At 34.6% G+C, this 144,179-nt stretch overlaps 1 protein-coding gene and 1 non-coding gene across 2 annotated transcripts; one reads left to right on the plus strand and one right to left on the minus strand.

Moving 5' to 3' along the window:
• Positions 1-477: 477 nt before the first annotated feature.
• Positions 478-119,306, minus strand: LOC106009285 (uncharacterized). The gene is made up of 7 exons (XM_087185981.1): positions 119,231-119,306; positions 118,872-118,959; positions 118,610-118,735; positions 116,208-116,297; positions 114,256-114,377; positions 40,005-40,074; positions 478-1,566 (listed from the first exon to the last, which is right to left on the minus strand). The coding sequence occupies exons 1-7, from the start codon at positions 119,304-119,306 to the stop codon at positions 1,425-1,427; spliced, it is 714 nt and encodes a 237-aa protein (XP_087042107.1). The 3' UTR covers positions 478-1,424.
• Positions 30,936-31,042, plus strand: LOC147825277 (U6 spliceosomal RNA). Its single transcript, XR_015441209.1, has one exon. It is a non-coding gene; the product is annotated as a U6 spliceosomal RNA (small nuclear RNA).
• Positions 119,307-144,179: the final 24,873 nt, after the last annotated feature.

The raw sequence follows: 144,179 nt of genomic DNA on the forward strand, positions 1-144,179 counted from the left end.
AAAGATAGACACAGTCGTGTTTGTCACCCGATGCAGAGTTCGCAAACAAAAACAATTTTGCCAAATGTTTCTGTTTGTGAGCCAAATTGTTCGCAAGCAAAAGTGCTTGTGAATCGAGATATCACTCGTCCATGATGTCCATGATGGATTACAATAACTTTATCTCTTTTTTTTTTATCATCTCTCTTTTATTTCACACTTAATTAATATATTCAGTTTTTCATATAAGAGAACCCATGTAATAGTTAAGCTTGTGTAAATATGATAATTAAATTCACAAGGACTTATAAAGAAATGAATCTGATGCTGGCAAAACAAAAGGGGTTTGAGAGGAAGGGGGAAGAAAAGAGTTGAGATGTGTCATATATACACACCAATTCCCTGAAATGAATGTAATTACTATGTACTGCAAATATGTGCTAATAAACATTCTCTTACAATATGCTCTGTTTCAATTATTTTTTATTTGTCTAGTACATGTTAAATGCACAATTATCTGGATTTAGACATTAAAAACAATCCAAAATCATTAAACGCTTATGGGTAGGGCACATATGCAAATAAAACATTATAATAATTATAAGCAGTATAATTAGTGCTGCAATAGATGTGTTAATTAAGTATATCAGAGTGAAAAGGGCTTAGAAGATTCACAGAGTAGATGACCAGTTAACCATTTTTTTTTCCAAAATTTCAAGGAATTATTATAATAATTTTATTATAATAACTTTTATAATAATGACTTAAAAACCACTCCATTAAATGTCTTTCAGTTAAAATTAGGGGAGCTTGAGAAAATAACCAGATGAATAAACTAACCACTTAAAATTTGTTTTGATTATACTCATGGAAAAGAAAGAGAAATAAAGTAATGGAAACTATCAATGTTAAAGTAAAGATAGCTTCCTTTTTTCCAAGGAACATTAATATTAACTTAAATTTAGTAAGTATTTATATTAGTAGTTCAAAATCTTTATTCTTTTGGAAAATAATAACCTTTTATTCTTAGTTATTTGTTCTATGAAAAAATCTTCTGATAACTTCACAGATTTACCAGGTTCATAATCCCATAGATTTAGCAGGTTCACATGAAACTAAAAGTTAGATGTTTCATTTGTTGATCAAAAATACCAAAACAAAGGATTCAACACAACCAAATGTTAAAAGACAAATATCTTAAATATTAGAGGCTAAATTTTTAGTTTCCCTTTATTTGTCCTAATTGTGAGTTTCAGCCTTTTGAAAACAAATCTCTAGTCACATTATTGCCCTGTATGAAAGCTTTTTATGTATATTCACTGTGATGAACATTTAACTAGCTAATAAAATAGTTGATTGTTTTCTGAAGCTGTAGTTTTCACCTTTCTTCTTGATTTTTTAATCATTTTCCTTCTCTAGGGAAAAATACCTACTGAAGCCACAACTTAAAAGAGGAGTCTTTTATGTTGACACAGTTTCAGTCCATGTTCAGCTAATTCCAAAGCAGAAACAACCTGGAGTGAAGGTCCTGGTGGAGGAAAGCTGCTCACATCATTATGACCAGGAAGAAGAGATGGAAGGGAGGATCTGGAGAAAAGAATGCACCCTTTTAGTTTACATACGAGGAACAAACAAAAGAATCAGCACTGGAAAAATAATTCAGTGACAAGACTCTGTAAATATCATAAAATGATAACTCTCAATGTAAATGTTCTTAAGTTCCCAAACAAAATGGAAACAAAGTCTTTGTAATTAGGGAGGGGTGAAGTGGTTGAATGGAGGGTGGAGGAATGGGGAAAAATAAGAACCAAGATGTATTATATAAAGGTACAAATTCCCGATAATGAATGTCAGCATATTGTATACCTAAAATGTACCAAGAAAATTAATGAATTAACAACAACCAAAAAATAAGACAGACTGGCTGATTAGTTAAAAAAAAAAAAAAAAAAACACAATGCAAGGATATATTGCCTACAGGAAATGCACCATATCCAAAATGAAGCTCATAAGCTAAAAGTGAAAGGACAGAAAATGATATTCCAGGGCTGGGGATTTAGCTCAGTGGTTCCGCCGCCTGCCTCGCAAGCACAAGGACCTGAGTTCGATCCCCGGTACCAAAAAAAAAAGAAAATGATATTCCATGCAACCATAGGCTGAAAGGAAGCAGGATTAGCTATCATATTTTCAGACACAGAACAGTTCAAGCCAAAACTGATTAGAAGATATGGAGATGGCCACCACACACTGGCAAAAAGAACAATTAAACAGGAAGAGATAGCAATTGCAAATACCTATACATCAAATACTAATGTAACCAACTTCATAAAACAAAAGGTATGGAGATAAGGACAGTTAACTATCATAGTGGAGGACTTCAATTTATTACTTTCACAACTAGGAAGGGCAACAAGACAAAAATTAGTGAAAATATCAAGCTAAACTGTAGTATTGAACAAATGGACTTAACAGGTATCTATAGTGTGTTTCCTCCAATAACAAGAGAATATACATTTTCTCAAAACTATATAGAACCTTTTTGTCCAAAATATACCATATCTTTGTACATAAACCATGGTTAACTATATACACAAGAATTGAAAAAATCCCCTGATATTATCAGATTATGGTGGAAGCCAGTTAGTCCATCTCAAAGAGTGCAAAAGTCCTAACAGTTTTAGCATTTCTAAAAAGTCCAAGTCTAAAGTTTCCTTTGAGATTTAAGGCAAAATCTCAGCTGCATGCACCAATAAAGGTGAAAAGAAAGTTAAATACTTTCAACATACAGTAACACAAAATAAACATTCCCATTCCAGAAAGTAGAAATAGGAGGATAGAGAGGAATGAGACCAAAAAAATCTAAAATCCTTCAAAGCATTAAACATCAAAACATTAAATTCTGTGGTTCCATGTCTAGCGTCCAGAACAATCTGTGGCAAGATGTGAACTCCAAAGGGCTAAAGCACTGCTCATAGTTGTAGCTCTCATGCTTCTCTCTTGAGCTGGCTTTGGTCCCTCCTTGCAGCTTTCCTCAGGTGACCCATTTTCTTGGCTTCTCCAACATTCTGAGGTCACCACTGCACTTTCAGCTTCACACTCACAGCTTTCCACATTGCCCACTCGGGGCACAGTGACTAACCTCCTCTGTCTTCTTCTGAAATCTGAATGGAAGCCTTCCTAACCCCACAACTCCTGCATTCTTCATGCACCTAAAACCAGCACCAACTGGATGATGCCAAGGTGTGCTGCCAGATATAGTGTTAGCCATGTTTCCTTCTCTCTTGATTGTAGGGCTCAAGTGCCTAGATTGCTGAGTGCTATGAATCCAGTCCCAAGAAACAAACTCTCTAGGCCACCACCATTCTGGAACATAGTGCTCTTCAGCTGTCTTCTCTAAGCAGTCTTTCACCTTTGCAATTTTGAGACTGCAAAGGGTGGAGTCCTGCTGGTTCTCAGACCATCTTTTCTATTGCCCTCTTCCAAAATACTTCCTTTTAATTGCTAATCTTTTCAGCAACCAAGTTTTTCATCTGTTCCTTCTTTGCAGGTCACAATTTTTCTGGAGCTTTCTTTCTGGCTAAACTCAAAACTTTTTAAATAATTCTGCTGGGCCTTTTCCTCTTGGTTCTCAAGGTAGAACTGGTTAACAGTAATCCCTAACAGTAGCCATGCCATTTCCTCAACATTAGACTGCCTTGAAATTTCTTCTGCTAGATTAATTAGTCCAGTGCCCTTAATCTCAGGCTGCTGAAAAATCTGTGGATACCAACAGACAAAATTCAGACAAATTTTCTGCCAAAGCATAACACACAGACAATGCTGTCCTTGTTCCTAACCAAAACCTCATGAGCCTGGTCTTTGCTGGGTACATTTCTGTCAACTTCTGATCTCTGACCAGAATCTCCCATCAAGCTCATCCCCCAGCACTCCAGGACTATTTCTCCAGCCAGCATCTTCAAACCTTTCTAAATTCTTCCTGAAATCCAGTTCCAAATGGCTAACCACATTGCTAGGTAGTGTCACAGCAACCACCTCACTTCTCTTGTACCAAAAATCTACCTTAGTTACTTTTCTCATTGCTCAGACAAAATACCTGACATCAGCAACTTAAAGGAAGAAAGGTTTCTTTTACCTCACAGTTTGTAGAAGTTTCAGTCCATAGTTGGCTGGATCCAAGGCAGGGCAGCATGACAGAAGAGCACAACAGAAAAGAAACAGTCCATGCCATGGCAAGTAGGAAGCAGAAGCAACAGCAGTAGCAGCAATCAGCAAACAGCAAGCCTGTCTTCCTTATTTTACCTTTATATTCTATCCAGGCTATAAACCTATTGATTGGTACCCTGCAACCCCAGGGTGGAGCTTTCATTATTCACACCCAGAACTATATTAAACCAATTTAGTTATCATAATCCCATATCACATACCCTAAGCCAACGTCACACACCCATGATCTAGCCACCTCCCAAACATCCCACCTATGAGAGCATAAGACTTTGGAGGAACATCTAGATACAAGCCATAACAAACCATATGGGTAGTTGCAGTCTCAGCAATAGCCCCAGTCCCATTATTAGTATCTGTCTTGGTCATTTTTTTGTCACTGAGACAAAATATCTGACACTGACAACTTAACGGAGAAGAGATTTATTTTGGCTTATGCTTTTGGTCCATATTTGTCTGTCTCCAAGGCAAAAACCTCATTATAAAAGGGCCAGTGGAAGAAAGCTACTTACATTATGATGACCAGGAAGCAGAGAGAGAAAAAGGAAAAGCTATGGACAAGAATAAAACCTTCCTGGTCATGCTCCCAGACCCACCTCCAACCAGGACCCACCTCCTAACAGCACATTGAGCTGCTGATATCATCAATAGGTGAATCCATTAATTAGTATAACGTCCCATCACCCAATAACCTTCACCAAGTAAATTTTGGAGAACTTTTTAGATTCAAACCACAACTGTTGCTAAAATAGGAAATTTTTGTTTTAAGAGTGATTTTTATTTTAAATGAAGTCCTTTGTTTCATGCAACTGAAGCAAGGGCAATAATTTGGCATCCTCACTTTTCAATTATTCTTGCTACTCAATATTATAAAAACCCACCTAGTCACGATGTGTAAAGGAATAATTATTGAAATGTGCCAGGTCCCAAATGTCAGAACAATTTGGAAGTTCAGTTTATTAAGCTGTAAATTATAGGCTTGCTCCTTCAAAAACCGAGCTTTGAGAGTGAAGTATCTTCATGCACAGTGTGTACTTCAAAAGGCATGCTTTCTGCAGTTTTACTTGTGAGTTACTGGGAAATTCCCTAACCAGGGATTTGGAAAATATCACTTTGTGCAGAACATGGCTGTCTTATATCTAAACAGTGTTCATCACAAGCTTGCTTTAGATTTAGCTCTGGTTCTCCAGTGCTTTCAGGTGGTATCTGGGTGTAATAGTATGTTCTTCATTTTCAAATTACCCTCAGCTGGAGTTGACAATAATAATTTTCCACTTCTGAACACATCATGGAATATGGATTTAGGCATATTACACATTCTAAAGTTTTAGTGTATGTTAACTAAAACTTGCAAGCAAACAAGGGCTATATTAATGTTAGATATATTATGGGAATTTTTGAATTTTTTCCATATTGAAAAGGGTGTTTCAATCAATGATAGTGTGAGAGAAGAGGTTTTATTGAGGATGAACTCGACAATATATACTAATTGTATAGAATTTATAATAAAATAGACAAAAAATATAAAGGAGATGTGTAAGATTCTTTCCATAATATAAGGATAAATACAGTGTAACCATGTTCCAAATTTAAATATAAATTAATCTGACTTATCAAATATATTACCAAGGCTAATTTTTATTTAATGCAACTTATTAAATTTGTAGATAAATTATATTCCACATTCTCCCATGTAACTGATTTTCAAAGATGCATTTAATGATCTGGATCCCTTTGAAGAATAATTACAACAACTTGCTATGAAGGAAAATAGTCTACCACCAACTCTTATTTTACCTTTCCATCATGAGATCAGTACTCCTCCACTCTACAGAATTCCCATGAAGAATAGATTTTTTGTTATCTAATACAAGATTACCCTAATCTTGGAAGAATGAACCAGTGGATCAGATATAATTGCTCTGTCCTAAAATGCAGTTTTGATAACCAAGACATTATACAAGCTAAGTTTAAAAATACTTGCCATATCTTTTCAGAGTGCATTGAACAGTCATTTTTCAACAAGACTGAAAATGGAAAGTCTGAAACAGACCATGAAGATCTATGTCACAATTGTAATAGTTTCTTTTAAAGAGAAAATGAATTAGCTGTCACACCCTAGACAGATGAACATAAAGCAAGCTATTCTCCAGGCAGTGAGGAAGTCTTAGGGGAAAGCTCTCTCCACCCTATCCCATGCATCAAGAGAGCTTTCTGTCTAGCATTACCCTCAGCAGGGGCCTCACCTACCCTTCTCTCCTCTAGGCACTATCATTTCTCAGAGCACTACAAGAAGGCACTTTAAAGTACAGTCATTTATTAGCTATTTCAGGTTCTTAGTTTTTTATCATGTATGCACATAATTTTAAACATTATGCATTGTATATTTTAAAATTTCAGCTACAAAGTATACATTATCGGTGCTGACTTAAAATAATAATTACGATTATAATTTTATACAGCTTCTTACTCCTTGTCCTGAACTTTTAGCTTCTCACTAACCTCAGATTCCATTTATTTTATGTCTACTATGTGTTAACTGCAGGAATAGAATAGTGAGAATATAGAGTGTTATCGTGGAATTTTATATTCTATTGGGAGAAGCAGAGAAAACAAATGAATGAATGTGGATGTGATGATAGAAGTAATGAAGGTACCAAAACTGGATTGTGTTCAGTACTAAAGAAATTAATTTGGGAGAAGAAGCTGTTAAAATGGATCTCTGCAGAAATGAGCTGATTTCTGAATGATGAGGAGATAGTCATGGACTGAGCTAAGGTAAGGGTTAAACACAGACAAGAACACGAGGAAGCCCAGAGGGAGTTCCATGCCTAGGATAGTCCAAGGGCAACAGATGGCCAGTAAGTGCAGACAGTACAGTAGACCTTGGAATGAAACTAACTTGGAGACAGGATAGTTACAGAGAGATTATGCAGAGACATTTAGGTCTGAAATTCAAATGTGATGAAGCTACTGACAATTCTATGCTCAGGTGAACATGATCTAACTCATCTTTTCAACTGCCTGTGCAAAATGAATTACATAGGAAGCCAAGCATGGAAGACGAGGATAATCTGAGGCTACTGAGGGGTTCAGGCCGTCAAAGTTGGAGCCTTATACTGAAAGCAGCAGTGGAAATTACTGGGGTGCATACAAGTCATTAGTTGAGATATATATTTTTCTCATGGGTTTCTTGGCATGATGGTAATAAAATAAAGAAAGAGAAAAGTTTATTTTAAAAAGGATCATTACTTATCCAATAAAAGGATATTTTTAATTAAGTTGTTTATAAATTTGTATCATTTCTTCTTATGATAGTATAATATATTAAAGGGAAATTTATGAGTGGATTTTTGTACAAATGTTCTATTCATAGCTTTTTCATCTTTTTACTTGGTATGCTATGGTTCAGATCTAAAATGTACCACAAAAGTCTCATGTGCTCAGAGGTTGGGCTTCCAGAAGGTGACTGGATCAGCTGGTGCTGTTCTCATCAGTGGATTGATCCATTGATGAATTTATAGCTGAATGCACTGTTAAGAGATTGGGCCTGGTCAGAAGAGGTAGGTCACTGGCTGGTGACCTGAAAGGTATGTTTTTGTCCCCAGCCCCTTCCTTTTCTCTGTGCTTCTGAGCTGCCATGAGTTGAACAGCTTTCCCCTGCCATGTCCTTTTACAGTGTCATTTTAACCTTAGAGCTAGGCCTATGCATGGATTAAATCCTCTAAAATCATAAGCCAAGTAAACTGTCCCTCCTTTAAATTGCACATGTCAAGTATTCTGTCTGAGCAATGGAAAGTGACTAAGTACATGGTCCAACACAATTTCTCCAAACAACAGTATAATAAAATTAAATAAAAACACACACACACATATTCTGGGATCCATTCTTATTGCTAACCCAAGAGAACCATCAAGTATTTTTAAATTTATGTTTACATTGGCTTGAAAATTTAATATTAATTCCTTAGGTAGTAAAACCTAAAAATTATTATTATTTTGGAGATATTGATGTCTTTAAATGGGCTTTCCATGTCTGTTAATAGTTTCAAAGAAAATACTTTACCAAGAAAATTAAGTGAAAACATAACTGTTTACAGAAAAATATATAAAGGATTCAAGATGCAGCATGTTTCAAGAATAAAGTATAAACAGTTTTGTTATTACAAAGCCTACTTTGCTAAATTCTGCCTTATGTTCTTTAGCTTCTACCAACTGAATAAATGAAAGACATTTAGCTCTGTTTGCAACAACCAAATTTGCATGCTACTAGTAAACACAGAATGACATTATATGAAAACATACTAAAATAATAAAGCAATGAAAAGTTGTTGAAACAAGGCTAATCTGTAAAAGCTAGAATAAGAAGATAGAAGACAATTTTATCATTTTTGTGGAAAGGCATTTAAAATGAATAAAACACCCTTGAGTGTCTTCAATTAAAATCAAGATAACAAACCAGTTATTCATTTAAAAAGCACATATTCTAAAATAAACATAAAGCCAACTATAAAGAAGTTCATTGTATCTCTCCATAGTTCTGTGTTGAATACTTTTAATTACACACTTTTGTTACACCCTTTTCATTACACATTTGGACTCTGAAGAAGGAAAAAAATACAAAAACATTTAACTGTAGACAAAACATTATGGAATTTGGAAAGTTTTCCCTTGAAATAAAAATAACTATAAAAGATGTTTTCTAAATAAGGGGTCAACTTGCAAATTCATTTAGGGGTAGCAGGCACTTGTAAGTAGAATTTTAGCCACCATTTGAACAATGTTATCAGTGATGGTAAAGCTTCCTGGGATTTCTCTGAGGGAACACAGTCAGCACTTGTTCCTAGCAAAATGCAGTATGCTTTCTGAAAGGTAGGGGTCCCTCCAGAGGGGATTATTTCCTGCCAACAGGCTCATTTGTATGAGCTTTCCCCCCTCCCAGGCTCCCCAGCACCTCTCCCTTTTGTTTGGCACCACACAACAGCATCACAAGACTTTTTGGACTGACTGAGTTCATTGAACATACAGCCTTGGCAGTGGCAAATATCCTGGCTGTGGCAGAAGCCAGGAAACATATACAAGTAAATGGATATCATTTTAATCACTGTGCATAGGGTTTGCTTGATTTATCCCATATCATCATAAGCTCCAATGTGCCAGCCAGACTCTGAACTCAGTTGCCAGGCTCAACAAAAGGGCAAAGGTAAAACTTTGGTTGCATGACCAATATAGCTTCTAATCGTACGTTTTTCTTCTTAAATTTTTCATGTCATTTTTCCCAGTTAGGAATCATTGATAAAACTGAAGAGGTTCAATTTTGTTCATTTATTGAAAACTGTTAAAGAAAATAGCTTTCTGTGAGAACCACAAGCTACCTTAAAAATATTTTAAAAGAGGTATTAAAAAAATCACTGTTCTGAAAGACATTAGTAGAGGTTTTGCAGCTTTAACTTTTCATGTAATCTGATTCTTTTGTGTCCTCATTCATCTTTCTTTAAAAATTGGACCTCATATTCTTTCTTTTGCTGGGTTAATATAATGCTTAAAATTTGCTGGTAGCATAATACATACAAAAGAGCTGCTAGCTTTTGATATTGCTTTCATTCCTCACATATTTATTTACTTATTGAATATTTGTCTCACTCCTACACTCTCTTCTACCTGTGGTCATGGCAGACTGTTGATTTCTATCCCCAAATCTGGTAGATATGTTGTATTCAGTAAATGTTTTTCAATTTATGGCAAATAGCCACCATTATCACTGTCATCATGAAAAATACTGCACTACAATCACTATGAATATGATGCTTTAACAACAACAGTTTTTAAAAGTACAAAGGAATGAAAAGACACACAATCTCTAATTACCAGGACCAGAAGTAGAATAGAAAGAGGGAAGGTAAGGATGATAAATGGCCTGTGAACCTTAGAACTTTGCATACTGAGCAGACAGAGTCAGAAAGGTAAGAAAAATTAATTATAATTTGATCATCTAGTTCTTAATTAAATGTCTATAAACAAGTTTTGGTTTGTAATAGGAATAAACATAATAAGTTTACTATTTTCTACTTTGGGGAAGAATTTAATTAACTGTCATGAAACATATATTATATGCCTTGTTCAACAATCAAATCTTTACAATGTTAAACCTTATCCTATAATGGGTAGATGCTATTCTTTCTTTTTAAAGATTTGGAAATTGTGTCTGAGAGTTTCTATTAACTTCTTTGGTGTAACATTTTGTGAATGCCCAAGCAAAGATTAAAACAAGGAAGCCATACTGACACTTTTCAGATTGTTAAGGTCTTTGTGTAAACTTGACTAGGCTACAGTTCACAGTTATTCAATGAGACACTAATCCACACGTTGCTATGAAAATATTTTTAAAATGCGATTAGAAATAACAGTAACTTATTTTTAAGATCATCTTGAATAATATAGGTGGCCTCATTCAGTGAGCTGTAAGCTCTTAAAATCAGCACCAAAGCACTTCTCTGCAGAAGAAATTGCCCCTGTGCACAACAGCATTAGTCCACATCCAAGAGTTCTAGCTTGGCTTTCTTTAGGACCTGTTCTAGAGGTCTCAGGCTTTCCTATCAACTCTCCAAATATCACATTACCCGGTTCTTCATCATGACTGACTGATATATATATATATAAAATCTTTCATTGGTTCTACTTCTACTTCTTTGGTTGAATCCCGAATGACACAAATTTTGGTACATGGCAGTGGGGTATTGCTGTAACATATACATAAAAATGTGAAGTTGGCATTGTAATTGGGCAATGAAAAGAAACTAGATGAATTTTGAAGATAATAATTTATAAAAACATTTAGATTGTCTTAAACACATCATTAGTGGAAATATGGGTATCAATAATTGTTATTAATGATTCATAGTAGTGAGGAACATAAACTCTAACCCATCTTAGAGAATGTTTACATTTTTATGAATGGACTCTAAGTAGATATATGGATATTAAAGGTCTTCCTAGAGAAGGCTCAGGAGGGAATGAAGGACATGTTAAAAAGAAAGTGGATCTTCATTATTTAGTGGCAAAAATTTTAGAAGTTTTTCCTACAGTTATGAGGAAAGTAAACTGAAAACAATAAAATCAGACATTTTGCTAAGGAGATATACAAGCAAGGTGTTAAAGCTGTAGCCTAGTTTCTTCCCATTACTCAAGCTCTACCTAAACATTACCAAAATAAAAAATGTAGTCTTGCTTTAAAATCTTTACTTTGTCTTGATTTTAAATATACAAAACTGTACTATAATTAAGTTCTGTTGCTTAAGTATGATAAAAGTTTAGAGTTATTCATGACCTATGGCCGATGTTTAGTCAAGTAATTGGAACAAAATTTGAAATTTGATGACAATGAGGTCTTGAAGAGAGGTATTTATGTATACACATTTGAATGTGTAAATAAGTGGAAGATATTTATTTTTCATGTGAATACTCACCAAAGAATAAGCAGATTATATTAATATTCAATGAATGGGATGACCTGTTCTGCAGATAGCAATGAGCCTTTCTCCAACCCTTCCTCTTCAGCACAATAAGCTCCTAATTAAATGTAGCCATGCTTGCAGAGACAGAGGTGATGCCTGAGCTCAGCAATGAAAATTTCTACTTACCAAGTCTGATTTGTCTACAGTCATTTCTAAGTGCTGAATCAACCAGCTTAAAAGACCAACTCTGAGTCACTGATATGGCATTATTCCCTGCAGTGATTAAACAGCTATTTGATGATACTTGTTTATATTGAATCAATTCCATCATAGAAGAGGCAAAACTTTGGTCTTAGTAGAATATTTATTCTTCATACAGATTTTCTCTTTTGTTTTTCACCAAAGAATCGCCCATGGACTTATAGAATACTTATCCACTATCTTATTACTTCACATATCATTGCTTTTCATCAAATAACTCACTTCACAGAAAATGCAGTACTGTGATCGGGCCAGAATCATAGAATTCTTACCGTGTTTCCCGTCCTTCTATAGCTGTTGTATAGCTGTTGCATAGCTGTTGTATATTGTAGCTCCGATAGTTGTTGACTCAATAGTGAAATGTCTTTTGATGTCTCAGTTACATTGCCAACTAATAGGCAATATTTAGGGGCTAGAACAAGTTCCATCCTTCAGTATAAGCTGTTAGTTTTCATACAATGTGTGATGTTCTTTTATAGCTTTTTATCTTAAATCAAGTTGTGAAATTGAGAAATAGCACCAGTCATTATTGCCTGTAGTGATTCAATGGCAAAATTTTTTGTTTCTTATCCCTACCAGCTATGCTTTGCTAATCTAATGGTCTTAGTCCCAAGGGAGGAAAGAAACACAATATGAAACTTTTGATCTAGAAATTGAGATTATCAAAGATGACTTTTGGCACCACTTTTTTCTGAACAAACAGCTAAAAAGGCAAGTTAATGTGCTGATTGAAATACAGGGGAAATTGAGTTACTACTACATGATGGAGTTAATGTAGACTATGTCTGGAATACAGGAGGTGTGTTAGTAATTCTCTTAGTTCAGTCATGCCTTGCCCAAACTGACTTAGACAGATTGCTAATGTCCAAACCCATTACATAATGAAGGTATAGGTCATCTCACCAAAGAACAGTGACCATCTGTCTTAGTCACTTTCCCACTGCTGGGACAAAATACTCAACACCTGCAACTTAAAGGGATTGAGGTTTATTTTGGCTCATGGTTTCAGTCCATGGACAGCTGGCTTCAAGGCAGAAGTAGGATGACAGAGGGACATAATAGAGAAAAAGTTTACCAACCCATGGGATGTAGAGCTGGGGGAGAGCACTGGAGAGGAAGAGGCAAGAGACCAGAAATAGACTTCAAGCTCACATCTCCATGCTGCCCAGACACACCTACAAGTGTGTTCCATCAATTCCTGAGGAAGATTCCAAAGTAAATCAAGTTGAAACTTTACTCTAACTACCATATCAGCTACAGTCATGATAAAAGAACTGCAGAATAGGTAATGGAATCAGGTAATTATAAATACCATCTGTAACTATATAATTAAACACAAAACTAGATTATGAGTGTATCATCTTACTGTTATTATGAATTTTTGTGTATAGAGTACTCAAATATTTTTGTTTTATTCTCTCTCATTACTTTATCACATAAAATATATTTACCTAATTAATTTTCTTTCACAGTATTTATGGTGCCATACAGTAAAGAAATAGAATATCACTTAAGGACTTTTCATCCTCCCCTAAAGCAAGGCTAGTTTGTTTTGGGTTGTAGCCAGGATAGTTTTATCACATTAGGCACAAATATGATTTTGTTGTTGTCTTTATTTGATGATTAAATAAGATTTAAGAAAATGTATCTTAAGAACATAGATGCCAAGTTAACAAGGTGTGGACTGTGATGGTATTTTGCTGTCTACTTGGTTATATACATTCCTTAGTCATTTTGTCAAATATTAATGTAGGTCTTATTGTGAAGGTATTTCACAGACATGATTGAAGTCCACTATCAAGTCAAAGTGGACATTTTGGAATAATTGTGTAAAACTGCAAAGCTAGGTATTTTATGTAAATGGAGAAATTATATAGGATAACTGGATTGAAATATAAAGGAAAGTGAGCTGATGTACCATGAGTGATTCTATTCCACATTATTTTAATGCGTCAGAGGTAGAATGTAATGTATCTTTACATCATGGAAGTAGAGAATGGCTAATATATGATATAAGGTGGGATAATTATCAGGATAAACAAAGTGGTTGAGATCAGAGAAAGGAGTTTGGCAACAAGAGGAGTTGCTTGGGAGATGAAGAAAATAGTTCCATGAAATTAAAAGAAAAATTTTCTATGGAAATTTATTTTGATATTGGACATTAAGAATATGTACTAAACATAAGTAATAGTCTACTTGGTGGGTTTAAAATTGTGTATCAATAGTAATATCAGCAACAATGAAATTAAAGAACGTGCTGTTAAGGTAGAATGTGTAAAATAATCAGTACTTAATGTGTGTAGGTGTACACTACAGTGAACCAGAGAAAAACAGAATTTTTGCTGTTTTATTGCTGCAAAGATAGAACTATTATCTTGTTATCTCAAAAATGACAGAGCAGAGTCACCGAGCAGGAACCCTTCTTAATGTCATGAGGTATTTCAAGGTGACAGAGCTAACAGAATTTATGTTTGCATTTTGTTTGTTTGTTTGTTTCTTTAGCACAGTGCCAAACTAACCTCCACGTTCTTACTTTGGTGTAATGATTAATAGCACTGCCACTCAAACAAAATTGACATCAAATTCCAAGTGTGTTATGTGTATAGTCAGTGACCTTAAAGGTACATTGGTTTCTTAATCTCTAAAATGGAAATTATGAAAACTATTTCGATCTCCAAGAGATTTGACCTCTCAAATTATAAATGACTTTGTCCATTTAAAGTATTTCAAATAGTGCCAGCAGAGTAGTAAGTGCTAATATTAACTACCATTATTATTGTATGACAAGTTCTGTGAAATTATAAAGAATTGATTTTTTTCTCACTTTGAGATTATAAAAGATATGAAACCCCTGGTGGCTAAGTTAAATAGAGTCCTAATATCTGCATAGCTAATATATAGATAGATTCAAAGGAGGATTAAGAAAAGACAACTACAAAGTCTTTCTTCATTATGTCAAATTATAACGTAATCATCCATTTCAAAAGTATATATTCAAATGTTTTTTTAAAAAAACTGTCGTCTATGAGAAGAGATTAAAAAGCTACCCCCCAGAAAAAAAGGATTCATCTAGCAAAGTAAAAGTTAAAGCCATTTCTTAAAGTTGTGTCTTCAAAGAGAGTTGTGTTGAGAAAAGTGCAAATGGCATCGTAGAGCTCTTTCTGCGATGGGAAGGTCACTATGAGATTCATGAGCACAAGGCTGGATAAGTGGTCAGAAAAGGAGAGTAGGAAATAGGTCCATCTCTTTGGGTAGCTGGAGGGATACTTAATAAGCCTGTAAACTGCCGATAAATTGAAGTAATCACAGCAGGAAAACAGTTTCCAACTCACTATATAGAAGGAAACAGCGACTAGGAGCGCCCTAGTATAATATTAACCACTCAGATAAAGGGTCATTAGACTAAAATAGACCAATAAGGGTCAGTAGAACTCAGATGAAACCTCTCAGTGGCATCAATGACTTTTTTTGAGCAACTAAAAGTTAAATGTATTTAAAACGCTAAACTCTGTGACAGGATCTTCCTCTGGATACATTGTCATGAAAATGGCTCTTTGAATAGGTGGAGCAATTGGGTAACCTTAACTTAACAGGACCCCATATGTTTTTGGTGTAGGAGTTTGCTTCACTGAATCACAAAATGCAGCTAAGGAATTAACTGTTTATAGGGCTGGGTACTAAGAGTTTTTGTATCTGGCTACATAACATATTTCCTTTCCACGGGAGGTAGTTATGACAAATTAGAAGTCTGAAAATTTTCTGGTGGTGTAAAGGCCCAGCTGTCACTGGGGAGATAGTGATCAGATTTCAGAGCTGCATGGTCCCGTGGCGCCAGGGAGAGCTCCATATGGTCACCCAAATGTTCCAGCTAAATCCACTGAAAATTTCCAGTCTGAGTTTTACTTGTAAAGAATAAAACTCTTCTTGAATGAATTTATCATTATGTGCCTACAAAGGCAGAAAGTCTTGTTAACTGGTTACATTTTAAAAAATGGAAAAAATAATCTTCCTAAGAACAACTTTGCACAGCTGTTACACCCTCCTCGTGAAAAACAGATTATAATGCCCTCCTGGGAACTCCACAGAGTTTACTATTGGAATATAACACTAGGAAAGGTCAAGCTTTCTGTAGATATTTAGAGAATAATTAACGTATGTGGGCATACCTACTTCTTATAATAAGAACAATTTTATTAACTGCCGCTCTCCCATTCCCCCAGAAAATCTCTGCTTAGTTATTAATGCAATTACAATGTGCGAGGACACTGGTATCCATATCGAAGATGTCAGATTCAGCCTTACCCAATAAGTGACAAATGCCTAATTTATTCATTCTTAAATAGCTATGTCCTTGGATATATTCCCCATAAACAATTTGCATAGAAACACATCTGGCTTCTGAAGGTAACAACTTTTAAAGATATTGCTATATTTCTTAAAGTTAGGAGGATATAGCAATCTTTCATTTGCTCCATTTCTATACTGAATCAAGAGAGGCTTTCTGTTCTGTAATACTATTTTGGGCTTGATATTAACAATATTAAACTTTTCATGAAATTTCTTACTATAAATATATTGTTTTATGAAAAAATTCACTTCATTTTTAACACAAGCATCTGGTTTACCTAATCTTTATGATAACTGTCAGACTTTAATGTATTAAATATTTGCTTTTAATGAAAATGCAAATGCAAGGATTTGACACATTATGAAAATACAAAACTAAAATAGTAATAATGAGTGTACTTCCAATATTTGATATTTTTCAATTAAAAAGATTTTGAATTCTTTGTCATCTATAGTTTTTATAGCTATCTCATTTCTCATGGTGGTGTTAAGGTCATACAACACATAAAAATATTAAATATCATTAATTACCTTTTCCTTCACAGTTTGCTAATAGAAGCAATATAAAATTTTTAAATACATTTCAAAGATTTTTAAAATTTTTATTTTTTTGGTGTACAAAGAAATACAGTATAAAGAAAAAATATTTTAAAATCCTGTAATAAATAGCAAGGCACCTCTAACTTTACATTTCACCTTGCAGCACACATAAAATGTTTAATTATTTGAGGATTAATGGAGGTAGTTTATAATTAAGCTGAAGTATGAACTGATGTCATCATCTCAGTATGATGATATACATTTTTATGCCAAAGCACCTGTTGTTTTGGAAGGAAGCAGCTGATATCATTATCTGCGCAGCCAGATAGCCCTGTTTCCTGCTGCTTAAAAAATTATCCTGAGGGTTACCTAAGTTGGAGTAATTCAGCATTTATGTTTCCATACCCAGAAAAAGGACAGAATGGAGAAGATGACTTTTTATAGCAATTAAATAAAAAGAAAGTGAGAGGCACACTGGGAAGGCAGAAGAGAGAGAAGCTTCAACTTAGAGTGCTGGGTTGGTTTTTTCTAAGAGTAGTGTTTAGTCTTAGAACATGATTTTTCTAAGAGTAATGTTAAGTTGATTTTTCATGATTTTTCTAAGAGTAATGTTAAGTTGCAAAAGAACAGAATGAAAGAAGCACCTAATTAATTTTATTAATCTAAATGAAATGTTACAGGGTTAGAGGAAGTGGGAAGAGAAATACACAATTTTATAATTTAGCACAGCATGCAGTATTAGTATTAGTATATATCTGACTAGTAACGAAAATCCTTCTATTTGCCAATTTAATGCATGAAGAATCTGTGAGCTACTGGCAAGAGAGAAGTAATAACATTTTCATTTTTCACATCTACTTGTTACTGTGCCCCTAAATATTTTATTTTTTTATTGACTAGTTGGCTGTTTGGTCTTTTGACATGTACTGGTTATCAATGAGGGTGAGGTCTTATGCAACACACATGCAAATGGCTATGTAAACATATCACTTAATAAACTCACTTTCCCTAACACTGGCCTCATTCTAGGACTGGGCAGAAAACATCAAGTCTTCCAGGATGAGACCAGTCTATATTTTTTCACACAGCCAGAATGACATTAAAAATAAATACCAACCATATATACAGTATCTCTTTCATACATATTGACCATATATATTGATTCCACACTCTTCTATAAAAAAAATACTTGTCAGTGCTACATATAATTTCATCCCAACTTACTTACTTTTTTTCTCATTGACAGTCACCACACTACTCAATATTACCAATCTATCACATTTTCTTTTTTACTTTCTTTTCCTTAGTCTCTCTCCTACAACACCATTATTTCTCCCAAGATCAATACTGTTGATTAGTGAGCTATATTTCTTTCCAAAAATTTTCATGAGAGTACCTATTATTATCTTAAGATTAGATAGAAAGAAGATAGGCTTCCTAGAGTTACAATAACTTGCCTATGGTCACATAGTTAGAAAATGGTGGAGCTAATGTTCAACTTTTGTCTGCTCACTTCAGGGTGTCCAGGACTGGGAGAGAGAAGAAAGGAGCCAAGGACAAGAACACACCCTTCCAGGTCACACCCGTAGTGGTCTGCCTCTTCTGACAAGGCCCTAGCTCCTAACAGAACATTCAGCTATTAACTCATCAGTGGCTTAATCCACTGATGAGTACACCACTTCCACGATCTAATCATTCTCCAAAAGCCCTGCTTCTGAATACATGAGACTTGGAGGAGGACATTTTAGTTCTAAACTACAACAACCTTCCTAACTATAAAATAGTCTTTGTAAATGTATATGATTATCACATTTTATTTACCTTATTTTCATCTCATGACCACCAGCTCCTCAACCCTTTCAGAATAATTTATTATATTATTCTAACTCTTAGGTTACTTTATCCCTACGGAGCCTGCAAGCATGAAATTTGGTTATCAATTTCAAGTATTATCCTTCTACCACCCTAGAATCTCTTATTCTGTAATCTTTTCAATGACATCCTGTTTGCTTATTTACAAACCTCCCTTGTCAGATAATTTACGCACCTCCCTTGTTATATAATATTTTAAAATCATATTAACTGAGTCAAGTACATTTTAGCTATGTAAATATTATGGTTCAGTTATGCTCCTAGAAGTGTTTACTTGTATTGTCTTTGTTAATATTCAAAGCTTTTTTGGTCATATCAAGATTAAAACTACATTCTTGATCATATTCTTTCTAATTATCCCAAAAGGTCAAAGTATTTTTAAATTCTTTCAACTTTATCTTTTTCTTCCTCAACTTTTACTTGAAGAAAGAAAGTAGTATTTCTTTTCTTCATAGTATTGAGAAATGAGAACTTAGATTCCTGTACCTTTGATCTCATTCTCTCTCATCTTTCTAGTATTCTTTTATTTTTTGCATTTTATATATCACCATTATTATTGTTGGTATAATATTTTATTTTTGTTATAATCCAAAACATAAATTACACTCACCATTCTCACTTGCTTCATTATTACAGACAGCCATGTCTCAGTGCCTAAAAACAACCCCGGTAAATAATGGATTTTGAAAATTTACATCTCATTTGTGTCACAATGAAAGAGGAATTATGAACCTGAAATTTTTTTTAAAGAGGGAAAAATGTATGAGGGGAGCTCTTCTCTAAGCGAAAATTTAGAGACACTGTCTCTTTCAAACTTGAAAATGTTTTCAGACACTTGAAAGAGTGATTTCAGCCTTCCCAGAATTTAAAATGGACTCATTCTTTTATATGTTTATTTGCAAACTTCCAGGAACATTCAGGTCCACATTGTCTTCATTTATGAGTAACACTTGAATTTCTCTATTATTTTTACATTTCTGACCTTCATGAAAGTAACAGCCAAACATCATGACACACGTCTAAGTTGCATATATTTATATTTGCTTTATTCCTTACCACTTGCCTCTCCTAATCTTTAAGTGATATTTCACAGTTAACAGGCAGAAAGCTAATATTAACATTTTTTCTGAAAATTTTCTACTTATTACAGGGATTTTGCATAGATAAGTGTCATGATTTTGTGTGTAATGGGCATTTTATCTTCCATATTTCTCTCAATGTATAAAAATTTTTCCAACATAAAGGGCTCAATGGTCCGGGGATTTAGCTCAGTGGTTTTGCTGTCTGCTGTGCAAGTGCAAGGACCTGAGTTCGATCCCCAATACCCCCCCCAAAATAAATAAATAAATAAATAAAAATAAAGGGCTCAAAAAACATCTAGGAAAACAAAATAAATATTTTTTTACAAAAGATAAAAGCAAGTTAAAGTAAGAAATTTAATCTTTCATTCATTAGATAAGAAAATAAATAGCAAATTGTTTAAAGAGTCACAGAAAGTTGGGGGGGGTGGTTCCAGTGGTCTCAACATTCAGTGACTCTGAGGCAGGAAGATCAAGAGTTTGTGTCTAGCCTGGGACATACAGTGAGTTGAAGGCCAGCCTGGAGCATAGCAAAACACTCTCTCAAAACTCCAAAACTAAAAAAGAAATTAGGAGAAAATAATAATTTCACTTACAATCTGGTATACTGACCATTAGGAAAGCAGAGATAAGTATTTGTTTTCAGTATATATCAACTTGTTGCATTTGATTTGTGCACCTTATGCATGTACTGCTAATTTTACAAATAAGTACTGCTACTAGAAATAATATTTTTAAAACAACATGAACCAAAAACATTGAAAATAATGAAGCTGGAAATGTACAACTTCTTACTTACCACCAAGAATATTGTCTTAATTGTGAAAATAAATAACCTTTAGGAAAGTTACAAGGAAAATTTCAGTATTTCATTATTATACAGGGGAATCATGTATCAGTCAAGTTCCAACTGGAAAAAACCATAAATCACTCAGCATATTTTTAAAGACTGAATTTAATGTTGAAAATTGGTTATATACTTGATGGAAGAAGCTGAGAAACCAAACAAGTGGCAGCAAGTTATTCCAGAGATTAGGAACAGCTGGAAGCTATGCCAACCTTAGGCTGAAGGAGGGGGAAAAAAACATATGATGTGTCATCAGAGTTCAGTAGCAAAAGTCATGAAGTGAAAGGTAAACTGTTAAATGAGAGCTAGAGTTACAGAGAAGACTACTCAGTGTTGCTACAGATGGTATCTGAGAGAAGCAGCCCAGTCTACTTCCTGCCCCTTCTACTGCCTAAATCTAGCATGAGACAAGCTCACATAGATGCTTGGGAAATAAAACATTCAGAGGACCAGCTAGCTTTTTCTTTTGGTTACTCAGTAGCCAGTTCTATTTTTATGCCCACATAAAAATCATACATTACAGTGTCATGTGTTTTCTAACAAGAAGCAATAATTTGTTATACACAGTGAGATGTTCTAGCTCTGCTTGCAAATTTGTATCCCTCTCAAATCTAAGATCTATAAAAAAAGTTCAAGTGCTGTCCATCATGTTCAGGTGTAGCATTTCATCAGGTCTGGTGACCCATGAACTGAAAATGTAAAGTTAAGTATCATCAACACTGCTCTTACATAAAAACAAGTGTGCATTACACACACACACACACACACACACATATATTGAAATATACTTGAAGGTATCAATGTATACCTCTTCTTGTACTCATTTCACATTTCTTTTGCTCTCTGATCAGATACTCAGGGTTATTTATATTCAGAAGTGTCACCAATATTAATTTAAGAAGGATATGAATTCTTAATGTTTTGCATTTATTAGATTGGCCTTCAGTACTCACCAGGGAAGTAATCTATGACCTCCAGGAAATTCCATGTGTTCTAAATGTAGTATTTCTTGCTCTTGTTTTATAGTAGCAATTTAACTTTCCCTTCATAATTTACAAGAGTCATCCCTATTAGTGCTAGAACATCTCCCTTGCTCTTACTTAAAAGGCATAAAAAATAATGCCTTTGAAATTTGTTAGATGGCAGCTTCAACTTCCAGTTTAATGGATGAGTTATTGTGTCCCATAGTAGTAACTTAGGCAATGTTAGAGATAACAGAATGAAAAATGTCTGTGAATAGGTTACTAGATTTAATAGTAAGAAGGACCCTTCTTTCTCCCCTCACTTCTTGGATCCTGCACTTCTAAATGCTGACTATGAGAGAACTACCACCACATAACTGAGGCTAACTTGAACACATACCACATGCTGTAGGGGAAAATCCCCTGTTCCTGGATAGGCAGAATCAATATGACCAAAATGGTCATATAACCAAAAGGGATATATAGAGATTTAATACAAAAATCAAAAGACACAATAAAAAATAGGCAAATGAAATTAATAGACACTTCTCAAAATAAGTACAAATGTCCAATAAGTACATGAAAAAAATGTTCATCATGTTTAACCATTAGGAAAATGCAAATCAAATTCACTCTGAGATTTCACCTCCAGTCAGAATGGCTATCACCACAAACTCAAAAACAACAAATGTTGGTGAAGATGTGGGGGAAATGAAAACCCTTCTTGAAGTGACAATTACTGCCCTACTATAGGAAGCAGTTTATAATTTGTTTTTGAAAGGCCTTGACATAGACTGAAACTTCCTCCAAAAATAATGGACTCTTCCAAGCAATTTAAGCTACTTCATGCCAGGCATTAGTAGTGTCCTGTTTTCCCCCTCCCAGAAGGTTATGATTTCATTCACACTCAAATAGAAAAAGAACCCAAACTAGCAAACTTATTTTGACACTTGCGATGACTCCTACCAGCAAAAAAATATTCAGGAACAGTTCAACCAGTAAAATAATCAGTAATATCAGAAAGAAATTAGTGCAGTAATATGGTTACACAGGTAAAAGATATTGAGAACCAAATCAGGGAGTGGTGGAGAAATCCATACATTACCAAGAGCAGGAAATGTCACCTGCTCTAACTTGAAGTTACAGAGAGGTCAGAATGTATTAGCAGAATCAGAAGAATCTGAATCACAAGCTTCTATAGTCTAAAGAGACACAACAGCTCATCTTTTACCAGGATAGGAGAGTCTGAGGGGAAAATCACTTTGATATCTTCTTTACACTTATTAATCTTTGACAGAACTTCCTAATAGCCAAACTCCAATAGAATGAATCTTACTTAGCAGCCTGGAAAATACAACCAGCATAGGTCAGTCCACTTTTAACTCAGAAAAGCAAGAAATGGGCAAAGACTGGCTCTGGTGGGAAGGTTAATAGGCTTAGGAATGGCACAAATCATTCCTTTTGAAATTGGTCCTGAGGTCAACATGTGGGCTAAAAATATGGTACAATAAAAATTCATCCTCAAAATTCCTTTAATCTCTCATAAATTTCATTAAAGCATCTTTAAATATAATATGCACCTCAGCATGGATTAGATGAAAGTAGGACTCTCAAGATTACACCAGTGACTTTATCAGAGGAAGTGAATCCTGGACCAAAACATTCTGTCTATGTGATGCCTCCGTCATGCCATGACCTGGTCAGAAACCTCTCACTAGATGCCAAGCAGAGGCCAACCCCATGCTGTAAATCTGTGGGCTAATAATATGCTTTTCTATGTAACACAGTCTGTCAATTCAGTTACTGCAATAGAAAGAGATCTAAATATGAGCTTTCCAATGCCCACAACATGCTAACTGGGAGAGAACTTCTGAAGTCAACATTTGGTTGAATAAGTTTCCATACAGCTATTCTAAATACACCCACAGGTCTGACAGATTTGTAAAACTTTTACTTACTACAATCATTTTATTCTTTACATTATAATTATTCAGAATCTCTCTCTACTCTAGTAAGGGATCTTTGAAGATAAGAAAAGAATTCATTTATATCTCCTTTGGGAAAGATATTTGCATACAGTTGTTCAATAAATGTATACTGACTTGAACATGTGTTTTTAGTATTCTATACAAATTATTTTGCCATGCTTTTAGAAATTACAAAATTAATATAATTATTGTTTCATTCTTTTTAAGAGTAAATTATTTCTTTTAAAATCACATATGAATAAGTTATAACTGAGTCAAATAAATTAAATTATAGCTCATAAGAAAAATAAGAATAGTAGAAATTGTTGGTAAGTTAAATTGGAGGTTAGTAGAAACTGAATGAAATATCAGAGGTAAAGTTCTTTTTTCATTAGATTAAATCAGCTTGAGACTTTAAAATAACTTGAAACTGATGGTTATTAAAATTTAAATTAGTAAATGCTCTAAAGCAATGCACATAAACCTATAATTTTGCCTGATAAATCGGTTTTTTTGCCTGATAAATCTAGTAACAGTGATGAGGTAAACTAAATATTTTCTGTCAGTTTCATGCTACTATAATCTTTGGATACAGTTAAAATCTTACACTAAATAGCATTTGAAAAAGGATGTGCTTGTCCAAGTTAAGTACACTATATGAAAACAATTCATTGTAATGAATAGCTGTATAATTGTGTAAATACCTGCTAATGCAAATATGCTATTTCATTTAATGTCAAAGACTGTGAATATTTAAAATAAAAAGGGAAAGAGAAAGCTTCTATTGTCTTACCTCAAAGGCAAATTGATACATAATTTTCAATAGGATTTTGAGATTGCAAAATAGGCTATTTTAGCAACATGATTATTCTTAACATTGGGTGTTCCACTCAACATAAGAACTATTTTTTCCTTGATGATTTGCTGTGTTCTGTTAGCTAGTATCTTGTATCATGTATGTTCATTAGGGAGATTGGCTTGTAGTTCTCTTTTTTGGTTGGATCCATCTCTGGTTTTGGTATCAGGGTAATGCTTGCAGGAGTGAGTTTGGGAGTATTGCTTCCCTTTCAATTGAATTAAAGAGTTTGAGGAGTAGTGGCATTAGATCTCTAAATTTCTTGTAGAATTCAGCAGTGACTCCCTCAGGACCTGGACTGTTCTTTGTGGTTAGGTTTTTAATTATATCTTCAATTTCATTGACTGATATTGGATTTAGAACTTTTTGTATTTTTGATGCTGCATTGGTAATTCATATGTATCTAGAAATCTGTCCATTTCATCTGTGTTTTCTATCTTATTTGAACAAGATTTTCAAAGTAGGTATTGGTCTGGATTTCTGTGGATCTATTGTGATTTCACCCTTTTCATTCTTTTTTGGATAGATTTGAGTCTTTTTTCTCCTTTCTTGATAAGGCTGGCTAAGGGTATGCCAATTTTATTTAATCTTTCGAAGAACCGACTCTTTGAATCATTAAATCACTGTATTGTTATCTTTGTCTCAATTGCATTAATTTCTGCTCTGATCTTTATAATTTCCTTCTTTATATGACCTTGGCTTGCTTTTCTGTTTCTAGAAGCTTCTAGAAACAACATGAGGTTGTTTATTTGAGCTGATGTGGGAATTCACAACTATAAATTTCCTTTGTATGACTCCTTTCATTTTTGTCCCATAAATTCCAGTATGCTCTATTGGCATTGGCATTTAATTGTAGAAACTATCTAATTTCTTCTTTAGCTTCATCTGTGACCCATTGGTTGTTCAGAAGGGTGTTACTTAATTTCCATGTGTTTGTGGATTGTTTGTGATTTCTTTTGCCATTGCTTTCCAATTGAATTGCACCATGATCTGATAAAATACATGGTATAATTTCAATTCCTTTGGATTTACTTAAGCATATTCTATGATCTTTAATGTGACCAAGTAGGATTCATCCCACAGATGCAGGGATGGTTCAACATACCCAAATCCATAAATGTAATGAAACAGATCAACAGAACTGTTATGGTTTGTGTTTAGATGTCCTCTAAACACATTTGTTTATATGTCATAGGTGGGGCTTTTTCAGAGGTGGCTGGATCTAATGTATGTGATGCTGGAATTGATTCATGGTGCAATGCTAAAATCAAGGGCACTAGGATTAAAGGAGTGCATGCTATCTGCCCTAAGTAGCCTGGATAAGACCTATGGTCATCCCTTGTTGCTTTTTACCTTCTGCCCATTATGAACTATTTCACCTTTGCTATGCCTATCTACCATGCTACCCTGGCTTGGAGGCTATTAATTATGGACTGAGAACTTGTAAACTGTGAGATAAATAAACTTCTCCTCCCTTAACTTGTGAATGTTGGGTATTTTGCATCAGCAATGAGAAAAAGTAACTAAGAACCAAGGACAAAAGCCACATGATCATCTCAATAGATGCAAAAAGAGCTTTGACAACATCCAACACCAATTCATTATAAATTCCATACAGAAAATTGGAATAAATGGTCGTTACCTCAATCTGATATAAGCCATCTATGAAAAACTGACACACAACATCATATTAAATGATCAAACAATGAAAGCTTTCATTCTAAAATCAGGAGCAAGGCAAGGATGTCCACTATCACCACCCCTATTCAATATAGTTCTGGAAACATAAGCCACAGCAATTATAAAAGAGAATGAAATAAAAGGGATAAGGATAGAAAAGGAAGAAGTTAAATTATCATTATTTGAAGATGATATGGTACTCCATGTAGAAGACCCCAAAACGGCTCCTAGATTTAATGACCAAGTTCAGCATAATAACTGGGTACAAAGTCATCACTAAAAATCAATAGCATTCCTATACACAAATAACAAATTCACTGAGAGAGAAATTAAGGAAACCACACATTTCACAATAGCATAGAAAAAAATGAAAAATTTAGGAATCAATCTAATGAAAACAGTAAAATATCTTTACATTGAAAACTACAATACTCTGAAAAAAACATCAAGAGGATATCAGAAAATGCAAAGATACTCCTTGTTCTTGGGTAGGAAGAAACAACTTAGTGAAATGGCCATATTTTGAAAATTGTTATACAGATTTAATGCAATCCCAATCAAAATACCATTAGCATACCTCACAGAACCAGAGGAAACGTTCTTAAAATTTATTTGCAATCAGAAGAGACTTAGAATATCAAAAGCAATTCTGGGCAACAAAAGCAAGGTCAGGGCATCACAATTCCTAACTTGAAATTATACTACAAAGCTACCATGATAAAAACAGCATGGTACAGGTAAAACAAAAAACAAACAAAAAACAAAAAACCTAAAAATCAATGGAACAGATTAGAAAATACAGAAACAACTCCAAGCACACTCAACCACCTTATCATTGACAAAGGACCAAACATGTCCAGTTGAAGAAAGATAGCCTCTTTCATAAGTGGTGCTAGAAAACCTGGCTTTCTGCACACAGAAGATTAAATTTACATTCTTATTTCTCACCATGAACTAAACTAAAGTCAAAATGGATCAAAACCCTAAATATTAAAACAGAAACACTAAATATTCTGGAAGAGAGAATATGAAGAACTTTTGAGTAAATAGGTATAGGTAACAACTTCATGAACAAAAACCCAGTTGCACAGAAAATAATGCAAACAATCAACAAACAGAATCTCATGTTATTAAAGAGCTTTTTACAGGAAAAGAAATCACCAACAAAGTGAAGAAACAACCCACAGAGTGGAAAAAAAAAATTTTGCTGCCTGTTCCTCAGACAAAGGACTAATATATAGAATATATAAAGAACACAAGAAAATCAGATCTCCAAAATGTAAAAACAACCCAGAAATGGACATCTGAAATAGACACTTTTCAGACAAAGGAGTACAAATGACAAATAAATATATGAAAAAATATTCAAATCACTGTTCAAGAGATGAACAAAACTTAGATTTCATCTCATTTCAGAAAGAATGGCTATTTTCAAGAAATCAACCAATAACAAATGCTAACAACATTGTGGAGAAAAAGAAACCCTTTTCCACTGTTAATAAGAGTGTACACTGGTGCAACCACTGTGGAAATCAATGTGGAGATTCTTCAAAAAACTAAAACTAGAAGATCTATTTGACCCAGTTATTCCCCTTCTTGGTCTCTTCCCAAAACAATTAAAAGCATCATACCACAATGATATATACACACCCATACTTATAGCAGCATACTTTGTAATAGCTAAATCTTGGACAGCCCAAATGCACATCAGTGGGTGAATGGACAAAGAAGATTTTACATATATATACAATGCCATAAAGAAAGATAAACTTGAGATATTTCTAGGTAAATGGATGTACTTTGAAATAATACTCTTTTTTTCATTAAGTTTATTAGCATATTTTAGGTATACAATACAGTTACATTCATCATTGGGTTCTTGTGCCTTTACACGATATAGTATAGTTTCTATTTGGTATTATGCAATATATAAATATGTGTGTCCAATTTATTTCACTTAAGAGTATGATTTCATCATTAAACTTTAAACACTATATTAACAGTTAAGAAAAAAGCCCATATGATCAGCTCAATAGATGCAGAAAAAGCATTCGACAAAATCCAACACCCATTCATGACAAAAAACCCTACAGAAAATTGGAATAGAAGGACTTTATCTCAACCTGATTAAGGCTATCTATGAAAAACCAACAGCCAACATCATACTAAATGGTCAAAAATGGAAAACGTTCACACTAAAATCAGGAACAAGGCAAGGATGCTCACTATCACCACTCCTGCTCAATATAGTTCTGGGAACATTAGCCACAGCATTTAGAAAAGAGAAAGAAATAAAAGGAATAAAGACAGGAAAGGAAGAGGTTAAACTGTCATTATTTGCTGACAACATGATACTCTACATAGAAGACCCAAAAACCTCCACCAAAAGACTTCTAGACTTAATTGACAGATTCAGGAGGGTAGCTGGATACAAGGTCAACACTCAAAAATCAATATCCTTCTTGTACACAAATAACAGACCCACTGAGAGAGAAATTTGGGAAATAATTCCTTTTAAAATAGCATCCAAAAAAATGAAATATCTAGCAATCAATCTAACAAAGGATGCAGAAGACCTCTATAAAGAAAACTACAGCACCCTGAAAATAGAGATTGAAGAAGACATAAGAAAATGGAAAGACATCCCTTGTTCCTGGGTAGGAAGAACCAATATAGTGAAAATGGCCATACTTCCAAAACTGCTATGTAGATTTAATGCAATGCCGATTGAAATTCCAGCATTATACTTCACAGAACTAGGGAAAACAATCCAAAAATTCATTTGGAACCAGAAGAGACCTAGAATAACAAAAGCAATTCTAGGCAACAGAGACATGGCAGGGGGTATCACAATCCCCAACTTGAAACTATACTACAAAGCTACTGTGATAAACACAGCATGGTACTGGCAAAGAAACAGGTCCAAGGATCAGTGGAATAGAGTAGAAGATGCAGAAACAATTCCAGACATACTCAGCCACCTCATCTTTGACAAAGGAGCCAACAATCCTCACTGGAGGAAAGATAGCCTCTTTAATAAAGGGTGTTGGAAAAACTGAATTTCAACTTGTCAAAGATTAAAACTAGACCCGTATCTATCACTATGCACTAAACTAAGAGCAAAGTCAATTAAAGATCTCAATATTAAAACAGAAATACTAACCTTGATGGAAGATAAATTAGGTATAACTCTTGAAGACATTGGCATAGGAAAAGACTTTATGAACAAAACCTCCATAGCACGGGAACTATCACGAAGGACCAACAACTGGGATCTCATCTTATTATAAAGCTTCTTTTTTTCACCCTTGCCCAGCCCTCCCTTCAACCCCTCCAGTCCTCCCTATTTACAAAGATTTTGTTCCTATTTTTCCATTTTCTCATATTAATCCCATTCCCTTCTATCCTTTCCCCTAGCCCTTCCACTTCCTTCCCCTTTGCTCCTTTTCTTCCTATTTCACATTACCTACTATACATTTAGTCCTTATTTACACTTTCAGTTTCTCACACCCACCAGAGAAACTATTTGGTATTTACACATGTGTGTCCTATTTATTTCACTTAAGAGTATCGCATCAATGTGCATCCACTTAGCTATAAATGTCTCTAATTTCTCATTTTTTATGGCTGAGTAGTAGTACATTTTATTTTTTTTAAAAACCCACATTTTCTTTATCCAGTCTCCAGTTGATGGGCATTTGGGCTGTTTCCAAGTTTTAGCTATTACAAACTGTGCTGCTATGAACATGGGTGCACATATATCACTGTGGTATGATTCTTTTAATTCTTTGGGGAAGATCCCCAGCAGTGGAATAGTGGGGTCAAATGGGACTTCCAGTCCTAGTTCTTTAAAGGTGCAGATTTCCAATGATGAATGTCATTATATTGTATACCTAAAATGTACCAATGATCAGAATGAATAATCAATAATGTAAAATAGAAAGAAAAGGTCCAAAGGGGTAGGGGTAGTGGGAGGGGCAGGGGAAAGGAAAGAAGGGAATGGAAAAAATGATGAGAAATGGAAAAAATGGAAATAAAGTCTTTGTAAGTAGGGAAGGGTGGAGGGCATGGAGGGAGGTCTAGGAGTGGGGAAAAAATAAGAACCAAGATGCATTATATAAAGGTACAATTCCCAATGAGAAATGTAACTGTGTTGTATACCTACAATGTACCAATAAAAGAATTTAATACCAAAAAAAAAAAGCTTCTGTACTGCAAGAGAAACCACCAACAGAGCTAAGAGACTACCTACAATGTGCGAAAGAATTTTTAGCAGCTATACCTCAGGCATAGGACTAGTATCTAGAATATAAAAAGAACTGAAAGAAATCAGACACCCCAAATTTAAAGACCCAATTCAAAAATGGGCATCTGAAATGAACAGACACTTCTCAGACAAACAAGTAAAAGCAGCAAATACACATATGAAAAAATGTTCAACATCACTGGTCATTCAAGAGATGCAGATGAAAACAACACTGAGATGCCACCTCACCCCAGAAAGAATGGCTGCTATCAAGAAATCAACCAATAACAAATGCTGGTGGGGCTGTGGGAAGAAATGAACCCTCTCCATTGTTGGTGGGAGTGCAGACTGGTGCACCCACTGTAGAAAGCAGTATGGAGATACCTCAAAGAACTAGGACTTAAGGGCCTATTTGGCCTAGCTATTCCTCTGCTGGATATCTTCTCAAAAGAATTAAAAGAATCATACCTCAGTGTTTTATGTCCACCCATCTTTATGGCAGCATAGTTTGTAATAGCTAAAGCTTGGAAACAGCCCAAGTTCCCACCAACTGTAAACTAGATAAAGAAAATGTCATTTTTTAATAAAATGGAGTACTTCTCAGTCATAAACAATGAGAAATTAGTGCTCGCTTCGGCAGCACATATACTAAAATTGGAACCATACAAAGAAGATTAGCATGGCCCCTGCACAAGGATGACATGCAAATTTGTGAAGCATTCCATTTTTTTATAAAAAGTTTAAATATATTTACATTAGTTGTCATCAAAGGGTTAAATTCTAAATATGTTACTATAATATGTGTACATTGGTCATCTTCAAAGGGTTTAAGAGCCAACAGGTTACAATATGACCTGCTTTATAGTGAGTTAGAAAAAACCTGTTGGGAAAAGGCACAAATATGTCAGATCAAGGTGCGATATTTGAGATTTGACTTTAAAAAGGATAAAAAAGAGGCTTGGTCCAGAGCAAAAAGTCATTTATTCTCTGCCAAGACCCCTCCAAAATGCTTCAATTATGTGATTCCATCTTTACTATCCATTGTCCTAATTGGGAGGGCTGTGAAAAACTTTGTAGAACTTTGTTAATCTCTAAAAAATACAGAGAGTTTTAGGAAAAATTAAAAAGCTAATGCCACTAGAATACCAGGTGCTATGCAGAATCCAGATGCTTGATATGAACAGCAATTCCCAGTAAATATGCAGCCCAATTGGGATCCCAATACCCAAGCAGGACAGGAAAACTTGAAAAATTATCAGACAGCCCTTTTAGCAGGAATGTGGGATGCAAGTAAATGGCCTGCAAATATGATTAAAGTGCTAGAAACACAGCAGAAGCCCAATGAGAGCCCTGAGAGATTTTATGAGTAGCTCTGTAAAGTTTATAGAATGTATATAGCTTTTGATCCTACTGTTCCTGAAAACCATCAGCTAATTAATACAACTTTTGTAACCCAGTCAGCACCAGACATTAGAAGGAAAATCCAAAGGCAAGAGACTTGGGAAGGCATGAATATAACGCAATTGTTGCAATTAGCTGGGAAAGTGTATGTGAATAGAGAGATGGTGAAAGAGAAAGAGAGCCAGGAAGGAAGATAACAGTAGCTATGGTAGCCAAGGAAGAGAAGGAAAAAGAAAGACAAGGGTCAAGGAAAAGAAAAAGCAGGGCTTGAAGGAAAGGAAGGATACTGGCACATTGCTGCCTGTGGTGGAGGACAGTGACTGACACAGACCAGGCTCAATGCAGCTAGGCCCCCATGAGCCCATGGTTGATATATAGATAGGGGCCAAAATATGTCCTTAATGGTGGAGAGTGGCACAGAACATTCAGTAGTAACAGCTCCAGTTACCCCTCTGAGCAGAGAGCACATCCAAATGATTAGTGCCACTTAAATTTCAGAAAAGCACCGGTTTTGCTATGAAAGGACATGTGAAATTGGAGGACATAAAGTGAAACATGAATTTTTGTATATAGCAGAATGTCCTAGCCCCTTACTGGGAAGACATTTGTTATCTAAATTGGGAGCTACAATAACTTTCACCCAATGAGGAAATGCATATCTACATTTAGACCCAGGAAGAGATCTCATCGTGATGGTAACAACTAAAAGAGAGGGTGAATGGCAGTGTTACAATGTGGATGATGTTTTCTAGGATCTGCAAGAATTAAGAACTATGTTTCCTAGAGTATTGGCAGAGGAATCACCCCCAGGCTTAGCTAAGAATCATCCACCCACAGTTATAAAATTAAAAGACAATTCAGCCCCATTGGTTTAAAACAATACCCAATGTCCAGGCAAGCCTGAATTGGAATTAAACCCCAATATCATGACATTAAAAGAATTTGGACTTATTAGAGAACATAGTCACCTTGGAATACCCCTTTGCTGCCTGTTCAGAAACCCGATGGGGACTATAGGCCAGTGCAAGATCTACGGGCTGTAAATGACAGAACAGTAACACTGCACCCAGTGGTCCCTAACCCCTATGCTTTGTTGGGTCTGATACCCCCAGAAGCAGCACATTTTACTTGTTTGGACTTAAAAGATGCCTTCTTTTGCCTTCTCATCACTCCTCTCAGTCAACCCATCTTTGCATTTGAATGGGAAGACCCGAGTGATGGGAAAAAGACTCAGTTTACTTGGACTAGATTGCCACAGGGATTTAAAACTCACCCACTCTTTTTGGGGAAGCCCTAGCCAAGGACTAGCTTGCCTTCCCCATGGAACAATATAGCTGTGTCCTACTGCAGTATGTGGCTGACTTACTGTTATGCAGCCCAACCCAAGAATGGTGCTGAGAAGGCACCAAAAAGTTGTTGCTGCACTTACAGGGAAACTGGATATAAGGTATCATGGGAAAAAGCCCAGATTTGTGTACAGTATGTTAAATATTTAGAATATCAAATAACACAGGGCATGCATTGCCTAGGAAATAAAAAACCAGGTTATTAGTACCATCCCTAAACCCCAAACAAAGAAACAGCTGAGAAGGTTTCTTGAGGCCGCAGGCTTCTGTAGAATTTGGATTCCAGGTTTTACAGAACTCTCTAAGCTCCTTTATGAAGCCCTAAAGGGACAAGGGAAGAATCATCTGCATTGGACTGTAGAACAGGAGGAAGCTTTTAAAAAAATTTAAAATTGACTTAGGCAGCCACCCCAACCCTAGGCATACCAGATGTAAAGCATCCTTTTACTCTATATGTGACTGAAAAAAAAATCCAGGTGACTCTTGGAATGTTGACCCAAGAAGTAGGTCCATGGAATCAACCGGTAGCATATTGGTCTAAGAATTTAGATTCGGTATCAAAAGGATGGCCTCATTGCTTTTGGGCCTTAGCAACTTCAGTTCTGTTGATTAAAAAAAAACAGACAAGCTGACTTTAGGTCAGGAACTCACTGTGCAGGTTCCACACCTGGTCCTAGAACTGCTAAACACAAGGGAGCATCATTGGCTCTCAAATAATTGGGTTACTCAGTATCAAGCCCTTCTCTGTGAGAATCCCTGCTTGTGGTTTATTTCTATAAAAACTTTAAATCCTGCTACCTTCTTGCCCACAGAGACAGGCCCTCCCGATCATGACTGTTTGAGTGTCACTGATGAGCTCTTTTCCAGCCACCCTGACTTAAAAATGACACCCTTGTCTGATGCTGACCTCGTTCTGTTCAAGGATAGGAGCAGCTTCGTGGAAGATGGGGTTCATCATGCTGGATATATGGTAAGCATGAAGGATAAGAGGTGGTCCTAGCCAGGGCCACTGGTGCAATGTGCTAAGCTCTGGGCACTTACAGGCACTCCGATGGGCAAAGGGTAAAAAAGATATATATATATATAATATATATATATTATATATATTATATATATATATGGACTTTTGCTATGCATTTGCTACATTATGAATCATTGGCATGATTTACTGAGAGCGAGGTCTTCTCATGGCAGAAGGGAAGCTTTTAAAATTAAACAGGAAATTATACAGTTGCTAGAGGCAGTGTGGAAACCTAGCAAAGTCACAGTAATATATTGTTCAGGACATCAGAAAGGCAAAGACTTCATTGCACAAGGTAACAATAAAGCTGATGCTGAAAGCCGAGAAAGACAATGCACTCAAAGCCCTGCTCTCACCACTCCAGAGGCTGGTGAGTCAACGCATGGCTGAAGAATACCAACAAGGCCGACATGGATTATTGTGTTGGGCCAGATCACCACTGCCTTAAGTTTCCTTGTTTTCGAACTGTGGGTGTTTAGGCCTAGTTATGAAAAGTTTGACAAACAATATGTGACTTTTAAAATGGTAAAATGGGAACCAGAAGGCTATCTGTTTATAATATTCTTTGATAAAAACATTATGGGGGACCTGGGGTAGCTTCTGACAGTGGGGGGCTATTCTAATGAAAAATTATATTGTAAAGAGAAAACACAAGTTTGGATCAACGGCTCCCTTGTTGGATGAGCCCCTGGTAATTGTAACAATTGTAAACAAGGTCAATGTAATCCTATATCTATGTATATGCCAGCCCCATGGGATCTTATTTGGCTACAAGGAGTAATATATTTCATTAGGACAAGAAATTTAAAAAGATCTTGAGGAAATCCAAGACACACTTCAGGCTTTAGAAACCCAACTAGATTCACTGGCCAATGTCATTACAAAATAGGCCTGCTCTCAATTTGCTCACAGCCCAGAAAGGAGGGACTTGCTTACTTCTTGGTAAAGAGAGTTGTTAATATACTAATAAATCTGGTATAATGCAAGAATCACTAGACAAACTGCAAGATAAGATCAAGGCTCTTGATGAGAAATTTGGTATAGGAGAGCTGTCCTATGGGATTAATTTTACTTGGGCAGGATGAAAAAAACTTGAATAGGACCTCTTCTGAGTCCCCTTCTTTTTATAATATTAATATTAATGTTTGGACCTTGTGTCATCCAATGGATTTCAAAATTTATACAGTAGCACAGTGCTGCAGCTCAAGAGTACCAAATGCTAGTGTTAAGAAATGTAGATAAACTGGGTAGAACTTGTAAGGGATAGAAGAATTATCCCAAAGTAAACAGAGGAAGGAATGATAAGGAAAAGTTTTAGATAACTTAATAGATTGAATATTAAGGTAATTGTGGAAGCAAAATAAGTAATTTTGCTTTAAGATTTGAAATTAAATTTCCTTTAAGATTTGCTTTTCCCATAACTCCTTGTTTAAGGTGAGGATTTTCTGACTCTAACTGGTAACTTCATTAACCTAATAAAGTTACCATGCCAGGGAGAATTTACAATGTATATGGCCTATCTTGTGTCTGTGACTTGTAAATAGGAACTGGAATTGTATTTACATATCAATGACCACTAGGGATGAGATAATGGCTAAAAAGTATACAGAAAGGGAAATGCTGAACAAAGGGGGGGCGCTGATACTGACCAGACTGGTTTCTGGTGTTGTCTCCTGCTTGCGAGAAGAAATTTTATTATTTTATCCAAAAAAAAAAAAGAATGAGAAAGTAGAGACATTTATAGATAAATGGATGCACATTGAGACCATAGTCTTAAGTGAAATAAATAGGACACACATATGTATATACCAAATAGTTTCTCTGGTGTGAGAAACTGTTAAGTGTAAATAAGGATTAAAATGATTAAAGTGAATAATTGATAATTTTAAATAGAAAGAAAATGTTCAAAGGGATGGGGAAGGGGAAAGGAAAGAAGAGAAAGGAAAAATTATGAGAAAAGAAAAAAATGGAAGTAAAATGTCTGTAAATAGGGAAGGGTGGAGGAGGTGAAGGGAGGGCATGGAATGGGGAAAAAATAAGAACCAAGATACATCACGTACAGGTTCAAGCACTGAATGATAAATGTAAACATATTGTATACCTAAAATGTACCAATAGGGAATTTAAGCAAAAAAATAAAAATAAATAAATAAATAAATAAAAAGGAAAACCTGGACTATTTGCAAAGTTAATCAGATGCTGCAAAAAAAAAAAAAAAAAGTATATATGAATAATTGCAAAACTGTTATAGTCTGAATTCACTCATTCCCTCACATTCATTTCATGTACTCATATCTCCACTTTAAACTGGTCAGTGAGCCTGCTCTACATGACTCTGTGTGTGTGTGTATATATATATATATATATATATGTATACACATATATATATATGCTTACAGCCATCTCTACTACCATCCTCTCTAATACATCAACCCTCACTTGAATTATTAATAGAATCTCCTAAAGTCTCTTGCTTCTGTCCTTAACCCACTTTCCTTCTTGACTCCCTTTTCCCTTCCTTCACAGTTTATTCCCAGCCTACTGTCAAAATCCTTTCCATTCTTCTCATTTCACTCTGAGGTGAAGCTGAAATCTTGTCAGTTGATTAACCTTCTTGTGTATGATGAAACTCCTATTTCCTCTTAGATCTCAGCCCTCACCACGCTTCCTCTCACTCTTTCTTCTCAGCCACACTGAACTTCTCATTCTTCCTGTAGAACACCATACTCATTCCCCCTCAACATTACATCTAAAGAAGTAACCAAAACGCTTTATTCCTATCAGGTTCAACAAAACATCCTAAGTAAGATCAGATTTTCCTCACATTTTTTTCAAAAAATGGGTTTTGACTTTCTTCTCTTCAGCAACTACTGAGCTAAGCTTATGAAAGATACATATAAAAGAAAAAAATGTCATTTTCCTCAAGGAGCAAACAGTTTGGCAGAAGTAGTAGATGCTATAACAGAGATAAGCACAAGAGTTTGACCCCAGAAAGAAATGTGTATGCACATATTGTAAATACTTTAGCTTCCTAGAAGAGTTTAGCCTTGAAGGATTAGCAAGCATTACTCTAGGTTTAAAAGAAAGTCAGATAGGGAATTTTAGGCAGAAAGAATAAGTTAAGCCACTGAATTAGTAGATGGTGAAACCAATTTGGAGAACTGCAAGTCAAGGTCCCTTTTCAGTGGACCATGGGCCTCTAAACATTGGGAAGAGGCAAGAAAAAAAAAATCAATGAGAGTGCAATCAGTATTTATTTATGTATTACAGCCACAGACTGTACTAGATTCTGAGGCTACTATAGTGAGCAAAAATATATAAGACTGGATTCATATTGTTTAAAATACATAGGAGAGCCAGCCAGCACAGTGTGTGCTTTGAATAGGTAACTTTGAGGTGTTATGAAAATGCTCCAAAGTTACAAATTTACAAGATTAATGGATACTTTCCCAAAAATTTCACATAGAAAGAGAAATCTGAAGTCTGTATAGGTATTAACCAATTCTGTAAGCTAAAATAAGTGCCCCAAATTTCATATGTCAATACCTCAAAATGTAACTCTGTTTAGAGACAGGGCCTTTAGAGAGGTGATTAAGTTAAAATTAGTTCATTTAAGTAGATTTTCATCCAATCTAACTGGAAAGACACCAGGTGTGTGTGTGTGTGTGTGTGTGTGTGTGTGTGTGTGTGTGTGTAGAGAAATGACCATGTGATGTAGCCCATCTGTAAATGAAAGAGAAAAACCACAGAGGATGCCAACTTTCTAGCACCTGTCTCTGGAACTTTCAACCCCCAGAACTGTTAGAAAGTCCATTTTTATTCTTTAAGCAACAAAATCTGTGATGTTTCATTATGGCAGTCCTAGAGAATTAATAAAAACAGATTTTAAAAAAGCAATAGTGTAAAGAGTACTCTAGAAGGAGACAACGATTTATGAGTAGGTTTGGAGACACATTATGTCTGGGGAACTAAGAAGTACTCTACATGATTAAAGGTTAAGTAGAATATGCAAATGGTGAGAAATGAGACTGGAGCTGGGAGCAGCGACCAGGTCTGTGAACATGATAGAGAGTTTGGGATTTTCCTTAAGTAAATGAACTGTTGAAAGATATTAACTAAAAGAAAAGGAAGTGGGAAAACCAAGATTTCAATTAACAAGAAGGGTTCTGATGGCAGAATTAAGAAAGGATTCTGGGAACAAAGCTGGAGGCAAGAATAAAAAAAGATCTGACCTAGTTAAGACATGATGGTGATTTTAGTTGCTATAATAGTAATCAAAATAAAGATGAGGAAACTGAGAGCACATCTGTCAAGAAAAATGAGATGGTTTTAATCATTTTTTACCTTGAGGAGTAGAAAACAAAACATTTAGTAAAAGATCTCATCCAGGACTGTGACTCCACATGAGAGGACAAATGGGATATTCATTGAAATGTAGGAATACAGGTAAAATTACAGAAGCAGGAACAAGGGACCAGACATAGGCCCCAGACTATACCTCCATTATTTCATCAGATAATACCTGAAGTGTGCTCTACCAATCTGCAGGTGAATTCCAAAGCCAATCAAGGTGATACTCCATCTTACCTACCATAGGTATGAGTTTAAAAAGAAGCGGAATGCTCCTTTAAGGAAGACATAGGATAAAGAATACTTAAGTACAAAAAACACATGCATGTTTAAATTTGAGTGTGAAGAACCCACAGAGGAATTATTGAGGGTTTATAATAATGAGAACATTTATTTTATACACAGCTCTGTTTTAAATGTTTACTTAAAGTAAATCAAAGGTGAACTATTATTCTTTTTTTTTTTTTTTTCATACCGGGGATTAAACTTGGGACCTTGCACTTGTGAGGCAGGCAGCAGAACCACTGAGCTAAATCCCCGGCCCTGAACTATTATTCTTAATCACTGATAAAACATAAACATAGAGATGATTAAGTAGATTTCCTAATGTTACACATTTCATGAGTTACAGAGTCAAGTTTTGCAACCCAGAAATACTACTTCAGAAGTTATTGTCTCTCTGAAGACACAGCAGACAGAATAACTTCAAGGGACAACCTGCCATAATTGTGTTATTGGGATTGGAGACAATGAGTTTAAGATAAAACTTCCTTTTGGAGATGAAGTATTTGGGTTCCAGGGAAGAAATCTGTGAGCATGATTCTTTTCATTTCAAGCAGAGAAACCAGCTGATTAATTTGGAGAAGTTAGACCAGAAAATAATAGGTTATCATGTTTTAGTGCAAAAATATCTAGATTATTTTAGTATATAAGGAGCAGGTATAAAGTAATGGTAATTGGTAGAATTCTGGGTTTTTTTCAATTATGCAATCTTTAGAAGAAAATCTCATTGTTTCCATGGCAAGGTGTGTGTGTGTGTGTGTGTGTGTGTGTGTGTGCGCACATGCACATGTGCATGCATGTGTGTGTATATTTTAGTACTTTAGAAAAAAACTTGGCCACAGTACCAGTTCAGGAAAGAAAGAAATTACTGATGCTCTGGGAAAGAAGAATGCTAACACCTCCCTTGTTCAGAGCCTCCAGAATTCATTTTAGGTGTAAGCTCTGCCTGGAATCTTCTTAAGAGAGCAAAGATTGCAAGGAGAAAATGGGTGAGGATTGACATTTCATTGTCCTACAGGCATATGTATTGTTTCTTAATGGAAAGTTTTAAATAAAGGACAGGAAATAGAAAGAAAAAAAAGAGGACACAAGAACCCCATAAAAATCTACATTCTGAAAGTTTACCCACAGAACCAAGGACCTGTATTAGAAAAATAAATGTGCATATTGCATATTGGCTAAAACATTTCCTCTGATAATTCAAGTAAAAAAAATTCTTACTCCTTTTACTAAAGTCCAGTGTGTATTCAGTGTAAGAGAAAATAGTAGGATTGGTATTTGGAAAACTATTACCTGGCCATGGTTCTTTCCCCATCAGCCATTTTGTCTGAAAGACTTGATCCATGTAGCTCACAAAGAAGACCTAGAGAAAGAAAATTACTACTAATTAGTAAATAATAGCTTGGGATTGGATACCATAACATTTAAAATCAAAGGACAGAGAATGTAGGAAATTAATTCCCCCCAAATCAGCTATTTTTTCATACAGTGATACTCATTAGAAACATCCAAATTTAACCATGTTGAAAGTATCTTTCTGTATAACACTTCACAATCATTAATTCAATCTATACTCCTTTTAATAAGTATTGTGATGATATTCATACTTATTGTAAAAATATTTAATTGTATGTATAATTATTGAGATAAAATACATTCATAGTTCCACCCAGAATATATAATCACACAAATCTGGGCATATATGTCCCTCTAATATTATTGTAGAGATATGCACATGTATGTATTTAGGATAATATTTCACAGAGTCTAATACTCTCCTGTTATTTATTTACTATTTATTTCTTAAGCATGGCTAAGGAAATCTCTTTATTTGCATTTTAATTTTTTTAGTATGTGCTTGCCTTGCTTAGTAATTACATTCTTCATGGTGAGTGGGTACATGTACATAACACATTTCAATCCTTTTTTCAACAAATTTCCCTCCTCTGCATCTCACTCCTTTCATCTCGTGGTTCACTTCCTACTTGAAAAATATTTTTCTCTCTATTTCCAATTATCTAGCTTTCATTTTACTCTTTATTTGTATTTTGGATTTCTCATATCAGAGGAACCATGCAGTACTTATGTTTATGCATCTGATTTACTTCACTTAACATTATGGTCTCAAGGTGCATCCATTTTCCTACAAATGAGTCAAGTTGATCCTTCTTATGGCAGAGCAGTACTCTTTTGTGCGAAAATAACACATTTTCTTTATAATTATGTCTATCAATAGACATATAGGCTGCTTCTAATATTTAGCTCTTAGGAATCATAATGCTATGAATATAGATATGCATGTATCATTGTAACATGATGTCTTTAACATTTTCATGAAGATTCCCTGAAGGAGAATGGCTGGGTTGAATGGAATTTCTAGTTTTAGTTTTTAGAGGAATCTGCATAGTAATTTCCATGGTAATTATACTAGTTTACATTCCCACCCACAATGTAAAAAGTTCTTTTCAAACCCACAATTTTGCCAGAATTTGTTATTGTTTGATTTTTTTGATGATAGCCATTATTTCTGGAATAAGAAGAAATTTTAACTTGCATTTCTCTAATGGCCAGACATGTTGAACATTTTTAATGTATTTATTGCCCATTTTTACTTTTGATAAGTAGCTATTCATTTCAGTTGTCTGTTTCTTGACTGGATCTTTTATTGTTGGTGGTCTTTTTTTTTTTAGTTTTTTTTAATATATTCTAGGTATTGGTCCTCTGTCCCAGAAATAGCTAGCAACTTTTTTCCTTTCTTCTGTAAGTTATCTTTTCACTGTGTTGGTTTGATGTGCAGTTGCTTTCTAATTTTATATTGTCTATTTTTTGATTCTTAGTACTATTTCTTGTGCCATTGAGGTTCTATTCAGAAAGTCCTTGCTACACATACATCTCTAAGATCTTCACCTATTTATCTTCCAGCAGATTGTTTCTGTTTTAACATCTAGATCTTTGATCCACTTTGATTTTTCTTTAGTATATGGGAAGATGTACAGGTCTAGATTCAATCTTTTGCACATGAATAGCTAGTGTATTCCCAGCACCAGGCTATCTTTCCTTCAGTCTAGGTTTTTGGCCCCCTTTTCAAAGATCAAATAGCTGAATGTTCCTGGAGTTGTTTCTGCTTCTCTGCTCTGTTTCACTGATCAACATGTCTCTTTTTGTACTAATTCCATGCTGTTGCTATCACTGTAACTTTATAATACAAATTCAAATCTGGGATTGTGATGCTTCCTACATTGCTCTTGTTACTTGGGATTGGTTTTGCTTTTCTGCGTCTCTTCAGGGTGAATATGAATTTTAGGATTGTTTTCTCTAGTTCTGTGAGGAATGCTATAGGTATTTTAATTAAGATTGCATTAAATCTATATATCAATTTTGGAAATACGACCATTTTGACTATATTGGTTCTGCCTATCCAGAAACAGGAGATATCTTCCCATTTTCTGATGTCCTCTTCAATCTCCTTTTTCACAGTGCCATAGCATTTGTTGTAGACATCTATAATTTTGTTGGTTAGGTTAATTCCTCAGCCTTAATGTTCCTTGATGCTATTATGAATGGTATTTTCTTTCACAGTGAGTTCATTATTGGTGTACAGAATATTTAAATTTTTGTGTTGATTTTGTATCCTCTTCCATTGTTGAATTTGGCTATTAATTCTAGGAGCCTTTGGTAGAATCTTTTGGTTCTTTTATTCAGAGAATCATGGCATCTGCAAACAACGATAATTTAATTTCTTCTTTGGAATATATATATATATATATGTGGGACATATATATATGGGATATATATATCCCATTTATTTCCTTCTCTTGCTTGATTGATTTGGCTAATTTTTTAAGTACTATGTTGATCAGAAGTGATGATAGTAGACATTCTTATCTTATTCATGATATTTGAGGAAAACTCTCAATTTCCCCATTTAATATGATGTTGGCAGTAGGCTTGTCATAAATGGCTTTTCTTGGATTAATATAACATCCTTCTGTACCCATTTTTTTTATCATAAATGAAAGTTATATTGTATTTTGTCAAGGGCTTTTTCTGCAGCTTTGAGATTATTGTGTGACTTTCAACCTTTATTTTGTTTATGTGATGTATTATATTCATTTTTTGCACATGTTGGGCCATCCTTGCATCCCTTGGGTGAAGCCTACTTATTCAAAATGTATTTTTTGATAATTTGTTGCATTCAATTTTCCAGCGTCTTGTTGAGGATTTTTGCATGTGTGTTCATTAAAGAATTTGGCCTATAGTTCTGCTTTTTGGTTGAATTCTTGTCTGATTTTGAAATCAGGGTAATGCTAGCTAGCAGGAATGACTTTGGGATTACTCTCCCCTTTTCTATTTCACTGAAGAATTTGAGGAGTGTTGACATTACATTTTTCCCTAAAGTTCTTGTAGAATTTAATGGTAAATATGTCAGGACCTGGGGTTTTCCTATTAGTAGGATTTCCATACTGCTTCAATTCCATTGCCAGTTATTGAATTATTCAGTTTGTAAATCTTCTTGGCTCAGTTTTGACTGCTTATGTTTGCCTACTTATCTATCCATTTTTTTCTGATTCATCACTTTACTGAATTACAGGTTTGTCAAGTAGTTGCTAATAATCTTCTGGATTTCAGCAGTGTGCATTGTGATTTCATGTTTTTTTGTTTTTAATTGCATTGATTTGCATGTTTACCTTTCTTTTCTTTTTGGTAAGATTAGCTAAGGGTTTTTCTATTTTGTTTACTCTTTCAAAGAATCAGCTCTTCAATATGTTGACTCTTGGTATCATTTGTTAGTCTTCATTTTATTAATTTCTGCTCTGATCTTTATAATTTTTTTTCTTTACTATTTTTGGATTTGGATTTTTCTTAGTTTTCTAGGACCTTTAGGTATTCTAGGTTTATTTGTTTGGGCTCACTCTATCTTTGTAATGGGAGCATTCGTAGCTATAAACCTTTCTCTTTTTCTATATCTTATAAGTTCTGCTGTTTTGCTAGCATCATTATTGAATTCCAGGAACTATTTTAATTCTCCTTGATTTCTTCTGTGACCCACCAATTATCCAAGAGTATATTGTTTAATTTCCATGCATTATGTAATTTCTGTGGTTCCTTTTGCTATTGAGTTCTACTTTCATTGCAATATGATCTGATATTATGGATGGTATCAATGGAATGGTATAAATGGTATAAATGCATGGCATAAAGGAAATGTATTTGAAAACATTGTTTAATGTCAATATAATATTCCATGCAATTAATATTACATAATTTTTCAGCCATTTTCCTGAAATTGTTCATTAAGACCATTTAAAATTTTTGCTAATATAAATAATCCAGCAAACAATATCCAATCTCTATAATTTCAAATTTATTTTAGATTTTTTCCTTAGGATATTTTTCTGTAGTCAAATTATTCCTATTTTCCTATAATCAAACTATTCAATCAATGAATTCAAAATTTAAGAAGCCTTTAATTAACTGTGTTATATCTCATTACAGAAAAACCTGTGACAATTTATTTGCCCAACAGAATGCATAAGAGACTTTCTCATCTATTGAACTAAAACACTACCTTATTATATGAAGAAGAAAATGCTGACTTTCTTGCTTGCTTGTGCATGGAAGAAATGTACTTAAAAGTTATGTTTCTCTGAGCATACATAGGGCTTTAAAAGTGCAGAGTTGCAAAAGTGGCAGAATTTCAGAAATAGAAAGGCTAACAGATCAGATGAGTGTCTTTCATTTCGGGCTGCAAGCTTGCTGCGATGAGTCCACTGTTGATTAGCTAACTTACCAATCTGTGGCACTGCAACCCATTGCCTGACTTTCTGAGCCATGGACACTGATGCCAAATGTCACTGAGCATGATGGGAGGTTTAAAGCTGACTTCTGTTTTGTTGCCACAGCTTAGCATTATGACCACAGAACTACCTACCCATTTTTTTCATTATTTGAGTTTCAAAGTATAAAATTTTCAGTTTGGTATATCATTAACAAAATGGAATATTATATTTTAACTATTTAAAATATTAAAGGTAAAAATAAATGTTATGTTTTCAGAATTCTAATTTCATTATCAATGAAGTTGAACTTTTTTCTAGTTTTAGATTTCTTCAGTGAGCTTAGGTTTTATAAAAGACTTTTTGGCTAACATACACAAAGAAAATATTTTCCATTTGCTTATTTTCCTTTCTTTTCAATGAATTCTTTTCATTTATTTTATAAATGCACCCAACCTTTCTATTTCTTCCAAACCACACTTCAGTCTTTTATTATCTCAACACTTGAGTTATTAACCATTCCAATACCAGTTCCTTTCTTCCAGCCATTCCCTTTGCTGTAGTTTATCTTCCTGAAACACTGATTTTATGAAATCACTTTTCCTCAATGAGACTCCTCAATGACAGCTTATGGTCAAAAGATAAAATTCTATGACCCTACATGATCCTTTCACATGCATGTCCCACTCATACATAATTTGCTTCATACAAATCCTGGACTCCAAACAACAGAAATAATCAGACAAGAACCACAGAATGTACTGAGAACTGTGATGGGTCTTAGACAAAATGGTCAAGTGAAGAGGAAGGGCATGCCATTCAGAGGAAATAATGTATAAGCTGAAAAAGTCAACTCCAAAGACAAAATTTACAGAATACCTGAAACAACTGGGAGTTTTAGATGGCTTTGCATAGGCCGAGCATAAAGATTGCTGTGAGACTATTGATACTTTGAAATAGGAAAAGGTCCAAAGGGGTAGGGGTGGTGGGAGGGGAAGGGTAAAGGAAAGAATGGAAAGGAAAAGTTATGAGAAAAGAAAAAAAGTGGAAACAAAGTATGTAAATAGGGAAGGGTTTAGGGGTGAAGGGCGCACAGGTAATGGGGAAAAAATAAGAACCAAGATACACCATGTACAGGTACAAACACCCAAAGATAAATGTAAATGTATTGTATACCTAAAATGTACCAATAAAAGAATTTAAGAAAAAAATAAAATAAAGGAGTAGTAATCCCCTCTTTAAAAAAAAAAAGAAAATACGGACATATTATAGAATTTGGAATAGTAACATGAAGATTCCTTCACACTATATGATTGGCATGGCTGCTTGCCCCATAGAATATAAGCAATGGAGAGGTTAAAGAGTTGAAATCATTTTAACTGAGATGACTTCTAGCTTTCTAGTATGACCACCGGGTAGGTGCTGGGTGTACAAATAGAAGGAAATGGAGGAGAAACTGCCTGGAAAAAGGGAGAATAGATTCAGTTTGAAACATACTGAGTTTGAGCTGCTTACAGGAAATACAGAGAGGGAAGTCCAAGTTAATGTTCTTCTCTCTGCCTTCAACCACAAAGAATCCTCTCACCCAGGGTACCTGCTTTTCTCCTTCTCGCTCTTCAGATCCTACCCAAAATGTATCCTAAGTCTAATCTATCAATCATCATAATCTTCTACTAATTGAATTCATTTGAAACATTTAAATTATACTCACCTCAAAAAAAAAAGCTGCTCTGATTTTGTTGTATGGCCCCCATATGAGATAGGGTTTGGCATCTTAGGCTGCTTTAATTTAAGTACACTAACAGCTAGAAATGAACAAATAACTGGATGAGATCAAAGCAATTTGGAGTCTGGTTTCAAGGACAAATTATACTTTGGAAGAAATATGTCCTTATTACCGTAAACTGTTTATCCCAGACATAGGAAGTAACACCTGAGACTTGACATGAATCAAGTGCTTTGCCAGTAAAGAGTCACAGACTATGCTGGATTTTGCATAGGAGGTATGCCAAGGCCAAATCACATCTTAATACATGAATTCCTAGGCTGTGACCACTGTCATGTTTTCTACATTAGTGAATTATTAGCTTTTATTTGTAAGGAAAAAGCATCTGCCTAGAAATTAATACTTTTTGAAATCCATAGCTCTCAGATTTAAATAATATTGTCTTCCTTCTGTTCTGCTTTCCAATATAATAAAGTTTTCATCTGTAAAAGGATTTTCAAAAAATTATATACAGCAATATAGAAAGACATATAAGCTAAACTGGTTCTCAAAATACGCAGTCCCCAGAGGTATCATCTATGCTTATGATTAATTGCAAGCTTTGAATATTATTTTGGTTTTTTCCACATATGATTTAACAATTGTCACTAATAATTTAAAGGATTCTCATGTAATAACTGCCTTTGCCCAGATTTTGTTCTAAAGGAGCCCAGTTCACAGTAGTTTAGATTGGCAATTCTAAAATCATTATCTGTGACTTTCATGATTGAATATATGAGTAAAACATAATAATAAAAGCCACATTACTTCCCATTTGAGAAAGAAGTGAATAATATGAAAAAGAAAAAAAATGAACTTCTTTGTAAAACATTGAAATGCAGATAGTAATGTGAATGTAGATATACAAAGGAAAACTTGCTTATTGATAGAAAAACTTAGAAGTAAATATCTGTAAATGTATTTTGTAGTTTTTCTATTGACTAGACCTAAAAATAATGATACTTCAAAAGCAGTGAGCAAATCTAGCTTTTAGATATTGGGACAGTGGGTACGTTCTCCAAAATAATTAAAAGGGAACATATTAAGTTCTTATAAACCTGTTATACAACACATGAGTTTGTGGAAAATAAAATAATTTAAAAGCAAAATACACACAACTTTTTGAATTACACTCTTTTTAGAACATATACTTCAGCTGAGCATGGTGACGCATGCCTGTAATCCCCGCATTTGGGAGGCTGAGGCAGGAGAATCACCTCAAGTTTGAGGCTAGCCTTGGCTACATAGTGAGTTCAGGGATAGCCCGAATTATATAGCAAGACCCTGTCTCAAAAATATATATATATACCCTTAGAGATTCTCTAATAATCCAAATGAGTCACTTGCAATGAAGATAATGAAGCCAGATAGAATGATTTATCTGAGATCATTCAATTACAGAATGACCTGGGAGTTGAATCAGTTAAATGAAATTGCTTAGAATTTATCTTTTAGGCAATAACAATTTCTTTCCAAAAAATTTTAACGTACCATATGTACACATAATGAATGTGTAGTATAAACTTGGATGAGTTTGCAAGTAAGTACACACCCATGAAACCATCACAGCAATCTATGACATAAACCTATCAACTTCGAAGATTCCTTCCTGCCCTCTCATTTATTATTTTTGATGATAAAACACTTAACACAAAACCTAAAATGGTCTGTTATCTTAGCAAATGTTTAAATATTTAGTATAGTATTGTTTTTATAGGCTTTAAATTGTTGATATTTAGAACTCATTCATCTTGTGTAGATAAAAACTTGTATCTTTTAACTAATCTCACTCATTTCCTTTTTCTTATCCCCACAACAACCATTATTCCCCTCTGCTTTTTTTTGAAAGTGACTAATTTAGAGTCCTTGTGTAAGTGGGAGCATGTTGTATTCATCTTATATCTGGCTTGTTTCATTCAGCATAATACCTTCAAATATCATCCACATTGTTGCAAATGACAGAATTTCTTTCCATTTTGAGGTTACAAACAGGTGACAACTATTTCTTCATTAAAACTTAACATTTGTGTAATGCTTTTAATGGAAAAATATTCTGTTTATGTGTACATTGCATTTCCTTTACCCATTCACCTGCCAATAATCATTTTGATTGTTTCAAACTCTTGGTTACTGTAAATAATGCAGAACATGGGAGTATATACATTCTCTGAAATCCTTAGAATAATTTTTAATATTACTCAGAAATAGGATTACTGGATCATATGTTAGTTCTAGATAAATATTTTGATCAGGACACAATCCTGCTTTACCTAATAGCTGCACTAATTTATATTCCCACAGTACATAGGAGTTCCATTTTCTTCACATCTTCAAGAAGACTTGTCTTTTGTCTTTCTGATAGTAGCCATTCTAATACATAAGGAAATATCTCACTATAGTTTTGACTTGTTTTCAAATTATCAGCAATTTTTAACACTCTTTCATAGATCTGTTGGATATATATATGAATATACATATATATTCATAGAGAAATATTTATTCAAGTCATTTGCCTGATTTTTGTTGTTTTGTTTGATGTCATTTGCTTTTAGTTTACTTTCTTTATTTTTTGCTATTGAGTTGTAGGAGTTTCTTATATATGACAAAAATTAATTACGTCAGGTAGATAAGTTGTAAATTTCTTCCCCATTCTGTATATTGCCTTTTCACTCTGTTGAGTATTTTCCTTGCTTTTTAGTTTGAAAAAAACCCCAATTGTCTAGTTTTATTTTTATTTCCCATAATTTTGGTGTCATATTCAAAGAAATCATTGCCAAATTCAATGTCCAGAAGCATTTTCCCTTCTTGCTTTCTAGGAGTTTTGTAATGTTGTGTCATACATTTACATCTTTAATATAATATGATGTCACCTAAACATCAGAAATTGACTTCTTTATTGGGTAAAGGCTTTTTATTTCTTTTTCTTGCCAAATTTCTCTAGCTAGAACTTTCTGTATAATGTTGAATACCAGTGCTATGAAGTTTAGACTGGCCCTGAACTCACTCTGTAGCCCAGGTTGGAGTCAAATTCTTAGTGACCTCCTGCCAGGTTCCTCTTCAATTTTAAAGAGCAATTTGATTGGATATAGTGTTCTTGGATAGGATTTTTATTTCTTTCAACATTTTCAATACATAACCTTTCTATTTCCTGGCCTACAAGGTTTCTGTTGAGAAATAATCTGTTAATCTAATGGACATCCCCTTATATACCATGAGTTCTTTTTCTCTTGGTTTTTATCAATTTTGTTGGTTTTTATCAGTTGTATCACAGTGTGTCTTGGAACGTTAGACTTTGAAAATTTGTAACACCATTCTTACACACACACACACACACACACACACACATTCAGTAAGTTTTAAACCATTATTCTTTTTAAAAAAGTTTTCTGTCCCTTTTCTTTTTGTCTTTTCCTGCTTGATATTCAATAGGGAACAGAGAAAGGGGATGTTACTAGAACCTCTGCATTAAGACCTAGTCTCCTGCAAGCCATGAAAGCACAAGGCAAAGTAATTTTTTAGACAGAAAAGATAGAAAAATGAGACTTACAGAAGAAGCTGAGCTTTAGGTCTGATCAATGCTGCTCTGAGCAGCAAAGATGAAAGATCCCTAGCTTGCCACACTTTTATTCTGCACAACGGGAATAACAGGTAACTCAGAGTAATAGGTGTCTCAGAGTTCAGCAGCAGGCAATAATCCTAGGACAATGAGATACTATGTGTTCCTCCCAGGATGTCTTCAGCTGGCATAATCTTGCCCTGGAGTATCATGGCATCACTGAACTGTTGAAATTTTAGCTATGACTGGAGGCAAAAAAAGGTGTTATGTTTCAATATGTCATAGCCAGCTGGTAGGCAGGAAAACTAGGCCTAATCATAATTTTAATTGTGAAATGATTTTTCCCCAAAATTGTGTGGAACTGCTTCCGATATATCACCCTTTCTTTTTGTTTTATGTTTAAGTGTGTTTTTAGGGAAAAGGAAGTTCATCCAACAATGGCTTGTCCCTATGTATTGTGAGGACCTATAATGTGTTTAACTGGCTTAGTTGACTATAATAAGCTCTTTTTCAAAGGCTACCTCCAACTGCAGTTAGGGGAGAAGGGGCACAGGTTTCATCCAACTGCTTTGAGCTGAGAAGGGTCAATGTAGGGAATACTGAAGTCAGAAGCTTTATCGAGAGAGCTAATTTAACAGGCTTTGAAGGAAAATCATGTTGTAAATTAGTAATAAAAACCCTCTTTATAAAACACATATGGTGAATATTGGTAAAAAATTGTCTACCACGTTTGTTGTAGATATTATCTGCATGATCACTTGGATTTTGGCAGTATATAGACAAGAATAAGGAAAAAAATTTTAAAGAGATTACAGCATGCATAGTCAAGGTATAAGCGCTAAAAAAAAAAGTAGTTTAGGGAAAGATGCATGTTTAGAAACTGTTTTAAAAGGACTAAAATAGTGAATGTAACTTGTTGATTTGTAGACTCTCCACTAAATGGAGATTATCTATATGTCAGATATATTTTTTCATAATTTCTCTTAATTTTGCTTGTAAAAAGATTAAAAATTTAATAACTTTTTAAAAAATTTAGCTAAAACACTTAAAAACTCTTATTGAATTGGTATAAATTTTATCTTAGTCATACTTTTCTACTGGGTCTTTAAGACCAAGTTACAGTGAGACTTATATTAAATAAAATTAACCTCTTGCTATCTAACAAGGTCAGTTAAGCTCTTTAGGCATTATCTTGGAACCATGAATAGAGCCGCTTAGCTTCTCTGTCAGTGTCAGCCATCAGGATATGTCACAGACTTTCTTGACCACATTGCTTTCTGCAAAAGCATGGGAGGTATTTTTTTCCTCCAAGTGACATTCCTTTGGCACACTTTTTTGTTGAAACTTACTGTTTTAGAGACCAGCAATCTTCCTGCTCAGGAGGTTGGGTGACTCACCAAAGATGTAGTATCTTGTGGAGAAGTTTCCCTCATGTTCTGGATCTTTTTGTTGTTGTTGTTGACCTTGAAGGGCCAGGGACAAAAAGTTGGGTGCCTTCGTAGCCCATTTACCTTTATAGTTCTGGTCTCTAAACTTTAGTTGTTGAATACTCAGAAGAGAAGATCAGTAACATTAGTATTGTAGTAGCAGTAATGTACTCAACTATTATAATTTTACCTGGATATTAAGCATTTTGGAATAAAAATATACTTAGAATAATAACAATTATTTCCAGTCATGGTTGTTCTAGTGGTTGAATCCCTATAGAATGTTAACAGAAGAAGGCTATAAATCAAAGACTACACATACTATTTTAGCATGACAATTGTGATGATATTATTTTTGTAATACACTTAAAAGTGTATTATAGTATTAAATAGCCACTGTTAAATGCACTCACTCCCCCCAAAAAAGTATAAAAAACTGCTCTGACCTAAGTAACTATCTTTTGACAGGCTGCCATCTAGGAAAATATATCAGCTTACAAATGTACCCGTTATCATAAGTTGGGCCGGAGATTTAGCTCAGTGGTTCTGCCACCTGTCTTGCATGCACAAGGACCTGAGTTTTATCTCAGGTACCAAAAAAAAAAAAAAAGAAATAGTCTCCCTATTATCTTAAGTGGGTGGAGCATAAGTGAAAGACAAAGATCTTAATCAAAAGGAGGTTATTACCATAAACAATATGTTGGAAGACCCATATAATTAGAAGGCATGAATATATATATATATATATATATATATATATATATATAGGTGTAGCTTGAAAACACTTGCTGTTAGAGCACCTTACTGTGCACAATTCTTTTCTTTTTTTGTGTGTGTATTAAATTCTTTTATTGGTACATTGTAGGTATACAACACAATTACATTTCTCATTGGGAATTGTACCTTTACATAATGCATCTTGGTTCTTATCTGTTCCCCATTCCTAGCCCTCCCTTCATGCCCTCCACCTTTCCCTATTTACAAAGACTTTATTTCCATTTTCCCCATTTCTCATTTTTCCTTTCCCTTCTTTCCTTTCCCCTGCCCCTCCCACTACCCCTACCCCTTTGGACCTTTTCTTCCTATTTCACATTATCGATTATTCATTCTAATCATTGGTACATTTTAGGTATACAATATAATGACATTATTCATTAGAAATTTGCACCTTTACATAATCTCTCTTGGTTCTTATTTTTCACCCCTGTCCAGCCCTCCCTTCAACCCCTCCATTCCTCCCTATTTACAAAGATTTTGTTCCTATTCAATTTTCTCATATTAATTCCATTCCTTTCTTTCCTTTCCCCTACCCCTCCCACTTCCTTCCCCTTTGCCCCTTTTCTTCCTATTTAACAATACCTATTATACATTTTAGTCCTTATTTACACTTTCAGTTTCTCACACCAGAGAAACTATTTGGTATTTACACTTGTGTGTCCTATTCACTTAAGAGTATCGCCTCAATGTGCATCCATTTAGCTATAAATATCTCTAATTTCTCATTTTTCATGGCTGTGTACTACTCCATTTTATTAAAAAACCCCACATTTTCTTTATCCAGTCTCCAGTTGATAGGCATTTGGGCTGCTTCCAAGGTTTAGCTATTACAAACTGTGCTGCTATGAACATGGGCACACATATATCACTGTGGTATGATTCTTTTAATTCTTTGGGGAAGATCCCTAGCAGTGGAATAGCAGGGTCAAATGAGACTTCCAGTCCTAGTTCTTTGAGGTATCTCCATACTGATTTCCACAGTGCTTGCACCAGTCTACACTCCTACCAGCAGTGGAGCAGTGTTCCTCTTCCCCCACAGCCCTGCGAGCATTTGTTATTGGTTGATTTCATGATAGCAGCCATTCTTCCTGGAGTGAAGTGGAATCTCAGCATTGTTTTCATTTGCATCTCTCAAAAGACCAGTGATGTTGAACATTTTTTCATGTATTTATTTGCTATTTCTACTTCTTTGTCTGAGAAATGTCTCTTCATTTCAGATGCCCATTTTTGGACTGGGTCTTTAAATTTGGGAGGTCTGATCTTTTTAAATTCTTTATAGATTCGAGATAGTAGACCTTTGTCTGAGGAAGAGAAGGTGAAGATTTTTTCCCACATTGTGGGTTGTCTCTTCACACTGCTGGTGGTTTCTCTTGCTGTGCAGAAGCCTTTTAATAAAAAGAGATCCCACTTGTTGACTGTTTGTGCTAGTTCATGGGCAACTGAGGTTTTGTTCATAAAATCTTTTCCTACACTGATGTCTTCAAGGGTTCTACCTCACCTCTGTTCCAACTGGTTCAGAGTTTCTATTTTAATATTTAGATCTTTAATCCATTTTGATTTTAGTTTAGTGCACGGTGAGAGATATAGGTCTAGTTTTAATCTTTGGCAAGTTGAAGCCCAATTTTTCCAGCACCATTTATTAAAGAGGCTATCTTTCCTCCAGTGAGGGTGTTTGGCTCCTTTATCGAGGATGAGATGGCTGAGTGTGTCTGGCGTTGTTTCTGCATCTTCTAATCTGTTCCACTGGTCCTCAAGTCTGTTTCTTTGCCAGTACCATGGTGTTTTTAATCACAGTAGCTTTGTAGTATAGTTGCAGGCTGGGGATTGTGATACCCCCTGCCATGTCTCTGTTACCTAGAATTGCTTTTGCTATTCTGGGTCTCTTCTTGTTCCAAATGAATTTTTGGATTGTTTTCTCAAGGTCTATGTAGTATGCTGCTGGGATCTCAACTGGAATTGCATTAAATCTATATAGCAGTTTTGGAAATATGGCCATTTTCACTATATTAATCCTTCCTACCCAGGAGCAGGGGATGTCTGTCCATTTTCTGATATCATCTTCAATCTCTCTTTTCAGAATGCCATAGTTTTCAGAGAAGAGGTCTTTGATTTCTTTCAATAGGATGATTCCTAGTTATTTCAGTTTTTTGGATGCTATTGTGAAAGGAATTGTTTGGCCTATTTCTCTCTCAGTGAGTCTATTGTTCGTGTAGAGGAAAGCTAATGATTTTTGTGTGTTGACCTTGTATCCAGCTACTTTACTGAATTTGGTTATTAAGACTAGAAGACTTTTGGTGGAGTTCTTGGGATCTTCTATATGTAGTATCATGTCATCTCCAAATAATCACAATTTGACTTCTTCATTTCCTATCTTCATTCTTTTTATTTCTTTCTCTTGTCTAATTGCTGTGGCTAATGTTCTAAAACTATATTGAACAAGAGTGGTGATAGTGAACATCTTTGTCTTGTTCCTGATTTTAGGGAGAAGGATTTCAGTTTTTGACCATTTAGTATGATACTGCCTGTTGCTTTTTCAAACATAGCTTTTATCAGATTGAGGTAGAGACCATCTATTCCAATTTTTTGTAGGGTTTTTATCATAAATGCATGTTGGATTTTGTCAAATGCTTTTTCTGCATCTATGGAGATAATCATATGGTTTTTGTCCTTGGCTGTATTAATATAGTGTATTACATTGATTGATTTTCGTATATTCAACCATCCCTGCATCCCTGGGATGAATCCCACTTGATCAGGGTATATGATCTTCTTCATATTCTTCTGCATTCTATTTGCCAGTATCTTAGTAAGGATTTTTGCATCTATGTTCATTAGTGAGATTGACCTATAGTTCTCTTTTTCAGTTGGGTCTTTCTCTGCTTTGGGGATCAAGGTGATGCTTGCTTCCAGGAATGAATTTGGGAGTATTGCTTCCCTTTCAATTTCACTGAAGAGTTTAAACAGTAGTGGCAGCAGTTCCTCTTTAAATGTCTTGTAGAATTCAGTAGTGAAGCCATCAGGGCCTGGGCTTTTCTTAGTTGATAAGTTTTTAATTACATTTTCAATTTCATTGGTTGATATTGGGTTGTTCAGAATTTTTAGGTCTTCTTTGTTCAACTTTGGTAATTCATATGTATCTAGGAATCTGTCCATTTCTTCTGTGTTGTCCATCTTATTGGCATATAGGTTCTGGAAGTAGGTATTGATGATCCTCTGGATTTCTGCTGGGTCTGTTGTAATTTCACCCTTTTCATTCCTAATTGCATGGATTTGGGCCTTTTCTTTCCTTTTCTGACAAGGTTGGCTAAAGGTTTGTCAATTTTGTTGATTCTTTCAAAGAACCAACTCTTGGCTTCATTGATTTTCTGTATCATTCTCTTAGTCTCCATTGAATTGATTTCTCCTCTGATCTTTATAATTTCCTCCCTTGTATGAGCTTTGGGGTTGTCCTGCTCTTCTTTTTCTAGAAGCTTGAAGTTCAGCATCAGGTTGTTTAGTTGGGCTCATTCTGTTTTCCTAATATGTGTATTCACTGCTATGAATTTCCCTCATAAGACTGCTTTCATTGTGTCCCATAGATTCCAATATGTTGTATTGTCATTGTCATTTAATTGAAGGAACTGTCTGATTCCTTTTTTAATTTCCTCTGTGACCCATTGGTTATTCAGAAGTGTGTTGTTCAATTTCCATGTGTTTATGAAATATTGTGTTTCTTTTGCTATGGATCTCCAATTTCATTGCACTATGGTCTGATAATATACAGGGGATAACTTCAATTCCTTTGCACTTACTTAAACATGTTCTATGTGTGAGTATGTGGTCTATTTTGGAGAATGACCCATGTGCAGCTGAGAAGAATGTGTATTCTGATTTTGTGGGGTGGAAGACTCTGTAAACATCTGTTAAGTTCATTTGTTCAAGAGTTCAATTGATTTCTAGTAATTCATTACTTATTTGTAGTCTAGTTGATCTATCTATTTGTGACAGTGGGGTATTGAGGTCCCCCACTACAGTTGTATTAGTGCATATATGACTTTTCATGTCCATTAGTATTTGTTTTATATAGTTGGGTGCACTAGTGTTTGGTGCATAGATATTTATGATTGTCATCTCTTCCTCTTGGAGTCTTCCCTTTACAAGGATGTAGTGTACTTCTTCATCTCTCTTAATCAGTGTTGGTTTGAAATCTACTAGATCTACAAAAAGGATAGCTACTCCTCCTTTTTTTCAGGTTCCTGTCACATAGAATATTGTTTTCCACCTTTTAACTTTCAGTCTATGAGTTTCCTTTTGAATTAAGTGTGTTTCTTCTATGCAGCATATTGTTGGATTTTGCTTCTTAACCCATTCTGCCAGTCTATTTCTTTTGATTGGTGAATTGAGTCCATTAACATTGATGGTTATAACTGAAACGTATTGACTTATCATTGCCATGACTTTTTCTTTTTGTTGGATTGTCCCCCTTTACATTTAATTTCTTGTCATGCCAGATGGATTCATTCTGCTTTGCTTCCTGGGGTTGTGATCTTCAATGTCTGTTTGTAGGATATTGTGTAAAATTCTTTGGAGTGCTGGTTTGGTATTCATGAAGTTCCTAAGGTGCTCTTTGTCATGAAAGTATCTTATTTCTCCATCAATTTTGAAAGATAGTTTTTCAGGGTACATCAATCTGGGTTGGAGGCTGTTTTCTTTTAGGGCTTGGAATATGTCACTCCAAGCTCTTCTTGCCTTGATGATTTGTGTTGAGAAGTCTGCTGTGATTCTGGTAGGCTTTCCTTTGTATGTGATTTGTTTCTTTTCTCTGACTGCTTATAGAACTTTGTTCTTCTGTTGGGTTTCTGGAATCTTAACAATTATATGCCTATGTGTAGATTTTTTTTGATCAAGGTTATTTGGAGTCCTCTATGCCTCACTTATCTGTATGTCAAGTTCTTTTCCCCTGCTTGGGAAGTTTTCTGCCATTATTTCTGTGAAGAGGTTTTTTTATGTCATCTGTACTCTCTCCTGTTTCTTCATTGAGCCCAATCAGTCTTATTTTATTCTTCTTTGCATCATCTAGCAGCTGATGGATTGATTTCTCATGTTCCCTTATAATTTTGAAGCAATTTTTCTTTTCCTGGTCACTAATTGCAATCTTATCTTCTATATCTGAAATTCTGTCCTCACATTGGCTCATTCTGCTGTGTAGACTTTCAATGGAGTTTTTCATGTCCTGGAAATCTATTTGCATCTGTTTTATGGATTCCATTTGTTTCTTATGTTGGGCTTCCATCATGTTCCTGAGCTCCTCTCTACATTAATTAATCATGTCTTGCACTAGGAGCACAATTTCACCTGTTTTCTGAGAAATTATTTCTGATTTCATTTTTTCCAGATCCCCTTTTGTTGCCAGTTCAGTGGGTCCAGGTGGTTGAGTATCATAGTGTTCCATCTCATTTCCCTTTGGGGTTGCTGTAGGTGATCTGGAAGTCTGGTTTTGAGACTTATTTACATGTCTTCTCATTTCGACTGGGGTGCAGGGCTGTTAGCGCCTGAACAGATTACCTCCTCTGAGCTGGGTGAGGTGGGACAAGGGCCGGGAGCAGCGGTAGGGATGGTGACCCAAAAGCCCTTTCCTGTGGGCTGGGAGCAGCAGGAGGGATTGTGGCCTGGGAGCCCCTTCCTCTGGACCAGGAGCAGTGGGATAGCAGTTCAGAAGCCCCTCCATCTGGGCCAGGAGTAGTGGGAGGGATGGTGGCCTGGAAGCCCCTTCCTCTAGGCCAGGAGTGGCGGGACACAAGGTAGCCCAAAAGGCCTTTCCTCTGGGCTGGGAGCAGCAAGAGTGATGGTGACTGGGAAGCCCCTTCCTCTGGACCAGGAGCAGTGGGACAACAGCTCAGAAGCCCCTACTTCTGGGCTGGGAACAGCAGGACTCAGTACCTTGGTCTGGTGGTCTGGTGTCCTCTGCATCTTTGTAGTGTGGAACCAGGTGGCTGCTTGTCTGCAGCAGGGTGATTCGGTGTCTTCCTTGCAACTCAGAACCTCGGTAGGGCATGCACAGACCTTCCTGTACGCAGAGGGCTGATTTGGCTATTCTGCACAACTGGGGACCTCAGTAGGGCATGGGCAGACCTGCCTGTCTGCAGCGGGGTGATTTGGCATCTTCCATGTGACTCAGGACCTCAGAAGGGGGTGCACAGACCTGCCTGTCTGCAGCGGGCTGATTCGTCATGTTCTGTGGGACTCAGGATCTTGGTAGGACATGGGATGAATATATTTTTTACACCAGAAAAGTAGCAGTAACAAGTATCACAATTATACAAAATCTTATCTTCTTCAATGTAGTTTGGTACCGAAAGCATCTTTCTAATAGCATCTTTTTGTTTATCCCACAGAAATTGATGCTTTGAAGATGACCAATGTGTACATATCACAATAACGTAATTAGAATTTAATTAATGTAAACATTTTATAATAACATATTTAGAGATTAACTCTTCAATAACAACCAATGTAACCAATCTTTAATAACATATTGAGACAATGTTTGTTGGCGTGCATCTTCCATAAGGTTATGAAAACTATTGGGGTCCCATTATTGAACAAAGACCAGAATAATTATTTTCTGGGCAGCTGCTCCTTTATTCACCAAGGGGAGACCCATTTAGCAATCTTCCCAAAATGCTTGCCAGTAGGTATTCATTACTATCAGTCTACCAGTATTCAAGAGTAAATGGTTTTCTACTTAAGGTTCAAATACAGATATATATGACTTGGAAGATGTTCAGGCCTCACAAATGATGTGGAACAATGCCAAGAGTGTGGCTTATTTCCCATTTCTCGATACAATTTTTATAGCAATATTGATGAATTCTAAATTAATATTGCAATGAACTATTTAAAACACGTATTTTCAATATATTCATTTATGTCATTTAAAATAATCAAATGGCCCTAATTTTGTTTCCTTCATTTTCTTTTCCTCTTTTCTTCTTTTTTTTATTTTCTTCTTTTTCCTTCCCTTTCTTTTTCCTTTCCTCTTTTCCAATTTTTTCATCTTTTCCTCTCTTCTTTTCTTTTTTCCTCCAAGTCAGAAAGATTCTTTCTCATTTAATCAATCCAAAGAGCTCAGTGGTATAAAATAATTTGTTGTTTAGGTTATATCATATCCAATAAAAGAAAAAATACTTTAAAAATTCAACTAATTTTGCAAGTAAAATAAATCCAATATTTATTCAACAATAACACTTAAAATGTTCCTTTTCTAAATCCAGGTACCTTTCTGCAGTCTTCCCTCCAAAAGCATGACTGCAATAATTTCATGACTCTATAAGAAATAACATGTGCAGGCAAATGGATATTGTAATACTCTTTTATGTCTCATATCTTAAATTTCTCTCCCACAATCTCAAGTTTTGTAAAGTGACTAGAGCAGGAGGACACTATATTTATCAGTGGAATCTTCCATTTCTGACCTCAGTAGTTCATGAGCTGTTAGGAAGTGCAGCATTATTGAAGGGGTGGGTCACTGCAGGCTTTATATCAAACAGTGAATTCTTGTCCCCAGATCTCCACCTTTTAATATCTCTCTGCTTTCTGGCTGCCATAAGGTGAAGTGCTCTCTGCCATGCTCTTTTACTACAGTGTTTTTGCCTTAAGTGCTAGAAAACCATTGACTGAACCTCCTTTAAACATGAGTCAAAATAAACCTTTCTCCTTTAAGTTGCAAGTGTCTGATATTTGGTGCTATCTGCAGAAAGGTGTCTAATACAGAAAATATGTACCAAGAGTGGGGTCACTGCTGTAATTTTACTTAACTATGTGGTTTAGAATCCTTTGGAATTGATTTGTAAGCAGATTTTTGAAAAATTTGTAGGTATGGATTTGAGAACCCATTGAATGTTGTGAGAAGTGTTATGTGGACAATGCTGGTAAGAGCTCAGAAGACCCAGCATGCTAATAGGAATCCAAACATTAGAAGCCTGGCTCATGAGTATACAGTTAAGAATAAATTTATTCAACACTGAACTAGCAGCTATCCATGTTTCATTCTGGCAGAGTGTTTATCTACATTTTGTCTATTTCCTAAGACTTTGTGTGACTCTCAATTTAAAGATGTTACACTAAATAATCTGGTGAAAGAAATTTCAAAGCAACCTAACATTCTGGCCATGGCATGGGTACTACTCATTGCCTTTAGCTAGATCTACAGAGAAAATCAGTAGCAAAACTTAAAGAAAAACAATACAAAAAGTTGGCAGTTTCATAAGAAAAGAAGCACCTGCAAAGTTGGGTAAAGGATAGCATGATTGTTAAAATATTAGCATCTTTGAAACCCAAGTACTTTGTATAATGATACTAGGAAAGATATTGTGAGATATTTAAGGACAGGGTCAGAACTCATCCATCACTATCTCAAGAGTATAAAAGGGTAAACTTCTTTAAAACACTTTTCTTTGAGAGGAGAGCTTGAGGCTCCCTTGCTAATTTAAGGGTATGTGTGGTAGTGAATCCTACATTACAGTCATCCTGACATTCAGAGTCTACTGCAGCCATAGCCCAAGGGAACAAAGCTACTCCACAAGCCAGCAGCAGTCTTTGAAATCATGCATATGGTGCTGGTTGTTCAACGTATAGAATGCAAGTGTAAATGAGTCATAGAGGCTTCCACCTTGATTTTAGAAGAATGAGTGAGAGGCCAGGCAAATATGTGACCAGGTTACAGTTACTACCAAGAGCCCTGGAGAGAGTTACTCTTGAAGTTGTGAGAGTAAAACCAAAGGTAGAGTGGAGATCAAAGGAAGTTGGAGGTGTTGTGAATGTGAAATGTCTGCTAAAGAAAATCACAGGCAGTGATCAGAAATAGCCCATGAGAGAGGCCATCAGAGTTGTAATTGGCAATGACATAGGGGTAGGCCTGTCCATGCCTTTAGAACTCTCAGCTTACCACCACCTGCCCTATGTGCTGAATACTAAATTATAAGATTTAATATTTTCCCTGTTTAGTTTTAGTCTTGCTTTGGTCTGATTCTTTTCCTTTGGAATGGAATATTAACTCTATGCCATTGTATGTTGAAAGTATTTAACTTTTTTTGTGTGTTTTACCGGGTCTTATAGCTAAGAGTTTACCTTGAATCTCAGAGGAAACTTTGGACTTGGACTTTACAGAAATGCTAGGAATGTTAAGATTTGGCAACTCTTAGAGATAGACTAAGTGCACTTTGGATAATGGAATGGATATGAGTCTTTTCGTGATGGATGGCAGAATGTTACAATTTAGAACTAAAGTGTCCTGCAAAAGTCTTGTTTTGTAGGTGATTGGATCATATAGGTTCTATACTCATCAGTGGATTCATCTAATTATGAGTTCATTAGTACCTGTGCTATTTAAAGGTACTGCTTGGTTGGAAAGGTGAATCACTGGGTTGTGACATGAAACTGTGTATTTTTGTTTCTGGATTTTCTTTTCCTCCTCTCTCTCCCCACTGGCTACTATGGGATGATGAGCTTTCTTCTGCCTTTACTGTTTCCTTGTCATGGTGTTTCTGCCTTGGAGCCAGCTAACCCTGGATGAAATCAAACATGAGCCAAATTAAACCACTCTTACTTTCAGTAGTGGGTATTTTGTCCCAGAGACAGGAAGATGACTTTACATCCTCCTTGCAGCAGATAGTACTATGGGATTGACCCTGTCCATTGTGCATTGATTGACAGTTTTGGGTTTTTCAAAGGTCATTTGTGATTAAACATGTGAAAAATCATTACAAATTACACGTGCTACCAGAACTCCTATGACTTATAAGACAGTCTGGAGGAAACCTAAACCCACATGAAAAGTCAAGCCACAATCATTCATAAAACAGGGATCCCATAAATCTCATCTGGATCTATGAATTGAAGAACAATTATGAATACAATGTAATTATGAAAGATACTAATTTCAACACAATTGCTCTGCATCATTATTTATTTTTAAATATACTTTAATAAAAATATTTTTTTCAATATCAAAAAATAATACACCATTTAACTTTGACTTTTTAATGAAGTGAAAAATAAAAAAGAAAGAGTACAGTTTTACAAATCTAGCTTTAGAAACTTAAAGTAAAGAGATTTTTATGGCTACAAGAATAGTTCTTGGTAAGATTTTCAAATATAATAAAAAATGTTTATTTTCCTACAATGTGAATGAGTAGATTATCATCTAAAAAGTCATTGGTAATTGTTGTTCTTTTGATTCTTAATATTTCTGAAACTTCAATGAAAGCTTTTGGTTTGATATGATAGATTTATTCCCACAGCAGCACAAAGTTTTTAAAAATCTGGGTGCATGATTAGATACCATAATTTTCCTCACACATCAGATAGGAATGATTAAATTATCTTCATGAATATGATATTATGCATGCAAAATAAACAAATTCAAATGTGTATACAATTACATGTAATCTGGAAATGAAGTACATGTTGTTCATGAACTATAATTATTTGCTTTCACACATGGAAATTTTTGTGTTAGCTTTGATGACTTACTAGAAACAGTTTGTGAATTGCTACTTCCCAAACTTGCCAGTTTTTATGGTAAAATGTCATGAGATCTTTTTCTATTGTTAAAAAAATTCAAGGATTTGAAATGTTTTATCTCCCCACATGCTGCAGAGACTTGATTTTATGTGCAATTAAGAGAAATTTTACTCAATTATAGAAATCATGTTAACCTCAAAAGCATAATGTATTTTTCATAATTCTGTGTCATTCGTCACCTCTCCAATAATAAAAACTTCCAATCAACTTGTAATGGGTTTCTTTTAACACAATTTTTCAATTTTCTGTCTTTTCCAAAAAAAGTTTTCCTAGTGATAATATCATTTAAATTGGAATTGTTGCACTCAAATATTCATTTTATGTCTTTAAACTATTAAATTTTCATGAAAAGCTCATAGAATCTTTTGTTTCATGGACCATAAATAAACCCCCAATCCACCACTTCAGCGCATTTCTAATTGTAATGCAGCGTGTAATGGTACAGGCCATTATACAGATGTCTTCTGTTATTGTAAGGTGACAGACAATGACATTGAAATTTGTGCTTGCATTAGAGAGATAGTTAGAACTCAATCATGAGTCTTAATGTAATAGTTCTTTTAACTCTAGGAATGTAATTTTATTCAGTTGTGTTTGCCCTTCAAGTCAAATTTTACATTAGAATTCTTTACCATAACAACATAGGGAAAGGCATAGTCTAATTTTTCTGAATTAAATACCAGTTAATATATAAGGATATTTCTCTGACTCATATTTCACTGCATATTCTTTTTAGGAAATTCAACAATTGATATCAGCCATATTGTTCATACAGATAATTTTTAGTTACATTCCTTGGATTATGATTAAGCAGTGCTACTTTAACAATGTATCAAAAACCAGAATCTGAGCTTGTTGCTGTTTTTTTCTTTCATTATATGATTGTGACCATTATTATAAAAAGTGGATTAACTCCAAGTACATTCAAAATAACTGATGCATAACTTTGTTCCAAGAGTAACATTTCCTTTAAAGAAGCAAGTTGCTAAGATCTAAATTTCCGGTCTGTAGACCCAAGTGTTTGATATTAATAACCTATTCTTTGAAGACCAGGGAAAATACTCAGGGCAAATTTAAGACCATAATATACTGGCTATTGACTCTTTACTTTGGAAAATATCCCAAAGAAAAGAATGTCTGCAACACTAAGACTTCCAAGGAGACTTCATGTTGTTTTTAAGCTGTAACAATAATGAGTGACATCATTAGAAATACTACGTTAGTGACATTATCTTGAGTACTTTTTACCATTCACTTCCATGAACTCTCCAAACAGTTGAAAATGTATTGAACATTACCATCTCTTTTTATATTAATACAACATAAGTTTGAGTAATGGCTCTGGATATATGTACGCAAAAGTATAAATTGATTTTTGAGAAATAATTTACATAAAATTTAATTGAAAACATTTACATGCACAGTTTATTCAGTTCTAGCAAAAGCATAACACCCACAAAACCAAAAACTTTATAAAGAAAAAGAATATTTTCATTGTTCTAAAATTTTCTTCAGATAGTTGTATACATTATGTATTTATTCCATTTAAACATAACCATCTCTTCAAAATTTTATTGGTTGTTTATAATTAAAACATAAAATTATTTAATCTAGCTTTTTAAGATACACAATACACTATTGTTAACTATAGTTTCTCTACCTTGTAGGAGCACTCCAGGACTTCATACTCCTATATAACGATAAAATAGTACCCATTGTCCAATTTTGTCCCATTCTTCTCTCCCTTCTACTCTCTTCAACCTCTGGTAATCACCAGCCTACTCTCAGTTTCCATGAGTTCAACTTGTAATATACATATATGAGTGAGATCATGTGATACATGTGTTTCTGTGGCTGGCTTATTTCAATTTACATAATGATCTCAGCTCTATCCATGCTGTCATAAAGAAAGATACCTTTCTTTTTATGACTGAATGATATTCCATTGTGAATACATACAGTTCCACATTTTCATTATCCATTTGTCAGTTGAATACTTGGATTATTTCCATTTCTTGACTATTTTGAACACTGTACAAATTAGCATTTGAAAGTAGAACTGATTTTAACCTTCTGAGTTCACTTCCTTGAGATACATATCAAATAGCATATGATATTTCCATTTATTTATTTATTTATTTATTTATTTATTTATTTATTTACATGGGGGCTCAAACTTGAGACCTTGGGCTTGGGAGGCAGGCAGCAGAACCACTGAGCTAAATACCTGGCCCTCGATCTTTATTTTTGGGAAAATTTCATACTTTTCTCCAGAATAGCTGGTAGGATTCCCAACAACCATATGCAAGGGTTTCTTTTTCTCCATATCCTTGACAATACTGGTTATCTTTAATCTTTTCAGAATAGCCATCCTTATTAAGGTGAAGTGATATTTTATTGCAGTTTTCATTTACATTCTCTGACAGTTAATTTAAAATATGTTTTATACATATTTTTGCTATTTGGGTACTTTTTGAGAAATACACATTTAGGTTTCTTGCCCAATTTATTTTCTTAAATTCTTTTATTGGTACATTTCAGGTATACAACACATTTACATTTCTCATTGGGAACTTGTACCTTTACATGATGCATCTTGGTTCTTATTTTTTCCCCATTCCTAGCCCTCCCTTCACCCCCTAGGCCCTTCCCTATTTACAAAGACTTTATTTCCATTTTTTCCATTTCTTCTTCCCTCCCTCATTAAATTTATTGGTACATTTCAGGTATAAAATACAGTTACATTCATCATTGAGATCTTGTACCATCACATGAGTTTCTTGGTTCTTATCTTTTTCACCTTCCCTTGCCCTCCCTTCACCCCTCCACCCTCCCCTATTTGCAAAGACTTTATTTCCAATTTTTCTCTTCCCATGTTTTTTCCTTTCCCTTTTATCCCTTCCTCAACCCCTCCCAATTACCCTGCTCTATTAGACCTTTTCTTCCTGTTACACAATATCAGTTATACATTTTTTAAATTACAATATTAAGATCTAGGAGACATTACCACAGATTTTACAGAATTTAAAAGGATATAGAAAGCATATTACAAAAATCTGTTTTGAAATAAATTTGACAACTTCTAAGAAGTACCTTGGAAGACAAATTAATGAAACTAACTCTGAAGAAAATATAAAATATGAATAGAACCTATTAAAGAAAGTATATTCCTAGCTTGAAAACCTACCCAGATTACAACAGCAGGCTCATAAACATTTTAACTGGTAAATTATATCAAACAATTAAAGCAGATAAAAGAAGGAACACTTCTCCCCTCATTTTAGGAACTCAACATTGTGCTAATCCTAAAACTGGATAAAGATAATAGAAGAAAAAAGTATGAACATAGGTAAAATTTTGTTTAACAAAGCAAACTATTAGAAGTCAGATCTGGCAGGATGTAGAAAGTGATTTTGTTATAGAGATGGCAGTGTTGGTTCAGCATTGGAAGATCCACCCCCAAAAGTCATCATTTTAACAGAGGAAAGGAAAAAGCTATATGATCCTGTCACTAGTTGGAGAAAGAGTATTGGACTAAATTCTACAGCTGTTCATGGTAAAAGCTATCAGGAGACTAGAAGTAGAACAGAAACTTCTCAACAGATTAAAGATATGTGCTCCATACTTTCAGTGAGAAGACCTTCTATTAATGGAGAAGATACAATGTTTTCTTCTTAAGGTGGGGAACAAGGGCAGATATGCTTACTCTTTATCTGTCCATTAAACTTTGAAATCTAGTCCCCACCAAAATAGTCTGGTAATAAAATGACACAACTAGGATAGGATTGGAATATCAGATGCAAAATCTTTATATGTAGATGAAATGATCATCTACAGAGAAAATACTAAGAAATCTCTAGGAGTCCCTAGAACTTATACTTGAATTTAGCAGGATTAGAAAACACAAGGTATATATAAAAATTCAGGTCTGTGTATACTTGCTATAAATGAAGAATTGGATATTGAAATTTAAAAGTTATGTAGGAGTACAAAGGGCCTAGAAAAGTTAAAAACAAAAACAAAAACAGTGTTGTAAGACATTTAGTACCTAATTTTAAGACTTCTTCTAAAGCTACAGTAATTGAGGCAGTGTTGGTGTAAGGAAAGATATATAGATCATTTGAATAAAACAGAGAATCTAGAAATAGAATCACACATATATGGTCCACTGAGTTTTGAAAGATTATTTAACATTAGCATTTTATAGAATATAAATTCAATTCAAGAGCCGAGGAAGAGATAGTGTTTTCAGCAAATGGCACTAGAACACCTGGTATCCATATATAAAAAATTAACCTCAACCCTTTTTTTCCATACATGAAAATAATTTGAAGGGATCTGTGAACCTAAATAAGAAAGCCTAAAAGTATGAAACTTTAAGAAGAAATTATAAGGGAAAATATTTATGAATTCAGGGTAGGCAAGAACTACCTAGGATACAAAAGACATGATGTATAAAAGAAAAACATTGATGAATGAGATTCCATCAAAATTTAGAACTTTAAATGACATCAGTAAAATGAAAAGTAGTCCTTAAACAGACCATATTTACAATGCATATAACCTATGAGCAGAATATATAAAGAACTCTTACAGCTCATTAATAGACAACCCAATTATAATGTAGACATAAGATGATAAATAGCCAGTATAGCACAAGGAAAGGTGTGCAAATCTAGAATCAGAAAAATATTAATCAGTACAATAATAAGATTGAATTATACACTCATTAGGGAGATGACGTTAAAAGTTTTAAAAGCCTTGTCATGACATTTTCTTTTTGTTGGATTCTCCCCCTTTGCATTTAATTTGCCACGCCCAGTGGATTCATTCTGCTGGGTTTCCTGGGGTTGTGATCCTCATTGTCTTTTCCTAGGATATTATCTAAAATTTTTTGGAGTGTTGGTTTGGTATTCATAAAGTTCCTAAGGTTCTCTTTATCATGAAAGTATCTTATTTCCCCAACAATTTTGAAAGATAGTTTTGCAGGGTACATCAATCTGAGTTGGAGGCTGTTTTCCTTTAGGGCTTGAAATACATCACTCCAAGCTCTTCTTGCCTTGAGGGTTTGCATTGAGAAGTCTGCTGTGATTCTGATAGGCTTTCCTTTGTATGTGATTTGTTTCTTGTCTCTCACTGCTTGTAGAATGTTTTTCCTCTGTTGGATTTCTGGAATCCTAACTATTATATGCCTATGTGTAGATTTTTTTTGGTTAAGGCTAGCTGGAGTCCTGTATGCCTCACTTATCTGTATGTCAAGTTCTTTTCCCCTCCTTGGGAAGTTTTCTGCCATCACTTCTGTGAGCAGTTTTTTTATGTCATCTGAACTCTCTCCTCTTTCTTCATTGACTCCAATCAGTCTTATGTTATTCTTTCCATCGTCTAGCAGCTGCTGGATTGCTTTCTCATGGTCCCTTACAATTTTGAAGCAATTTTTCTTTTCCTGATCACTAATTGCAATCTTATCTTCTATATCTAAAATTCTGTTCTCACATTGGTTCATTCTGCTTTGTAGACTTTCAGTGGAGTTTTTAATCTCCTGGAAATCCATTTGCATCTGTTTTATGGATTCCATTTGTTTCCTATGTTGGGATTACATCATGTTTCTCAGCTCTGTTTGTTTTATTTGTGTCCCCTCTAGATTTATTAACCATGTCTTGCACCATGAGCAAAATCTTTGCTATTATCCGAATAATTATTTCTGATTTCATTTTTCCCAGATCCTCTTTCATTGCCAGTTCAGAGAGTCCAGGTGGTTGAGTATCAGATTGTTCTATCACATTTCACTTTGGGGTTGTTGCAGGTGATCTGGAAGTCTGTTTTTGGGGCTTGTTTATGTGTTTTCTCATTTCCACGGGGCGGCGGGGGGGGGCTGCTTACAGCGCCCAGGTGGCTCACCTTCTCTGCTGTAGGAGCTTGGGATGGCAGTGAGGGAGCTTCCTTCTGGTTGCTGGGACATGCTGAGCTTCTCTGCCCTAGGAGCCTGGGATGGAGGCACGGGAGCTCCCTTCAGCGTGCTGGGACTGGCTGAGCTTCATTTTTCCCATTTCTCATCATTTTTCCTTTCCCTTCTTTCCTTTGTAGTGCCCCTCCCACTACCCCTATCCCTTTGGACCTTTTCTTCCTATTTTGCATTGTCGATTATTCATTCTAATCATTGATACATTTTAGGTTTACTATATAACGACATTCATCATTAGAAATTTGCAATTTTACATAATCTCTCTTGGATCATATTTTTCACCCTTCCCCAGCCCTCCCTTCAACCCCTCCATTCCTCCCTATTCAAAAAGATTTTGTTCCTATTTTTCCATTTTCTCATATTAATTCCATCCCCTTCTTTCCTTTCCCCATCCCTCACATTTCCTTCCCCTTTGCCCCTTTTCTTCCTATTTAACATTATCTATTAAACCTTTTAGACCTTATATACACTTTCAGTTTCTCACACCAGAGAAACTATTCAGCATTTATACATGTATGTCCTATTTATTTCACTTAAGAGTATCACCTCAATGTGCATCCACTTAGTTATAAATGTCTCTAATTTCTCATTTTTTATGGCTGAGTAGTACCCCATTTTATTTTTTTTAAAAACCCCACATTTTCTTTATCCAGTCTCCAGTTGATGGGCATTTGGGCTGTTTCCAAGTTTTATCTGTCACAAACTGTGCTGCTATAAACATGGGTGCACATATATCACTGTGGTATGATTCTTTTAATTCTTTGGGGAAGGTCCCAAACAGTGGAATAGCTGGGTCAAATGGGACTTCCATTCCTAGTTCTTTGAGGTATCTACATACTGATTTTCACAGAGGTTGCACCAGTCTACACTCCCACCAGCAGTGGAGCAGGGTTCCTCTTTCCCCACAGCCCTGCCAGCATTTGTTATTGGTTGATTTCATGATAGCAGCCATTCTTTATGGAGTGAGGTGGAATTTCAGTGTTGTTTTCATTTGCATCTCTCAATTGACCAGTGATGTTGAACATTTTTTCATGTATTTATTTGCTATTACTACTTCCTTGTCTGAGAAATGTTTGTTCATTTCAAATGCCCATTTTCAGATTGGGTCTTTAAATTTGGGAGGTCTGATCTTAAGTTCTTTATAGATTTGAGATAGGAGACCTTTTTCTGAGGAAAAGCAGGTGAAGATTTTTTCCCACATTGTGGTTGTCTCTTCAAACTGCTGGTGGTTTCTCTTGCTGTGCAGAAGCTTTTTAATAAGAAGAGATCCCACTTGTTCATTGTTTGTGCTAGTTCATGGGCAACTGAAGTTTTCATCATAAAATCTTTTCCTACATTGATATCTTCAAGAGTTCTACCTAACCTCGGTTCCAACTGGTTCAGCATTTCTATTTTAATATTTAGATCTTTAATCCATTTTTATTTTAGTTTAGTACATGGTGAGAGATATGGGTCTAGTTTTAGTCTTTGGCAAGTTGAAACCCAATTTTTCCAACACCATTTATTAAAAAGGCTATCTTTCCTCCAGTGAGGGTGTTTGGCTCCATTATCAAAGATGAGATAGTTGAGTGTGTCTGGCGTTGTTTCTGCATCTTCTAATCTGTTCCACTGGTCCTCAGGTCTGTTTCTTTGCCAGTACCGTGCTGTTTTTATCACAGTATGTTTGTAGCATAGTTGCAGGTTGGGGATTGTGATACTCCCTGATATATCTCTGTTACCTAGAATTGCTTTTGCTATTCTGGGTCTCTTCTTGTTCCAAATGAATTTTTGTATTGTTTTGTCGAGGTCTATGAAGTATGCTGCTGGGATCTCAATTGGAATTGCATTAAATCTATATAGCAGTTTTGGAAGTATGGCCATTTTCACTATATTAATCCTTCCTACCCAAGAGGAGGGGATGTCTTTCCATTTTTGATATCATCTTCAATCTCTCTTTTCAGAGTGCCATAGTTTTCAGAGAAGAGGTCTTTGATTTCTTTTGTTAGGTTGATTCCTATATATTTTATTTTTTTGGATGCTATTGTGAAAGGAATTATTTGCCCCATTTCTGTCTTAGTGAGTCTGTTGTTCATGTAGAGGAAAGCTATTGATTTTTGTGTGTTAACTTATAACCAGCTACTTGACTGAATTTGGTTATTAAGTCTAGAAGAATTTTAATGGAGTTCCTTTGGTTTTCTATATACAGTATCATGTGATCTGCAAATAATGACAATTTGCCTTCTTCATTACCTATCTTTATTCCTTATATTTCTTTCTCTTGTCTAATTGGCATGGCTAATGTTTCCAGAACTATATGAACAAGAGTGGTGATAGTGGGCATCCTTGTCTTATTCCTGATTTTAGCGTGAAGGATTTCAGTTTTTGAACATTTAGTATGATATTGGCTGTTGTTTTTTCATAAATGGCTTTTATGAATTTGAGGGAGAGACCATCTATTCCAATTATTTGTAGAGTTCTTATCATAAATGCATGTTGGATTTGGTCAAATGCTTTTTCTGCATCTATGGAGCTAATCATATGGTTTTTATCCTTGGGTTTATTGACTATAGTGTATTAGATTGATTGATTTGCATTTGTTGAACCATCGCTGCATCCCTGGGATGAATTCCACTTGATCAGGGTATATGATCTTCTTCATATTCTTCTGCATTCTATTTGCCAGTATCTTAGTAAAGATTTTTGCATCTATGTTCATTAGTGAGATTAGCCTGTAGTTCTCCTTTTTGGTTGGGTCTTTCTCTGCTTTGGGGATCGAGGTGATGCTTGCTTCCAGGAATGAATTTGGGAGTATTGCTTCCCTTTCAATTTCACTGAAGAGTTTAAACAATAGTGGCAGTAGTTCCTCTCTAAATGTCTTGTAGAATTCAGTAGTGAAGCCATCAGGGCCTGGGCTTTTTTTGTTGTTAAGTTTTTAATTACATTTTCAATTTCATTGGTTGATATTGGGTTGTTCAGAATTTTTAGGTCTTCTTTGTTCAACTTTGGTAATTCATATGTATCTAGGAATCTGTCCATTTCTTTGTGTTTTCTATCTTATTGGCATATAGGCTCTGGAAGTAGGTTTTGATGGTCCTCTGGATTTCTGCTGGGTCTGTTGTCATTTCACCCTTTTCATTCCTAATTACATGGATTTGGGCCTTTTCTTTCCTTTTTCTGATAAGGTTGGCTAAGGATTTGTCAATTTTGTTGATTCTTTTGAAGAACCAACTCTTGGCTTCATTGATTTTTTTGTATCGTTCTCTTAGTCTCCATTGCATTGATTTCTCCTATGATCTTTATAATTTCCTCCCTTGTATGAGCTTTGGGGTTGTCCTGCTCTTCTTTTTCTAGAAGCTTGAGATTCAGCATCAGGTTGTTTAATTGGGCTCATTCTGTTTTCCTAATATGTGTATTCACTGCTATGAATTTCCCTCGTAAGACTGCTTTCATTGTGTCCCATAGATTCTGATATGTTGTATTGTCATTGTCATTTAATTGAAGGAACTGTCTGATTTCTTCTTTAATTTCCTCTGTGACCCATTGGTTATTCAGAAGTGTGTTGTTCAATTTCCATGTTTTTATAAAATTTTTTGAGTTTCTTTTGCTGTGGATCTCCAATTTTATTGCACTATGGTCTTGTAATATACAAGGAATAACTTCAGTTCCTTTGCACTTACTTAAACATGTTCTATGTGTGAGTATGTGGTCTATTTTGGAGAATGACCCATGAGCAGCTGAGAAGGATGTGTATTCTGATTTTGTGGGGTGGAAAACTCTGTAAACATCTGTTAAATTCATTTGTTCAAGAGTTTGATTGAGTTCTAGTATTTCATTACTTATTTGTAGTCTAGTTGATCTATCTATTTGTGACAGTGGGGTGTTGAGGTCCCCCATACAATTGTATCAGTGCACATATGACTTTTCATGTCCATTAGTATTTGTTATATATAGTTGGGTGCACTAGTGCTTGGTGCATAGATATTTATGATTGTCATCTCTTCCTTTTGGATTGTTCCCTTTACAAGGATGTAGTGTCCTTCTTCATCTCTCTTAATCAGTGTTACTTTGAAATCTACTTGATCTGCAAAAAGGATAGCTACTGCTGCTTTTTTTCGGTTTCCCATCCCATGGAATATTATTTTCCACCCTTTAACTTTCAATCTATGAGTTTCCTTTTGAATTAAGTGTGTTTCTTGTATGCAACATATTGTTGGATTTTGCTTCTTGATCCATTCTACCAGTGTGTTTCTTTTGATTGGTGAATTGAGTCCATTAATGTTGATGGTTATACCTGAAATGCATTGACATCATTGTTATGACTTTTTCTTTTTGTTGGGTTCTCCCCCTTTACATTTAATTTCTTGTCATGCCAGATGGATTCATTCTGCTTTGCTTCTTGGGATTATAATTCTCAATGTCTGTTCCTATGATATTGTGTAAAATTTTTTGGAGTGTTATTTTGGTATTCGCGAAGTTCCTAAAGTGCTCTTTGTCATGAAAGTATCTTATTTCTCCATCGATTTTGAAAGATAGTTTTGCAGGGTGCATCAATCTGGGTTGGAGGCTGTTTTTTTTAGGTCTTGGAATATGTCACTCCAAGCTCTTCTTGCCTTGATGATTTGTGTTGAGAAGTCTGCTGTGATTCTGATAGGCTTTCCTTTGTATGTGATTTGTTTCTTCTCTCTAACTGCTTGTAGAACGTTGTTCTTCTGTTGAGTTTCTGGAATCTTAACAATTATATGCCCATGTGTAGACTTTTTTTTTGATCCAGGCTATTTGGTGTCCTAAATGCCTCACTTATCTGTATGTCAAGTTCTTTTCCCCCGCTTGGGAAGTTTTCTGCCATTACTTCTGTGAAGAGGATTTTTTATGTTGTCTGCATTCTCTCCTGTTTCTTCTTTGCCTCCAATTGGTCTTATGTTATTCGTCTTTGCATCATCTAGCAGCTGCTGGATTGATTTCTCATGTTCCCTTATAATTTTGAAGCAATTTTTCTTTTTCTGGTCATTAATTGTAATCTTATCTTCTATATCTGAAATTCTGTCCTCATATTGGCTCATTCTGCCTTGTAGACTTTCAATGGAGTGTTTAATCTCCTGGAAATCTGTTTCTATCTGTTTTATGGATTCCATTTGTTTCCCATGTTGGGATTCCATCATGTTCCTCAGCTCCTCTCTAGATTTATTAACCATGTCTTGCACTATGGGCACAAACTCTCCTGTTATCTGAGAAATTATTTTTGATTTCATTTTTTCCAGATCCCCTTTTATTGCTAGTTCGGTGGGTCCAGGTGGTTGAGTATCAGAGTGTTCCATCTCATTTCCCTTTGAGGTTGCTGTAGGTGATCTGGAAGCCTGGTTTTGGGACTTATTTAAGTGTCTTCTCATTTCAATTGGGCGGGTGGTGTGTGCTGTTGGTGCCTGCGTGGCTCACCTCCTCTGAGCTGGGAGAGGTGGGACAGGGGTCGGGAGTGATGGGAGGGATGGTGGCCCAAAAGCCCCTTCCTCTGTGCCGGGAATGGTGGGACAGATTGGGGCCCAAAACCTCTTTTCCTCTGGGCTGGGAGTGGCAGGATGGATGGTGGCTTGGAAGCCCCTTCTTCTGGACCAGGAGCAGTGGGACAGTGGCTCAGTAGCCCCTACCTCTGGGCTGGGAGTGGCAGGATGGACAGCAGCCCAGAAGCCCCTTTCTCTGTTCTGGGAGCAGTGGGACAGAAGTTGGCCCAAAAGCCCTTTCCTCTAGGCCAGTAGTGCCAGGATGACCACCGCCCAAAAGCCCTTTCTTGCCCATTTTTAAAAAAATCATTTGTTGTTTTGTTGCCATTGAATTTTCTGAGTTCTTTATGCATTCTGGATGTTAACCTCTTACCAGATAAACAGTTTCAAAACAAGTTCTTCCATTATTCATGGTGTCTCTTCATTCTATTGAGTATTAATTTGTTATGCAGAAGATGTTGTTTTAAAATGTCTTTCTTTACTTATTTGAAGGAAATTATTGCTGTATGTAAAATCCAAAAAATGGCAGGTTTATTTTAATATTTAGGTACATTAAATATGTGATACCATTTCTTTCTGGCCTATATTGTTTCTAATAAGTCAGCTGCATCTTACCAAGCCTCTGTACATGTTTCTCTTTTTGATTTTTAAGATTTTTATGTAGGATTTCAACATTTTTTCAAAATGTGTGTGTGTGAGTGGGGTATTTTCCTTGATGTTGGTTTTGTTTCATGGTTCTGAGGATTAATAATGTTCATCATATTTAAACAATTTTAGCCATTGCTTGCTCAAATATTGTTTTCCACCTCCATTTCTTCTCAATCTCAAAATCTAATAACATGTACCTTAGAGACCTCTCTATTGCCTAAAGTGATGTAACAAAGCCTCTGTTGATTTTTTAAATTCCCTTTTATTGGTTTGTATCAATTTAGAAAATTTCTATTGGGTGTGTTTACATTCACCAATATTTTCTTCAAAGTATCCAATTTTCTGTGAATCCATTTTGTGAATTTTGTCAAGTACAATATTATGACCTAGATTATCATATTATTCTTTTTTGTATTTCCTTTCCTATTTTCCTGAGGTTTCTCCATACATGTTTTCCCTTAAATCCTAGAATATATACATGATAGCTATTTCTTAATTCCTGCCTGTTGCTCCCAACATCTATCATCTCTGTTTCTATCAACTATTTTAATCCTGTATATATTCACATTCTTCTTTATATGTCGCAGAGTTTTTTTAATTGTATGCTGAGCATTTTAGATCCTATCTTGCTGAACTATGGAACTGTCTTCTATTAATGAGCTCTACTTCTTTCAGATAGTTGTTCTGGCAGGCAGCAGGTTTTCTGGTATATCAGATTTATTTTGTCAAATTTTATTCTGATGTTTTCTTTGCTTCATCTAGACAACTAGCCCTCATTTTAATATATGGCTTTTTGGGGCTAACAATTTTACATTCAGGGTATGTATCAAAGCCTCTGGCTCATTAGAACCTTAACTTTTTCCAGCACAGTGTGGCCTGTGGTACCTGTATGCAGCCAGAAATCTGTGAATGCCTTTTCTTTATTAGGCCTCATGGAATCATACCCTAGCTTACTTTTTAGTTAAGTACTCAAGGAAATTTTCACAAAGATTGTGGAACTGTTTCTGCATGTACAACTGCCCGAATCTAGAGTCTTTACCTACAAATTCACATAACATCTGCAACCTTAAACCCAATCTTTAGTTTATACCCAACACAATTGAATCTATGTTTTGACTCCATCTTCATAAGACATGCTATGGAAAATGACTCCATGCAGAGAGGCAGTGTAAACATGAAGCTCACTTCATGTGTGTCCCTTTTCTCAAGGATCACAGTACTACAGTGATTATTAAATGCCTAAAAATAATAGCTTCACATATATTGTCTAGTTTTATAACTGTTTTAGACATAACAGCCTAATACCTATCACTTCATTACAATTATCATGGTGAAAATTCTCTTCATATTGTTCTTACTGCAATCTTCAATCTAACCTCATTAGGAAACTTGAATGACTAAAAGTAATTTGTCTGTGTTAGTTGAACACATTGACTTTGGAAAAAGTGTTTCTAAGTTGAAATTTTATGTAACCATGTTTAAATTTTAACACTTAAGCAAGCAAACTTCTTGTACCTCAGTTTCCTCATTTTTAAAATGGGCATCACAATAGTTTGCAAATCAAAAATTTCTAGTGAAAGTTAAATAAATTAATATGTGATAGAAGAATTCAAATATTATGATTTCCTATACCTAACCAAAGTTTATATGAATCAAATAAAAACTCACAAAATCAGACAAATAGTTCCCCCTATGAATACGTCATATATGTGACCCAATGAGATTATCCCATTGCAAGAAAAATTAGTTTAAATGTGTTCAGATTAGGCAGTAGTATATTTGTTATTATTTCCCTTCTCCTATTCATTCACAGTGGTGTAAACAGGTATATTCCAGATAACCATGGTCAAGGTAAGGAGGATTCTAACCATTCTACTAACTACCAACTCAACTATGTTGTACAAAATAAATTCTGGAATTTTAAGACTTAATCAATGTTAAACAATATAAAAGTTGGGCTTAACTAATCCACTTGATATTATATTTTGCCTTGATGGCTTAAAAATAAGCATAGAGTCTTCTGTGGATGCTCACTCAGATTATAATTCTTCTCTGACCCGGTTTATTTTTTATCATTTCTATAATCCTCTACTTACACCTTTCACATTTATCAGAACAACATAGGTCCTCAGAGGACATTGGAATACAAGTCTCTATTCCCCTATATCACTGATTTTTGTACCTCAACTTTCAGATAGTTACAGATAGAATATTCACCTACTCTTTATCTATCCTTTGAAGTGGGAAATAAAAGAACACTTTTCTTTTGTAGTTGGGGAAATCAACATCTTTGACCAATGACTATTGCTATGATCAGGTTATTTATTAAAATAACTGATGATTATTAAAATTTATATAATATATAATTTACATAATCAATATGAGAAGTTTTTACCTAAAGATCATTCTGTCCAGTGTATCTGACACTGATGGGGCAATTAATGTTCTACCTCTTAAGATGACTTTTACACTGCTATTCATAAAAGAATTATGTTATGTCGAAGTGTACCCATTTTCTGGCCAAAATTTAACCCAAATAAATTGAGCAACTAAATTCAATTTGAGTTTTCCAGATGAGAACCACACCCACATTGGTTTTCATTGTAGGCTTTTGATTTCTATTCAAATAACAAGAATGTGGGTTTGTTTGTTTGTTTTTACTTTGAAAAGCTTAAATTACCCTTCTCTAGCAGTAGCCATGCCCTTCTAGGTGAAACTTTCATTTTCAATATTTTGTTGTCTATTGGGTTCTTTCCATCAATAGCTAAATATACATCTCTCTCAACTAAGAAGAAGGAAAAGAGCAACTCACTAAAATGTCATTGATCCATATGGAACTCCAGCCAACTGTTGTCTTTTTTCTCCCCTTATAGCATAGGTTTTTGAAAGTTTTCTTTGTAGTCTTCGGTCACTCAGCACACACTCAGTTCATAGCTCTCTGGTTATTGAATCTATTGTAAGATATGTCATCTTTATCAAGAGAACTGTAAGTAAATCCAGTGTTCTTTTCTCAATTGTTTGTGAGTCTTTTGATGCTACGAAATCATCTTTTCCTCTATTCCTGAGATTCTGCCTTGATTCTATCAATGTCTGGCCATTAATTGGGTTTTCTCACAATTACTTTAACTTCCTCTATTACATATTAATGCTCCTTGATGTTTGATGCTAACCCATTTTCATGGATCTTCAATTACCATCTCTACAGTGCTCTCATATCTTTGTCGCTATAAGTCTCCATTTTCAGAATTGAAATCTTTACTGGACATGTACACTTAAAGTTTCCAAATTCCTTAAACTTACCAAATCCATAATAATTCATCATTTGCTGTGGCTATAAAATCGTCTCGATCAATATTACAATAATCTTTCTGGTTACCTAAATCAGAATCTGAGGTAAGTATGAAACTCAATCTTCTTCCTAATGACTAAACATTTTTAATATTGTAACTCTGTTCCTTTTTCTTCATCTTAACTATTTCTTTCATCAAAGTTATTGTCACTTCCTCACTAGATAAGCACTAGCATACGTATCAATTCTCCTTCTCCCTTATTTGATAATTTTAACACATGATTCTTCCCAAAAATCTTTCACAAGTTCAAATTTGCCACTCACCAGCCTAAAACCTTTTCACAGTCCCTCCATGTGTAATGAAAAAGTACAAAACTTTTTCATATTTGGAAAGTTTGTAGGATCTTGTCCCTACTAATTACTACAGGCTTGTTTCTCAAATTTGTCTCTTCTACTAATTATCTAAACATCAGCCACAAAGAACAGTTTTAAGTTGCCCAAGGATGTTCTACATCTGCTTGCTTCCAAGCCTCTTCCTACTCTTGTGGGTTTCCCTCTTCCCTTTCTTCTGGAAAATTCCCAGGTAGACTTCAGATATAATTTCATATGTTAATTTTCCAAAGAAATACAATGTAATTCTTTGAGTGATTTGAGAATTCTATCATAAAGTTACTTCCTTGTGAATTTTTGTGTATATATTAAATAGTAAACAGTATGAGTACAACATTCACACCTTCCTTGTTTACTACACAGTGTTAGGCACAGTGTATGACATATAAACATATGTTGAAAGAATAAATAAAGAATAAAGAAAGAATATTGCATTAAATTCCTTAGCAAAGCATTTTAAATAAAAACCAAAATAACAACAGGCAACTTTGTGTTTATTTTTCACTCTGCCTCTTTCTGGTCTGATCACCAGTATGGTATATCTCACATACATTCATGGTTTTCCAAACAGGATATGTTCTCTGCTAACTCTGTGTCATTGTATATCACCACCCCTTCTCTGGAGTTTTCTATATACTTAACTTCACATACATTACTCATCTGACCCCTTGATTCTTCTGGAACTCAATATTTCTGAAAACTCACTTACATGCCATCCTCCAGGCTTCCAAAACCTCTGAGACAGTTTCTCTATTATGCCAATTTCAACTAACATACCAAGCTGAAGGAGATATTTTGGCATAAGAGTGATCCACTGTTTAGTGAGAAGCTGCCAAATATTAAGAAATAATTTTGTGCACTGAATGAAAGAAGGACAATCATAGTGATTCTTAAAATATTCTAGGGCCTCACAGGGTAGAAAATTTAAGGATGAAACTAGATGTTAAAAAGAAGTCAACTGTCAGTCAATGGGTCTGCTATTTGCATATAAGAAGGCTGTTATTTTTTGAGTGTTGACCTTATATCCAGCTACTCTACTGAATCTGTTAATTAGGTCTAGAAGGCTTTTGACTGAGTTTTTTGGGTCCTCCATGTAAAGTATCATATCATCAGCAAATAATGACAGTTTCACTTCTTCCTTCCCTATCTTTATTCCTTTTATTTCCTTCTCTTGTCTAATTGCTATGGCTAATGTTTCCAGAACAATATTGAACAGGAATGGTGATAGTGGGCATCCTTGTCTTGTTCCTGATTTTAGCATGAAAGTTTTCAGTTTTTGACCATTTAGTATGATATTGGCTGTTGGTTTTTCATAGATAGCCTTAATCAGGTGGAGATAAAGACCTTCTATTCCAATTTTCTGTCATGTTTTTATCATGAATGGGTGCAGAATTTTGTCAAATGCCTTTTCTGCATCTATTGAGATGATCATATGGTTTTTGTCCTTGACTCTGTTAATATAGTGTATTACATTTATTGATTTACAGATGTTGAAGTAATATTAAATCAGTTAAAGTGATATATTACCTTCCATGTTCATTAGGGGTGAATTTTTTTTGAAGTATTTCTTCATAGTCAAGGAAAGGATATCTCAGAACTTCTGCAGTCTTACCTAATTTGAATCAACCAAGTAAGCTCTGCTAACTTCATTCCCCAAATAAAAATCCTGCTGCCTGCTATACTCACATTAGATGAAAAAGAAGGGTGACAGTTTTATTTATTCAACTTCTCACCTGTTCCTCAGCATGAAATTATGTCAGCCTTTTAATAGTGGGGGCTATCTTATTTTTGTGTAATTAAAAATATTTCAATATTCCCAATTTTTCACTTAATATTTTGACAATATTTGAGTGTGCCCTAAAAACAAAAGTGCATACAATAATATATGCAGAAAGAAGATAGTCTTCATATTTTTCCTAATGTCAAATTAAGAGAATGTAAAAATTCAAAGCATTATTGTATGATTTTTTAAAAAGTAAGAGAGAGATGTTTCCAGTAACATTTAGGTTTTTAATGTAAAAGGGTATTTATCATTCACTACTTTCTTCAAGTAGTTGATTCACTTGTTATAATTAATTTCTTTTAATAGCTATATCATATTTTAAATTTACTGCTCAGTTTTAAGTTTATTATGCTTCAAAATTTGAAAAAAAAAAACAACACATGAGTTGTTTGTGATATCTTCATGCACACAACTGAGAATCATTAAGCAGGTGCAACTCTCTCTTACCCAGCATCAATTTTTCCACTCTGGATTTTACTTACTCTCCTCTAAATAATGAGCCCCCAGAGCAGGTTTTATTGGAGGAGAAAGTACATGTTCTTCACTTGTGGTCAGTGAGATGTGGTTAATTTGAAATCACTTAAACTATTATATCTGTCAAGTGCAGTTATTTTATTTTCAATTCACGTCAGTGTTTTAATATGCATGTTGGTTACGGAGTCAAACTGGCAGATTAATTTAGGGACATTCTGTGGCAGTGCTCTTCATCACTGTCATTATACACAGGCCACCATTGAAAGTTAATACCTACCCATTAAACTTGATTGCCAAAGATATCACACTTAATGTAAACAATAATGTATAGATAAGAAAATTGTGCTAAATTAGAGATTATGGTTCAAAGCTCCTATAGCATGGAAGCATTCACTTATGAAAAATGTTCCAGGAAAATTGGATGTTGAAAGCAGCAAGATGCTAGAAGAGGTCTTTAGAATGCTGTAAGAGACTTAGAAAAAGCCTGGTGAGGCTTTGTATATTGTTTTATCTTGTTTTCCTTCATTGTAGCTGTGACTTCAATGGGGGGGGGATACAGAGAATCAAGGTAAATCAAAGCCTAATTATTTACAGGTGAATACTACACTATAAAAAATGATCCAGATTAAACTTGCACAAAAGAAAAAATATAGGTGCTACAAGGGTAACTTAGTCTATCTCACTAATAAATAGCCATGTGATAATAAAAAGTAATCAAATTTAAATGAACATGTGAAATATACTACCACAATAGCATACATACACATTCTAGTCATAAATAGTATTTTACCATGTGGAGCTATGCTTTTACCTTTGAATAATACTACCAATAATACTGAGTATTCACTAGAATCAAAAGTTTACTATTTTCTTGGAAGTTTTTGAAATAAGTCAAAGTTCTGTTTATAATATCTGGCAGAAAATTTGCAAAATTCTAAACAACAATAATAAGCACTAATCAGATATCAAAAATATTTAATTTCTTCAGAAATGATGAATTGTATTCTCTGGAAATAATGCTTTGAAGTTATACCTCTTTTATTAAAGTAGTGGTGCAGCATGAAGTAGAATATTGGCTTTATTCAGAAGCACCAAGAAAACTGAAACCTTCAAAAATGTGTGACAAACTGGAATCTACACAAAAAGTAACCAATTATAAGCTCAGAACATAGACATAGAAGCAACCAACAAGAAACTTGATTATGTTAGAATCTTCATAACCTGTTACTTTCAAAGTAAATTCTCAAAGAGTATATATTTAAACTATACCAGGCACAAGAAAACAAGGAAATCTTTCTGGTAGAAAGTGGTTAGATGTTTGTTATCTGGACAATGTGGGAAAGTACCTAATCATTCTCATGAAGCCATTATTGCAACTTGTTGGAGTTGAATATTCTTATTTGCCAAATTGTTATACCCAGACATGTTCCCAAATCCCATTGATTGAAAGTGATTAGTGATCTTTAGATCTCCTCCAGGAGTAAAAAGGGAAACTATAAACATAAAGGAGGAAGAGATACTGGGAATATGAAAATAAGATTTCATTTTTGAGATCTGTGACTATCTCACTATGCAATTTTGACTAATGTTTCTATAAAATACTTTATTTATTTTGTTGATAATTTCATAAACATCAGTTATACTTTGAAAAATATAATTTTTACTAGTACTGGGAAAATGTATTTTGACTTATTCTTTATGTCAAATAAGTATATTTTATGAGTTAATTTAATCCCTCAAAACACTAAAAGTAAACTTTCAAATAAATCATATGCTGTCATTGATCAAATGTATTTTACATGTAGAATAATTAAATAGGTGTTGTGATCTGATAGGAGATTTAAATGAATAATATGCAAAATATAATGAAATCCAATTATTCAAATGCTTAAATAGTAAAATGCTGTATTTCTGTGGTTCCCTTTATTTCTCTCTGAAATTGAAATTTGTTCCTTTAAAAAAATCTTTTAAAACTAAAATATTATTTACTTAATTAGACAAAATATCAATACTATCTCTACAAAGTGTTAGAATATTGTATCTATGAGTACTGAATCAAAAGCAGAGCAAAATACAAATACATTCAGAAAGTTAATATTAAAATATTGCCTTTCATCATTTTCACAAGACTTATTGTACTTATTCTGTAAATTTTTCATTATATTAAAACATTTAAAAACACATTTGTGAAAAACTTTCAAGATGAGTTTTTAAGCCACTTGAGAAAAAATATTATTATCACATGATGTATTTTACCCATATTTAACTAGAATCTTTTAAATCCACTTCTAATTCAACATATTTGGCTTCAAATAACTTGTACTTAATTCTTGTCTTCCCATACATCATAGGGGAAGAGCAATCATTGTGAAAGTTATTCAAATAACAGATTTAAAGTCAGACAGCTCCATATGAGATATTTTTCTCACTTAAAATTATCTTTAAAATGTCTTAAGTACTACATGTTCAGAATAAATGAATTCCCTTTAAAAACAAAATTTCAATACAAAATTTTCCTGCCAGAAGTATGGCATTACTTTATAGTCACCCTTAATATTTAGATATTTATTGTACATTATGAAAATTAACAATAAATGTAGCTATACACATAAAAAATATTTTAATTTGAATGACCACATTAAAGGTGAAATAAAAAAACACATAAAATGAACTTATCCAAAGCTAAATGTCTTTATTGACTACATTATATTTAACTTAAAGGTATATTCACCCATCTCAAATACAATGCTCCTTTACTCTAGCTGTGAAGTATAACTATTACAGAGTCATACCATTCAGTGAAATCAATCAGTTGACAAAGTGGCAGGATCACGTCTCTGCTAAGATTGCTGTGCTGATGAAGGCAAGTTCACAGGTTCAGTTCCTGACTGGGCCAATACACTTTGCTACAGGCCATCCCTCAGACCCTGGCCTGACATCCTGCAAATATGAGCCATCAGTCATAAAAAAGAAGCTAGGGGAAAAGTGTTAGTGAAGTAGAGCCAACTCTTCCCCACAGTAAGGAAACAATTCCAAGTCCAAACCAGCTGATGGTTATGCCATGGCATTTCTCTTGTAAATAAAAGAGGCACTATCTTCCAAATAAGAGTTCACTGGCACAAGTTAGAGCACAAAATTGATCCCCCAAAAATGTACTTTTAAGATCAAGTATTTCAACAACTACTGAACTAGGAAACAATTAATGGTTGGATGAAGGCTGTACTGAGAATGGTAAAAAGTGTGAGGAAATCTCAAGTTAATGTATAAATCTATTTATAATGTCTTCTTTACCAGCTTTCAAAAAACAAAAAAAAAAGATTGGCTGCTGCTCAGAGAGAATGTCGCTACTAACTAAGAAATGATAGTAACAGATTGTACAAAACAAAACCCATAGAGCATTATGAGTCAAAGATGACAAAGGCAGTGCCAAGGAAAATTTGAGAAACAGGACTATTTTAGTCATTCCAGAAAAAAGTTGCAACAAAATGCCAAATTAGATAGAAAATTAGTTAATTTATTACAGCACACTGAAACCATTACATCTTACCAGCTTTAAAGAACGAAAAACAGCTCCAATCAGTTGTGAAAATAAAGCAACATTCCCTTATAGTAATATTAGAAACATCTAATAAGTCTTTTAAAATATTGATAATTAGGCCTTACATTTGATATTCTAATTGAATTGGAAATGAGCAAGACCTGAAAGGAAGGAGTTTTAACATCACGCCCTCCTTGCCGGCCAGGTGACAGTGATGTGCAACCACGTTTGAGAACCACTACTCTAAAACTTGACATGACCTTTTGCATGGGTTTTCAATTTCTTCCTAATATCTTCCTACATAAATTGTGGTCTGTGGCCCACAAGCATGGCCATTACTTGTGAGCTGTTTGAAATTTGTAATGGGTCCTTGAGTCAAAATCTGCATTTTAAAAAATATCAACAAGTGATTCAGATGCAAAATAAAGAAGTACTTTTCTAACATATTGAAATGACTGTAATCATCTTTCTGCCTTGTTTCCAAGATTTAAAAGTTTTCTTCAGCAACACCGACAAGATTCTGTCATCACACTGAAAAATTTAAATAAACTGGCAAATATCTCTAAAAAGACCCAAACCCACACTTGAATGATCGGAGTGTTTGTGGTGAGAGGAGTTAGTTGTGTGCTAGAAAAGTCTGCAGTGGATCAGGCAAAGTCCCGCTGCCTAAAATTCTCAGCTTCCAGGGGAACCTGGGTGATTGGACTTGGAGTACTGAAGACCCACAGATGGGTGCTCAAGGGATCTTAAAGTAAAACATCATGTTTTACAGAGCCGCCACTTAGTCACCTTTACTAAGGCCTGCTAAGTACTTGAGGCAGGAGGTTTCACATGTGTAAACCGCTCTTTGACACTACCAAACCATGTGACCAGCAGAAGGTCCTTGCTCTGCGGCGGGGGGGGGGGGGAGATCAATAGAAAAACATTGTGTTTGAATTGCTAATTTGAGTATTTTATACTTAAAATCAAATTGTTAAAAGTCTATGGGGTCAATGTACCAAACTAGACTTAGTGTTGACTACATTTTGTAAAAGGCTAAGGAGCTTACTGATTTTTATTATTAAGGTTTAAGTGTATAGTAATCAGGCAACAAGTCCTTGTCTATGGATAATGCCTCAGAAAAGCTGAACAATTTTCTGAATGGACATTTGCAGAAAAATAAATGAATTTCATTTTGACATGTAAATAACCACAAACAATAATTTTAAAAGTCACTGTAAATTTTCAAAATGTCTTTTTTTTTTTTTTTTGTAGGGTTTCACTAAGTTGCCCAGAATGGTGTTGAACATGTCATGCTTTTGCTTCAGTCTCCCCTACCTGGAGTTGGGAGAATGTACAAGTATGTCCAGCTCAAAATATCTTTTCAATTCAGATGCACATTCTTTCTTACTCATTGTATATCCCTATCTAGGAATTTTCCTCCATTACAGTGATAAATAAAAATATGACCTCTGGCTTTATGTAGTTTAAAGTCTAATAGCAAAAAAGGATACTAAACAAATTTCTAAAATAGCAAATGTTATTTTAACAAAGGTTGGTAACTGTGATGAAATCAAGGTGATTTTTGTGAAAGAGGTCATTTAATATGTAACTAAATGTAATGTACCACCTATAACTTTATAATCATTTATAGATAAAACAATTTCAATTATAAAAGATATAAAATAGTAGGTGTACAGTTGTGCTTAACTTCTCAAGTGATAAACATCAGGAAGCTTTGACAGGCTCTGATTTCTACCTTTTCCATGGCTGTTACTGATTGTGTACTCCAAGCAATGGAGTCGACAGTGTCTTCCAGAGACCTAAAAGTCACAGAAACTTAAATTGGGGACACAGAGGTGACACAAGTGTTGTATATATTCGTACACAATCATACATACACACACTTCCATCTGTACATTCAGATAGATATAAATATAGTTTTTCAATTGTACAGATGCTGATTTGGTGTCATACTTTTTATTGACCTAGAAGAAAAGTACAAATTAACCACAATTTAAAAGACATACAGTCCCTGTGTGATGAAAATACTGTTTTGTCTGTCTATTCTTATTTTCTATTTCTGTATGTTTATTTAAATACTTGTGTCCTTTCCAGATGATATCCTTTGTTATGACATGCCAAATTTCATCCAGGGTAATTATTAATCTAGGCTATATCTACTTCAATTATCTCATTTCTTGCTTACATTTCTTCTCATTCCCTCAACCTCTTAATTCCAAAATTTGTTCTTGATGTCTGTTTCTTATACTATTTGCTCTTTGGTGGTCAGTTTCAATTATGCTTCTCATATTGTGAACCTTATAATTTATAGGCTAAAACCTCATATTTTTCTTGCTACAAATAGCTCTTGAGGAAGAAAGTTTGCCAATGATTATTCAGCAAGGAAGGACACCTATACAAAATCAAGAAGAAACTGGACCAAGTAAACAAACCAGTTTCTACAATAGGCAAAAGAGGAACAAAGTATAAATTTTCTCAGGAAATGCTCACTTTTGATGGTAAAAGAAATGAAATTTCTCCACTGTTTAAAATAGGTGTATTATATTACAATAAGTATTCAAATGATAGAAATGTTTCACTCAAAAATATTAATATTGATTTATTACTGTTATAATGGCAGGCACTCTGCTGAATACTGAACATGCAATATTAAACAATATACTATGGTCCCTGTTTTCATAGAATTTACAGGCCAACGAGGTAGACAGACACACACACATACACACACATACACACACACACACACACACACACACATGCACCCACACACAAAGAGAAACCAATTAATTTGAAATTTGCCAAAGTGATTGGTAAGAAAAATGCATATCATGATAGCAAGTAACAGAGTGGGTTTGTTTTAACAAAATATTTAGACTATACACTTGCATTTTTAATGAGACTGCACCCCTTATGAACAAGAAAATTCACAGTACCACCACTGCCACCTCAGAGGAAGGGGCTTCCAGGCCACCATTCCACCACTACTAGCCCAGAGAAGGGACTTCCAGGCTGCCTTTCCACTGCTCCCAGCTCAGAGGAAGTGAGGTGCATGGGCGCCAATACCATCACACTCCCCAGTTCAAAATGAGAAGACCCATAAACAAGTCTCAAAAACAAACTTCCAGATCACCTAAAGCAACGCCAAAGGGAAATGAGATGGAACACTCTGAAACTCAACTACCTGGACTCCCTGAACTGGCAACAAAAGAAGATCTGGAAAAAATGAAGACAGAAATAATTTCTCAGATAACAGCAGAGATTGTGCTCATAGTGCAAGACATGATTAATAAATCTAGAGAGGAGCTGAGGAACATGATGGAATCCCAACATAGGAAACAAATGGAATCCATAAAACTGATGCAAACAGATTTGCAAGAGATCAAAAACTCCACTGAAAGTCTACACAGCAGAATGAGCCAATGTGAGGACAGGATTTCACACGTAGAAGATAAGATTGCAACTAGTGACCAGGAAAAGAAAAATTGCTTCAAAATTGTAACGGAACATGAGAAATCAATCCAGCAGCTTCGAGATGATGGAAAGAATAACATAAGACTGGAGTCAATGAAGAAACAGGAGAGAGTGCAGATGACATAAAAAAACATGCACAGGAGTAATGGCAGAACACTTCCCAAGCAGGGGAAATCTAGACATACAGATAAGTGAGGCATTTAGGACTCCAAATAGCCTGGATCAAAAAAAATCTACAGATAAGCATATAATTGTTAAGATTCCAGAAATACAACAAAAGAACAAAATTCTACAAGCAGTTAGAGAAAAGAAACAAATCACATACAAAGGAAAGCCCATCAGAATCACAGCAGACTTCTCAACACAAACCATAAAGGCAAGAAGAGCTTGGAGTGACATATTCCAAGACCTAAAAGAAAACAGCCTCCAACCCAGATCGATGTACCCTGCAAAATCATCTTTCAAAATTATGGAGAAATAAGACACTTTTTCAAGACAAAGTGCACCTTAGGAACTTCATGAACACCAAATCAACACTCCAAAGAATTTTACACAATATCCTAGGAACAGACATTGAGGATGACAACACCAGGAAGCAAAGCAGAATGAACCGATCTGGCACAACAAGAAATTAAATGTAAAGGGGGAGAACCCAACAAAAAGAAAAAGTCATGGCAATGATAAGTCAATACATTTCGGTTATAACCATCAACATTAATGGTTTCAATTCACCAATCAAAAGAAATAGATGGGAAGAATGAGTAAAGAAGCAAAATCCAACAATATCCTGCATACAAGAAACTCACTTAATTCAAAATGAAACTCATAGACTGAAAGTTAAAGGATGGAAAACAATACTCCATGTGACAGGAACCTGAAAAAAACCAGAAGTACCTACAATCTATGTAGATCAAGTGGATTTCAAACCAACACTGATTAAGAGAGACAAAGAAGGACACTACATCCTTGTAAAGGGAAAAATCCAACAGGAAGAGATGACAATCATAAACATCTATGCACCAAACACTAGTGCGCCCAATTATATAAAACAAATACTAACATGGAAAGTCATATATGCACTAATACAATTGTAGTGGGGTACCTCAACACCCCACTGTCACAAATACATAGATCAATTAGACTAAAAACGAGTAATGAAATACTAGAACTCAATCGAACTCTTGAACAAATGAACTTAACAGATGTTTACAGAGTCTTCCACCCCACAAAATCAGAATACACATTCTTCTCAGCTGCACATGAGTCATTCTCCAAAATAGCCCACATACTCACACATAGAACATCTTTAAGTAAGTGCAAAGGAATTGAAGTTATTCCCTGTATATTACCAGGCCATAGTGCAATAAAATTGGAGATCCATGGCAAAAGAAACTCAAAAAATTTCATAAAAACATGGAAATTGAACAACACACTTCTGAATAACCAATGGGTCACAGAGGAAATTAAAGAAGAAATCAGACAGTTCCTTCAATTAAATGACAATGACAATACAACATATTGGAATCTATGGGACACAATGAAAGCAGTCTTACGAGGGAAATTGATAGCAATGAATACTCATATTAGGAAAACAGAATGAGTCCAATTAAACAACCTGATGCATAACCTCAAGCTTCTAGAAAAAGAAGAGCAGGACAACCCCAAAAACTCATACAAGGGAGGAAATTACAAAGATCAGAGGAGAAATCAATGCAATGGAGATTAAAAGAACAATACAAAAAATCAATGAAGCCAAGAGTTGGTTCTTCAAAAGAATCAACAAAATTGACAAACCTGTAGCCAACCTTGTCAGAAAAAGGAAAGAAAAGGCCCAAATCCATGCAATTAGGAATGAAAAGGGTGAAATTACAATAGACCCAGCAGAAATCCAGAGGATCATCAGTACCTACTTCCAGAACCTATATGCAAATAAGATGGAAATCACAGAAGAAATGGGCAGATTCCTAGACACATATGAATTACCAAAGTTGAACGAAGAAGACCTAAAAATTCTGAACAATCCAATATCAACCAATGAAATTGAAAATGTAATTAAAAACTTAACAACTAAGAAAAGCCCGGGCCCTGTTGTCTTCACTGCTGAGTTCTACAAGACATTTAGAGAGGAACTACTGTCACTACTGCTTAAACTCTTCAATGAAGTTGAAAGGGAAGTAATACTCCCAAATTCATTCCTGGAAGCAAGCATCATCTTGATCCCCAAAGCAGGGAAAGACCCGACCAAAAAGGAGAACTATCGGCTAATCTCATTAATGAACATAGATACAAAAATTCTTAATAAGATACTGGCAAATAGAATGCAGAAGATCATCAAGAAGATCATACACCCTGACTAAATGGGATTCATCCCAGGGGTGCAGGGAGGGTACAACATATGCAAATCAATCAATGTAATACCCTATATCAATAGAGCCAAGGACAAAAACCATATGATTATCTCCATAGATATGGAAAAAGCATTTGACCAAATCCACATGCATTTGTGATAAAAACCCTACAAAAAATTGGAATAGATGGTCTCTACCTCAATCTGATAAAAGCTATGTTTGAAAAAGCAACAGGCAGTATCATACTAAATGGTCAAAAACTGAAATCCTTCACACTAAAATCAGGAACAAGACAAAGATGTTCACTATCACCACTCTTGTTCAATATAGTTTTAGAAACATTAGCCACAGCAATTAGACAAGAGAAAGAAATAAAAAGAATGAAGATAGGAAATGAAGAAGTCAAACTGTCATTATTTGGAGATGACATGATACTGTATATAGAAGACCCCAAGAACTCCACCAAAAGTCTTTTAGACTTAATAACCAAATTCAATCAAGTAGCTGGTTACAAGGTCAACACACAAAAATCCATAGCTTTCCTCTACACAAATGGCAGACTCACTGAGACAGAAATAGGACAAACAATTCCTGTCACAATAGCATCCAAAAAACTGAAATACCTAGGAATCAACCTAATGAAAGAAATCAAAGACCTCTTCTCTGAAAACTATAGCACTCTGAAAAGAGAGATTGAAGATGATATCAGAAAATGGACAGACATCCTCTGCTCCTGGGTAGGAAGGATTAATATGGTGAAAATGGCCATATTTCCAAAACTGCTATATAGATTTAGTGCAATTCCAAGTGAGATCCCAGCAGCATACTTCATGGACCTTGAGAAAACAATCCAAAAATTCATTTGGAACAAGAAGAGACCCAGAATAGCAAAAGCAATTCTAGGCAACAGAGACATGGCAGGGGTATCAAAATCCCCAACCTGCCACTATACTACAAAGCTACTGTGAAGAAAACAGCATGGTACTGGCAAAGAAACAGTCCTGAGGATCAGTGGAACAGATTAGAAGATGCAGAAACAATGCCAGACTCAGCCATCTATTCTTCAAAAAAGGAGCCAAACACCCTCACTGGAGGAAAGATAGCCTCTTTAATAAATGGTGCTGGAAAAATTGGGTTTCAACTTGCCAAAGATTAAAACTAGACCTATATCTCTCGCTATGCACTAAACTAAAATCAAAATGGATTAAAGACCTAAATATTAAAGTAGAAATACTGAACCAGTTGGAACAGAGGTTAGGTAGAACTCTTGAAGACATTGGTGCATGAAAAGATTTTATGAACAAAACCTCAGTTGCAGTGAACTAGCACAAACAATCAACAAGTGGGATCTCTTCTTATTAAAAAGCTTCTGCACAGCAACAGAAACCACCAGCAGTTATGAAGAGACAACTCACAATGTGGGAAAAAATCTTCACCTGCTTCCTCAGACAAAGGCTTGCTATCTTGAATCTATAAAGAACTTAAAAAGATCAAACCTCCCAAATTTAAAGACCCAATCCAAAAATGGGCATCTGAAATGAACAGACATTTCTTAGACAAAGACATAGAAATATCAAATAAATGCATGAAAAAATGTTCAACATCACTGGTGACTCAAGAGATGCAAATGAAAACAACACTGAGATTTTATGTTACTCCATAAAGAATGGCTGCTATCATGAAATCAGCCATTAACAAATGCTGGCAGGGCTCTGGGGAAAGAGGAACCCTCCCCCACTGCTGATGGGAGTGTAGACTGGTGCAACCACTGTGGAAATCAGTATGAAGATACCTCAAAGAACTAGGACTGGAAGTCCCATTTGACCCAGCTATTCCCCTGCTGGGTATCTTCCCCAAAGAATTAAAAGAATCATACCACAGTGATATATGTGCACCCCTGTTCCTAGCAGCACAATTTGTAATAACTATAACTTGGCAACAGCCCAAATGCCCATCAACTGGAGACTGGATAAAGAAAATGTGGGGATTTTTTATAAAATGGAGTACTACTCGGCCATAAAAAATGAAAAATTAGAGACATTTATAGCTAAATGGATGCACATTGAGGCGATACTCTTAAGTGAAATAAATAGGACACACATGTGTAAATACTGAATAGTTTCTCTAGTGTGAGAAACTGAAAGTGTAAATAAGAATGAAAAGGTGTAATAGATAATTTGAAATAGGAAGAAAAGGGGCAAAGGGGGAGGGGAAGTGGGGGGGGTAAGGAAAAGGAAAGAAGCGAATGAAATTAATATGAGAAAAAGAAGAAATGGAAACAAAGTCTTTGTAAATAGGGAGGGATAGAGGGGTTGAAGGTAGGGCAGGGAAAAGGGGAATAATAAGAACCAAGAGACATTATGTAAAAGTGCAAATTTCCAATGATGAATGTCACTATATTGTATACGTAAAATATACCCATGATTAAAATGAATAATTGCTAATGAGAAATAGGAAGAAAAGGTCCAAAGGGATAGGGGAAGTGGGAGAGTTAGGGGAATGGAAAGAAGGGAAAGGAAAAATTATGAGAAATGGAAAAAATGGAAACAATGTTTTTGTAAATAGGGAAGGGTAGAGGGGTGAAGGGAGGGCAGGGATTGGGAAAAAAATAAGAACCAAGATACATCATGTAAAGGTACAAGTTCCCAATGAGAAATATAAATGTATTGTTTACCTAAAATGTACCAATAAAAGAATTTAAGGTAAAAAAAGAAGAAAACTAACACAGCAACCTGCTCTCCCATGCAGGTAATCTGAGACTCAATATCTCTTTGAGAAACACGATTTTCAAGACCCTAAAACCAAGGCAAAATGCATGATTCCTTTCAGACCCGGTTTTTTGTTTGTTTGTTTGTTTTTATTTCAGTTCTAGACTCTGACTCTACTCTGGAAGATGGTTCCCATGTTAAATCGTTTTAGTCAATAAATTCCATGCCTATAAAACATAGATAATACTAAGCCTGTATGTTTAGCTTTTCAGTATCCAGTATTCTCTTCAAATCCACAGTAATCATTTTACATAAGGTTTCTCAACTGAAGCCACGTTGATATTTGGAGCCATATAGTTACCTGTTTGGTGGGCTTGTCCTCAGTGTTGTAAAATGAGAGCAGCATTCCTGTCCTTTATTCACTAGACAATAGTTAACCTTCACACAAAATATAACAAACAAAACTGTCTTGAGTCTTGACATTGCCAATGTCCCCTGCGGGTAGAGAAGGGAATACTTTTCCTCATCTCTATTGAGAACCACCAAATTAATACTTTCAATATTCAGCTTCAGTTCTCTCTCTCTCTCTCTCTCTCTCTCTCTCTCTCTCTCTCTCATTTTATGTAGAGCACAAGGTTCAAGTCCTTATGATAATATGGCAATAGTCAACATTTATTGTTGCTTATCAAAAGTACTACCTTATTTTTAAAAAACTAAATTTAAACATTGAAAAACTGAAATTCATTGTAACATTGGAACAAGTGTTTTTTTAAAAGAAAAAAAATTCTGAAGGTAATTAGGATCCCACAGGTGACACCCAATCCAGAGCACCTGCCTAATGCCAGGACAGTTTGGCGCCTTGGCTTCTCTGTTCTTTCAGTTGCTGTAACTGCTGCCATCTCAAGAGCCCCCTGCCTGCCCTCTTCATCATTGTTCAGTGTTCAGTGAAGAGACCCGTTCCACTTCCCATCTCTACATCTCCATCTCCATATCTTCAAAACTTTTGATTTCAAACTAATGAAACTTGAAGAAAAATGAAAACCACCTATGTCAAAGGATGAAGAAGCTTTCTTCCAATCACTGTGTAAGTCAAAGTTATATTAAATAAATATGCCTATAATACTTAATTAAATGATGAGTTATCTCTTCACAAATTGGCTCAGCAGCACTATCTACTTGCTACTTCAACAAAATGTCACAGAATGATGTCAAAGCCTGACACTTAGAATATTTCGTCTAACTTTTAAGGCAGGGATTTTCAGTAAAGTGTATAATGAATATTTGAAAGTATAAAATTCTCAGGGTAATTTTTTTAAAAAAACAACTACTTTCTGTTTAAAAATGTTGTTCATGTAGAATATAAAATAGTATATTCCTTCTTCAGAACTGTTGGGCTATCTCTTATAAAATTAGATTACATCTATTTTATGAAGAACAATTCTACTCGTAGTTTTTGTACGCAGAATGAAAATGTTTGTCCCCAAAAGATTTATACAATAATGACCATAGTAACCTTCTGTGTAACAGTCTAAAACTGGAAACAATTCAAATGTCTATCATTAGGAAAATGATAAATTGTGAAATATACCTACCTAACTACAAGGGAGCATTACCTACCAATAAAAAGAAACAAAGTACTTATTGTGAAACCTGATGAAATCATGCACCTTTTAGCAAATATAACAAGAAAAAACAAACCAAAGCCATTTATATGAACATTTAGGCAGATAAACTAATACATGGTGATCAAAGTCAGCAAATGTTTACATGTAGATGAGAGTGGGGAAAAGACCTGTAAAAGGACTATGAAAATTTTCTAGGATCATGAAAACATTACATATCTTATTTTGCATGATAGTTGTATAAGTCTATGTAATTGTCAAAAGTTGTGGATTGAGTATAAATGATAAACTATTTTAAAAACAAAAACTATATTACCTAATTTTAAAATTACAAAAAATAGAGAAAAATGTTCATATCCTATCACCTGAGGATTGTTGTCCACCTTATTGAAAGTATCTTTCTGCTTATTTTTATTAATATTCCATATTTTCTGAATCTCTAAACATAGGAATGTACCAGAGATCATTGAATACCAGGGTTTTTTTCCTATTTTTAGTACTTCTGTTTAACATTTCATCCTTTTTTCTTTTCTTTTTTTGTTTTTTTGAGACAGGGTCTAACTAGGCAGTTCAGGCTGTCTTTAACTCGCTATGTAACAAGCTGGCCTCAAACTCACAGTGATCCTCCTGCCTCAGTTTCCTGAGTGTTGAGATTACAGGTGTGTGCCACCATGCCCAGCTTTTAAGATTTCATCTAATCTCTTTTGATGTCATGTAATAGGAATGCTTCCCAGCTCTTTTCTGCCTACTTGATATCCATATGGTTCCAACTTGTTCTAGAATATACCAGTTATACAGATGCTTCAGGGCACTCGCATATGGTATTCCAACTATGTGGATATTTCTTCTCCAGTAAGTCTGCATTACTCCATTCTTCAATTCTCTCAGGACTACTGTATCATCTGTGCCTTCCCTGGACAATCTAATGACAACTGTGACCTCTCCCTGTTCAACATCCCCAATGTCTAGATGGACCATATAACTTATCTTCCAAAGTAAATGGAAGCACTAGAAGATTATTTGGCAATAATTTTACCATCTGTATTATTAAATGGTCCACTTTCACTGGAGTAAAGGTAGTTCACATTCTGAAAAATGTGAACAAATTTGCAAAATTATTTAAAAGCTAAATCCACTTATTAATTTATCCATAGTGGTTGAGAGAGAAGGAAAAAAAGAAATCAAGACCAAAGAAATGGTTCTGTCTCCATCTCTCTTGAGTCCCAAAATAGGATATCTCTGGCTCATGTGCTCCTTCACAGCACTTGCTCATTAGAAAACACTGTTATTCCATAAATATGTATTTCATAAATATGTATCGATTCACAATTGATAAAGACAAACAATAGAGTAACAAAAAGGTTGACTTCTAAAACTGAAACAGATAGGTTTGCTACAAAAAAGAATCAGCACTGTTGTTGTTGTTAAAGCAGATGAAATGAAAGATACATCTTACCACCCTAATGTGTATTCCACATGTCTAGTTTTGTGAATCAAATCACTTTCCATTCTGATTTCAAAAAAAAATATGATGGATCTCAGATTCCATTCTGTTCCTCATGTCCTCTTGTTGAAATGCATTCCTGTCTGTATCACTAATCAAATATTGTCTCAGCATTTCTGAACCCATCCTTTCTTCTCCATGTCCACGGCATGCATGTGCACGTGTGTATAAATGTAAAGGTTTCAAGCCCCCATCATGTCTTAGCTTCCTTTTGGTCACATTTCATCATCCTATGTGCTCCTCTTACCAGGATAAACTTCCTAAACAACAAATCTGATATTGTTACTCTCTTACTGAGATTCTTCAAAAATCCTTCTATAGCTTTTTGGCTAAAGTTAATAAGTTCTAACTTTTTCTCAGTGTCCCTTGTAATGTTTGTCCTTGTGGGCTCCCCAACATTTTCCACTGTTATCTATTCAGACACTTTGATAGAATCCTGAGCAGAGTCTATGTGTAGAATACACACAAAGTGGTCAAAAAAAGCTTCATAGAAGAAGCCCTCTGGGAATAGAGAGTAAGAAATGGAGAGGTTGTTTAACCAACAAGGATGAGCAGAGACAGATGCACAAGTCTTAAAGCCTGGTGAGGGACCAGGATATGTTAAAGTAGAGCTGAGCTCATAATTCAATGTGTTCATGATGGGAAGGGGAAACCCTGAGTTACAGAAACAAGTCAAAGAGTAAAATCCCAGAAATTTTTATGCTAAGGTAATAAATTTGAGTTTGAAGAATAGAGAAGCCATCATTGTTCAACTAAAACTACTGCACACTGGTTAAAAAGAGAGGTGGAAAAGACACAAGTGTTGGTAATTCTTCGCCATAAAAATAAATCATTTTATAATTAATCACAGTTATCTCAAGGTTGATAATTATAAAACATGATATATCTGGCCTCTCTTCTGCCTTTTATCCCACAACAATAAATAATGACAGTAGCCAAACCCACATTTCAAAAACATAAATCAGATTGTATCACTGTTTAAAAATTTAAAAGCTTCACTGACTTCCTAGAGCATTTCAGAATAAAATTCTCACAGTATCTTAAGATCCTAAGTGAGCTGCATCTTATGCTTGCTCATGCACAGCATCTGCCCTCCCCACAGTGCTGATGATGACCCTCCAGTACCTGGCTTCTCTCCTGTTTCTCAGCCATCCCAAAACCCATCCTTCTTCAGAGACTTTGTGCTTCATTTTGTACCTTGGAATTCTTATCACCTGATCTTTTTTAAGGCTCTTGCTTATCATTTAGATTTTAGCTTAATCCTCTCATAATTTTCTTAATTATTTGTGTACTTTCTAATTATATGTATGCCTGTCCTTCATGGTAAAATACAAATTCCTTGAAAGAAAGAACATCTCTGTTTTGTTTATATCCCCAATACTTGCACACAAATTTTTGGCACATAAAGCACATTCAACAAATATGTGAATGAAAAAGAAGCTGAGAGTCTTTTTTATAAAAATAGAGGAAAACATCTATTTTCAAATGTTTGTGACCCCTCCACATTTTATACAGGATTACGTTATACACACACACATACATTCAGGTACAAATATTTTTCTTTTTTGTATGAGGAAGTAGCAAAAATGGAAAAAAAATAAGTAAACATGTCTGCTGCAAATAATAATAAATCAAATGAGAAAGAACATCAAATTCAAAAAAAACAAATCAAAAAATGTAGGTGACCATGCATGTGAAATATTCAGTGTGTGAAGTCTGCCTGTTCCAGTTCTTGCAAACCAAAGAGTTGCAAGGAGAATAAAAAGAGGAGCAGAAAATGCTCATCCTTGATCCCATCTGGAGAGCTGGTACAAAGAGAGACTTAGAAGAAAGGGGACGAAAACATGCTGGGGTCACAGAAGGAAACTGAGTTGAAAGGAGGGAAAAAAAATCTGTGTTGAGTCATTTGGAAGAGAGAAGGAAGGGAGACATTATCTGAAGACCATGATCACCAGAGGCAAACAGGCAGAAAAAAAATATTTACATCTGTGAAAGTCTCATGTGCTCCAGATCTGAGGGGCAGGATGGAGAGTGTTTAGGTAGAACAAGAAATGTTGGGAGAAGGAAGGAACAGTCTCACATAGAAACATATGCTCTTCCAAGCTACTTGAAAAATAAAGCTTGCCATCCAGAGAGAAACATCTGTGTTGCACACAGGCAGACCACCAGCAGTGCAGCAGACTAGAGGAAGAAGGAAAAGACGTACACAAACAAGATCGGACATTATGTCTTGTCAAGATGACATGTAAAGGCCCTGGGTCTGCACCTCATTCTCTGCTGGGTTAATGGGAACTCAGCCATCTGGGGAAATCAAGAATGAGTAAACTAGCTGCTTTGGTATTTTCACAGTTTTGCAAAAATGGCAAAGCATTCCCATGTTCTTCATGGGCTATTTTTTTTTCTTGCTGGAGAGAGTCCTGTAGAGTACAGTTCATTGATCTGTATAAGTAGTTTGAGTAATGTATTTTAGAGCTCTTATTCTAAAACTACTGCAATAACAGCAGTGATTGTTTATTACTCATTGACCACAGATTTTCAGTACATGATAGTAAATTTAGAAAGCATTACTTCACATTAGTCAATAACAGTAGAAATTTTTATGACACTAATCAGATATCAGTCCTCTTTAGGTGTTAGAAATTATGAAGTCTAGGATATTCATGTGAAAGTCATAAATTAAATATAACAATTTACTAAAACATAGAAATAAAGTTTCAAGTCTTTACTATTATTTGACTCCATTTTAGTGGTTAAACAAAAGGTAAAAATTAGAAACCAAGGCAAATGAAAACTAGCAATAGCATTAGACATAGTTTAAACTAAAATTCTATTGTTATATTTATAATAACTTGAAAGGTTACCTATGTAAAAATTTATACACAACATATAACAATGTATATCTTTATACAGAAATATGCCTACATTTATATGCAGGCAGAATTTGTCACTAAAAATATGAACTTATTTCTAAAAACTAGTGTTTCAGAAGAACAAGGATGGCAAAAACTTTAAGAGATAAATAACTTTAAGCATGTGGTATCTGATATCCACTATATAATTCTTGGAACTAGAAAAAAATGACAGTAAACATGCAGAAAACACAAATGTTTAAGGAAGGAAAGAAAACTCATGAAATTATATAAATTTGCAATATCTTGATAACCTACAAATGGCAAACCTCTAAACATACACAATAATCAAGATTAGGAGTGTGGTATAAAATAAAACGCACTAAGTACTTTAAGTCTGGGATATATGTAGATCAAGTGAGGTCAAGAAAATAAAACTGAAAAATTCATTTGTCTATATTCTAGACATAAAAAGCCAATTCTATTTAAGACCACAGAAGTTTCATCAGTGATATTTGGTTTTCACAAACTATTGGAGTCATTTGTTTCCCTCTTTCAAAGAACTGACCAACATCCAGTATCCCACTAGGCTGCTCTACATAGAATTCCCATAAATCTTCCTTCCTTTAATTCACCAAAAGTAATATTAATACTCTGTGGACTACTTCTTGAGCTCTCTTGGATTACTGTTATGGATGGAAAAGCAACCTATCATTTTTTGAGAGCTTAATAAATGTTAATTTACTAATGTGTCATCTTATTTAATTTTAAGACAACCCTGTATTGTCTTTTTCTTTTCTTTTATAAAGATATAGAAATGAAACCTTGAATATCAAATCGTATTGCTTAAAATGTTGAATTAAAATTTAAATCACAGACATGATTAACTTCAAAACTCATATTTCATCTCTTAAAATGCTTCTAATAAATCGTTTCGGCTGATATTGGCATGATGTCATGACTCTACATGATTGTCCAATGTCAACAAGTTCAAAATGAGGCATATTTCTCACCCTGTTAGCTATTAAAGTGATATATTAGTCACAGAAATTTATAAAAAGTAAAATGAAGATAAAACAGCATTGTCACTGTAACCAAATCATTCAGCAGTGAAACTATTAATACATCAGAATAACAACTTTTAGCTTTTCTCCTTGTCATTTGTACTTTGTGTATTCCTTAACTCATTTTTTGCCTACACAAAGAACTGGTACATTTTGAAAATTCTAAGCAGAATTACAGTCTTTTGAGAAAAACCACTTCAAACAGGAAGGTCTCTCCTAGGGTCCCCACACCCTACTCTATATAATGGTGAGCTTTCCACCAGCAAATGGCTCAATTTTATGTTCAAGTCATGGAAAACTAGAGATTGACTTCCAGAATGATGGATTGAGAATTTCAGTGAACTACTCATTCTCCTCAAAAACAAGAAAAATTATGACAAAACAATTAAAAGTAATCGTTCCTAGACTCTAACAAACTATTGGTTGGTTAATGAAGAACTGTACTGGAAGGGGCCAGGGGCCTCACAGAGAGAAAGCAAATAACTACAATCCCAGGAACTAGCCAAATTATACCTGCTGACACCTTGGCTTTGGACTTCTAGTCTCTAGAACTTTGACTAAACAAATTTCTGTTGTGAAAACCACCCAATCTATGATATTTTATGATGGCAGTATTAGTAGACTAACACAGATATAGTATCTAAAGTGTTAAGTTTTTAAAGTAAGTTATAAGACATCCAAAACAAAGCTAGAATATGTGCCACATAAAAAGGAAAAAACAACAAAAAACAGTCTTTCTCTTACAGGGCAAAGGTTTTGCTTTGGACACAGCACATAAAGACTTCAAATCAGCTATTATAAATACATTCAAATAACTAAAGGGTATGTCTAAAGGAATTGTATATAAAATGATATCTAAATTAAAAGGACAAATGATAATGATGTGCCACAAAGAATATCTGTAGAAATAATTCCTTATTCAAAAAGTACAATAATTGAAAAGAAAAAATTATTAGATTTAATGAGAGAGTCCAACTGGCACAGGAAAGAACAAGTGGGATTAATAGTTCAAGAGAAATTATCTGGTCTGAGGAGGGAAAAGAAATCAAATTTAAAAATGGAACAGTGCCTCAAGAACATTTTCATGACACCATCAAGCCCACTAACATACACGTGATGAGAATCACATCACGAGAAGAGGAAGGGCAAAGAACGTATTTGAAGAAATAATGGTCAAAAACTTTCAAGTTCAATAAAAATATTAATTTACACATCTAAAATGCCCAAAGAGCTCAAAGTAACATAATCTAAAAATAATCTCCAAAACTCCACATATCAGTCCAATTGAGAAAAGCCAAACCAAAGAGAATTTTGAAAGCAAAGAGTAAGTTAACATGGACAAATAGACTTTAATAAGACTAATGACTGTACAGTTGTATAGCTAGAGTTTGTGCTGCTCAGAGCAGTCCTTCAATTTGCTGACTTCCAACTTATCTGAATATGTTAACCTGTACAAATAGAGAATAAAAATGATACACAGGGAAAAATGCTTTTTACAACTATTTATTCATTAAATAAAAATTCAGTAGTCCACAATATTATTTAAAGTAGAAAATTAAAATGATCTACAGAGAAAAATTAAAACAAAATTTCCATATATTTATTCAATACATTAAATATGTAGTTTAACAGGACTATGCTGCAAAAATTCTGCAATATGTTGAAGCTAGAAAAATTTGTTTATGAGAGCCAGAACCAATGTTCAAGTGCTGTCTCTACTCCAGGCCTTTTCATCAGTCAATGCAGCAAGTGAATGAAGCAGTCTCCAGACACAACACTGCTTATACACAATTGCACCAAGTGGCTGTCACAGTGGAGATGTGTATGGAAACCGCTCAATACAAATCCTGTGTAAGCAGTCATACAGCTAGAGACGCTGCTGCCTTCAGACACACATAGGAAACCTTAGCTTACCATCAAATATAGTTCAAAAGAACTATAAATTATTATCATAATTTATTTCAGGCCATAATAAATTATGATAATAGTTAATTGATGTGAGTAAAGACAATAGTAATAATCTTACTAGTAATAAAATTTTTTAAGAATTCTTTACAAAATGTTACAAATGTTGCAAAGAGTGCATTCAGTAGAAAATGAGGTAATATTTTAAGAACATAATAAACTGCAAATGAAACATTTTGATTTCAATGTACTTGAATCTTTGCAGTGTTAAAAAGGAGTAAATTGGTACAATAAAATCTTCCTTTTGGCCAATAATGCCACTCACAAAATGTCCCCCATGGGGCAGGGCACTCTCCCTCATCTATACTGCAAATATATCATATTACAAATCACAGAGTCCACACCAAGGGATAATATATTCATATATGCTGAAAAGAGAAAAGTCTGTCAAACAAGAATTCTATATGCAGCAAAACTAGCTTTCAAACATAATGGAGAAAATAAGGCATTTTCTTAAGACCAAAATCTGAGCGAACTTGCCACTATCAATTCTGACATACAATAATTATTAGAGACAGTCTTTCAGAATGAGATGAAAGAATACTGAACAGTACATTCAATCCACAGAAAGAAATTAAAACCACCACAAAAAAATAATTATATAAGTGAATTGAAAAAGCAGAACAAATTATTTTTGTTTATAACTTTTCTACTATCTTATTTAAAAGACAAATATATGAAAAAATAATTATAAAATTTTATAGATAGGCTTATGATATTTCTATAACAATTGCAGCACAAAGGAGGAGGAAAAATACTTCTCAATACATCTCTATTTTAGCATATTTTTTATAGGCTACTGAAATTTCATTGGTATCTATCTCAACAAGATTGTTTTAAAATATTAGTTCTAATACCCAGGAATCCACTAAAAACCCTGAAAAATATAATAAAAGAAACAAGAAAGTTAAAATGATTCACTAGAAAATATCTATTTAATGCAAAGGAAGACCACAATGGAGAAATAGAATAATAAAGACACAGAGATATTGCAAAAACAAATAGCAAAATAGCAGATGTGTGTCTTACCCTAACAATAATTACACTAGATGTAGAGTAAAACTTCAATCAAAATTGAGAGATCAACAGAAACATTTTAAAAATCAGCTACATATTGTCTGTTACAAATGCACATTTTAGATTCAAAGGCACAAGTAAATTAAAAGGACTGTGAAATATAATAACAAAATATAGATCAAGGATCTATATTAATATCAGACAAAATGGATGTTAAGATAAAAAATGTTTCTAGAGATAGCAGCTATTGCTTCCCACAGATAACAATAAAAGGATTAACAGCAAAGAAAATAGAACAAGTATAAGCATATGCACCTAACAACAGTGTTCTGAAATGTAACTCAATACCAGACAGAATTGAAGGAACAAATAGAAAATACAACAATAATGGCTAGAGACATCAATACTCTACTTTCACTAAAAGATAGAAATTGCCTAAAGGGCAACTTTACTTGAGCTACATTCCCGGTATTTTTAAAATTTTTAAAAAATTTTATACAAGATCTTATTAAACCAGTTAATTGCCCAGTATGGACTCAAACTTGTGATCTTCCTACTTTAGCGTCCCAGAGTGCTGAGATTAAAGGTGTGTACCACTACATCCAGCTGAAACTGTTTTTGTTTTTGTTTTTTGGTACTAGGGATGAACTCGGGTCCTCGTGCTTGTGCAGCAGGCAGCAAAACCACTGAGCTAAATCCCCGGCCCTGAAACTAAGTATTTTTGACACATCTTTTCTTTCACTTCTAACACCATGTCCATCAAAAAAATCAACATACATCTTAACTTGATGTCTTGTTCTCCGTATAATCAATGCCACCATCCTGGCATAAGCCACCATGGTCTCTCTTTAGACTTGTATTATAAGTTTCTATTTTCTTAACTAACCTCATTTTCTTCTTTCCCTTTTTCAGTTCATTTTTCATGCAGTGGCAAGTGCCATATTATTTACAAATGTTTGCTGGAGAGTAGCACTGCAAAAGTGAAATTCCTTGTAAGATTTCCATTATATTTTTTAAAAAATCAAACACCTGTCAAATCCTACAAAACTGCAATATTTGACCGTGTTTAATTCTCTTAACAGTGTTTACATTCCTAAATCCCTTTTTTTTTTTTTTTTGCTCATGGCTTCTTTCCTTTTCTCCAACTCACCATGATTGCTTTTGAGCTTTACCCTCCATTCTGCTTTTCCCTCCATTCTGCTTTTCCTTCTACATGGACCCCTCCAGGTCCCGCTTAAATATGCCTTTCTACAGAGAGGTCATCTTTGATTTCCTGATCCAAACCATACTTAACACCTTTTCACTGCTTTCCATACATTTTCCTTCAGAATCTAACTCAATTTTTATGTATTAGTGAAAATATTCTTTAAAAACTGAAACCAAAATTCATCTTTTTTTAAAGCTTTTCTAAACATGTAAACTAAAGGAAAATAATACAGAAAATTTTAATTCAATAGGCAAAGATAATTAGAAAAGGTCAATGCTTCTTATGACTTTAGATTATATTTGTCTTCTGTGGATGATTTCTCTTCTGAAAAGGACTGTAAGAGGAAAGGAAAAGATTTATAAGTCTCTTTAGTTTTAAGTAGCCACCAAAATGTGTTTTATGTCTAAATTTTGCCTGGGTATCTCTCTCTTTAGGATCAAAAATCCTTTTCATCTCTAATTATTTCATCTCACTCACTGTCAACACTGAGAATCCTTACTGTTCTAGATTTTTATAAAAGTCATTCAAATGTTCTTTAGTCAGACTTAAAACACATATTCTCTTATGGTTTTCATTATTATTAATGGCCAATGGTGTTATGATTTACACTTATTTCAGACAAACATTGAGGTATGTTAAGGAACATAGGACTGAAGAACATCAAGGGAGTGCAACTCACGATGGAAATATTTATGTATAAAATTGATGTATTTTTTAGAATGTTTTCCCTCTTGTAAAATATTGGTAATGTTTTTCAGTTTTCAAAAGCAAAATTGTAAATTTTTTACATATGCCATATCAGTAGAATTTTAAATGTCCTGCACTACTAGTGTTTGAAAATTATGGTGACCTTTCTTGGAAAGTTTTTTTGAATTGAATTTGATTGATCAAGTTGAGAAATTTTGGCTAGAATGAAGTATATTATACTTGTTCACACTCCTTCAACACTTAGTGCCATTAGCATGACAAATGTTTCTGACTGACATAAACACATGACATTATGCCTGGAAGTTATCAAAAATTAATCACTTGCTTCAATATTCATTTGGAAGAGTCAGAATTTCATTAATTTTCACTCTCAATATAAAAAAAGAATAAAAGCATTTAACTTGTAAAAATTACACACCACTTATTTGTATAAGAAGTTAACACTGTAATTTGTCAGTATATAATTTTCTCTGTGATCATATAATTTCTGTCTTCCTTGGGTCAAAAATGCTTTTCTGTAGATACACATGCATATATATAACTATCTGCATGCATATTCTAGGTATTTAATTTCAAATATTTTATACAAGTAAGTAGGAAGTAAGTGACCAGTAGCTGAATAATCAGGAAGCTGCATTTCAATGATTCTGTCCCTCTGGATCATAAGTATCAAGTTCAGCTGCTTTACTAATAAAAACTAGTCACTGGTATAATTTACCTTATAAGTGTACTGTTTTTCAAGGAAAACATTAAAGTTGGTATCAAATTGTGCTTCTCCATAATATAAAGACTTAAATAAATCTCTTTTCAGAAAATAAAGACCTTCCCTGATGCTTCCTGGACACAGCATAAATTTTCAAATTCCAGTTGTCTTGAAAGAAATGACTTTTTTCATTGCTCAGAAGCGACTGTGAACCTCAAAAACATTAAGAGTGGCCTCAAAAATTCCCATTTTACCAGGACAGTAAAGGAACCATGTATACGAAAATATTTGCAGAAAGAAACGTTTCTAAAAACTGCTTTGAAAGCTTAAAAGATCTTTAAAGCGAAGTGTGGCATTTTGTGTTCCTATGTGCATCCATGAGGAGGGTTAATTCTGAGGTATCACTTTCCAGACTTTTTTATATCTTGTATTTTTACAATATTGTTATGAATAATTTGACGCATTATTGTCCCTTTGAGACTTCTTTTGTGCAATAAAAATAGGTATACATTTTTGTCACATTTGTGTATTACTGAGTCATCTTGGTAGTAGAAACTGAAAATTAACCTATCCGAGATTGAGAGCAGCTAGCAAGGAAAATTTTGAAAGTTCCAGATTCTTACTGGATGTGACAACTTCAGAATTTTACACAGAAGAATCTAAGGGCCAATGATCTAATGTAAATAGGAGCCTAGATGGATTGCCTAAAAATGAGAAAAGCATTATTTTCAATTAGATTATATATTTATTTGGAATTTTTATTTGGAATATTCATTGGACTTCAATTTGCATTGCTTAGCATTCCTTAGTGTCCTGTATGACTTTTAGCTGGGATTGAACTTGGGGTCTTTGCACTGAGCTAAATCCCCAGCCATTTTTCATGTTTTATTTTGAGACAAAGTTTCACTAAGTTTCCCAGACTGGGCTTGACCTTGAGATCATCCTGCCTCAGCCTCTCAGAATACTGGGATAATAGGCATACACCACCAGGCTCAGCTCATTATATTTTTATTCACTGAGTTGAGGGAGAGAAGAGACACAATTAAGCACTCTAATGCTTCCACTCTACAAATAATCAAGAATCTCAGAATAGATCTAGAAGAGTAAGATAGGTCAGAAATAGTGTGCCTGAACTTTTAAAATCACAATAAATATCTACATAGAAAGAATATAATAAGCGTGTGTGACAGAGAATTAGAATTTTAATGTTGTTCTTAAAGAAGTTTACCTCCTGCCATCCACAACTATTCTTCTAGGAGCAACTATATGCAGTATGTAAAGCACTTTCATTCTCTCAATTTCATAACAGCAATTATGTTCTTACTTAATTACAGCCATTATGCCAGCCAGGGTAGATGGTTATATTCTTATGGTCAATGATTTATTCATCTGATTGATAGTTATTTAGAAGCTACTATCTGTTTGCTACATCTTGTATCTTTCATCATACTCAATATTGATTCAGTGATTACGGAGTTGAGTACAGAATCTAAAACCAGCTCTTCTCTTTCAAGGAAAGTGACTAGAATAGGATGGTCTAAGAAGTATTCTGAAAATAGTCACACAATACCTTGAATTGAGTATTATACTGATCTTTCTTATGTAGAATATAGGCCAAGTTCACATCTGACATCCCTTAAAATGCATTTCTGTGTCTCTTGTGCCTCTTCCAACCTTCCTTCCTGTACTCTTTTATATTAACAAAACAAACAAAAAGACTCCTTGATGTTTTTTATGAAGGCTTAACAGTATCCTATCTTTATGCCTATATCGTAATAATTTCTTCAATCTTGAATGCTCTTTTACAGTGGTCATAAATATGTTGCTCCTCTTGAAATTCTATTTATCTTCCAAAGAGCTCTCAAATTGCACATCTTTCCAGTTGCCGTACCACAACAAACCATGGGAGCAGGGTCAGTCCACCTATCCACCAGAGTGACATTGCTACCCTATTGAGCCTAGAAGACAAATCATTAACCAAGAGGATTATTCTCAAGTGTAAAGATCGGATAAGCTTTGCCTTGCTAGGCTTTTGGGCTTACAAAGGAACTGACACTTCTTTCATGCTTATTTCTCTCCTTTGGAATGGGAATGTCTATCCAGTGTAGGTATGTGTCACCAATATACTTTGGAAGCACATGACTTGTTTCTTTTCAGATGTTTATAGTTCAAGAGGAATTTTGCCTAAGGATGAATTATATCTCAAATCTTATCTATACCTCATTTAAATAACATACAGATGAGACTTTGAACTTTAGCGGAACTTTAGCATTGATACTGGAATAAATTAAGACTATTGGGGATTGTTGGAATGAGATAAATGTTTTTTAAAATCCAGAAGGCTGTGAATTTAAGGGGCAAGGGGTAAAATATTATAAACAGAATGTTTGTGCCCTCCCCTCCAAATTCTTATGTTGAAATTTTAACCCCCAATGTGATGATTCTAGGAAGTGTGACCTTTAGGAGCTCATTAGGTTTAGAAGAAATCATATAGTTGGGGTCCCTATGATGAGATTAGTAGCCCTGTAAAAAGAAATAGGAGAGATGATATTTCTCTCTTGCCCCTATGAAGATCCATGAGATGACAGATATATACAGAACAGATGGAGTGCCCTAACCAAACACTACAACTCCCAGTGTTTGACCATTCTAGCCTCCAAGACTGGGAGAAATGAATGTTACTAAATCTACTATAGGTTTTGTTACAGTGGCCAGAACTGACTGAGACACTTAAGCTTCTGTTCATTCATTCATTCATTCACTTTTTACCTTTCTCCTTAACTGGAGATAACTGACACATCATACCACTTCATTCTGTGTTCCTTCTTATATTATATTTTGTCTCCTATATCATCACTTTTAATCTTTTGTTTTCTTCTTTATTAAGCTATAATCTCTTTAGGGAAAAAAAGATAGATACTATTCAGTCCCTTGTAAGGCTTGCTTAGTAAATGTATTTTAAACTGAACTGTGTATTTGCTAAAGTAAAAAGTAGCTGAGTGGTATATAAACAGTTATTTATGCAGTACTCATGCCACTCATACTGTGGAATGATATAAAGCCACGTGAGCTCTGCCTGTCAGCTCATTAGAAATGTGTCTCAGCCAACACTCCAGACCCACTGTATCATTAACTGCACTTTTAAACAATTCCAGAAGACTGAGAAACACTACAGGGTCATTGTACTATAGAATCAACGTCTTAGTGCGAGTCTAGGCCACATCATCTACCATCTAAGGCTCATGAGACAACTTTAAAAAGCTCAGTAATTTTAGGCCTGGGTGACTGATGAGAAGTTGGAAATCCAGAAGTCACACAGTAATTAGCAAAAAGAAAAATTTTTAAGCAAAAATATCAGAAGTTCAATGAGACAAAAATGAAGGCTCATTCAATATCAGATACTATATTCTAACTCATTTGGAGAATCACTTTACCCTTTATAGAATGAAAAAAATATATCAGGGTGTTCCATTTAAAATCGTACATAGACATCATGGAAACTCATAGCTATAATTTGTGTCAGATACTTTTAACAGAAAAAAAGATGAAATGTAGAGTAACAGGTTGTCAAATGGAAGAAGTAATGGAAGATTATTGCCATAGCAAAGTAAGTTATATTGGTTTGAAAAAAGAAGTATTAGAAGAGGAATATTGAAAGTAGTTGTGAAACATTTTGAAGAATGAGCATCACCCATTGGTTAGATGTAAGGAGAAGAAAGTTGAAGGTAATTTGAAAATGTTCAAGCTAAGATGTCTTGGAGAACATGAGCAGAAAGAAGAAATACAGAATGGGAGAGAGGACATCCCACAAATTTAAGCAGCTCCTGAGAGCATAAAGTTCTATATTCTTACAGTTTGATATTGGTAAATCAACCCTAACATAATGGAACTGATGTGGGAGGTATAAGAACCCTTTCTTCATTCTTTCTGCTTTACATATTTGGGAAGAGGGTATGGTTGGTAAAAATTTCACTGGAAAAAGCCCATGCTCAAGGTTTATTAGAACCCAAGAAAAGGCAGATATGAGTTTGTTAAAATATATATATATTTCTATTGGGAATGGCATTACTTTAGCTATGTATGTGAATATTAGGTTATAGAGAATCAAAAAAGATAGAATATTACAATTCACCTGTGTAAACAAATTTCTTCGACAAACTCATGCTTCTTTACAAGTATTTTATAGTATAATGTTATTGGTGTTGCATTAGAAGTTTTAAAAAATCTGAAACTCTCAGGATTTTAGGCATAAGAATAAAAATAAATACAATTTTATTATTCTATGAGTGCCTTTGCTTATAAAAAGCTGTTTTTTCTATAGTGTTATTTGTAAAATGAATATCATGGTCCATTTAACTTGGCTAGACACATGGGTTGGGTTGACTGGAGGGAGAAATAACAATTTCCAAAAACCATACTGTCAAATATATGCATAATTTCATACCTGTCTGCCCTTCCTTTATCTCATGAAAGCAATATAAACTAGACTTAGGGAAAAATGTATTTTTAGGAACTGCAATACTCTAACTTTCTGCTACAGTTTATCACTGTAAAAATCATTTCTGTAATTGTGCAGTCTAGCTTGCACTACTTGTTAATTAGCTTTAATTATACTTCCAGCCAATTACTCAAAATGTGACCTTTTCTAACAAAAGTCAGGCAAGAAGAATGTACGTGAGGCACAGGAACTAAAGTGTATACAACAAACAAGTTGGTGATAGTCATTTTTTGTATTTTTTGCTTATCTACTCAACACTTGGATAACCTGTTACTAATTATATTTTCATGTGTTCATTTTTATGAAATTCATTACCTTTTCCAAAAAAATTCCCCAAGAAACTAGAACATGAAATTGTTACTTAACCTTTACAGGGTAAGTACCTTAAATGGACTCTTCATCATCTGAAATGAATTAAATTTATAGCTATCAAACATGTTTTTGTTTATTAGCACATATTTGAAAATATGTTACACATCTTCTATCGTCACAATTTTCGGCAGGTTTTCTGTATCAAGATCTCAGACATTAATGGTGATAAAAATGAAAATAGTGTTAATGAAAACAAAGGAGAAGGAACAGAAAATTTGAAAATATGAGCATTCATCAAGGATTAATTTTTGTTTCACATTCTGTACCACAGCAGCTTTTATCTAAGCTCTCCATTCTCCCTGTAGAATCCTGAAATTGAAAACAGCTTATTATCCCTTGTCTGTTTCATTGGTGGAGTTACATGTTTAGCAAAAGTTATGTTTGGAATGGCAATATTATTTCAGTTGGGCCTGTTAGTGAATTTATATAACTTAATAATTTCAAAACAATGTGGAATTTGAATACATAAAGGTAAACAATTCTTATTTCCATAAAAGGTGAATACTTTGTAAACATTAGGTAAAGTCAAGGATATATATATATAATTTTAAATAAATTTGAGACATCCTAAATAGAAACAAAGCCTTTTAAATCCAGGATAACCCTAAACTCAGATTACTTCAAATGTGTTTTTAAGCTCTAGTTCAAGTTCAAAGAAACAGAAACCAGAAATTATTGATAATTTCAAATGAAATTTATTAAAGATATTAAAGATCAGCAATCAGGATATACATTCTACATACAAAGCTAGCTTTGTCTCTGCACACATGTTTTAAGAATAAATGAAAAAGATATGTTTTATATATGAATGATTTTTATGATTTCTAAACTACTTTTTAAAATTAAGCAACCAAAAGAAATTAATTTTATATTACAGTATGTCTAAAATTATGTTTCACATGTACCATTAACTAGCAGAAGAAATTTGAGCTGTGTAGTATTCTTTTCTAAACTGAATTTCTCTCCTCAACAAAAATTCATAATTAAAGGAAATTATGCATGTGGTCAGCTCAGTTGTGAGGGAGAAGAGCTATGATCACAAATGCAGTAAATTCTAGCATAACAGGAGAAAGAGAAAAATAAAATGACATACCAAATTTGTTTAAACTATGTATTGTCATTATTTGGGAAATGAATCACTAGGTTTTGTTAAATATGAAATGACCCTATCTACTGTTCATTCTTTGTTCATCCTTTCTATGACTGAATAATAGTCATTCTACTGTTTTGGTAGAGAACATGATGCTGGCCAGTTTTCTGGGTGATCTTGGACTAATTCAGTTATAAGTCATGTTATTTTTATCTCTCTCCTGTTATGCTAGAGGTGTATAGGTCTTCCAGTGTCTCTCAGCTGTGGTGTATGTTGGCTATTCCCAGTCAAAACTGCATTCACCTAGAACAGGTTTCTTGACCCTTGCAGAACTGGCTAACAATGAATCCAAGATTTCTGTCCTTTACTGTTTATCAGTAGATAATAAATCTATCTTGAATGACTTTTGTTTAAGTGTGTTCTGTCTTACTTAGATATATTAGTAACCAGTGCACATCACATGTAACTAGCACCCAAGATGCAGTGGACAGAAGTATTGGTATTTTATTTCTGGTGGTTGGCATACTGCTAATCTCACTGCTCTCCACAAAGTGGGAGTTCTTCCTTGAAACTGTTAATTATAGAACCTCCTTCTCACATGACTGATCAAGCAGAGACTATGTTTTCTGAACTCCTTTGCAACTAACTGTGGCTAAGTTATTATTAACAGAATGTGAGTGAAAGTGATCTATGCAATTTATGAGCCCCAGCCTTAGATACTTGGGTATGGCTTCTCTTCTGGGCTAAAGAGAGATGTATTGTGCTGTTCATGAATCAATATTGACCATACAGGCCAGAGAAATACTCTAGAGAATGGTGAAGCACCCACATGGTAGAAACCTTTGGAGGCCAGAGAATCCCTATGCAAACTGCCCAATTACCTCAAGACTGTTACACCAACATTAAGTTAGGCTAGAACTCACCTCTTTTGTAAAGTACTTTAACCTATACCTATGCATTTGTCACCATTTCCAGGATCACTAAATGTCTTTCTTCTACCAAAGGAAACAAGCATTATCTATTCTATTGTACAATTAATTTGTGTTTATTTCTGTATTTTAATTCTTGACCAGTATAACCAAATAGCATTATGTAAGTATTTTTCTGTGTGTCTACAATCTATAAACACACTGTATGTTTTTTGTAGTCAACTTTTCTTTGAAGGTCCTCTACTTCCCAGTCATGACCGACTACACAGACTCACCAGGTGAACCATAGTTGATTGTGTGGACAGAACGTGAGCTTGTAATAGTTCAAACATATACCAAGTGATTTTAAGCCTAATATTTCCATACAATGTGTTCACCACCTCCTAGCTACTTAATAAATGTTACTATAAAAAATACTCCAGGGCTGGGGATTTAGCTCAGTGGTTCTACCACCTGCCTCACAAGTACAAGGTCCTGAGTTCAATCACCAGTACCAAAAAAAAAAAAAAAAGCTCCATTAAAATACAGAGATAGTTGCAAAACAGGTGAAAAATGTTTTCTAGTTCATCACAATTTGATTTTACCTGTTTTTATTTTATTAGTTTTGTTTTATTTTCTTTTATTATTTAAGCCATATCAGAAGTTACTTTGGAAGAATTTTTAAAGTATAATAGAATTTTATCCATTTATGGGGCTAAAATATACTTTTTGCTTTAATGAGGTAAGGCCACTGAAAAAACAAATGAATAAGCACAGATATATATAATTCTCAATTTCTTTTATCTTCTTAATATTGCAAAATAAGTTTGAAATTTTTTCCCATTTCAGATTATTATATTTCCCTTTTAAAACTCAGATCAGCATAATTAAAATTATATTTAGGATGTCACTATTTGTCAAAAGTAATTTAAAACATATTTATTATTCTTTTTTCATTATTAACAGTGTGGAAACTAATTCCATGGCACCATGCTATTGTTCACTTGATATGTGTTTCTTACATTAATTTTAATGGAATGTTAATTAATATAATTAATTATTAATATAATATAATTAATTAATCTAAATTTAAGAATTCTGGATTAATATATAAGAAAAGGAATTGTTTCCATTTTATAGAATAGTTAATAATATCCCTTAATGGAATAAAATTTAGTGTATGATGCTTTGTCATTCTTCAAAATTAATTTAGACTGCACCATTTGGGGAATTTATTATCAATCATGAATAAATACAAAATTATACTAAATAATTTTCAACTTTAGTAATGCTATTCCTTTAGTTTCCATTCTTGAAATGTTGTATTAGGAAAAAGATATTCATACTCACTAGTAATGGAAATGTATATTATAATCACATTTTAATAAAGAAATTTGTCAATAAAAAGCATAACTCTATAATATAGCAATTAACACCCCATACTGTATCAATTCTATTTTCAATGCTCTGTGCTAAAGAAGTGAGAGATGTGGACATGAATTCATCTAAAAAATGTTTATGTAGCAGTATTGAATAACAAAATTCAAGTAACATATATTCCAAAGCTACAGACCACTTAAAAATTTCACATATAAATGAAATAATTAAAATTATATTTGATGAAGGACTTTAATCAGTTTATGAAATGCTTATGATATAAAAGCAAATAATTCTGTACAGTGAAACATACTTATGAAAATACATATATCTTAATTATGTAATTTAATAAAGTGAAAATAAAATGAAGGTTTTTAATTCCACTTTTATAGCATTCTGTTACTCCTTCCATTTTTCTACTGAAAATTATTATATTTATGACTTTAAAAAAAGTATTCCCTTCAAAAATATGACTCTGATCTCTCCTTTGATCTTACATTCCACTATGTGTACCATACTCAGCACAGTTATGCCTTGAGAAAAAATTTCTAGCATGCTACAAAAGATTATACATATCTTAAAGATGGTTACCACATTTATGCCATTGATATTAGTTTTATAGTTTATTATTATTTAAAGCAATATTTTCATAGGAGAATTTCTCTTGTCTCTCCTCCTCTCCTGAATATGAAACCTCGTCCTCTCACCTTTTAAGTGGCTAGCAGTCTCCAGGTTTCCCCCACGCTTTCTACTTGCACAAAGCTCTTTGCCTTGTTGTTCATGTTCAAGAAAAGGAAGAAACATCTGGGTTTTGAAAAAAGGAAATATTCTAAGAACAAAGGAAAGAAAAATGGGTTTTTATTAGTACAGACTATTATTCAAGCATATGATTTTCTTTTGTCACATAAACACACATGGCAAACAAAACATGCTGAGACTTTGCCTTCCTCTTTCCTGTCTCAAAAATGTCTAATGACAAAATTTTAAAAAGAAAACTTATACAATGACCTCAATTTTCTCCTCCCCAAATATGCTAAAAAGGCTAAACCTAGGAGCAGATAACTGATTATTCAGAATATCATGTATATCATTAGTGGTTTCCAGCAGAACTTTTTGTAATGAAGGAAATGTTCTGTATCTGTGGCCCAATCACAAGCCACTAGTTACACATAGCTATTTAGCACTTGAAATAGAACCTGAGTGACTAAAGAATTGAATTCTTAATTTATGTAGCTTTAATTAATTTAAATTTAATAAGCCACATGAGCTTACTGGCTACCATATTGAACAGTGCACATCTTTTCAGATTTAGTCTAACTTCAGGATATGTGTGTGTGTGTGTGTGTGTGTGTGTATAAATACACGTATATAGATATCTTCACTGTTATTATTTAGCTATAATTTTTACTATTTACTATTTAAAAGAATCTTGTGTTTTCAGAAAGGTCAAGTGATAATAACTATCATTGTCAAATTTGGTCTACCTTAGAAAATCTATTTGTAAAAAGACAAAAAAATGAAATGAAGTCATATTATAATACGACTCTATATGTAATACTAAAATATATTGTATGATTAAAGTAAAAATTTAAAAATTAAAGTTCTATAACCAGAAAAAGCAAAAAAAGTATTAGCATTGCTATTTCTTATACTGTATCTAAGAAATTAAATGAGATTGAATGTAAATTTTTTAAGTTAAAAACACAGCTAATAAAAATTTTTGTTCATATAAGTAGAGCAACTTACATGTAATATCATTTTGTATCCCAGCTTTACAAAAGTTCTAAACCATCGTTCAATATAAAATTTTTGAATATATAAAAAGTAGAAGAAAAGCTACATTCTCATTAATCAAAGACAGCTGCTATTACCATCATACGTGTTTTCTTTATCATTTTAACTAACTTTATAATATTTCTCTATGTACTTGTGCAATAATAGTAAAATTTCTTCATAAACATTTTAAATGATTACATAATATTCCATTGGGTAGCTACACAACATTCACTAAACCATTTCCCTTTTGAGATGTGTAGGGTTTTTTCCAAAATTTGTTAAGATAAATCTAAGATAAACATCATTTTAAAATTCTGATTTGTTATCATAAATAATGTCATTCTTGCCCAAGAAAAAATGTATCATGGTCATATTCTGAAAGAATTCTCCCTAGAGTATACTACAATGACAAATTTTAAACAGCTGGAAAATAAATTAGATAATTATCACAAAAATTTGGGTAAGTAGAATTTAGGGTTACTTTATTGCCGATATACCACAATAAAGTTGCCCTTGTTTTTGCTCTCTGAAGTTGGCTGAAATTATACCAAAACAAGAAATATGTATAGTTTCTTGGGTATACCCAGTGGCAATTTATTTATTTCAAAATTATTTTTTTAACTGCATACATGTTAAACCCTTGACATCCCTTGATAATAAATGTTCCTTGTTAACAATGAAAGTTCAGAAAAGAAGCTGGCATGATTTTTTGGTCCTGCATCAGATGAGCAGAAGAAATCTATTCATATGGTCCTATATGCTCTGTAGTAATTAACCCCCAAATCTTCACTTGTTTTAGGCTTTAAAACTAATCTTCATATAAAGAAACAATTTATTTGGAAATACTGAAGCTCTTTGCAATTTAGAAAGGCAATAAGCTTACAGTTTCTCAGACCTTGGGTTTTCAATTAGTGAAAAATGAAGGTAAACAGGTCCATTATTTGTCCTGTCCCCAAAGGCTTTCGTAAGCTCACTGTTAAGAAAAAGCACATAGTTCATAATGACAAACTAATAATGAGTAAAAAATGTTTTGAAGATAAGCCATACAAATATTTAGAAGAGAAAATACCATGCCATATTAATCAGACTTGGAAATGAAACAAATGATAAAACAAGAGACCACTTTATTGTTATGAATATTTATCAGATATTGATTTCTAATATTAAATTAATATCAGTGAAGCTCTATAGTATTTATTCAACCCTTCTTCTAGTTAATAATATACAGAGTGCTGTATATTTTGTTCAGCTACAATTTTTGATAGTTTAAAAGGTATTGAAATTCAGTTTAAAGAGTAAAACAAAAGCTTAAATGGTGTGCTTTCTGTTTTGCGAATTGCAGACACTGCTTTACTGATATAACCCCCAAGATTTTAAGCTGACATCAAAGCAAAAAAAAAAAAAAAAAATCATCTGAAATGACAGCAGCAGCTGCAGCATCCGCCTCTAAATTAGGCTGTGTTTCAAAGTCTGGACTCAACTGCTAAGCAGTATAAAGACCCAGGAGGAAGGCTGCCCAGAAAAGAGTGAGGCTTCCAACCTAACACATCAAAGTAACACATGCTAGGAAGAGCAATAAACGCATGTGGCCCACATTCACGTGCTGCCTAATTGTGCTAGGCTCATGAAACCAAGACAAACCTTCAGCTGATTTCTGGTTTAAGAGAGGTTTCGAGATTTTTTTTTCTATGCAGAAAGCTGACACAAATTGGTTACAGATTATACAGTCTGACTTTGCAATGAAGCTTTCCATAATTTCAAAACATGGCCATTTTGGTGTCATATTGCATCTTCAAAACACTGACTTCTTAATGTAGTAACAGAAACTCACCATTAGGTATAAATAACAGCTTAAAAATAAGCTTCATCAGTGAAGAAAGCTTTAATTTGTACATTTAAGGATAGATGCTTTGAGGAAAGGCTTTTTCATTTGTGTTGCATATAAATTAGCAATTCTGAGGGCATTTAATTGCTAAAGCATAAGCTATTTAACAAGAACTTAGAATACTAATATCTAGTAAGAGGGCAGAAATAGTTATATGTTTTAGAAGTAAATTTTAGTAGAAATGCCTGCTGTCATAAGGTTTGCATTAAAGGATTGTTACTATATATAGAAAGACAGACAATGTAATATATTTAGTGACACTTTTTGCAATTAGATACACACATCACAACACACAATAAGAAAAGTTTAATATATTAGAATTCTGAATTCTGTTATCCTGTGTTCCTACCCTTTATGTTCTTTACTGTATTTTTCAGTACAATGTGCTATTATTCTACAAAATACTCTTCTGCATGTGTGAATTGCCAAAGTTAACTTACACAATTACCTGAGGAGGCTTTAATTATAATTAGTGGAAGGCTGATAATTAATCCTATTAGATGTAATATGCATGAGTTTTCACTGAACATATGTACTGAAAGAGAAACATCAGAACTATTCAGGGTGATTAGAAATAGAAGAGAATATAAAAGGTATCTGTCCCAAAATTCTTAATTTTTCTCCATAAATTTAACAAATTCTGATGACATAGCATTGAGAGTGAGAATCTCTTTACTGCTTAAATGATGTACACCAATAAAGAAATTCTGCAAGAATGTGCTATTATTATATATTATGAACCAAATCCCAGAATTATAATAAAGATAAATTCCATTGCCATTAAATCAGCTTTGAATTTATACATAAGATATGTATTAGATTGAGTCGCATTATCTCACTTGGAAAATATAAGCATTGAAAACTGTGCAGAAAGGGGGTCATGTATCATCATTTTTCATTATGATGGTAGGGATTGAGAGAATTAAAAAATAATTCTAAGCAAGACATTCAGTGGTCTCTATTATGAGTATCTGGTATTTACTGTGGTTGAAAGGGAGGAACACTCTTTTGCCTTTGTAAGAACAGTGGTTATTAGGTCCCTTAGAATGTTTTTAAATTCCATGATGTCACAACATTGTCACATTATATAATGGACAAAGTTATCTCAATGAATACTCTTTTTTGGGGGGAGGGTACTGGGGATAGAACTTGGGTCCTTGCGCTTGCGCAGCAGGCGGCGTAACCACTGAGCTAAATCCCTGGCATCAATGAATACTTTTTATCATGGTCATAAAATTGGACTATGAACAAATCACAAGGAATCATGTTCCAAAGATTTGAAATGGATTTGTCCTTTTGGAAAATCTCTTTAATGAACATCCACATCAAGTACATAGGACAAAATTAGTGGAACCTGTTATTATAGGTTTGTTAAGGATAGTGTGTTGAAAAGAACTCACCTGATCAACAACTTTGAATTTCCCTGGAAGCATAATAGTCTCTGTACTTGGTATTTACCAATCCCAATTCCACATTGTATCTTTCTGAGAGTTGTTGACTTTCTCGGTATCTTAGCTGTCCAGTGACTGTAACCATTAAACAATAATATATCATGACTGACTGTGTGATGTTACTTCCATGCTATAAACAGTCAGGATTACAAGGTCAGAGGGAAGACAGTATCAAGGAAATGTTCAAAAACTTGCTATCTCGTATACGCACAGGTCAATATACTGTTCCTTTGATATGACAACAGCTTTTTGTCCTCTACAGCAGCAGTTCTGAGCTCTGGGCTGCTGGTGACTCTGTACTCATGAACTCTCATTTCCTCCTTAAGGAAACTCTTCCAACTATATGGAGACCCTGGAAGCAAGACTGACAACATTTTCAAAATAACTATAACATTTGTATATGCTTTATAGTTTACAAAGATTATTTTTCTCATATTATGTTGCTAAGTCTCACCGCAACCCATGAAACATATTGTTAAGCCTAATTATAGGTGAGGAAAACAAATTCAAAGAAAGACAGAGAAACAGGCTTCAAGTCACACAGTTAGTGAAGTGGCACCTCCTGGATACCACCCCCCATCAGCCTGTGTCCTTTGTAGTTGCCACATTCAGAGTCACATTCTGTATCCAGTGAATCAGAGAACATCTCATGAGTGTGCTGAATGGGAAGCAATAACTTTTCCACTGTGTCATCCTTGAAGTTATCTTGAAAATCATTTTTTAAAGTCCAATAAAGCCTTGAGATCTTTTATTAAGATTTCTTAAGTAAAATTATAATTCTAAATAATCTTAACAGATTCATATGCCTCTTGCTATATCGGTTCTTAACTTGAAAAATGTATTAAAATATGGTTGGCATAATCTAAAGTGAAGTAAGACATGCTGCAAAGTTAGTAAGATAGAAAGCTTTGAAGTTGGCTATTTAAAATATTTTTATTTCAGTTCTTTGAAAATATCAGTACATAGTTCATCTTTTATTTTACAGTATAGGAAATACTCTGATTTAATGTATTTTTAACTTTATTTTTTATTAGTACATATTTGTCATACATATTGATCACATTCATCATGGGGAATTTGTACCTATACATAATATATCTTTTCTACATTCCCCCTACAAACACTCCTCCCCTCCCCATTTCCAAATCTTTGTTTCAATTATTTTCCTTCCATTCTCTTTATTTTTCTTTTCCCTTCTTTCTCTTTCCCCTACCCCTTCCCTTTTTCCTCTTCCCTTTGAGCATTTTCTCCCTACTTGCCAATATCTATCATCATCCATTTTGGTTTTTATTCATGCTTTTGTTTCTCACACAAGAGGAACAATGGAATATTAAAACATATGTGTCTGATTTATTTCAGTTAAAAGTGTGATCTCACAATGCATCCATTTATCTGAAAATTTCTCAAGATTACCCTTCTTTATGGTAGAATAGTACTCTATTGTATATTTAAAAAACACATTTCTTTATCCATTCATGGTTATAGCAGCACCGTTTGTAAAAGCTAAATCTTGGAAACAGCTTAGATGGCCATCAACAGATGAATGAATAATGTATTCTTAAATTAAGCAACATTATGCTGGAAACACTATTATTTATAACAAGTTTTCCTGTGGCATTCATCATCACAAAGTAAAATGACACTAACTTTAAATAGAGTGACCCTATAACCTGGTTTATTTAGGGTGATTCTCTGAAAACAAGTAAGCTTCTTAGGTTTCTTCATCAACACCTCAACACCCTGGATTTTCTCCTTGTGTGTTTAGTAAAAATTTATAGCGTGCTTACAATGGATGCATGTGAAGGCTTACATCTAAAATGTCCCCCAAGTCTCATGTGTTCAGAGGTGGAATCCTGAGGAGGTGATCTGATCATAAGACACCATACTCATCAGCGGATTTACTCCACTGGTGAGTTCATAGCTGAATGTGCTGTTAGGAAGAGAGACCTATTTGAAGGAGGTAGATGTGACCTGAGTGCATTCTCGTTCCCAGCTCCTCCCTTCTCTCATTCTGGTTCCAGCTGGCATGAAGCAAACACCTTTCGTTTGCCATACCTTTGTGTGTCATAAGTTTTGTGTCTCTGAGTCAGTCAACTACGAGTGTACTTTCTGAAATTATGAGCCAAAATAAATGTCTTATATTTTAATTTATGAGTGTCAGGTATTTTGTCCCAGAAACAGAAAAAGTAACATAACATATATATATATATATAGTCTCCAGTCTTTAAGCTCTGTCTACAAATGTAAATTATTAAGTTCTATAATACAAAGTAAAGAGAACAATAAAAATATTATAATGACTAGGCTAGGGCTCCCTAGGCAATGGTATTAAATTCAGAAGGAGTTAGCTAGGTGAAAGTTGGCTAGAGAATAATTCCTAGGGAAAATCAATTTTTATGGATTCCTATTCAAAAGAGAGCTTTATTTATTGAAGTTTTTTTTTAAAAGACATAATTAAGGGCCTTTTGTATGGAAAGCTTCACTTTAGGTATTTTTAAGTCTCCAGTAAGGGAAAAGGAAAGAAAGGAGGGAAGGATGCAATGTAGGAGAGAGAAGAAGGGGGAAAGGAGAAAGAGAAAGGGTAGGAAATAAGAAGGGAAGGAGAGAACATCATAATTTTAAGATAGCTTCAAGTGCTTTTTTTTTAAATACTGGAAAATACCATAGAAAGTAATGAACATTAGGAGGAAGATGATTTTTAGATTAGTTGGGTAGGAAAAACCTGTCTAAGGAAGTGACTGACTATGGAATTACTCTTCAATTTACAAGAATGTACCAGCCAAGTAAAGACCCAAGGGAAGAAGGTTGCAGGCAGATGAAAGACTAAACCTACAGGCCCTAAGGTAAAATGAGTTTAGTGAGTTTAGACAAGTAATTGGATACCAATGTGGTTGAAGTGTAGTGAGTGGACACAGGAACAATGCCAGCAACATTTAAGAATAGTATGCCCATCACCATAGTACAGAGATTAGCAGCCCTGACCTGAGGAACTCAGGAACCCTCATAAACAAGCATGAGAGAACCTGGAGGGGTGGATGACTTATATCAGACATTGTGCACTGAGTTAAAAATGTTGAAGAAATCATTAAAAAGTTTCAAATAAGTGAGTGATGTACTCAAGTCTCTTGTTCAGCCAGTGAAGGACATGTACAGGAAAAAGAATAGAAGTGTGGTGAGTCAGTAAGTCATTTTAGGAGTTCAAGTAGACATGATAGAATTATAAGAAAAATTTTAATGATGAAGATGGAGAAAAGTGAAAGATTAAAGATTCTATGGTGCCTCCAAAATCCAGTGAGAAAAATTTTCTACTAATGAATGGTATTTGACTGAAAGACTCTAAAATGCACTTTAAAAAAAGATAGTGTTAAGTACACCATAGCCACCAAAACCAAATTTAAGTCTACTAAAAACATATAGATATATATATTTCTTTTCTCCTAACTTTAATGTTTTCTGCCAGGAATATACTAAATTGGTTCATGTTTTTATTAAAACTTCCTCCCTAAAAAAGATTTTGTTGGGCCGGTGATTTAGCTCAGTGGTTTCTTCACCTGCTGCACAAGTGCAAGGACCCAAGTTCGATCCCCAGTACCAATAAAAAAAAAAAGATTTTGTCATCAGTCAGGCTTGATGATGCTAACTTACAATCCTTGCTCTCTGGGAAACTGAGGCAGGAGGATAGCAATTTGAAGCCCAGCCTAGAAAACTTAATGATTTAGTAAGACCTAGTCTCAAAAGCAAAATAAAAAAGGACTGAGGATGTAGCTCAGTCCCAAAATCTTGGTTCAACCTCCAGTACAAGAAAAAAAAACATAAAAAAAGAAAAAAATTATAATTTTATCATGTTATAGATTCCTAAATGTAGACATTAACAATGAAAATCTTATATAAATCTCTACATCACCTTTAACATCACATGAATTAAATAGTCTTCTTAATTTTTCCCATATTTTAAATAATAGATTCTGCTTTGTGATATACAATGAAATGATATGACTACAAATAAATTATAAGTTCTCCAACTGTGAAAGGAATGATGCATTCAGATATTATGGTTCTTTAAAAAAGTTTTTTGAAGGAATGTGAAGCAGAGTTTTTAAACAGAATAGTTTCAAATCAAAGTACTATATTCATTACATGAAAAAGAATAGCAATTCAATCTATCAGTACATAATTGAATTATCTACTGCATATCATAATGTACTTTTACCACTCCTACCAACTGGGGAAGTAATAATAAAGGGAAATTTTGGAAAATTCCAATTTTCTTATGGAAGCCCTCATAGTGTTGATTTTGTGTTGATTTCCATGAATATTTCTTTTTTGTTTTGTCTTTTCTTAGTAAGAATAAACATTATTAAAAAAAGGTAAAGTTCATCCATTAGGAAAAGCCCTGCACCTCTAAATGTTTTCATGATGGTAGTGGTTATAATGACTTGTACACTAAGTATGGAAATGTCAACATGATTAGAAGCATTCTGGAGTATTTGTGGGCAGTAGAGGGCAGGTATTTAATCACAGAGAGAGACAAACACCTTAGTGTTTTTGTCTTAGGTTCTAGATGTCAAAGCTAATGTTGACTTCTACAAATTTAGGAACGTCTCAAAAGGTTAAGATAACTTTAGAGATATAAGTCACATTTAAAAGAAAAGTGTTACTTACAGGTACTGAGTGCTTCTGGGAGTCCTCAAGAAAATTGTGAGCAGGAACCATTGCTCCCAGCACAGAGAAAGAGGCTTTCAGGTCACCATAGCACTGTTCCCAGCACATAGGAGTAGGCATCTGGGCTGCCATACCACAGCTCCCAGAGCAGAGGAAGAGGCTTCTGGACCACCATAGCACTGCTGCCAGGGCAGAGGAAGAGGATTCTGGGCCACCATAGCACCGCTCCCAGCACAGAGGAAATGAGTCCTGCAGGGATCAGCAACACACACACATGCTGACCACCCCCCATCAAATGAGAAGGCACTTAAACAAGCCTCTAAACCAGACTTTCAGATCACCTACAGCAACCCCAAAGGGAAATGAGATGGAAGACTCTGATACTCAGCCACCTGGACTCCCTGAACTGGCAACAAAAGAGGATCTGGAAAAAATGAAATCAGAAATAATTTCTCAGATAACAGCAGAGATTGTGTACATAGTGCAAGACATGATTAATAAATCTAGAGAAGAGCTAAGGAACATGATGGAATCCCAACATAGGAAACAAATGGAATCCATAAAACAGATGCAAACAGATTTCCAGGACATTAAAATCTCCACTGAAGGTCTACAGAGCAGACTGAGCTAATGTGAGGACAGAATTTGAGATATAGAAGATAAGATTGCAATTAGTGAACAGGAAAAGAAAAATTGCTTCAAAATTGGAAGGGATCACAAGAAATCAATCCAGCAGCTGCTAGATGATGGAAAGAAGAATAACATAAGACTGATTGGAGTCAATGAAGAAACAGGAGAGAGGGTGGATGATGTAAAAAACTGTTCAGAGAAGTGATGGCAGAAAACTTCCCAAGCAGGGGAAAAGAACTTGACATACAGATAAGTGAAACATATAGACTCCAACAAGCCATGATCAAAAAAAAAAAAAACTACACATAGGCATATAACAGTTAAGATTCCAGAAACCCAACAGAAGAACAAAATTCTACAAGCAAGTAGGGAAAAGAAACAAATCACATAAAAGGAAAGCCCATCAGAATCACAGCAGACTCCTCAAAGCAAACCCTCAAGTCAAGAAGAGCTTAGAGTGATGTATTTCAAGCCCTAAAGGAAAACAGCCTCCAACCCAGATTGATGTACATTGCAAAACTATCTTTCAAAATTGATGAAGAAATAAGATACTTTCATCATAAAGAACACCTAATGAACTTCATGAATACCACACCAGCACTCCAAAAAATTTTACACAATATCCTAGGAAAAGACAATGAGGATCACAACCCCAGGAAGCACAGCAGAATGAATCCATCAGGTCCAACAAGAAATTAAATGCAATGGAGGAAAATCCAACAAAAAGAAAAAGTCATGACAATGATAAGTCATTATAATGATGTCATTACGTACCAATTATAACCATCAATGTTAATGGTCTCAATTCACCAATCAAAAGAAACAGACTGGAAGAATGGTCAAGAAGCAACACCCAGCATTATGCTGCATACCAGAAACACATTTAATTAAAAAAGAAACTCATAGACTGAAAGTTAAAGGCTGGAAAACAATACTCCATGCAACGAGAACCCGAAAAAAAGCAAGAGTAGCTATCCTCATTGCAGATCAACTGGATTTCAAACCAACACTGACTAAGAGAGACAAAGAACACTACAACCTTGTAAAGGGAACAATCAAACAGGAAGGGATGACAATCATAAATATATGTGCACCAAACTCTAGTGGACCCAACTACATAAAACAAATACTAATGGACATGAAAAGTCATATATGCACTAATACAATAATAGGGGGGACCTCAATACTACACTGTCACAAATAGATAGATCAACTAGACAAAAAATAAGCAACAAAGCACTAGAACTCAATCAAACTCTTGAACAAATGAACTTCACAGATATTTACAGAGTGATCCACCCCCCAAAATCAGAATATACATTCTTTTTAGCTGCACACAGGTCATTCTCCAAAATAGACTACATACTCCCTTATAGAACATGTTTAAGTAACTGCAAAGGAATTGAAATTACCCCTCTATATTATCAGACCATAGTGCAATGAAATTGGAGATCAATATCAAAAGAAGCTTCAAAAATTTCATAAACACATGGAATTTGAACAACACACTTCTGAATAACCAGTGGGTCACAGAGGAAATTAAAGAAGAAATCAGTTCCTTCAATTAAATGACAATAATAGTACAACCTATCAGAATATATTGGACATAATGAAAGCAGTCTTATGAGGGAAATTCATAGTAGTGAACACTCATATTAGGAAAACAGAGTGGGTCCAATTAAACAACCTGATGCTGAACCTCAAGCTTCTAGAAAAAGAAGAGCAGGACAAACCCAAACCTCATACAAGGGAGGAAATTATAAAGAAAAGGACAGAAATCAATGCAATGGAGACTAAGAGAACTATACAAAAAACCAGTGAAGTCAAAAGTTGGTTCTTTGAAATAATAAACAAAATTGACAAATCCTTAGCCAACCTTATCAGAAAAAGGAAAGAAAAGGCCCAAATCCATGCAATTAGGAATACAAAGGATGAAATTACAGCAGACCCAGCAGAAATCCAGAGGATCAACACCTACTTCAAAAACCTATATGCAAATAAGCTGGAAAACACAGAAGAAATGGACAGATTCTGACATGTGTATGAATTACCAAAGTTGAACAAAGAAAACCTGACAGTTCTAAAAACCCCAATATCAATCAATGAAATTGAAAACATAATTAAAAACTTACCAACTATGAAAAGCTCAGGTCCTGAAGGCTTCACTGCTGAACTCTACAAGACATTTAGAGAGGAACTGCTGCCACTACTGTTTAAACTCCTCAAGGAAATTGAAAGGGGAGCAATAATCCCAAATTCATTCCTGGAAGCAAGCATCACCTTGATCCCCAAAGCAGAGAAAAACCCAACTGAAAAAGAGAACTATAGGCCAATCTCACTAATGAACATAGATGCAAAAATCCTTAATAAGATACTGGCAAATATAATGCAGAAGATCAAGAAGATCATACACCCTGACCAAGTGAGATTCATCCCAGGGATGCAGGGATGGTTCAACAAATGCAAATCAATCAATGTAATACACTACATCAATAGAGCCAAGGACAAAAACTTTATGATAATCTCAATAGATGAAAAAAAGTATTTGACAAAATTCGACATGCATTTATGATAAAAATCCTGCAAAATTTGGAGTAGATGGTCTTTACCTCAATCTGATAAAAGCCATCTATAAAAAACCAACAGCCAATATCATACTAAATGGTCAAAAACTGAAATCCTTCACACTAAAATCAGGAACAAGACAAGAATGTCCACCATCACCACTCCTGTTCAATGCAGTTTTTGAAACATTAGCCACAGCAATCGGAAAACTGAAAGAAATAAAAGGAATAAAGATAGGAAATGAAGAAGTCAAATTGTCCTTATTTGCAGATGGCATGATACTGTATATAGAAAACACCAAGAACGCCTTGAAAAGTCTTCTAGACTTAATAACCAAATTCAGTAGAGTAGCTGGTTACAAGGTCAACACACAAAAATCAATAGCTTTCCTCTATGCAAATGACAGACTCACTGAGACAGAAATAGGGCAAACAATTCCTTTCATGATAGCATCCAAAAAACTGAAATACCTAGGAATCAACCTAACGAAAGAAATCAAAGGCCTCTTCTCTGAAAACTATAGCACTCTGAAAAGAAAGATGGAAAATGATATCAGCAAATGGAAAGATATCCCCTGTTCCTGGGTAGGAAGGATCATCATAGTGAAAATGGCCATATTTCCAAAACTGCTATATAGATTCAATGCAATCCAAATTGATATCCCAGCAGCATACTTCATGGACCTTAGGAAAACAATCCAAAAATTCACTTGGAACAAGAAGAGACCCAGAATAGCAAAAGCAATTCTAGGTAACAGAGACATGGCAGGGGGTATCACAATCCCCAACTTGAATCTATACTACAAAGCTACTGTGATAAAACAGCATGGTACTGGCAAAGAAACAGACCTGAGGACCAGTGGAACAGATTAGAAGATGAAAAAACAACTCCAGACACACTCAGCCATCTCATCTCGACAAAGGAGCCAAAAACCCTCCCTGGAGGAAAGATAGCCTCTTTAATACATGGTATTGGAAAAATTGGGTTTCAACTTGCCAAAGGTTAAAACTAGACCTATATCTCTCACCATGCACTAAACTAAAATTGAAATGTATTAAAGATCTAAATATTAAAGTAGAAACCCTGAATCAGCTGGAAAAATGGTTAGGTGGAACTCTCGAAGACACTGGTATAGGAAAAGATTTTATGAACAAAACCTCAGTTGCCAGTGGACTAGCACAAACAATCAACAAGTGGGATCTCTTCTTATTAAAAAGCTTCTGTACAGCAAGAGAAACCACCAACAGTATGAAGAGACAACCCACAGTGTGGGAAAAAATCTTCACCTGTTGTTCCTCAGGCAAAGGTCTACTATCTAGAATCTATAAAGAACTTTAAAAAAATCAGACTTCCCAAATTTAAATACCCAATCCAAAACTGGGCATCTGAAATGAACAGACTTTTCTCAGAGAAAGAAGTAGAAATAGCAAATAAACATATGAAAAAATATTCAACATCACTGGTCATTTGAGAGATGCAAATGAAAACAAGGCTGAGATTCCACTTCACCCCAGAAAGAATGGCTGCTATCATGAAATCAACCAATAACAAATGCTGGCGGGGCTGTGGGGAAAGAGGAACCTTCCTCCACTGCTGGTGGGAGTGTAGACTGGTGCAACAACTGTGGAAATCAGTATGGAGATACCTCAAAAAACTAGGACTGAAAGTCCCATTTACCCAGCTATTTCCATGCTGGGTATCTTCCCCAAAGAATTAAAAGAATCATATCAGAGTGATATATATGCACCCATGTTCATAGCAGCACAATTTGTAATAGTTAAAACTTGGAACGATTCCAATTGCCCATCAACTGGAGACTGGATAAAGATGTGTTTTTTTATAAAATAGAGTACTACTCAGCCATAATAAATGAGAAATTAGAGATATTTATAACTAAATGGATGTGCATTGAGGTGATACTAAGTGAAATAAATAGGGCACACGTGTAAATACCGAATAGTTTCTCTAGTGTGAGAAGCTGAACATGTAAATAAGGACTGAAAGGTATAATAGATAATGTGAAATAGAAAGAAAAGGGGTAAAGAGAAGGAGAAGTGGGAGAGGTAGGGGAAAGAAAAGAAGGGAATGGAATTAATATAAGAAAATGAAAAAATGGAAACAAAGTCATTGTAAATAGGGAGGGATGGAGGGGTTGAAGGGAGGACGGGGAAGGGGGAAAAATAAGAACCAAGATAGATTATGTAAAGGTGCAAATTTCCAATGATGAATTTCATTATATAGTATACCTAAAATGTACCAATAAAATAAAATTTTTAAAAAATAGTGAGCAACTAGAAAGCTGCCACTGGAGATTTATTAAACTTAATCCACATGATGACTCAAATATGTTCCTTTCCTGAACAGAATCAGAATATATACTAAATTCTTATCTTTGTCATGTAATGAACAACAGAGTCTGGCCATGGGATACAATAAATTCTCTCCAAAATTCACCAAACACTTCTCCAGCTTGGTAAGGACACATTGTAGGTGTCCCTTCTACCTATTACTTTTGAACCAATTTGCTGTCCAGTTGCTCCTGAAGAGGATAGTCATACTTTTGAAAAAATTCACAGTGCTACAATGTGTTACCTTTATTCAGATAATTTGTTAATAAAAGTCACATTTTAAAGACCATTTATAAACCAGGTATTAGGAAATGTGTTTTATACTCATAATATCAGCAATCCCATGATGCCTATGTGGTATTGAGTGAAGGAGACAAGATTGAAACTGAGATATTCTGAGTCAGAATGCAAAGTTTGGAAAGTATCCAGAAGGATAGACCAGTAATTTTGTAATTATTTTCTTTATGATTTTATAAAAATTATAATATTATAGTTTGTTAGTATATATTCCTATACATGAAGTAATCAAAGTACACAGAGGGAGTAAAGGAGTGCTTATAGTCACTTAGGCAAGATTATCTCATATATTTTCATAAATATAAAAATCTTTAGAGACTGTCACTGTCTTAGTCCCTTCCCTCATTGCTGAGACAAAGCACAAAATATCCATAAATTAAGGGGGAGAGATTTATATTGGCTCATGTGTCAGTCCATATTTGGCTGGCTCCAAGGCAGGACAGTTTGGTCAAGGGACATGCAAGAGGAGAGCTGTTCATGATATGGCCAACAAGAAGCTGAGGGCAAAGGCAGAAGTGGAGCAGAAAAGGAGATAAATCCCCATAGTCCATGCCCCAGGGAACCATGCCCTTCTAACCACAAGTCAGCTATAACCCCCCATAATCCAATCACTTTCCAAAAGCCCCACCTTTAAGCATATGAGGCTCTTGGGGGTGATCTCTGTATAAACTATAATACTCATCTGTGGAGATGCCTTGTTCTGAAATTCCCTTGCCTGGATGCTTTTAGCCTCTGGGTGGTGCTTGTAACTCTTTCTAAGATCCCTAGTAATTCAGCATTTCTTTCTAGTTTATTGCTGCTGAGGTCCTTCTCATCCTCTATTTTCCTATTAAATGGGATGCAAGAGAGCTCGACGTCTGTTCCTTCTCTCCAACATTCACATCTGGTCTTCAGAAGACACACTTTATTTTCCCTGACAGCTTGGAAAGTACAGTGGAACACAAGACAACCATCTCCATCCTAACAACTTGTTTTAAATTCTCAATCTCAACTCATTAGTCAGTCTATTCTGTCTCCTAATGGCAGGGGATATATTTCAAGATCCCTGAGGTCAGTCCATGGAACCACTTCTTTCCTTGAAATGGAGGAAGCAAACCTCCTACTGATAAACCTTTGAAAGGGAAAGGATTCACAGTAAAACAACAGACATGTCCAAATAATTTAGTTTAATAAATTCCAACCCCTCCCTATCCTTAATACTTTCAAATGGTTTAAGTTACCCAAAGCAGTTCAAAATCATAGAATCCATTGTTTACCTTCATAATTGATTTCTATTGTATTGGCAGACAATTTTTAAAAATAAGTTAGTAAGAGTCCCAGATTCACATCCTGAGCTATTTATTGAGCATTTACTATGTTTTTTACATAATGTCCCATGTTCTACATATAATGTATGAACCTCTCACTATCTTTTGCTTTAGTTATTTCTACATTATAAATGAATAAAATTGACAATGTATCTTCACTGAATCATCAATTATCATGTAATACATAGTGTGCACTGTGTTTTGATAGATCTCTTATAGAAATAGGACACAGACCTACCATATAAAGAAACTACAAATTAGTGAAAAATTGGGTAAGGTAAAGGATAATTCAAATCCCAAGAGACAAATGTTATACCATGAGGCAGCACATAATTTTGGAGTCCGTAAGGAGTATACAACCCCTCCTCATCTCCAGGAGAAAGTACCTGAGAGGATAAGATAATATTCAGAGAAGATGTCCTGAAGAAATTACTGTTTACAGAATCCATATAAGCTGGACAACTGAAAAATAATGTAGGGAACAGGGGAAGGGGATGTTACCAGAACCTCTGCAGTAAGTCCTAGTCTCCTGCGAGCCATGGCAGCACACAGCAAATTACAGGAAAGATAGACAAATGAGACTGAGAAGAAGCTGAGCTTTGGGTCTGATCAGTGCTGCTCTGGGCGGCAGACAAGAACCCCTAGCTTGCAGCACCTTTTATTTAGTACATCAGGAGAAACAAATGTAACAAATGAATAATGTAGATTTCAGTATCACATTGGGATGAACAAGGTGTAACAAAAGACTGGGTGGGGACGACAGAAATCTAAGAACAAGGAGGAACTATGCAGATGAAGATTTAGTTCCTCCCAGGAACTACACAGGTGAAGATGTGGTTCCTCCCAGGGTGCCTCTTGCAGGTGTGGTCTTGTCCTGGAGCATTACAGCATCATGGGATCATTGAGATCTCCCTTGTGACCTGAGGCCAAAATGGAATTATGTCTTGGAGTGTTATAGCTGGTCTGTAGGCAGGAGAACTAGGCCTACTCAAATGATTTTTCCCTAGAATTATGTAACATTGCTCCCAACAAAATAAAAGCAAACAACCCAAACAGAATATAGCAAACACTGACACTTGCAAACCCAATATTCTTCCCCTTTCTTCATCCCCCTTAACAGAACCCCACTTTTACTTGAACGTCCACCCCTCATATATCCAGCTATGTGCCTGAAGAGAAGTAAGCCTGTCCTCAGATTCAAAAAGGATTTCAGATGATCTAAAATAGAGTTTCTCAACTGTGGATCTACTGACATTTGGTACTGGATAATTCTTTGTTTTACTGGGCAGCGAGGGGGGAGGGAAGTGTTTGCTCTGTAAATTATAAAATTTTTAGCAGTATCCTTAGCCTTGACCCACTAAATGACAACACCTAACATATACCTCATCCCTCAACTTGAGACAACCAAAATTAACTCTAGATATTGTTAAATGTCTGCTTGGAGGTGACAAAATTCTAACAGATCTAAGGATAATTCAAATGCTTCGGTAATGAAGGTACATAACCAACTTCTGGCTCTTATTGTTTTGTACATCTTTGTGTATTGAAATTACATCTGAACTACTAGAGCCATTTTACAGAAGCCTAAAATAAAGTAGTAACCAAAGATAGTAGAAAGATTCTGGGTCCTTGATTATCTTATGAAATGGATTCACTCTGGGAGTTTGAGGCCAGCCTTACACAGTGACTTCAAGACCAGCCTGGACTCTGTCTCAAAAAAAAAGGCAAACAAAAAAGGAAGGATGTAATATATGACCATAATTAGAGGTGAAAATACGTTGTGTAGAGACTGAGGATGTAGCTCAGTGGAAGAGCACTTGCCCAGTGCATTTAAGGCCCGGAATTCAATAGCTAGTATTAAAAAAAGAAGAGAAAAGGTAAACAGTAATTCTGAGGTAATTCAGGATAAGGCAGGGTCAGAATTAAGTTTTTAAATCCATGTTGTATATTGGATATAAAATCTGGTGGGCTAAACTAAAGCCCAAGAGTAGTATGAGGAGGAATTTGTAATAGTACAGAGGAAGCTGCGTGGGTGTGTCTTCACTCTCACTTTCCCAAAATAGTTTGCACTTTAATTTGTCTTCACGACATTCAGACCCCAAAGACCAAGTGTCCACTTTCTTCTCTTTCTGCATCCTTCCTCGTGTCTGTTTAGCATTTGGGTGGCAAATCTCTACTATTACTTTTTACAGCTCTACAGTGAAAATCAACAAGGGCACTGTTACTTTCACAATTTTAAATGAAATAGTCCTAGAAATGCAGAAATCTGATCATATATACTATGTTTTCTTTAGGCACTCGTCCATTGATGGACACATAAATTATTTCCATATTTGGGGTATTGTAACTAACATTGCAATAAATACAGATGTGCAAATATCTTTTCAACTTATTTAAATTCCTTTGAGACCAGAGATTTAGCTCAGTGGTTTCACTGCCTGCTGCGCAAACGCAAGGACCCCAGTTTGATTCCCAATACCAAAAAAAAAAAAAAAAGATTAAATTCCTTTGAATGTACACCCAGTGATGAGATTGCTTAGTCTATGGTAATTCTATTTTTAGTACTTTAAGGAAGGGCCATACTGTGTGCCATAAAGACTCTACTAATTTACATTTCCATTAACAATGAACAAGAGATCCCTTTTCTTCACATCCTTGACTACACTCATCTTTCAAGTTTTGATAATAGTAATAACACGATTATCTCCTTGTGGTGTTAATTTGCATTTTGTTGATGATTAGGGATGTTGAGCATTTTTTCAGGTACCATTCGAATATCTTCTTTTGAAAAATGTCAAGTTAGGAATTTTGTCCATTTTTTCATAGAGTTATTTGTTTTCTTGATATAGAAATGCTTAATTCCCTTACATATTTTGAGTATTGGCCTCTTATCAGATATAGGATTTGCAAATATTTTCTCTTAATATATATGTTGTGTTTTCACTGTGTTGATTGTTTTCTTTGCTGTGCAAAAGTTTTTTAGGTCAATGTAATCTCGTTTGTATATTATGGTTGGTTTTTTTTGGGGGGGGTGTACTGGGGATCGAACTCAGGACCTTGTGCTTGCAAAGCAGATGCAGTACCACTGAGCTAAATCCCTGGCCCATCATTATGGCAGCTATACTTTTTCCACTTCTTGGTGTAGGATTCCCTTCAGAATATTTTATAAGGCAAATGTGGTCAGGAATTTCCTTAGTTTTTTCTTGTCCTGTAGGATATTTTTCCTTCTTCGTAAAGATCTTTATTTTTCCTTTGATTCTAAAAGATAACCTTGTTCATCATAATAATCTTCGCAAATAGTTTTTTTTAGTCTTTGAAATACATAATTTCATGCATTCCTGGCCTGTAAAGTATCTGCTAATGACTCTGTTGATAGTCTGAGGGAGTTAGCCTTAGAAGTGACTTGGTAATTCTTTTTAAAAAAAATTTTTCCATTAAGTTTATTGGTTCATTTTAGCATTCATTATTGGGATCTTGTACCTTTACATGATGTATTTTGGTTCTTTTTTTTTCCCCTTCCCCTGCCCCTCCTTCACCCCCTGAACACTTTCATATTTGCAAAGACTTTGTTTTCATTTTTATCCTTTTTTCATATTCTTTTCCTTTCTTTACTTTCCCCTACCCCTCCCAATTCCCCTACTCCTTTAGACCTTTTCTTCCAACTACACAATATCAATTATATATTTTTAAAATTACAATATCAAGATTTAGAAGACATTACCACAGATTTTACAGAATTTAAAAGGATATAGAAAGCATATTACAAAAATCTGTTTTGAAATAAATTTGACAACTTCTAAGAAGTACCTTGGAAGACAAATTAATGAAACTGACTCTGAAGGAAATATAAAATTTGAATAGCACCTATTAAAGAAAGTATATTCCTAGCTTGAAAACCTACCTATATGACAACAACAGGCTCATATACATTTTAACTGATAAATTATATCAAATATTTAAAGCAGAAAAAAAGGAACACTTCCCCTCATTTTAGGAAATCAGTATTGTGCTAATAGTAAAACTGGATAAAGATAGTAGAAGAAAAAAGTATGAACATAGAAAAAAATTTGTTTAAAAAAACAAACTATTAGAAGTCAGATCTGGCAGTATGTAGAAAGTGATTTTATTATAGGGATGGCAATGCTGATTCAGCATTGGAAGATCCACCCCAAAAGTCATCATTTTAACAGAGGAAAGGAAAAAGCCATATAATCCTGTCAGTATTTGCAGAAAAAGTATTGGACTAAATTCTACAGCTGTTCATGGTAAAAGCTATCAGGAGACTAGAAGTAGAACAGAAATTCTCAACAGATCAACCATGTACTCCACACTCCCAGCAAAAACACCTTATATGAGTGGAAAAAATATGATGCTTGCTCCCTAAGGTGGGGAACAAGGGCAGATATGCCTACTCTTCATCTGTCCATTAAACTTTGAAACCTAGGCTCCACCAAAATAGTCTGGCAATAAAATGACACAATTATGATAGAATTGGCAAGGTAGAAGCTAAATCTTTATGTGTAGATGAAGTGATCATCTACAGAGAAAATACTAAGAAATCTCTAGGAGCCCCTAGAACTTGTATTTGAATTTAGCAGGATTAGAAAACACAAGGTATACATAAAAATTTAGGTCTATGTATAGTTTCTATAAATGAAGAATTGGATGTTGAAATTTAAAAGTTATGCAGGAGTACAAAGGACCTAGAAAAGTAAAAAGAAAAAAATCGTGTTAGAAGACACGTGTTACCTAATTTTAAGACTTCCTCTAAAACTACAGTAATCAAGTCAGTGTTGGTGTAAGGAAAGACATATGGATCATTGGAATAAAACAGAGAATCTAGAAATAGAACCACACATATATGTTCCACTGAGTTTTGAAAGATTATTTAACATTAACATTTTATAGAACATGAACTCAATTCAGGAGCAGAGGAAAAGATAGTGTTTTCAGCAAATGGCACTAGAACACCTAGTATCCGTATATAAAAAATTAACCTCAGCCTTTTATTTCCATACATAAAAATAACTTGAAAGGATCTACGAACCTAAGTATGAAAGGCTAATGCTATAAAACTTTAAAAAGAAATTATAAAGATAAATGTTCATGAATTTAGGGTAGGCAAGAATTTCTTAGAATATAAAAAACATGATGTATAAAAGAAAAAAATTGATAAATGAGATTCCATCAAAGTTTAGAATTTTAAATGACATCATTAAGAAAATGAAAAGTAGTCCTTAAACAGACCATATTTACAATAAATATAACCTATGATCAGAATGTATAAAGAACACTTAAAGCTCACTAATAGACAACCCAATTAAAAAGTAGACACAAGAAGATGGTAAATAGCAGTACAGCACAAGGAAAGGTGTGCAACACTAGAATTAGAAAAAGTACTAATCAAAACAATAACAAGATCGTATTATACACTCATTAGGGAGATGAAGTTAAAAGTTTTAAAAGAACAAATGTCAGCTTAGGCGTGAATCAGTTAGAACTTTCTACTACTGCTAAGGTGAATGTAAAACAATTGAAACATTTTGGAAAATAATATAGAAATTTCTTATATTACTGTTAAGAACCAACAGTTCTGTTCTTATGTTTTTACTTGAGAGGAATGAAAACACTTGTTCACAACAGACTTGTACATACAAGTTGAGTATCCCTTATCTGAAATTCTTGGGACTAGAGTGTTTCAGATTTTCATTTGAAATCCACTTGATCTGCAAAGAGGATACTTACTCCTGCTTTTTTTTTTTTTTTTTTTCGCGTTCCTGTCACATGGAGTATTGTTTTCCACCTTTTAACTTTCAGTCTATGAGTTTCTTTTTTAATTAAATATGTCTCTTGTATGCAAGATATTGTTGGATCTTGCTTTTTGACCCATTCTGCCAGTCTATTTCTTTTGATTGGTGAATTGAGACCATTAACATTGGTGGTTATAATTGACACGTATTGACTTATCATTGTCATGACTTTTTTCTTTTTGTTGGATTCTCCCCCTTTGCATTTAATTTCTGTTCATGCCCAACAGATTGATTCTGCTGGTATTCCTGGGATTGTGATCCTCATTGTCTTTTCCTAGGATACTGTCTAAAATGTTTTGGAGTCCTGGTTTGGTATTCATGAAGTTCCTAAGGTGCTCTTTGTCATGAAAGTATCTTATTTCTTCATCTATTTTGAAAGATAGTTTTTCAGGGTACATCAATCTGGGTTGGAGGTTGTTTTCCTTTAGGGCTTGAAATACATCACTCCAAGCTCTTCTTGCCTTGAGGGTTTGCTTTGAGGAGTCTGCTGTGATTCTGATGGGATTTCCTTTTATGTGATTTGTTTCTTTTCTCTAACTGCTTGTAGAATTTTGTTCTTCTGTTGGGTTTCTGGAATCTTAACTGTTATATGCCCATGTGTAAATTTTTTTTTGATCTTGGCTAGTTGGAGTCCTATATGTTTCACTTATCTGTATGTCAAGTTCTTTTCCCCTGCTTGGGAAGTTTTCTGCCATCACTTCTCTGAACAGTTTTTTACGTCATCCACCCTCTCTCCTGTTTCCTCATTGACTCCAATCAGTCTTATGTTATTCTTCTTTCCATCATCTAGCAGCTGCTGGATTGATTTCTTGTGATCCCTTCCAATTCTGAAGCAATTTTTCTTTTCCTGTTCACTAATTGCAATCTTATCTTCTATATCTCAAATTCCGTCCTCACATTAGCTCAGTCTGCTCTGTAGACCTTCAGTGGAGATTTTAATGTCCTGGAAATCTGTTTGCATCTGTTTTATGGATTCCATTTGTTTCCTATGTTGGGATTCCATCATGTTCCCTAGCTCCTCTCTAGATTTTTTAATCATATTTTGCACTATGGGCACAATCTCTGCTGTTATCTGAGAAATTATTTCTGATTCATTTTTTCCAGATCCTCTTTGTTCCCAGTTCAGGGAGTCCAGGTAGTTGAGTATCAGAGTGTTCCATCTCATTTCCCTTTGGAGTTGCTTTAGGTGATCTGGAAGTCTGGTATTGAGACTTGTTTACATGTCTTCTCATTTCAAAGTCGGGGGAGGGATGTGTGCTGCTGGTGCCCGTGTGGCTCACCTCCTCTGTGCTCTTGGTGGTGGTGGTGGGGATTGGTGGTACAACAGCCCGGAAGCCTCCTCCTAGGTAATTCCTTCTTTGTTCTGCCTATACTGAGGATCATTTAAGATCATGTCTGTTTGGGGTTCTACAGGTCTCTTATACTAGGATTTTTTATGTGTTTATCAAGATTGGGAAAGTTTTCTGTAATCATTTCATTGAATAGGTGTTCTATGCTCTTTACCTTTACATCTTTACCTTTTGGGTCTGCCAAAGAGATGAGCATTTAATCTTTTAATGATGCCCCAAATGTCTTAACGTTGCCTTCATTCTTTCTTATTTTTGTTGCTTTATTTCTACCTAAATGTGATATTTCAAAATACTTATTCTCAAGCTCTGATGTTCTTTCTTCTGATTGATCAACTCTTTTTTAGAGGCTTTTGACCATTTTCTAAATGATTTAAATAACACTTATTTCCAAATTTTTAATTGGTTCTTTCTCAAAATCTCTCTGTTGAATTTTTTATCCACTTCCTAATTGTCTTCCTATTTGTATTTAACTGTCACTTTCTGTGTTACTTTATTATTACTGGGTCAAAATACCAAATACCTACAACTTAAAGGAGGAAAAATTTATTTTAGCTCACAATGTGTAGAGGTTTCAGTCCATAGTTAGCTGGCTTCAAGGCAGAGAGGTAGAGTAGTGGAAAAATAGCTCATGGCAAATCAAACAGGAAGGAGCAAGCCTTACTTTTCATTTTTATTCTAATCAGGCTACAAGTCTATCAATTGGTACCACACTCTGAGTGGGACTTCCCTCTTTAGTAAGTCTATCACCCACACCAAGAACTATGCTAAACTGATCCAGTGATCCAATATCACATGTGCATCCATGATCCAGTCACTCCCAAAAACCCCACCTATGAGTGCATGAGGTTTAAGGACATCTAGCTATAAGCCATAACAGACAGTATTCACTTGGATCTCACTGAGGTTGTTTTAGGATTATTTGTAAAAATTCTATGCCAGTCATTTCATCCTCTTCAATACCTTAGGACTCTGTTACCTGAGATAAGAATTTTAGGAAGTGTCATATTACCTTGTTTCTTCATATTTATGTTCCTATGTTGAGAATTTTGTACCTGGTAGAATGGCTATTTCTGATAATTTTTTGGAATGCCCTTTATAACAACCAACTTTCTCTTACAGATGGGTATTGGGAAATTAGTTTGTCATGTGATGCTTACTTCCAGCTAGTTACCATTGTGTAATCTCTCTGCAGCTTGTTTGAATAATGAGACCAACAAAGTATAATTCATATCAGACCTGGAGAGACCATGGTGTCTATTAGAGTCTTGCAAGAGTTGTATATTAATTAGCTTTCCATCACTATGACAAATTGCCTGAGCCAACAACTTAAAGAAGGAAAATTTTGTTTTGATTCAGGATGAGAAGTTTTAGTCTATGGTAAGCTACCTCCATTGATTTTAGGCCTGTGGTGAAGCAGACACATCCTGGCCACAGGGCGTGGTGTTGCAATCCTGTTTGTGACATGGCAGCCAGGAAGCAGAGTGAGTGAGAGAGCATGTGCTGGTGGGCCTCCTCCTGTTTTTGTTCCATCAAGGCCCCCACTCTATTGGATGGTACACATTTAGGGTGTTTTGGTACACATTTAGCGTGTTTCTTCTTTCAATGTGCTGTCCCACATGCCAATTATTTCTGAAAAAAAATTACAGATACACCCAGAAATATATTTCACTAATTTCCTAGGCATTTCTCAATAAAATCAAGTTAACAGTCAAGATTAATCATCACAAGTAGAGACACTCTAGCATTTCAGAAAAGTATGATGTAGTTAGCACAATATGTACCCTGTGTGGTTACTTAAACAAAGTGCATGGACCACCAATGCAGGGAACTCATTTTGGTGTAAAGGTAGGAAAAGTTGAGTTATTCATCTCTGTTGCTGTTATTTGCACTCCCACTCTTGAGTGAGATCTCAGAACCTTCAGAACCCTCAGAACCAAGCAATATGTGGCCCTTTGAATGTACCATCTGCTGGTCCATTGCACTTATGTCAGTCAATTTTCCATCACTGGGTCACAATATCTGAGGAAATTAGACAACTGAGCCCATGGTTGGCTGTCTCTTTTGCTATTATTTCTATTGTAACCATAGACATAATCATGATATGTTAATTTGACTTGATTGAGAAATATCTAAAAGACTAGTAAAACATAATTCTGGGTGTGTCTGTGGGGTCTTTTCAGAAATGATTGGCATGTAGCCCAGCAAACTGAGGGTAGAGAACCCATGGTTGTGGGTGGCCTCATCCAACAGGCTTACAGCATGAGCAGAATACAGTAAGGGGGGTGGGGAGTAAAGATAAAGTTTGCTACACTTTTTGAAGTTCCATTCTGCTTGAGTGAGCATGTTTTTTACTGTTGTCACCTGTGAACATCAGTCTCAAATTTTTTCAACCTTACAACGCACTCATACCAGTGACCATCCATGGAGCTTCTAGACCTTTTAGTCTTGAACTGATCCTGTACCATGATCTCTCTTGTTCCACAGCTTCCAGCTTCTTGGACTGAGCAGCTATAGGATTCTTCAGCTCTCCAGTGGGCAGATGGTCACTGTGGACTCTCCTGCCTCTGATCCTGTGAGTCTCTCTAATAAATCTCCTTGCATGATTTATATCCCATATATATAGAATATATATATTCTTCTAGAGAATCTTAACCAACACACAAGGGAAAACTCATGGTGGGGAGCATGTGGCAGATCCCAGCTTCTTAGTTCATGGTTACTGCAACAGATAAAGGAGCCAGGGACAAAATACATCCTTCAGTGGCATGCCCCAAGGATCTACTTCCTCCAAATATGCCCTGCCTCTTAAATTTCCATTATTTCCTAATAATCCATTAAATTATGAATCCACTAATGGGTTAACCCTTCGATTAGGTTAGAGCCCTGAAGATCTAATCAATCTCCAAAGGTCCTACCTCTGAGCACTGCTGTCTTAGGGACCAAACTTTCATCACATGAGCTTTCAGGGGACATTTCAGAAACAAATTGTAGCAGCAGTGCAATGTCTTTAGAGCCTCTGAGGTGGGAATATACAAGTGTTTCTGACACTTTAGGCAGTCTAAATTCAGAAAATAGGTCCTCTCTCAAGATAGCACCCAGCTATAGCACCCTGGAGGTTTACTGGGAGATGAAGTAAATTCTTTTTCCAAAGCCAGACTACTGTGCAGATTTCCAGCCTCTTATCTATTTGTCTGTGAGCTGGGCCATGTAACCTTTCCAAAGGATTGTCGGTATCTACACTGATAGGGTTTCTGAGACTTTCGTTTATCTTTACCACTGAGGAGAGGAAACTTTTCCTTCCCCAACTATGGAGACAGGCAGCAAATTATGGGATATAGTACTTTGTTTTTCTTTCTATGAAACTGTCACAGGTTTCTGAAGATTTTCAGTTACTGTTGAATTCGTGTTCTTCCATGGTCACTCACCCCAAAATACATGTTGTTTTGACTTTTTATGGAGGAATGGATGAATACTAAGTACCTCTGGTCATTTTACTGATCTCTCATAGATTTGTGTTTGAGATGGTTGTCATTGTATCTAAATGCTACTGATTCCTGTATATTACTTTTGCATGCTGCAACTTTACTGAAATCTTTTATTAGTTTTTTAAAATAAGATCATGTTGTCTACAAACACAGATAACTTGAATTTTTTCTTTTTGCAATTGGGAAGCCTTTTTTGCCTAATTACCCTAGCTAGAATTTCCAGTAATATATTGAATAGAACTGGTGGGAATAGGCATACTTGCATTGCTCCTCATCTCAGAAGAAAATATTTCAACTTTTTACCACTTAGTATGATGTTCAATGTGGATTTTTTATTTTTATAGCCTTTATTGTGTTGAAGTACACTCTTTCTATAACTACTTAGTTGAGAATTTTTCTCTTAATGCGTATTGAACATTGTCAAATGTTTTTTTCTGCATCTATTAAGATGATCATATAGTTTTTGTCCATTCCTTTATTACAGTGTATTACATTTATGAATTTGCATCTTTTGAGATTGCCTTTCATTTCTATAGTAAATCCCACTTGATCATGGTGGATGACCTTTATAGTTTCCTGTTGCATGTGGTTTGCTAGTGTTTTGTTGAGAAATCTTGCATCTCTGTTTAAGATATTGTCCTATAATTTTCTTTTCTTACTGTTTTCTCATCTGATTGGGTATCATGGTAATGCTGGATTGTTAAATAAGTTTGGAAGTGTTCCCTCCACTTCTATTTTGTGGAAAAGGTTGAGAATCACTGGTGTTAGTTCTTTAAATGTTTACCACAATTCAGCAATGAAGCCATCAGTTCATGGACTGTTCTTTGATTCAAGAATTTTTTTCTTATTGTTGATTGACTCTCCCTACTCATCACTGATTTCCTCCAACTTCCAAATCTCTATTCCTTTCAGCTTCAGGCATGGTAAATTGTGTGTATCTAGAAATGTATTCATTTTTTACAGTGCATCCAAAGTTTTAGCATACAAACATTCATAGTATTCCCATGAACTTTTTATTTCTGTGGTTAGTTGTAACATCTTTTCTTTCACTTATTATTTTATTTGATTCCCCTTTTATAAATTTTATCTTTTCAAAAACCAACTCAATGTTGATGAGTTTTGTTTTTTAGTTTCTATTGCATTGAACTCTACCATATTTACTCTTTCCTTCCTCCTAGGAACTTTGGGTTTAGTTATTTTTTCTAGCTCTTTGAGTAGATAATGCAACTTTTTACTGTAAATTTCTAGGAGTAAAATTAAACATACTAGATTAGACTACCAGAAATAAACTATCCTAAAGTTATTTTATATTTTAGACTATCTCTGCTCTTCTTCCACATGGTGTATTTAAGGAGGCATTTCTTCTGCATGTAATTTGCTCTTGTTTTTTTTTTTTTTTTTTTGGTTTTTTTTTTGGGGGGGGTTGGTACGAAGGATCGAACTTGGGTCCTTGTGCTTGCCCAGCAGGTGGTGAAACCACTGAGCTAAATCCTCGGCCCTCTTGTTTTCTTTTTATCATTACATTGTAGTACAGAAATTCTACCTCCCTTAAAAAAAAAAAAAATTTAAAAAAAGCTTGGTTTTGGAATCAGTATTACTGAAATTAAACTTATTTTTGGAAATACTTAATACTTAACTTTTTCTGTCTTTAATAAAGAATGAAAGTGATCAATTTACCATGGTAATGGGGAAATATAAAATATATGATCAGTATCTTTTTAATACTTATGTATGTTTGTATAGTCTTTTTTGTTTCACAACTGTTCTGTTATTGGTAGTGCTTTCTAATGTTCTCACTAGTCAATTTGATTTTATACTTAAAAATTAAAGCTGCTGATATTTTATTCATTTTTAGTAGTCTGCTAAAAGATGTAACTAAGCACTCATGTGTATACCCCATGGAAATAGCTAAAAAGAATGTCCATAAAGCTCTCCAGGTGATTTTATCAGACAGAGATACATCGAAAGTAGCTATGAGAAATGTCTGATGTTCACATATATATGCATGTTTGTAAAGATTTTAGTCTTTCACCAATGAGTGGGGGAAAGGTGTGAGTAATGTTTTTAAATCCCTACATAGCACAAATGAAACATAAATTACCATTCTTCATAGTTTCAGAAAGCTAAGGACCTTTGGGTTCGTGTTATATCCAATAGCATTTGTTTTAGAAGAATGTCTTCCAGAGTTTATGCAAAGGTTAGTCTTCTTTGGCCATAAGTACTTCTTCATGTTCTGCAATGTCACTGGACAAATGAAGCAAATGCTCTCAAAGTCACATTACACTTAGATTTGATCAGTTCCATTTATTATTAAAATAACTGCAAGTAAGCATGTCTTTTAATTTCTTTTTAAAAACTAAAACCATCTTCTTAATTAGTTAATATGGTATAAATAACTCAAGCAAGTTATATAAATACCTACACATCATTACAAATATCTCTGTACTTATACCTTAACCACCCTCATAGCTGATGGTATACATTTATCATTCTGTGTGAGCAAATAATCATTTTGATGTGAAAACAGTAAAATATTTAATGATGAATCAAGAAGGCTCTTCCTTCCTCATAGAGACCCACCCCACCACACACATGAAAGAAAGAAAGAAAGAAAGAAAGAAAGAAAGAAAGAAAGAAAGAAAGATTGATTTTTGGAAAGCAATTCTATTTTGAGTTTTTTTTATCCTAAGGAAATGATACAAAAGAAGGGAAAGATCTCTATATCAAAAAGATTCCCTTAGGGAAAAGTTGGAAACAACCTAAATACTTAGCAATGTGGGAATAGTTAATTAAACTAGTTTTCCACTTAATAAAAGCTTATGCAAGTTCTGTCTGTTCTATTCACTACTGGTGCCAAACTCCAGTATACAGTTAGCAACCCAAATTTTTTGTAGAATGAATGAATGATGCACCCATTAGCTTCATAATTAGAAACACTTTGCAATTAAATAGCAAAAATGTTTCTGATGTAAAATTTGGTGGGAAAAATAGAAACAGACATATCTAGAATTCAACTATAATTAAAAATAAGTGAGTAGGTAGGGAAGAATAAAATAATAAACACTT

The sequence above is a fragment of the Heterocephalus glaber genome, unplaced genomic scaffold (assembly GCF_053883595.1).
Source record: "Heterocephalus glaber isolate CG9 unplaced genomic scaffold, H.glaber_assembly_v1.0 deba00001504, whole genome shotgun sequence".
Classification (NCBI taxonomy): Eukaryota; Metazoa; Chordata; class Mammalia; order Rodentia; family Bathyergidae; genus Heterocephalus; species Heterocephalus glaber.

Coding starts and splice junctions, on each gene's coding strand:
- LOC106009285 (XM_087185981.1), bottom strand. CDS start 119,306: ATGTTCTCTGATTCACTGGATACAGAATGTGACTCTGAATGTGGCAAC. Junction 118,736..118,871: donor AAGGAACAGTATATTGACCT/GTGCGTATACGA, acceptor TAATGGTTACAG/TCACTGGACAGCTAAGATAC. Junction 1,567..40,004: donor GGGGAAAGAACCATGGCCAG/GTAATAGTTTTC, acceptor TCTTTTCTCCAG/ATCCTCCCTTCCATCTCTTC.